Raw genomic sequence first — 120,459 nt, 5'->3', positions numbered from 1 at the left:
TACTATTTTAGTATCATTTATTGACTCTTTGTTAGCATAGACATACCTTATTAGACCTACAGTATACCTTAGCATAGACATACCTTAATAGACCTACAGTATACCTTAGCATAGACATACCTTAATAGACCTACAGTGTAACTTAGCATAGACATACCTTAATAGACCTACAGTACTGTATTCCTTAGCATAATGGCCTTTTTACGTCAGCATTTGTCACAAAGTGCTTATGCAGATAACAAGCCTAAAATCCCAAAGAGCAACATCTACATATTTATGCACAGAAGCTAGGAAAAACGTGTATTCCTTGTATCTTTTATTTAAGGTTAAATGATAGTTGATGGCTCAAACCGTTCAAAAGCTGGAATCCATATCTATATGATTGAAACAGAAGGCACTCTGCATGAGCCCGTCACATTGCGGTGAGCCCGTGTGTAACTGCTTCTTTGAAGGGAACATCAATTCTGTCTATGGGACTTCTTCATATGAGTGATATGCCTTGGACTGGCAGGCATTCCTCCACGGACAAGTGCCAGTCTATGGACCGGGGGTTGAGAAACACTGCCTGGCAGACCTATAGCATAGCACGGCTATAGCTGATGAGTGTGTTTTTTTCTCTCCAGTCCAAGAAATAATACATTAAATAATAAAGAACCTAAATGCATGTAAGCTTCCCTAATCAGAGCCACATGGAGCAGCTGGTTTGGCCTGGGGTCTCCTGTCTGCTGTAAAACAGTGCTGAGTCTGGAGTAAGAAAAGAGAGTCCACAGGAGTTAGTATTATGCCTGACAAGGTGGTCTTTGGCAATTTACCAAGGTTGTATGAGGGCTAGTATTAACCACAGCGTGTGTCCTGGACTCCTCGATGAAATGTTTTGGACCTGGAGCTGGGCTGGGCCGGCTGTCCCAAGTCCCACCGCAGCTTGTCAGCTCTGCCTGACAATGAACGGCACCAATCCCTGATTAAAGGAAAATAAGGGAAAAAATAACTGGCTTTGAGATCCAGACTTCCATTTTAATAGGTTCTCCATTAGGATCAGAGTCGTCTTTATTGGTCCCTTCATTTACACGTATGCGTGCCCAGAATGTTGGCGTTGTCTTCGGTCGTATAGGTGCTGCTAGGGGAAGATGACGTACGTACCGCGATGGAGGATACCACAACTAGACGAAGTTCACCTACAATTATATTCAATGGGTGGTGAGAATAATGTGATAATCGTATATGAGCAGTGGGTTTACAATTTCCATAAGTGTATAATTAAGCAATGGGGCCAAAATAACACACCCGAGGGCATACCCGATGGAGTGCCTGGACATACAGTTGTGCTCAAAAGTTTGCATACCCTTGGAAAATTGGTAATATATGTACCATTTGTAAATACAACGAGTGAGCAGGCAAAACACGTCTTTTATTTCTTGTGGGATTCACATTCAACTGTAGGCCATAACAGAATGGCACAATCATAAAACATAACATGGCAACAAATAAAAATAAAAAAAAACCCTGTTCAAAAGTCTACATACCCTTACTTCTTAATACTGTTTATTGCCCCCTTTAGCATCAATGACAGTGTGCAGTCTTTTGTAAAAGTTGTCTATGAGGCTCCGAATTCTTGCATGTGGTATAGCTGCCCATTCGTCTTGGCAAAATGCCTCCAGGTCATGCAAAGTCTTGGTTGTCTAGCATGAACCGCACGTTTGAGAGAGTGGCTCGATGATATTAAGGTCAGGAGACTGTGATGGCTACTCCAGAACCTTCACCTTTTTCTGCTGTAACCACTGAAGGGTCAACTTAGCCTTGTGCTTAGGGTCATTGTCGTGCTGGAAGGTCCAAGGGCGTCTCATGCACAGCTTTCATGCAGAATAATACAAATTGTCTGCCAGTATTTTCTAATAACATGCTGCATTCATCTTGCCATCAATTTTTACAAGATTACCCGTGCCTTAAGAGCTCACAAACATCCAAAACATCAGTGAGCCGCCACGATGCTTCACAATGGGGATGGTATTCTGATCACTATAGGCCTTGTTGATCACTTTTGATCAGGGCCATTTGGGTTTACAAGTAATCCCACGGTAACTGTAAACGGTTATGTTACCAACTAAAATATTTTAATCGGATTACAGATACTTTTGAAAAAAATTTATGATTACATAAATTGAAAAAGAATAGGTGCGTGAAATAATTACGACACTTTGTTACATTTTAAAATATATTTTTTCGAAAACATTGTTATTTGAACCCAAATAACAATTGCGGCCTCAGTTGTGTGTGTGATCAACATGCGCGCATAGGTGAGCGCACATAACCTGATTAGTGACCGATGAAGCACTAGTTTAATTTTCTCCGGTTTTGGTTAGTTGGATGACTGGTAAAAACCGAGTATATCTACGGTAACTAGCCGATTCATATAAAATGTGATTTAGTTATCTACTATCGACGCGATAGGTCTACCTGTTCTTTTTGCCTTCAAAATAAAACATTATATGGAATTTATCAAGATATTTGAGGAGAAAACGTGTGACGGGAAGCACTGCCAAAGGATGATGATTTGTATTTGATGCGGCCACTTCAACTCCGCCCATACAGGTAGGCCATGTGACTCTGCTTGCATTGGATCTCAGAAAATTGCTTTCATTGTTTGTCATTGGCTGCTGACAACATTGCCTTTAAGCTAAGAGTGCAGGTGTAAAACCTATTTGTGTGCGGTTGTTCACAATTAGATTTTTGGTTATGTTCAGATGAGAAGTCCGATTCTGGAAGATCAAGGGTTATTGGATTATTTGGAATGACTTAATATCTTTAGTGTGTAATGTAGAGACGTTGCGCCCAATCATACTGAAGTAAAATAAATGGTTTAGAAACCCTTTCCAAAGGCACTGTAGGCTACATAACCCATAAGGTAAAAAGCTAATTTCGTTTATGGCCAGCTATGTAAACTCTAACATTGATTAATCCCACAAAAGGGCTTCAATTGGTTTCTACTTCCTATTGATATGAAAGTAATCAGATTAGTTACTTATTGATTAGAAAGTAACTTATTGATTACAAATGTGGACATGTAGCTTGTAACTGTAACGGATAACAACTAAAAAGTAACCTACCCAACCCTGAAGGTATGTGATTTAAATACGTTTATTAAAAAAGAAAGGGAATAGCCTAGCTATAACTTTTGATCAAGTAACTATATTAATTAACAGTTCATAAACCTGACCGCCAAGGGTTCTGATTGGATAGTGTAAGTACTTTCTTAAGGTTCTATCCTCCTGATTGGACAAAAAGCTCATAAATCAATCGCGCTGACTCCGCCCCGTGTGGTCGTGGTTCAGTTCTGGAGCCTGGAAATATTGCCACAAGCGATGCTGCCTGTGACGAACGCGCACAACAGTTCCATCTCCACTTCTAAGGATTTTTTATGATACACAGTAGCGGCATATATATGCTACGCGGTGATCTGTGGAAACACAGATTGTTTATTTTATTATTACACATTTGGAAAAATGTCCCAGGATTGTTTTCAGTCGTTAAAGAAGTCTACGCTTTGAATAACTGTCTTTCAGACGTAAGTAGCCAAACCCCCGTTTACATTCTACTACTTTTGAAAATGGAAATTGGGATTGTGAAATTATAAATCCACTTGTTATTTAGATAGGTATTGTCTTCATATTTATAATAGTTCTTAAAAGTTGTAGACCTCAAGTAGATTTCTCTAGGGGATTCAGTCGAATGAGTCCGGACCTATATAAAACAATGCATTCAAGATTTTTTCTTCGAAAATCAAATGCCGGAACGCGAGTTCCAAGATTAACATTTCGGAAACCATTAAAGTATCCCGTTTTCCAACCTCTGACGCCCTTTCGTTTGCTTCAACAAAAGACCCGAAAAAAACGTAACTTTTGAATAGCATTAATTTCCAATTGATTATTTCTTACCCCCATTATAAACTATACGTTTACTTCACAAAGTTTTAACGCGGACATTAGCTACTTTTTAGACCTGATGGGTGTCCCATGTGCATCTTACACTTACGTTGGTTTACAGGCTTCTATAGCCCAAGTGTCCTCACCATCATCACCGATCTATTCCATCGCTGGTTTATATGGAGTTCATTTGAAGTCAAGTTCTTGGTGGTGCTATATCATGCAAGTGTGCGTGTACGTGTGTGTGTGTTTGAGAGATGCAGCATGATGTCTCAGTTTGTAATGCCAAGCTTATTTGAACCATCCTTGTTTTGACCAGATCTAATCCATGCGTTTCAGGCTGATACCACAATGTGTGTGTGTGTTTGCGGTAATGGAAGGATTTGGGTAGATTTGGTGACGGTTTGTCATATGTAACATCCTTTTAATTGCTTTTTAATACTTTAGTCAGTCTGTTTTCCTGTCCATCAATCTGTCAGTCAGTCACTCATTCATTCAGTCAGTGTGTCAATAGGTCCTCCAGGGAACCATGTGTACGTGATTAAATGTACAGTATAACATCAGCTGTTAGTATTTAGACCTGCGTACCTCTCGGTTGCTTGCTTTGACATTTTTGGAATTTTGAAGAATGAATAACAACCGAACAACTAGAACAACCAAATTTGGACGTGTTGAGACCCGGGTGACAAACGTCCTTAGAAACGTAGCATCTTTGGACACACGTTACATTTTAATAGACGCTATTATATTTAATTAAATGTATTACTAACACTACTTTTAAGGCAACGGCCAAAATATCTATAACTTTGTGCAAACTTTATTAGCGGGACACTTGAATAGTCTTTTCTCCGACTCAGTCATGTGCTCCTTGTCAAGAGCTTATTGTTTTAAATGCTAACTAGCAGTGACGCCACAGTCTGGCATGACATTCATTATGTGTTTTAGCATCAAATTAGATGAATCACAAGATTAAACCACCACAATCTGTCTCATCTGTGCATCTACCGCATGCACACATACACACCGGATATAACCCATCTCATCCCCGACTTCTGATCGTTTAAATATGCTATGGATGTTCTCTGCTATGATAGGATGATATAGATGTTCTGTGCTGTGATTTTATGTTGCAGACGTTCTCTGCTGTGTTTGGATGGGGTATAAGTTCTTTCTATTGATTGGATTGTGTGGATGCTGTCTGCTGTGCGTGGATCATTAGAGGGTGTGTAGTCAGTCATTCTATGGCATCAAGGCTTTTAGTATGAAAGGTTTGTGAGAAAGAAGCATGTATCATATGAATGTTCGTTTCCATCCATTCTAATCATTGTCTGTCTGATGATGTCACCACCATGTGACCTTTCACTCTCAACTGACAGTTCATGTAGAATCTTCTGATCTTCTGATGAAACACAATGCCATGTGGGGTGAATTTGTGTTCTTGGTGCAGGATAATTACTATTTACCCCCCCTAACCAGTATTAATATTAACCCTGTAACCCCTAAGCTGTTGGGTTCACACTCTCAAGGTCCCACCTTCAGTCCCTAGATGGGAAACCTTCTGACCCCACCACAATATAAACTCTTGAGAACCTTCAGCTTCTTCACGTCCTCCGCCTCTCATTTGAAACAGGTTTACCCCAAATATATCACGGCGTCAACACAGGGCCACAGCACTCCGGATGTCAGTGCCATTGTGTTGTGTTTCTGTTGATATTCCCGGCGGAGGAAGCAGATGGGACAATAATGAAAGAACACACCACCTATGAGGGGCTTCATCGATGCCGTGGGAAGCCAAGTGGGCTAAAATGGAGCTCAGCTGATTTTGACAGATCCACTTACATGCCACTCACACTGCCGCTCGTTTTTGAGTGTAAGGGAAGAGAAGCGAATCACAGTGGATCTAGTCGTCTTAAACGATTCTGTTGGCTTCGGCTTAGTATGAATGGAGCGGTAATGCAGTGCAGAATATAATATAGTTATTTAGACAGTGCTTTGATAGGCTCTAGCAGAATGTTTGCCAAGCTAAGCCAAAGAGGCTCTAAATGTAACAGTTAAAAGATTCTGCTTTCACAAAAGCCAACCAGTGTTCCTCATTTTTTGCATATCTGGTTAGCTGTTTAAGTTAATGCCAAATGGTGTATGTAATAAATGCTATTAAGGCAATGAATTATAGTCACCACTATCAGGATGTCATAGCTGAGTCGTCCATGCACGGGCACGCCAGGTCAATAACAATATATATAAATGGCTACAAGTTTAACATGAAACTTGGTAATAATTCATGTTTCATTCATTCCCAAACTATATTGCTAGTTATTAAGCCAGTGCATTGTTAGCCACTATAGTATAGTAGAACATTCGCCAAGGCAATGACGCTCTTAACTTACCACAAGCTCTCTATAAAACGCATATTCTGCCAACTTTGGACTAAACAGTTCTATAAAAGATTACCATAAAAACATTACAGTATGCTTTTTCGGAACCAGTACCACAAAAACCTGCTATTCCTGTCGGGAAGCAGTGTTACAGTATTAAAACATTAGTCTGCTTTCAGATCTGGGTGTTCTTTCTGGCCAACTCACTTTCAGTTCCAAGAATTCACTAGTTGTTAGGGACTGGATCCAAAACAACACAACCACATTACTTCCACGCTGGTTCCTGCTGCACACTGATAGAAAACAAAAAAAACATGAAAATATAATAATTATAATATTGAAGATATACCCATTTGACCTGACAGCACAGGAAATATCTGCTACCAGGATAATGTCCATATCTGGTTTAACTTGCTACCAGGATAATGTCTATATCTGGTTTAACTTGCTTCCAGGCTAATGTTTAAGTCTGGTTTAACTTGCTACCTGACTAATGTCTGTATGCGGCTTAACAAGCTACCAGGCCAACGTCTATATCTGGCTTAAATGGCTACCAGGCTAATATCTATATGTGGCTTAACTGCTACCAGGATCATTTCTGTATCTGGCTCAACTGGCTACCAGGATAATGTCAATATAGGCTTTAACTGGCTACCAGGCCAATGTCTAACAGTCAAAAAATGTGTTGTCACTGACATCACCAACAGCCGTGAATCCAAGTGCAGAGCAAAACACGTGTGCACCTCCGATGTCAGGCGTGGTTGTCGGCTGAGGAATGCTGTCACCTCGCAGGTGTGCTGGAAATTAAATTGAAAAAACAGGGAAAGAAATAATCATTAATTGTTCGACTAGCAAAATGTATTGTATCCGTATCGGCACCTAAGCTTTGTGACTGTGAGGTACTTGGCGATTATTACTATTGTTCTTTTTAAACATTCAATTTGAATCCCCAGCTCTTCCCCTGAGTGTTGAATAAGCAGTGGGTGCACTTCTCCTGAGTGTGGAATGAGCAGTGGGTGCTGGATACAGACAACACATGGCGGTGCAGAGGGTCGGCCCCTCAGTTGAATCAGACATAAATCTTACCGGCTCTAATTGAGAGCCAGGCCTCATTCAGCTCCTCTCTCTGATCTGGTTGTATCATCCTAATAAAGGAATGGATGAATGAGGTGAGAGTAAGAGAGTAAGAGAGTGAAAGAGTAAGAGAGTAATAGAGTGAGAGAGAGAGAGAGAGAGAGGTTAAGGAGAAAGACAAGAGAGGAAATAGGGTGAGAGAAGAGATGAAAGAGGCATAAAAAAGAGAGAGAGTGAGGTAGAAATTGAAAAGAGAAAGAGGTAGAAAGAGGAGAGAGAGGTAAAAAGAGAAGAGCGAGAACACTGGGCTCTGTTTGATGCTCCATGATCTAAGACATCGCATCCATTAGCCCAGTTTTCAGAACATCTGTCTTCGTTGTAGACAAGGGTCATTTTTCAGGTCATGTCTCTCAGTCTCTCTGTCTCTCTGTCTCACGACTTACCATAACCAATGTTAGACATTCAAATCCTTTTAGATTGTCCCATTCTTCATACAAAAGCACATATTAAAGCAATTAAAAACGACCTAGTGTTTTTAGTGTTTCTGTTACATACAGTATGCGCTGTACATCATATTTCCCATATCCCTCGGTTGTCACCTTTAACCCTTAACAAAGCCAAAAAGCAGTTGTTTCACAACAGTAAAGCTGTTCTTCCAGGCCAAAACCCAACTCCTCCACTCTCTGTCTGGGCAGTCTCCACTCCCTCTCCCAATGGTCAGTGGCAGAAGAAGGAAGTGAGAAATGGTTTGGCTTATGGTTTGACTCTAGAAGTAGAGACAAAACAACACTGGTTCTGAGCCTGACTCAGCCTGTACTAGGCCAGCCCAGATAATCCAGGCCAAACCAGACAGACCCAGGCCAATCCAGACCGACCCAGACCAAACCAGACAAGGTTTAGATCTTACACACACTGGGAGGTGAATCCATAGAAGGCAGCTTTTTTCTGCAAGCGTGTTCTTGACTTTTTCTGCTCAGCTGTTATGTGTGTAAGTCCTGGCTCCCTGAGTAGTTTGTTTACAGGGGTGTCTAGGTGCTGTAGTTGTCATGGCAGGATCTCTTCTTGGTTGTCAGAAACCCCTTGAGCAAGTCCTGTAAACACATTTGTTCCTCTTTGTCGCTCTGGATAGGAGTATTGCTAAATGACAAACATAATTCAGGTTCAGTCGACCAAAACGGGAGATTTGGAGTCCAGACAGGTTGTTGAATGGAAAGCTGCTGTAGAACTATATTAAATACATGGATTTACCACTTTGATCCATATCCATACTTTCCATTATACTCCTCATTACCTCTGTCTCCTGTCAGTCCAGGCGTCAGGTTCTGGGCTGATGGCCTCAGAGTACTGGAGCCAGCGTAACGTGGTCTGAATGCAAAACCGCAGAGCGTATACATCAAAAGTAACCCAGTTTCAAAGCTCGGCAGAGAACAGAACATATGACTTCCAGATCGTTACTTTCCACCGAGCTCTTGTGTCTGGTGCATTGGAACGATCACTTCATTCACAGATGCCAGAGACATTAGCCCAGAGGACAGGTCGGCGTCGACTGACCACCCAGTGGTGGGGGACTAATAGGATGAGGGCACTTTAAGTCTTCTTCATAATCACTTGTAAACATGGATCTTCTGCAGTTTGAAAGGAAAGCAGGAAATAATAGTTTTAATTGTATCCTGTACTCATTTAAGGAGGATATTAAGCCTTTGTCTGACAGAATGCAGGTTCAACCCCATTTCAAAGGAGCAGAAGAGTAAAACAAGCTTGTAAAGGCAGCAAGCGATTCTCTTGGACTTGAATGTAGAAAGTCAGTTTGGGAAACTTAGTTTCAAGATGGTAAATGTGCATCTGCAGCTAGACAGCCGGCAGTGGTCCTAGTGTCTGGTGCACACTTATGCCTTACTGACCCAACCTGACCATGTCATCTGACAGACAGACAGGCCGTCAGACAGACAGGCGGGCAGACAGACAGGCAGACAGGGCCTACTGTTTCTAGTACCTGGTGAAAGTTCTGATTTAGTGATCAGGAATGTTCTGCGTGGTGATGTAAGAATAAGAGAGAGAGATAGGTAGGGACAAACAGTCAGTCAGAGAGAGAGAGAGATAGGTATGGACAAACAGTCAGTCAGAGAGAGAGAGAGAGATAGGGACAAACAGTAAGAGAGAGAGGTCTGCTTGTGTAGAGAGAGAGACGGAGAGGTAAGTCTTAAACAGAGATTCCTTTCTTACTGTAATTACACCTACCAGTCCTGTAGTAACTACACCTATCAGTCCTGTAGTAACTACACCTATCAGTCCTGTAGTAACTACACCTACCAGTCCTGTAGTAACTACACCTACCAGTCCTGTAGTAACTACACCTATCAGTCCTGTAGTAACTACACCTACCTGTCCTGTAGTAACTACACCTAACAGTTCTGTAGTAATTACACCTACCAGTCCTGTAGTAACTACACCTACCAGTCCTGTAGTAACTATACCTAACAGTTCTGTAGTAATTACACCTACCAGTTCTGTAGTAACTACACCTACCCGTCCTGTAGTAACTACACCTACCAGTTCTGTAGTAACTACACCTACCAGTCCTGTAGTAACTACTCTTAACAGTTCTGTAGTAACTACACCTACCCATCCTGTAGTAACTACACCTACCAGTCCTGTAGTAACTACACCTAACAGTTCTGTAGTAACTACACATACCAGTCCTGTAGTAACTACACCTACCAGTTCTGTAGTAATTACACCTACCAGTTCTGTAGTAACTACACCTACCCGTCCTGTAGTAACTACACCTACCAGTTCTGTAGTAACTACACCTACCAGTCCTGTAGTAACTACACCTGACAGTTCTGTAGTAATTACACCTACCAGTCCTGTAGTAACTACACTTAACAGTTCTGTAGTAATTACACCTACCAGTCCTGTAGTAACTACACCTACCAGTCATGTAGTAACTACACCTAACAGTTCTGTAGTAACTACACCTGACAGTTCTGTAGTAATTACACCTGCCAGTCCTGTAGTAACTACACTTAACAGTTCTGTAGTAACTACACCTACCAGTCCTGTAGTAACTACACCTAACAGTTCTGTAGTAATTACACCTACCAGTTCTGTAGTAACTACACCTACCCGTCCTGTAGTAACTACACCTACCAGTTCTGTAGTAACTACACCTACCAGTCCTGTAATAACTACACCTAACAGTTCTGTAGTAACTACACCTACCCGTCCTGTAGTAACTACACCTAACAGTCCTGTTCTAACTACACCTACCAGTTCTGTAGTAATTACACCTACCAGTTCTGTAGTAACTACACCTACCCGTTCTGTAATAATTACACCTACCAGGTGGGTCAATCCTATTTCATTTTAGGTTGGAGTTTTAGTTTACTTAATCAGTTGGCGGATTGGCAGCCATTCCATTACTAGAATGGCTGGTTAGGTTGACACAGAGCAGATGTATGTTATAGTAGATGGAGGTTCCGTGGCGTCCTCTCATCCAGCCGTGGGAGTGTCAAAGGGGTGAATGGGAGTTATGTCTGATATGGGAGGTTGTATGGGGATGACTGACACAGCTATCTCATTAGCAGTGACTCTGGCTTCTGTCATTACACTGTACCTACCTCAGGCCTGTATGACCATGAGATACTATTCAGCTACATTTGGGTGTTTTATCAGACTCTCTAATCCAGTGACAGTAGAGAGTGAATATACTTTCATATTTCTTTCTTATCCTCTTGGGCCCACGTGGGAATCCAAACCCACAACCCACCATGCTCTACATACTGAGCTACTGGGCGATCCCCCATTCAAATAGAAGATAAATGACCTGTCTATGAAGAGAATTGAGTCTTGATTGACCCTAAATGGATACTCCATGACATCCCAGCAGCTTTACCCAGCAAACATTGTCAGGAGACTTAGAGGCAGACGCTTCTGTTTTAACCAGCAGTGTCAGGAGACGTAGAGGCAGACGTCTCTCTTTTAACCAGCAGTGTCAGGAGACGTAGAGGCAGATGCTTCTGTTTTAACCAGCAGTGTCAGGAGACGTAGAGGCAGACGTCTCTGTTTTAACCAGCAGTGTCAGGAGACGTAGAGGCAGATGCTTCTGTTTTAACCAGCAGTGTCAGGAGACGTAGAGGCAGATGTCTCTGTTTTAACCAGCAGTGTCAGGTGACGTAGAGGCAGATGCTTCTGTTTTAACCAGCAGTGTCAGGAGACGTAGAGGCAGACGTCTCTGTTTTAACCAGCAGTGTCAGGAGACGTAGAGGCAGATGCTTCTGTTTTAACCAGCAGTGTCAGGAGACGTAGAGGCAGATGCTTCTGTTTTAACCAGCAGTCTCAAGAGACGTAGAGGCGGACGTCTCTGTTTTAACCAGCAGAGTCAGGAGAAGTAGAGGCAGACGCTTCTGTTTTAACCAGCAGAGTCAGGAGACGTAGAGGCAGACGCTTCTGTTTTAACTCTTAGCATGTGATGGCCCAGTGGACCAGCCTGGACCAGCCCGGACCGGCCTGGACTGGCCCAGACCAGCCTAGACCAGTCCAGCTCCAAATGCTTCACCGTGAATGGTGATCTGATGTGACTCCACCAGACCATGTTTTACCTCCGTCCTCACAGAGGAAGGGCAGGACTGTAAAATTCCTTCCAGCCTTGGCTCATGCCTTATCCTCATGACAGTGTGACATCATGTCTCTGATCTTAGGGCCATCATTCTGCCGTACAGCCCCTTGATGTTGAGCTGGTCCAGGCTACCTCAGGCCGACAGGGTTTGCCTATCTATACACTCGGCTGAATACTTTTTCCACCACCCAACCTGCTTTATACCAACCTATACATATAGAATGACAAGGTAGAGGAGAGGACCACCACTGTACAGTCACCTCTGTTTAAACCTACTGTGAGGAAACAGGTCCAGTCATTTGGGAAACCCTCATTAAAGGGGCGCAGTGAGAGAAAGAGAGAGGCATAGAGGGAGACAGACTAACAGACACAGAGGGAGGGAGAGAGGCAAATAGAAACAGCGAAGGAGAGACAGACAAAGAGAGACAAACAGACAGAGGGACATTAAGAGACAGACAGGCAGAGAGAGACAGAAAAAAGAGACAATGAGAGACTGACAAGCAATGAAAGAGACAGTGAGAGAGGTGGTGAGTGGGACAGAGACAGGCGGAGAGACAGACAGACAGAAAAGGTCTTTGTTTGTCTGTTAATCCAGTCAGTCTCCTGCTGAGTAGCACATGCCCATAAACAGTACCGTTACTCCACTCTCCTCCTTCCTCCTTTTATGTCAGCTCTCCTCTGACTCGCTCTTCTTTCCTCCTTTCATGTCCGCTCTCCTCTGCCCTCTGTCTCTCTCCTCCTTCCTCCTTTCATGTCAGCTCTCCTCTGCTCTCAGTCTCTCTCACCTCCTTCCTTGTTTCATGTCATCTGTCCTCTGCCCTCAGTCTCTCTCCTCCTTCCTCCTTTTTTGTCAGCTCTGGAGGTCGCTGGGTAATACTGTGGTAGCATAGCTTCGGTTAGGGGGAGGTTGCTGTGTAGTACTGTGGTAGCATAGCTTCAGTTAGGGGGAGGTTGCTGGGTAGTACTGTGGTAGCATAGCTTCGGTTAGGGGGAGGTTGCTGGGTAGTACTGTGGTAGCATTGTTTCGGTTAGGTGGAGGTTGCTGTGTAATTCTGTGGTAGCATAGCTTCGGGTTAGGTGGAGGACGCTGGGTAATACTGCGACTGGTCTCCCCATTTAGTTTTTTCAGTTTAAGTCAGAGGTCTCAAACCGGTTCCACGGAGGGCCATGTGTCTGCAGGTTTTTGGGTTTTCCTTTAAATTGGTTCCCAGTTCAGACCTAAACAACCAGGTGGGGGTAGAAACGAACCAATTAGTGACCTAATTAGTCAGTTAAGTACAAGGTGAGAGCGAAAACCCGCAGACACTCAGCCCTCCGTGGAACCGGTTTGAAACCTCTGGTTTAAGTCGTAATGGACTCATTCATTCAGTTTTATTCTTGTTTAATTAGATTGATAAATCCTGTTTGATAATTTGTTTTGTCATCATGTTTTTAGGTTTTTAAGTCATGATGGATTAATTTGTTTTGTCTTCATGGTTTTAGGTTTTTCATTTGTTAATTGATACATTTATTTTGTCTTGAAGTTTTTAGGTTTTGAAGTCGAAATGTATTGAATAGTTTTTTCTTCATTTTTTATGTTCTTAAATCATAATGGATTTTAGGTTCTTAAATCATAATGGATGGTCCCCATCCAGCCCATTATATGTTGCCCAGTCTTTCCGTCTAAACGTGTGATTCACTGGGTGTTTTCAAGTGTTTTAAAATCTCCAGATAATCCTGTTGATCTGACCATAATACACAGAACAGCAAAACATTTCATGCTCTCCTTTTAAGATGAAATAATGCATAAACAGGTTTTGTTTTGACAGCCAGAGTGTTGCAGGCCAGGCCTATTGAATAGTGTGCTTGTGCCTTTCAAAGCTGTGTCACATGGATGTTTGTGTCTCTAACTGTGGCCATGTGGCATTTTGGATGTGTTACTGAAATGGGGCTTCAATAATCTAGAGCCATATGGCCCCCAAAACTGGGCGGAGCATAAGGGGGAGGATGGGCAAAAGGAGGTGGGGTGGGGCAGCATGACGGACAGCCCTGAAACAGACAACAAAGGGGCACTGAACCAAATCCAAATCTCTTCGGCTGTGAGCTTAAAACAGTTATCCCATGTTATGGAAGGAAAAACCCATGTAGTCCCTGGTTATCGAAGGTAAAACCCATGTAGTCCCTGGTTATCGAAGGTAAAACCCATGTAGTCCCAGGTTATAGAAGGTAAAACCCATGTAGTCCCAGGTTATAGAAGGTAAAACCCATGTAGTCCCATGTTATGGAAGGAAAAACCCATGTAGTCCCTGGTTATCGAAGGTAAAACCCATGTAGTCCCAGGTTATAGAAGGTAAAACCCATGTAGTCCCAGGTTATAGAAGGTAAAACCCATGTAGTCCCTGGTTATAGAAGGTAAAACCCATGTAGTCCCAGGTTATAGAAGGTAAAACCCATGTAGTCCCTGGTTATAGAAGGTAAACCCCATGTAGTCCCAGGTTATAGAAGGTAAAACCCATGTAGTCCCAGGTTATAGAAGGTAAAACCCATGTAGTCCCAGGTTATAGAAGGTAAAACCCATGTAGTCCCAGGTTATAGAAGGAAAAATACATGTAGTCCAAGGTTATAGAAGGAAAAATACATGTAGTCCCAAGTTATAATAGGACAAATGCATGTAGTCCCATGTTACAGAAGGACAGATGCATGTAGTTCCAGGTTACAGAAGGACAGATGCATGTAGTTCCAGGTTACAGAAGGACAGATGCCTGTAGTCCCAGGTTATAGAAGGACAGATGCATGTAGTTCCAGGTTACAGAAGGACAGATGCATGTAGTTCCAGGTTACAGAAGGACAGATGCATGTAGTTCCAGGTTACAGAAGGACAGATGCATGTAGTTCCAGGTTACAGAAGGACAGATGCATGTAGTTCCAGGTTATAGAAGGACAGATGCATGTAGTTCCAGGTTACAGAAGGACAGATGCCTGTAGTTCCAGGTTACAGAAGGACAGATGCATGTAGTTCCAGGTTACAGAAGGACAGATGCCTGTTGTCCCAGGTTATAGAAGGACAGATGCATGTAGTTCCAGGTTACAGAAGGATAGATGCATGTAGTTCCAGGTTATAGAAGGACAGATGCATGTAGTTCCAGGTTACAGAAGGACAGATGCCTGTAGTCCCAGGTTATAGAAGGACAGATGCATGTAGTTCCAGGTTACAGAAGGACAGATGCATGTAGTTCCAGGTTATAGAAGGACAGATGCATGTAGTCCCAGGTTATAGAAGGAAAAACCCTTTGGTTATGTGGGGTTCGTCTGGTTCAGCTAGGGTTTGTCAACTTTTTCTTGGGGTTCTGCTGGGTTCTGCTGGGGTTCCCATGGTTCTGGTGTCAAGTTCTTATCCCTGGGATTTACCACTGGACTGGAGGGTGATTTTGGTTCATAATACAACACATTGATATTATGCAGTATAACTGTGTGTGTTTCCTTAGTGGGTGTTGACGGAGCAGTCCAGTTTAGCTCTGCCAACGCAGCTGTGTACCTACAGAAGGCCTGACAGGCTGGCTAGGCTCACTAAATATGAGGGGGAAAAACCTCACGTTTGAGAAGTATGTTTCAGTGTTTTGGAGTGACACACCACTGTGAGAGTGTTGTTGACCCCTAGCAGCTGTCTTTTATTTAGTCACTGTCTGATTTTGTTGTCGGGGAAGATTAGGGATGAGTCTCTAGAAACAAGGAGTTTTTGTTTTCTCAATCTGTGTTGGTTGACAGGTGTTCAGTGTTCCGGTCGGTGAGTTGCAGCAGATGGAGGACGGGGGTTATGGAAGCGTTTCAGTGGGCTGTTATTACACAGGCACACATTCAGTGATCACACACCTTCCAATGACAGGCATATTATCATGTTAAAGATTGTCTACACATCATCGGGGCCCGTGCTGGTTGAGCTTCAATCTCCGACTGCTGATTGGTCAAAGCTCTGAGCTGCCCTAAAGCCATCACACAATCTGTTAACATACTCTGACCCCCTTTACGTATCTGGCTTTCTGATTGGCTCTTGCCGCTGTATCTTACAGTTTCCAAAGAGTTTACATGAAAGGGATTAAATGCTTTCCGTGTCATTTCCTGATGACTTTGTAAAATATCTGATGACATCATTTGGACTGTTCTCCCACAAAGATGTCTGAAACATGACATTCGCATGCTCCCACCCGCTGAGCTGGTTCATTGCTGAGGGGAAAGGATTGTGTTTGTATGTCGCTGTCAAAACAAGGTAAGGCACAAAGAACTGACCAACAGAATGATCTACTGGGTTCCATATGTCCAGGGAATGAGTTTAGAAAGAGAAAACAATCACATAGAAAATCCTATCTAGATCCTTACCAGATGCTAGCTAGATGCTGACTAGATCCTAAGTAGTTGGCTGGTTTGTTTGTTATTTCAAGACCTCTTCTTATCTGGTTCATCTGACATCTGATCAAATCATTATTAGCCCAACACCTAGCCTACACATTACCGTTCACTTGTTCAGTATCTTCTGCAACAGTGTTTGTGGGTTCAATTACAGGCTCAATATGGCCAGAAACAAAAAAGTGTCTTCTGAAACTCTTCAGTCTATTCTTGTTCTGAGAAATGAAGGCTATTCCATGTGAGTAATTGCCAAGAAACTGAAGATCTCGTTCAACGATGTGTAGTGCTTCCTTAGGAACAGCGCAAACTGATTCTAACCAGAATAGAAAGAGGTGTGGGAGGCCCCAGCGCACAACTGAGCCAGAGGACAAATACATTGCAATGTCTAGTTTGAGAAAAAGACACCACACATGTCATCAACTGGCAGCCGCAATAAATAGAACCCGCAAAACACTAGTCTCAATGTCAACAGTGAAGAGGCAACTCCAGGATGTTGGCCTTCTAGGCAGTTGAGTACCTACTAGTCTACTAATCTGAAGAAGGCCAGATTTATTGCTTCTTTAATCAGCACCACCGTTTTCAGCGGTGCTAACATAATGGCAAGGTTTTTCTAATGAACAATTTGCCTTTTAAAATTATTTACTTGGATTAGCAAACACCACATACCATTGGAACACTGGACTGATGGTTGCTGATAATGGGCCTCTGTACCCCTATGTAGATATTCCAATAAAAATCAGCTGTTTTCAGCTATAATAGTCGTTTACAAAATTCACAATGTTTACACATTATTTCTGATAAATTTTCTTTCAAAAGCAAGGACATTTCTGAGTGACCCCAAACTTTTGAACAGTAGTGTACATGCTGCACAGAGCTTCATAAATACTTCTGAACGGTAGTGTACATGCTGCACAGAGCTTCATAAATACTTCTGAACGAATGTAGTTTCCAGCGACGGCCTCAGGCCTTCTCACACTAGCCGAACAAAAGACTGCCAGGCCCACAGACAGGCCCACAGACAGGCCCACAGACAGGCAGACAGACAGGCCCGCAGACAGGCAGACAGACCATGTCATTAGGCCATTCATTAATTACGCCTATACTGTATTGAATCAAAACTGCTTTCCGGAAGTCCTCGGCCTGGGAGAAATATCATAGCTCTTCTCATGCAGAGAATGCGTGGATTAGTTTAAGAAAACAAAAGAGTGTTTTTAGTGTGAATGGATGCCGAAAGTGAACTTCATGTTGATCAGCGGAATACACGGGGGGGGGGGGGGACTGGGATACCAGATGGACTGGGAAGCCTGGTAATACCAGATGGACTGGGTAGCCTGGTGATACCAGATGGAGCAACTATCCTGGTCATACCAGACGGAGACAGGTAGCCTGGTGATACCAGATGACATTTTCCCTATTGAATCTATCTCGCCGGTCTGTCTGATCAGTTTGCTTTGACTTGTTATCTCCTCATACTCCTTTTAGACACTCACAGTATTATTCTTCACACCCTAAGCCACCCTAAACTAGCTAATACTATATTTTTCGGTTGGTAAGGGAAGAATTGACAAGTGGAAGTACACAGGCTTGTGTCCGTAGCTAAGGAATGACAAGGTTGTGTCTGTAGCTGAGGAATGACAGGATTGTGTCTGTAGCTAAATAATGACAGGATTGCGTCTGTAGCTAAATAATAACAGGATTCCGTCTGTAGCTAAGGAATGGGGCCTGGTAGTCCAGGTCTTTTGTTGTCTGTAGAATATAAATCTCTCCTGTTGACTCCTCTTCTCTCCTCTTCCACCCTCCCAACTCTCTCCTCTCCCTGCATTTCTACAGCCTGTGGTCCAGCAGTCTAAGTTTAGAGCTCTTTAAAACAGAAACAAGTCCCTGTGAAACCCTGAGCTGAATGCCTGTTTACTGTTTAGATGTCTACACTGTTGGCTAAGACTCTTTAACCACAGACACACACACACAAACACACACACAGATGCCCTAACCACTAGCAAAGCACAACCATCCTAGAGGGTGGAGCTAAACAGGCACTAGCTTTTCTTGGCTGGCGTACACACACATTAATGTTCCCCCCCTGTGCTGTTTGGGAGCTGAGAAAGTGTCCCCAGTATTCCTGCCATCAAGGCCCCCAGCTTGTTGTCCTTTACCAAGCCATCTGCACCCTGACAGCTTTACAGAGGGAGGTGGGCCCTCCCTCAGCCAGGGTCGAATGAGGGGAGGCGGGGCTTGGTGGTATTGTGGACGGAATTGTATTGATCCACCCTGTAAAGAGCAGTCTGTAGTTAACTTTCTGTGGATTCATAACACTTTGATAAAATGTAGCCCAGGATGTTAGAATGATTCATAACAGTAATATAATGTCACCTATATGATATATTGATTCATAACATCATTTGTAATATGACGTAACCTATGATGTTAAAACGATTAATTACGCTGTTAATTAATGAAACTCCTCAGGGTGAAACCTTTTCAGTGTAAAGAATTTGCTAACTTACTCAGCTAAAACCAGATGTAGTATTAGTATTTAGAAGTATTTAGAAAATTATATATTTTTAACTACAGTAGAAGAAATAGATACCCAGGCATTATCTAAAATGCTATGGCCATTAAATATTTGTTTATGTTTGAGTTTCTCAGATACAAAACTGTTGGCTAAGCTGTGTATACCAATATGGCAACCCCAGTCAACCCCATAGCAACATTTTTTAAATTGCAGGAAATTTCCTTTATGTCAAATGTTCCATTGACCTGACGCACAATTTTGCTGAATTGCTAGAAATCAGTTTTTAAAAATATAACCTCCACGGAAACATTTTAAGAATTGAAAGAATTTTGCTTTAATGTATTGAAAAAAATAATTTGTCTCATGAAGCCAACAGGAGGGCCTCAAGGATCACTATTACCCAGCATTGTCCTGTTCATCACTTCCATGTCCCAGTGGCCTCTGGGAAATCCTGGGAGACGTGGTGCCTTGGTGAGGTTGCTTTCTCAGTCGCTGTGATCACTCACTGACCTCCTTTTTATAGTGGCACGCCACAGAAGACCTAATTTGTTGCTTTGTCATGAACCCAGTTCTGTCTCTTGCGTAGACACGGAGAGCTTGGCCCTGTCTGACCTTGGATTGAACCATTCCAGTCAGGTTTACTGCTCGCAGAGTGATTATGCTTATCTCCATCTCTGTTTCATTCATTCACGCAACACAGTTAGGCTAGTTAGCATGACGAGGCGCCGGAATGTTCTCGACCATAATGAATGTTGGAAGCCTGAACTTTCCTCAGTGGAGTTTGCGTTTCCTCAGGTCGGAACCCAGAGCGAAATCCTGCATTAATGACTCACCTCTAGATGATGTGGCGTCTGAGAACGAAGTTAACAGAAATAAACATGGAAATTGGTTGCATTCCACGTTTTTATTTAGTTTAAGCCAAAATAATCTGAAACTGAGCAGGTTTTTGATCCACCCCTGTAATAACTACATATGGTAGGGTGGTAACAAGATGTACCCCTGTGGAATCCCCATGTAGGGAGCAGAAAGGGGCCTGTTCAGGTTCCTCCCCCATCCAGCTTTAGAAATGCTCTGTGTAAACACAGCATGACTCTGCGTTGCTTCTTTTGTCAATAATTTCTGTCTTTCTCACTGACCAAGGCTTTCCACAGCCTCCTTTAAGCCTAAACACTTGACGAGTAACAACACCCTTGAACGCTCGTACCGAGCGTGACTGGACGGCTGGACGTCGGTAAAGCTTTGGGATACGGAAGAAAGTGTGAATGAAAACAGTTTCTGAAACGTTTTTTCGTTTAGTATGGGAGCCGGGACCACCCAACCTGAGTGTTGATATGGAGGTTCTTTGTTCTGGATGTGTTCCCTATCAGTGTTGTTAATCCGGTCCACAGCTCCGGTCTGAGACTCTGCAGGCAGAGCTGGGTGCCGTGGGTTTCATCTTAATGGCTGCAGAAGTGTTCGGGACAACTGGTTAAATGACAGTGTTCTTTCAGTGAAAGTAAATGAACTGGAGACAGAGTTTAGATAAACAGGCTCTGCTCAGTGAGTCGGACGGGACCAGCGCCCTCCGATCCATCCAATACAGGTCCATTCTGGATTCTCTGTTGTACAGTCATAAAGACTGAAATCTTGTTTAGCCACTATGGCAGACGGCAGGCCTGTGTCTACCACATGTTTTATGTTCTGTATTAAAACCAGCCACATGTCACCACCTACACTAACACTCCCAGCAGTCCGGAATGAACCCTGTCAGTATGGACTGGCTCCTGTTGTCTCCTCCCAGCCTGTCTGGACAGGGGAGCTCAGGCCATTGTGTCTCAATGCAGACATCACTGCATTCACACAGATTATCCCTGAGAGAGAGGCACCAAACCCAGTGCCCTGGGGAACCTTTAAATCATCTGTGTGTGTGTACCCCTCCTTATGTGGGTCACGGCTGGTATTATCAACACTGTAGGGGAGGATGTTATTGTTTTCTGCAGCTCTACACAGAGAAACACACACACACACACACACACTGCTAGAATTTTGAATCAGATTCAGAAAGAGTTTTGTTGCCAAGTAAGTTTCACAACAAACAAGGAATGTGGTCTGGTCCATTAGTGCAACAATTTGTACAAAAGAAATAAAAACAAATATGAACAGTGGACTGAGCATAAAAACAGTAGACTGAGCATTAATAAATAAAATAAAAAATAAAATAAAAGATAAAATAAAAATTAATATATATATATATATATATATATATATATATATATATATATATATATATATATATATATATATATATATTATTCAGGGATATATAATAACAAAAGTGTCTGCTATTCAGGGATATATAATAACAGAAGTGTCTGTTATTCAAGGATATATAATGACAGAAGTGTCTGTTGTTCAGGGATATATAATGACAGAAGTGTCTGTTATTCAGGGAAATATAATAACAGAAGTGTCTGTTATTCAGGGATACCTTATATTCACCCGGGTCAATTTGTATTGGTATTTTTTAAATGGGTACTTTTTAACCAAACTAGGGAAGTCCATTGAGAACTCGTTATTTCCATTGGAGGTGGTGTTGGGACAGTGCTCAGGCATTTCTTTTACAGGGTGGAGGAGAGGGAAGAGGGTGAAGTAGATGGAGGACACCCCAGAGGATAGTTTTCTGTGATCCCTGCCTGTCTGCCTGTGTTTATCACGAGAGCCTTCTCTTCAAGTGCTCTCACTTAAATCTTTAGTTTCACATTTTGTTTACACTTCATAGACTTCAACATCATCTTCCACTTTGATCACTGTCATTGTCTCAAGGAGTTCACATTCTTGGGTTTACTGCCCGGCCAATCAGACACAGCTAATAGGACTCAGCCAATAGAACTCAGCCAAAAATAACAACCAATAGAACTCAACTAATAGAATTCAACCAAGAGAACTCAGCCAATAGAACTCAGCCAGTGGAATCAACCAATGGAACTGAGCAAATCAAACACAGAAAACAATTCTACAGGGCTTGGAAGCACAACAGTCAACAGGCTGCTCAGCCAACTTGAGAAAATACTCTGATAAAAAAATCCATGGGCTTTGGTGGTAATTGTATTTTTTTGTTTAAGTAATTCCACAGGAGAAAAATCCCAATGTATTACTTTACGAATAGACTGGAACTGAACTGACCCTGACGCACTGGGGTTTTAAAGTCATTGTGGTCCTTAGAACAAGCTTTGCTGCTAAAAGTGCACCAAATTATGTGTTTCTGTATCTGTGTATCTGTGTGTGTCTATATGTGTGTTGATATGTGTCTGTCCATCCGTGTTGTGTGTATACAGTATATCTGTAAACCACCTTGCGTTGGTATGAAGCTTTTACTCATAAATTACAGCCTATTCCCTATATAGGACACTGCTTTAGACCAAGTTTGCACTTGGTTTATGGTCTGCCACGTCTTTTGTGGTTTTCTCTTCAGTTATTTAAAAAGAAGAATGATGTTTCCCTACGACACCTCTGCTCCTCGTGTACTGCCTCCCTTCGACCAACCTATTCCCAGTATAGTACACTACTTTGGACCAATGTATTCTCAGTATAGTACGCTACTTTAGACCAATGTATTCTCAGTATAGTACACTACTTTAGACCAATGTATTCTCAGTATAGTACACTACTTTAGACCAGCCTATTCCCAGTATAGTACACTACTTTAGACCAACCTATTCCCAATATAGTACACTACTTTAGACCAACCTATTCCCAATATAGTACACTACTTTAGACCAACGTATTCCCAGTATAGTACACTACTTTAGACCAACCTATTCCCAGTATAGTACACTACTTTAGACCAACATATTCCCAGTAGTACACTTCTTTTGACCAACCTATTCCCAATATTGTACACTACTTTAGACCAACCTATTCTCAGTATAGTACACTACTTTAGACCAATGTATTCTCAGTATAGTACACTACTTAAGACCCACCTATTCTCAGTATAGTACACTAATTTAGACCAACCTATTCTCAGTATAGTACACTACTTTAGACCCACCTATTCTCAGTATAGTACACTACTTTAGACCAACATATTCTCAGTATAGTACACTACTTTAGACCAACATATTCTCAGTATAGTACACTACTTTAGACCCACCTATTCTCAGTATAGTACACTACTTTAGACCAACATATTCTCAGTATAGTACACTACTTTAGACCCACCTATTCTCAGTATAGTACACTACTTTAGACCAACATATTCTCAGTATAGTACACTACTTTAGACCCACCTATTCTCAGTATAGTACACTACATTAGACCAACATATTCTCAGTATAGTACACTACTTTAGACCCACCTATTCTCAGTATAGTACGCTACTTAAGACCAACGTATTCTCAGTATAGTACATTCTACAACTTATTATTTCTTTGTAGGTAAACGACACCTGAGGGACTCCCCAGAACCAGTGTGTGAGCGTGGACACCCCCCCCAGAACCAGTGTGTGAGCGTGGACACACCCCCAGAACCAGTGTGTGAGCGTGGACACACCCCCAGAACCAGTGTGTGAGCGTGGACACACCCCCAGAACCAGTGTGTGAGCGTGGACACACCCCCAGAACCAGTGTGTGAGCGTGGACACACACCCTGCCTCGTCAGTTGCGGTTATTGGATATTGTCCAACTGGCCTGGTCCTGAATCCTGCCAGCCGAGTGGACAACGACCCAGTTCTGTCTCTAGTTTGGGAGACGAGACCAGATCACATAATCTCTGTGACAGCTCTGCTTTTGTTTCTGGTTGGTGACATCATGGCCCGTGATATCATGGCCCGCGGGATGTTGAACTGCGAGGAAGCGTCGGACTTACACACACACACGCCCACTGCTTGTCATGACACACACAACATGTCCTGCTGAGATGTAAGCTGACAGAGATGGAGCAGCTTCCTGTATCCTAGTCTCTCTGTGGACCTCCAGACCCTGTAGCCAGCCCTACTTCAGCGCTTACAGTTACGCCTACTCCCCCTTCTACACCTCCTTTTTCTCCTCATTCTAAGCCTCCTTCTACCCCTCCTTCATCACCTCCTTCTACACCTCCATCTACTGCTCCTCCTTCATCACGTCCTTCTATACCTCCTTCTACTCTTCCTGCTACTCCTCCTTCTAAATCTCCTTCTACTACTCCTTCTACTCCTCCTTTATTTCCTCCCTCTACACCTCCTTCTACTCCTCCTACTCTTCATTCTACGCCTCTTTCAACTCCTTCTACTCCTCCAACTCGCTGCCCCACTAGAGCACAGCTTACCAAATGAGGTCAGGAATACAGCCACTTCTTTCTCATACATTGTGATAGTTGACCGCAGACACCAGGTCTGACCCTGTCCCTGAGTAGAGAAGAAAAATGGACCGAGGCAGTGGAGCTGTCGCGGAGGTCCGGGGTTGAGTGTGGGGGGCTCTAGAGGGCCTACAGACCCAGGATGCAGGGGGGGTCTGGTTCGGCCCAGCCCCAGCCACCATGCCCATCACCCAGGAGAATGCCCTGAGACATCTCCTCCTGCTGGAGCAATGGCTCCTGGCAGCCCAGACCCAGTACCAGGATCACTATCGAGACCCCGACCAGCAGTCCACAAACAGCAGAGACCCAGACCAGCAGTCCACAAACAGCAGAGACCCAGACCAGGACTCCTACCAGGTGTGTATATGGAATGTATGGTATAACAACTGACACCAGTGATCAGAGCTGTGTTTGTAGGGTGTAAAGCCCACATCAGATACTGCTGATGAAAAAAACATTCCATGTAAAAGACAACATACTCTAAGACTAGATTATTCCAGATATAATAATTGAGTTCTATTAAGTTATGATGCACAACAGCTGATGTAGCATTCAGAATAGGAGAGTTGAGACTGTTCCCACAATAACGGTAGCTCTTTACGATGATGTGATGAAACACTGAAACACAGTAGCGATTGTAGAAAATGAGTGTTCTGAAAATATATTCTGTACATACAGGGGACAGTTTGTGATTGAACATATTGGTCCAGCCAACAACAGGAGGCCAACAATTAAACTGTTCTCATCAAGCAAACTGTTCTAGAACACCATAAGACTAAACTGTTCTGATCAAGCAAACTGTTCTAGAACACCATAAGACTAAACTGTTCTCATCAAGCAAACTGTTCTCATCAAGCAAACTGTTCTAGAACACCATAAGACTAAACTGTTCTCATCAAGCAAACTGTTCTCATCAAGCAAACTGTTCTAGAACAATGTAAAACTAAACTGTTCTGATCAAGCAAACTGTTCTTAATGCATTTAACTGACATTGCATTTCAGATCACAGTCATTGCTGTATTTTAAATCCTCTTTATACAAGATTCATATTTCTGGTCAGAAACTGATAAAGGGAATACTTAATTGTGGTTGCGTAACAGGGGTTCTACTGCGATAATTGTTTCACAGGGTGTCTTTTATTACATTTTTTAAAGTATCTGCAATATTGATACTAAAAGACACATTTGTGCCTCTCCTTCTCCAGGAAACAGAGTTTGATGATGACGTCTACAGCACGGTCAGTGACAGTGTGGGCATCTGTGGCAGCAGTGCCCATGGGGACATGTCTCTATGCCAGGCTGCAATACAGAAACTCATGGAGTACATCCAGCTCAACTTCACAGAGTTTGACGACCTCTGTAGTACCACTCTCAGACCCCTGTGGCCCTCCGGGGGCGTGGACGCAGAGGTCCAAGCCGTGTGCCTCAACAGACGGGAGGGGGACGGGGCAGAGCTGGGACTGAGTTTCGGTAACATCCCCATATTTGGGGATCCAGAGGGTGAGGGCAGGAAGAAGGGGGGGAGGAGGAGGAGGAGAAAGGGGGACCAGGGGCCGGTGCTGGACGTGGGGTGTATCTGGGTAACCGAGGTGAGGAAGAGGAGTCCAGTGGCACGCAGTGGCAGGATCAAACTACGGGACGAGCTGCTGTCACTTAACGGTCAGCTGATGGTGGGCGTCGACGTCACGGGAGCCAGGTGGGAGACATGTAGAGTGATCATCTGTCTGTCTGTCTAACTGTCTGTCTGTCTGTCTGTCTGTCTGTCTGTCTGTCTGTCTATCTGTCTGTCTGTCTGTCTGTCTGTCTGTCTATCTATCTGTCTGTCTGTCTGTCTGTCTGTCTGTCTGTCTGTCTGTCTATCTGTATGTCTGTCTGTCTATCTGTCTATCTGTCTGTCTGTCTATCCATCTGTCTGTCTGTCTATCCATCTGTCTGTCTGTCTATCCATCTGTCTGTCTGTCTATCCATCTGTCTGTCTGTCTCTTTCTCCCTCTCTCTCTCCATTGGCTTAAGGAAGCAATACAGGTCATAATCTGTCATCCCTTGTCTGGAATGCTGTAACTCAGTGTTTTGTTCAGCTCTCCTCTTATGCCATCAAACCCCTGTGATGTATCCAGATCTCCCAGATTGTCCCATGTCACCTCGCTCCATGGCACATTCCACTGGCATTCAGTTTGATCTTGCATTCACTACAATCTTGCTTCATAGTATTTGTCTACAAAGCCACAAGGGGAACGTCCCTTTCCTAACTTTAAGCAATGCTCAAACCCTACATCCCGTCACAGGCTTCTTCGTTCTGCCACTCCTGATCAAACCACCACTTCAGCAGCTCTTCTCTGTCCTGGCACCCAAATGATGGAACCAGTCGTCCCTGCCCACTTTCAAAAAACATCTGAAACCCTTCATTTTTAAAGAGAATCTAAAATAACTCAGAAGCTCCCTTCTTTCTGAACATATCATATCTTAACCCTGTCTGAACACAGCTGTATCACTACTGAATCCTGTTAAACCTGAACACAGTTTTATCACTACTGAACCCTGTTCTGTCTGAACACGATTCTGAGCCTACCTTTCAGACATACCCCTTGACCACATCACATAAACTTATATAACATAAAAAGCTGGGACTTATGACAGGACGGACTGACCCTACTCCCCCGACACAATAATATAGACAGGGGGGTCCAGTGACACTGTGGCCCTATCAGAAGTAACCCCAGACAGGGCCAACCAGGCCGGAAGAAACTCCACCCACTTTACAAAGCATCAGACCAGAAGGGACACCAACCAACCTCGAACAACCTGAGAGAGGGCCGGGTGTAGCCCGCTGAGGTACTCCCATTGGACGAGGACGGCAAGGCGGAGCAAGAGTAGGCCAGTGACTCCGCCCCTGAATGGCATTGGAAAACATTTGTTGAAGACATGAGTCTTTAGTAGACACTTAAAAGTTGAGACGCTGAGTGTCTCACCTTAATCGGCAGGTCATTCCACAGCAGAAGCAACTGGTTATCTGACTGACCACAGCAAATTATCATTGTCTCCTCAAAAATAAATGATGCATCCTTTGATTACCAAAATGATTGGAGTGTTGAGTGTGACATTGTGGCATGAAAACATGGTCACGGGTGTGTTTGTGCATGTTTGACGCACTGTGAGCGCTCTCCTCTTCCATGTGGACTGCAGTAACAAACAATGGAATGTTGTTGGGAGGGGGCACAAAATAATCACACCGAATCGCTCAATCTCAAAACAATATGAAACAATGAAGAGGAGGGAGCCAGAAGGAGAGAATGAGGGGGGGGGGAGGTGGAGAGGTAGAGGTAGAGGAGAGGGAGGAAAGGAAGGAAGCAGAGAGGGGGAGAAGAGGGAGGGAACGAGGGTGTGAGAGGGAGGAGGGAGGGAAGGAGAGGAGGGAGGAAAGGATGGAGAGGGGGGGGTGGAGAGGAGAGGGGGAGGGAAGGAGAGAAGAAGGGGGAGGGAGGGATTGAAGAAGAGGGAGAGGGATGGAGGGAGGGAGGGAAGGAGAGGGGGAGGAAGGACTTGAAGTGGGTCTGGGTGCTGAGACCAGTGGTTTTAACCAGAGCTAAAGAAAGACGTCTAGAGACTAGAGACATGTTATTATCTCCTGGGAAGAACATCATCTCTGTCAATCATATCTACATATCTGAGAGGGTGAGAGAGGGTGAGAAGGAAAGAGAGAAGAGAGATGGGAGGATGAGTAGCAGGGTATATGGAAGCATTATTTGGGTTCTTAGTGGGGTTCTAAGCTGCTTACTGGAGAGAGAATACATCTGCTATACTAAAACAATGTTTCCCAATCCTGGTCCTGGGGACCCAAAGGGGTGTGTGTTTTTGTTGTTGCCATAGCACTCACACACCTGATTCAAATGAAAGACTTGATGATAGGTTGATTATGTCGATCAAGTGTGTAAGTGGTAGGGCAACATTTGGATCAGGTGTGTGAGTGCTTGGACAAAAACATGCACCCCTTTGGGTCCCCAGGACCAGGATTTGCAAACACTGCGCTAAAGTGTACTCCAGTGGTAAACAGTACTATGGTGGTTAAGAGTACTTCAGTTGTATAGAGCACTACAGTGTTAAAGAGTACTTCAGGGGTAAAGAGTACTAAAGTGGTAAAGAGTACTTCAGGGGTAAAGAGTACTACAATGGTAATGAGTACTACCGTGTTAAAGACTACTTCAGGGGTAAAGAGTACTAAAGTGGTGAAGAGTACTTCAGCGATAAAGAGTACTACAGTGGTAAGGAGTACTACAGTGGTAAAGACTACTTCAGGGGTAAGGAGTACTACAGTGGTAAAGACTACCTCAGGGGTAAAGAGTACTACAATGGTAATGAGTACTACCGTGTTAAAGACTACTTCAGGGGTAAAGAGTACTAAAGTGGTGAAGAGTACTTCAGCGATAAAGAGTACTACAGTGGTAAGGAGTACTACAGTGGTAAAGACTACTTCAGGGGTAAGGAGTACTACAGTGGTAAAGACTACCTCAGGGGTAAAGAGTGCTACAGTGGTAAGGAGTACTACAGTGGTAAAGAGTACTTCATTGATAAAGAGTACTACTAATGCCTGCGGAGGTGTTGACAGTGTGCAGAGGAGAAGGTTGTTGTAAGGAGGTTGTCCGAGTTGGAGTAATGCATTGTAATGTGAATGGATGGATTTCAGTCTTCCTTTATCATGGATCGCTGCTTGACATGTTGGTTAATAGTTTGGGTCCAAACCCTGCCCACCACAAAGATCCCCTCTTATAATCTTCTTATAATGTTATAGTTCCCTCTGTATTTTACTCCTCCCTCCCTCCCTCCCTGTCTCACTCCCTCCCTGTCTGCCTTTTTCCATCCCACCTCCCTGTCTCCCTACCTCTTTTTCTTCTTGTCTCCCTCCCTGTCTCCCTGTCTCCTTGTCTCTCTGCCACCCTGTCTCTCTGCCTCCCTCCCTGTCTCTCTGCCTCCCTGTCTCTCTGCCTCCCTGTCTGTCTCTCTGCCTCCCTGTCTGTCTGTCTGTCTGGTATAGAGTTGTGTGAGGGAGCTGATGGAGAATAGCTCAGTGGCATGTTTCCATGTGTCCCGGGCCTGTGTCAGGCAGCCCAGTTCTTTTTCCACCAATTGGTGAGGTTATTGATCGGGGAAGGGTTACAGTGACAGCTGCAGTATCGATGCATGACGTCTCACAGCAGCCCATTTGAATCACTTGAACGCCAATTTCTGGTGGGTTCCTCCACTAGAAGGGTTTCAAGGCAATTTGCTGGACAGAAACTGAGCGCACTAGTCCAGAGGGAGCAGATCCTGTGGTCTCATTGGCTCTGTAAACCACAAGACCCCAGTGACACCCAGACCATCAGCCTGTCAGGGGAGGAATCAGAGCTTGGCTGTGTGTCCCAGTACCCGTTACTGGTGTTTGTCTTTGAACTCGGATATGTTTCGTTTCCCTCTTGACTTCGTCTGATGTCTCTCCTCTCGGCCAAAACAATGTGGTTTGGTTATGCTAGACAGAGCCTGTTGACCAGAGGAATGAGAACGGGGGGGAGAAGAGCATGAGAGAGGAAGAGAAAAAGTGAAAGAGAGGGAGAGAGGGAGAGAGGGAGAGAGGGAGGGGGATAGAGAGAGAAATGGGAAATGACAAGGATGAGAAAGAAGGGGAAATAAAGAAAAGGATACGCAAGATAAGTAAGAGACATAAAGAGACTCACTCTAATGAGAGGATGAGAGACGGTGTCACTGCCTCTGATGACCGGGCCACTTGGGGCTGCGAGTTGACACTTCTCTGATGAACCTGTGACCTTTGACACTCTTCTCCCACAGCCAGGACCAGTAACTCTGCCTGCCCGCAAAACTGTGACCTCCTCTGCATCCTAAACAAACCATATTCCCTGTGAAGCCCTCTGCGGTCCTGGTTAAAGGTAGTGCCCTATTCAGGTCGCACCAGTTGGGATATAGGTCTGGGCTTCTTCCCCTGAAGGAAAGAATTAGAGGCCTATAAAACAGATATGAGACCTTGCTCTCAGATTTAATAAGTTTCTCGATCATCTGTGTGAATGCTCTGCTTTTCTTAGTCATTGCGGTGTGGCACGGCAGGGACCACAGGCAGACATTCAGCTGAGGGTTGGAGAGTGTGGCCGATTTGCAGGGGGAGAGGATCCTGCCAGGATATAACAGGCTGTTTGTTCCAGCTAGGTGACTGATATTTGGCTTTGGACCAGAGGCTCACCAATACAAGTGTTGGAAAGTGCTACGGGAAGAGAGAGAGGACAATACTGAGAAAGGACTATGGGGAAGAGGGAGAGCACTACTGAGAAAGAGCTGGGGAGAAGACGGAGGAGAGTAGCGCTTTATTGGTTTGACCTTCAAAAACAGCTACTTAAAATTAAGTTGTAAAAAACAAATAAAAAAGGCAATATAAAACACATCTCAGGGTATTAGGCCAGGCTGAAATAATCCACCAAACCCCCCATCTAACCCCCAGCATAAGCCCCCCTCTTGCCCCCACCTGTCCCCTTCCCTCCCCTTTACCCCAACAGACCCCCAACCCCTGTCCCTTAAACAATAACACCGGCCCAATCTCCACCCTGCTGACGATGGGTGTGGGGCCTGGCTCGGTGGATTGGTGGGTCCCAGATGGGTGCTGGATTAAAGAGGTAGCTCCAAGCCGGATTGGCAGGTTTTACCGTCTGGCCACTATTGCCGAGGCCTCCAAATTAAATTCCTCTGTGTGAGCGGCTTTATTGGGGCTGATTACACAGGAAGTTCCCCTCAGCTGTCCACTGGGAAGTGAGAGACTACTGTATTTTACTGTACTGTAGCCTACTGAGACTGTCTTAGTTTACTGTATTGTAACCTACTGTGGTTTGATGAGGTATTTATAGAGAGGTTTTTGTAAGTTTTCATATATTACCTAGACCAGTCTGGTAGTAGTTGTAGGTTTTATACTGTAAGACAAGTCTGGTAGTAGTTGGAGGTTTTAAACAGTATCAAGACCAGTCTGGTAGTAGTTGTAGGTTTTCTACAGTACCAAGACCAGTCTGGTAGTAGTTGTATGTTTTTATCAAGTACCAAGTCCAGTCTGGTAGTAGTTGTAGGTTTTAAACAGTACCAAGTCCTGTCTGGTTATAGTTGTAGGTTTTATACAGTACCAAGACCAGTCTGGTACTAGTTGTGGGTTTATATACAGTACCAAGACCAGTCTGGTACTAGTTGTAGGTTTTATACAGTACCAAGACCTGTCTGGTTGTAGTTGTAGGTTTTCTACAGTACCATGACCAGTCTGGTAGTAGTTGTAGGTTTTTACACAGTATCAAGACTAGTCTGTGGATTTTGAAAATGTTTACTGTGTAAATACTGCATGCAGGTTTGATTGAATTGGGCCATGGGTCTCTGTTCCAGTCCCTCTTCCCCTTGCCCTGCTCTCTCTCTTCCAGCAAATCCACCCCGCCACCCAAGTCTGTCTTTGAGGTAGGGACTTGTGGAATTCTTCTGAGTGCCAATGGAATGTTTGCTACGTGAATAGAGTAACAGGTGACAGACTCGACATGTCGTATGTGCTCAACTGACACGAAGCATGGCTGTTCTCCCCAGGGCTTCGACACTCTGGAAAACTGTCTTTCAGAGAGGAAGTCTTTGTGGAGTGATGTGGGTTCACATTATAAATGATACCAAATACTACCCTGTAAGGCTCGGGTTGAATATAGTCCTGTATAAGAGGGAATAGGGGGATGGGGATGTGGGGGATTCTACTGTAACTTTAAAATGCTTTTATGCACTTTCATTCGGTGAGATAAAAAATAAAATCCAGGAGTGTTTCAAACCTCCAGGATTTGAATAGGCAGCCATGTCCTGGATAGTGTTTTTTTATGGTCAGATATGTTGATCATCTACACTCACCTAAAGGATTATTAGGAACACCTGTTCATTTTCTCATTAATGCAATTATCTAATCAACCAATCACATGGCAGTTGCTTCAATGCATTTAGGGGTATGGTCCTGGTCAAGACAATCTCCTGAACTCCAAACTGAATGTCAGAATGCTATATGTAAGCAATTTTGAGCGTGGCATGGTTGTTGGTGCCAGACCGGCCAGTCTGAGTATTTCACAATCTGCTCAGTTACTGAGATTTTCACGCACAACCATTTCTAGGGTTTACAAAGAATGGTGTGAAAAGGGAAAAACATCCAGTATGTGGCAGTCCTGTGGGCGAAAATGCCTTGTTGATGCTAGAGGTCAGAGGAGAATGGGCCGACTGATTCAAGCTGATAGAAGAGCAACTTTGACTGAAATAACCACTTGTTACAACCAAGGTATGCAGCAAAGCTTTTGTGAAGCCACAACACGCACAACCTTGAGGCGCATGGGCTACAACAGCAAAAGACCCCACCGGGTACCACTCATCTCCACTACAAATAGGAAAAAGAGTTCACCAAAATTGGACAGTTGAAGACTGGAAGAATGTTGCCTGGTCTGATGAGTCTCGATTTCTGTTGAGACATTCAGATGGTAGAGTCAGAATTTGGCGTAAACAGAATGAGAACATGGATCCATCATGCCTTGTTACCACTGTGCAGGCACCACCATGGTGGTGGTGGTGTAATGGTGTGGGGGATGTTTTCTTGGCACACTTTAGGCCCCTTAGTGCCAATTGGGCATCGTTTAAATGCCACAGCCTACCTGAGCATTGTTTCTGACCATGTCCATCCCTTTATGACCACCATGTACCCATCCTCTGATGGCTACTTCCAGCAGGATAATGCACCATGTCACAAAGCTTGAATCATTTCAAATTGGTTTCTTGAACATGCCAATGAGTTCACTGTACTGAAATGGCCCCCACAGTCACCAGAAATCAACCCAATAGAGCATATTTGGGATGTGGTGGAACGGGAGCTTCGTGCCCTGGATGTGCATCCCACAAATCTCCATCAACTGTAAGATGCTATCCTATCAATATGGGCCAACATTTCTAAAGAATGCTTTCAGCACCTTGTTGAATCAATGCCACGTAGAATTAAGGCAGTTCTGAAGGCGAAAGGGGGTCAAACACAGTTTTAGTATGGTTTTCCTAATAATCCTTTAGGTGAGTGTAGATTATTCAGTTTAGTGCACAGCCCAATGTTGTTGTTGTCCCAGAAATGTCCACTAGGGGGCATACGGTCATAGACAGGCGCAATGGCTAAAGCCTCTCTAATTTTATCTTAGCTGGCTGTCAGTGGGACGGTCACTTCTTCATTACCATATTGAAGAGAAAAAAATTACAAACAATTATAATCATTGTCAGATGACAACAAACCTATTTTATTTAATGTGTTCATCTCTAATGGGCACATGTTGACCCCTGTGTTTAGCCACACATCTGGATGCTCCTGCTGTTCAGCTATGGGAGGGAAAGCCATCTGGCTTTAGTACTGTGAAGAATGAACGTTATGAATGATGCCACTGTCCCCGGGACATTTACTCCAGAACTTTGGCCATGAAATCTGAGGAATGCACTCAATTTTGGAGGCAGTGAAAGCAGACGCTGGCAGAGTAGCAGAGGCCTGCAGAACCCACAAAAAGGTGTACAGGCAATACTACTAGAAAACAACATGCATTCAGACAAACCTGTCTGTAGTCATTTTGCTTCGTTTCTTGCTATTTACTGTATGTCAGAGCCTTTATGTGATTGTGTGTTTGAATGTGAGGTAAAAAATGTATGGCCAAATATTCCTGTGAATAGAGGACGTTACCTCAGAAATGTTGCTATCTACAGCTGCTGTGGAAAGTAATCCTGAAGAAAAAAGAAAGGGCAATATTGTAAAAGCACTTTGTGACAACTGCTGATGTAAAAAGGGCTTTATAAATACATTTTATTGACCGATTGATTGATTGAATGAATTGTAATGTGGATTATAGATGATAGATTTTCTTTTGTTAATGGATTGATTTTTTTAAATATTGAAAACACATTTGCCTGCCGCAACACATTGTTGGAGATGCCTCATTATTGTCCGATGACTGGAGGAAAAGGATTGATGGGAAAGGTGAGAGGGAGGAACTATCCTGTGTAGTTGAGTGCACTTCCAGGCTGCCACGGCGGCCATATTTACGTGAAATGTATTCAGCAGACGCTCTTATCCAGAGCCACGTACAGCAGTGAATGCTGAAATTCACATGTTCTTCAGTGCTGGGCCCCTGTGGGAACTGAACCAAGAATTGTGGTGTGGCCAAGCATTCTGCTCTATATGAAAGGGGACACCTGGGGCTTACGGTATATTGTACTCTACGTAAAAGCACACACGATTACACTTTTATGACTAAATAAAAGCTTTTTTTTCTATCGCTGTACAAGAGCTGTTTCTGTTTTAAGAACCCATTTTTGTTAGATTTATACTACCAAATTGGACACTTTTGAGTTAATCCATCTATTAGAAGGGGTTCCCCCAGCACGACAGCCAAATAACCCCTGGGGAAACTTTGGTTTGGAGTGTAGTACAAATATTTCACCCAACATGGAACCCATTCTGACTCAACTGTGGTTTGTTTTGAGCAAATCTGGAACTAGTCGAGTATGTTGCACTACCGTAATGTCTTCCATAGGGGGCAGAATAGTATAGGTATAGGTGATGGAATAGGTGCACAGCTTGCAGACCGAATGGAGACCTGGACGATAAACAGCGTAGGCTACTACTGAATGCATCCCAGGGCCATAACAACCAAAAATATATAATATTGTATACATTGTTTCGTTTCTGTGTGGTTGCGTCCAATTCATATACTGTATTAATCAAAAGTTTGGACAAATTTACCCATTGTAAATGTGTCCAAACTTTTGACTGGTACCTCTATGTGTAGATACATTTGTTTGGCCACGCGTTTAGATGCATTTTCGTCTTTAGAATTGCTTTTGACTTACGGGATACACGTGCCCTGCCGATCAAGTGAGCAGCAAGTGATTGAAGTGTTGAGTAGGGTACAGAAGGAGGCGGTACACCGCGCAAACGAGCGCGGAGCGAGCAACTCCACAGTAAAGACAAGCTGCAGAAAACACTGGAAATAGAAAACGTCGGGCTGCAGTCTAATATTATTGTGTTGTTGTAAGTTCGGAGCCCACGAACGTAAACATTTGAATAAGATGGCAACTTCTTTTATCTCCAGTTCACTTTTTTTTGGGACACCTGATGGTCAACTGAGCACCTGTTTAAAATGTTGCTGTGTTACGAGATTAATATAAAGCGTTAATACTATTCTGAAGGAGGAACGCCCGTAGGCTAAACTGTCAAAAACGAATATCAGTGAGGTCCGGATAGAACAGAAGAAGCATTCCTCCCGGGAAGGCGCGGAAGGCTGTTACGTCTACCTTTTGGATACATTCTAACGGCCGGTTGACGCATTGTTCCACTGCTTGAATGCCAACCTGCGATAAAACCAATTACCGAACTCATGGGATTGTGAACGCGCTTCAGCTCGGATTACCTGGTGTACAGCTGACTGTCGGACAGACACGGAGGGAGAAGTGTACCCTACGGAACAGAGGAACCAAAACAAACTGGCTGCAATGGTGTTCAAGTATTAATTTCGGGTATGGTCTAACGATATCGCTTGACTTTTTACTATACAATAATGTTATGATGCCCTTGTGTAAGTGTGTCTCAACCCGTGTGGGCCTCGTTAGGATGGTGTCACTCAGATATGAATCTCCGATGTCGGGCTTGATTTTTTTTCTAGTTTGTCTACCGCTATTACATGAAACGAAATGGTGTAGAATGGAGTGCAGTACTGTATGAAATATTTGAGTGGAAATTAATGGAGTTGAATAGACTACCACGGAAAATAATAACAGAATATCGTTTTGGTATCAGTAGTCTAATATTTTGTTCTGCGACTGCTAGTGTTTTTATTTAATGGAGTCAGTAATAGACTTTTATTGAATGGGGTATGTCAATTGTGCTGTCATAGCACCAGAAGGCTTGATCACAGACCCCCCCCCCCCCCCCCCCCACACACACACACACATTTACGCACACCTGTCTGTGTAATTTAATTCATTGGTAGGTACATGATGCTACCAACGGCAGGGTCGTGGGTTAAATTCCCCCAGAGGTCTGAAATATATGCCTTGCTGCATGTTATATAGCCCGTTTGAGTGCGTCTGTGTGTAACAACATTACCGTGAGGTAGTCACGAGGCAACCGAGAGTTCTTAACCGGTGTGTAAATGAAGGCTTAACCGAGTCCTTAACCGGTGTGTAAATGAATGCATTCGCTACTTAAAGTGATCTGCTATATTACCAAAATGTAAATGCCTTAGACACAGACAACTGGCCTAAGTTAATATGGAAATACACTTCCGGAAAAATATGAGACCACTGCAACTTTTTCTTTCCAAAAAAATCGAAAAGGAAGGTTTTGAATGAGGAACAGAAGGGCTAAAATTAAGAGACCAATGCAAATTGAAACTTTTTTTTAATCTATCAATATCTATATATCTATCTATCTATCTATCTATATATATATATATATATATATATATATATATATATATATATATATATATATATATATATATACATACACACATTCATTTGTTTTTCCATCCTAACCCTAAGTTTAACCTCATTAGTCCAGGTGTAATGCCTACACCTCGTCTTAATGTGTAACCCTAACCATGAACCTAACCAGTAATGTTAAAAGCCAAACAAATAACCTAAATTCTAACGCTATTCTCAATTGTAGGTTTTTCCCAAAAAAACATACAATTAAACCTAACCCCTAAGCAGGAAATCATATTTTCCCTCAAGAGAACCTGCCAATAAAACCGTGTGTGGATTGTTCAGGTTTTACTGTCTTTGTGGTGACATCAGGTCTCCACATGTACACACAGATGTGGACCCCCCCCCCCCCCCCACACACACACACAGACATATTCCCTTCTATCATGAATAGATAAACCGTCAGACACATCAGCTATGCTTTGGAGGAGTGAGGAGTGATATATGCCAAATAAGTGTTAGAGATTGATTGCTGTTATGGGAATAGTGCCAGGATAGGAATTTAACCATGACACCAGGGTTAACACCCCTACTCTTGCTACCAGTGTGGTATTTAACCATGACACCAGGGTTAACACCCCTACTCTCACTACCAGTGTGGTATTTAACCATGACACCAGTGTTAACACCCCTACTCTCACTACCAGTGTGATATTTAACCATGACACCAGGGTTAACACCCCTACTCTCACTACCAGTGTGGTATTTAACCATGACACCAGGGTTAACACCCTTACTCTCACTACCAGTGTGATATTTAACCATGACACCAGGGTTAACACCCCTACTCTTACTACCAGTGTGGTATTTAACCATGACACCAGGGTTAACACCCCTACTCTTACTACCAGTGTGATATTTAACCATGACACCAGGGTTAACACCCCTACTCTCACTACCAGTGTGATATTTAACCATGACACCAGGGTTAACACCCTTACTCTTACTACCAGTGTGGTATTTAACCATGACACCAGGGTTAACACCCCTACTCTTACTACCAGTGTGGTATTTAACCATGACACCAGGGTTAACACCCCTACTCTTACTACCAGTGTGATATTTAACCATGACACCAGGGTTAACACCCCTACTCTTACTACCAGTGTGGTATTTAACCATGACACCAGGGTTAACACCCCTACTCTTACTACCAGTGTGATATTTAACCATGACACCAGGGTTAACACCCCTACTCTTACTACCAGTGTGATATTTAACCATGACACCAGAGTTAACACCCCTACTCTCACTACCAGTGTGATATTTAACCATGACACCAGGGTTAACACCCCTACTCTCACTACCAGTGTGATATTTAACCATGACACCAGGGTTAACACCCCTACTCTCACTACCAGTGTGGTATTTAACCATGACACCAGGGTTAACACCCCTACTCTCACTACCAGTGTGATATTTAACCATGACACCAGGGTTAACACCCCTACTCTTACTACCAGTGTGGTATTTAACCATGACACCAGGGTCAACACCCCTACTCTCACTATCAGTGTGGAATGCTTGGTTATCACAGTCAGGACACCAGCTAGTTGGCTCATTAAAGGATCAATGTATCTGTATTTGTTGACTTTCTCAAACCTTAGAAAAACTGCTCCATTGGGATTCTGAACATTCAGTATTTAGAATAGGTAAGATGATACGATAGCAAATACTTAACTCTAGTGCTCTCATAGAAGGATATGGTCACCACCACTGAGACAACTTTGAATGGTACCTTTGCCCGGGCTCATAAGCTACCGTATCCAATATCCTTGGGATGAGGTTGAGACAACCTAAGATGTTTCAAGACAAAGGTGATGGCTGGTTTTGTAATTAAACAATTAAATGAGTTTGAAAATATTTCAAATGACATTGTTTTTAAGTAATTATTTCAATATTAAGTTTTCCCAACTAGGACCCTTGACTAAGGGCAGCTTTAGTTTTATCAATGTTATACATGGTATACATATAGTATTACCAGTATTATTTATAGTATTACCAGTATTACGTATAGTATTATCATTATTATATATAGTATTATCATTATTATTTACAGTATTACTTTGATAGTGTTGCCTTTTTTTTCGCTGCTCTCTGGGGCTTGTGTATCAAGAGTCCTCTGGTAGCTTCACACCACCTCTCTGCCTGGGGATAAAATTACTAATCATTACTTTTCAAGCATCTTTAGACAAACAGGGCTGTTAACTGTGTGTTTTCCTTTCCCAAGCCACACTCGCCCCAACCCTTTTCAAAGTGAATCCTACTAATGGCCTTGGTAAGGAAGCGAACATGGAGAAATGTGTTTCAGTCTGGCAGTCTGCACTGCTGGTTGTCTGCCTAGCAATCAGTGAAATGCAGTGTTTGCAAATGCTGCCTTCCCAGTGGGCATTGCTTTGGGTGGGCACCATTTGTCTGATCTCTCTCTATCTCGCTCATGCTCTCTATCGCTCACTGTCTCTCTTTCTCCCACTCTCTTCCTCTCTCCCTCTCCCTACATCCCTCTCTGAATTAAAAAGTGCTGAGCAAAGTAGGTCCCTTATTTGCTTCCGCAAGAACATCACAGTGTGGAATGTCTACACTGAGGCTCCAGATGACAGACCGGGTCCGGCCATGCTCGTAGCTTCCTGCTTAGATGTTGATCAGGATTTAGCCCGGGCTTGGTTAAAACCTGGTGCACCCTGGGAGCCTGTGTCACAACAGGCATCGGTGTCAGGTGTTGCCATCAGCCGCAGAGGGAACAGTTCCTCTGAAATCTGAAGAATGACCTGGGTCTGATTCCCAGTGGCTGACGGGCGAGTTGAAAGCACGTTTCTGTTTGTTTCCAATGTTTGGAATGTCGCATTTACTTGATGGTGATGACATGGCCACGCTTGTAGCGGAGCTGAAGTGTTATAAGAACAGTGCTGTGGAAATTAAGTGTTTTAAGGACAGTGCTGTGAAAATGAAGTGTTTTAAGGACAGTGCTGTGAAAATGAAGTGTTATAAGGACAGTGCTGTGGAAATGAAGTGTTATAAGGACAGTGTGCCATAAAATATGTTTTATTATGGGTTTCCTGCAGGTGTGTGTGCTGAAAGTGCCAACGGTGAAATGTCAGCGGTGAAATGTGTCTAACTCTCTGGCTACACTTGGATTTTCTACAGCTTGTGTTGAATTCCCTTACACTCTGCCTAACCAAAAGTATCAAAGATTTGTGAAATAGACTCAAGCTGAACACAAGACATAGTCCTAGTCTTCCCTGTCTGATCTTCTGAGCTTCCAGCCAATCAGGACGTAGTCCTAGTCTTCCCTGTCTGATCTTCTGAGCTTCCAGCCAATCAGGACGTAGTCCTAGTCTTCCCTGTCTGATCTTCTGAACTTCCAGCCAATCAGGATGTAGTCCTAGTCTTCCCTGTCTGATCTTCTGAGCTTCCAGCCAATCAGGATGTAGTCCTAGTCTTCCCTGTCTGATCTTCTGAGCTTCCAGCCAATCAGGATGTAGTCGTAGTCTTCCCTGTCTGATCTTCTGAGCTTCCAGCCAATCAGGATGTAGTCCTGGTCCTCCCTGTCTGATCTTCTGAGATTCCAGCCAATCAGGATGTAGTCGTAGTCTTCCCTGTCTGATCTTCTGAGCCTCCAGCCAATGAGGATGTAGTCCTAGAGTTCCCTGTCTGATCTTCTAAGCCTCCAGCCAATGAGGATGTAGTCCTAGAGTTCCCTGTAGGATCGGCTATGACTAGAGCCAATCTGGATGTAGTTTTAGAGTTCACTGAAGGATCACCTATACCCCCTGCTAATCAGGATTTAGTCCAAGGTTGCATTTTAAAACGCAAAGTATACAGCCTCTCAGCCCTACACCCTCAGTCCTAAACCCTACACCCTACCCCTTCATTACATAGATTGAGGCACCTCCATTAGGAGTGATAACTTTAAGTAAACATCTCCTAACCATTGATCAGTCTCTGACATATCATTCTTGAAGGATTTTTGCCCACTCCTCCACATTGAACTCAGCCTATTAAGTGATTTTCTGAGGGGTGTCTTGCATGTAGTGCCCGCTGGTCCTGCCACAGCTTAGATTAAGGTCAGGACTTTGATTTGGCCATTTAAAAACACACATCTTTCTCCTGAGCTACCTTTTTGGTAGATTTGCTTGAATCCTTTGGGTCATTGTCTTGTTGGAAGACCCATTTTCATGCCAGCTTAAGCTCCTTTACTAATGGCCTGATATTCTGTTCAATAATCTCATGGTATACCTAAAAAATCATGGTCCCTAATGATATGCATTCAACCAGGCTAAGAGGAGGAAAACACCCCCAGATCTTGACATTCCCATGTCTGTGCTTGACTGTCGGGATATGGTTATTTTGGTGGTAGGCAATGTTGGGTTTTTGGCAAACGTAGTGGTTTTGATGGAGCTAAAATCCTTTTGAGATGGTTGTTTAGCCTTCCCCAGACTTATGTGCTCTTGCTCCCCTCTTCTGATATCCTCTGATATCTCCTTTTATCTCTTCATGGTGTGTTTTGTAACATCAAACTGGCCAGGTATCCTGTCTCTTTTTTTGGAGTCCCATCCAAACTCTTCCTAAAGATCCCTCCTTTGATTGGTTCATTTGCTACTTGATTTAATCAATGCAAATTCACTATTATTAGGGTTCACTTATTTATGCACCTGCTCTAATTCCTTTTTAATATTGTTTTTCTACAACACAAAATATTTCCTCTAAACCAATATGAAATTGCTAACTATAAACCTGTTATGTCAGATAAAAAAGATTTCACGCAAATAAATCTATAATGGCACAAGGGGTTAACATACTTTCAAGCATACAGGTTTTACTTGTATAAGGCTGGTTTAGGACGCATATAGCACTCATACAGGACTCATGTAAGGCTGGTATAGAACTCATATAGGACTCATAAATAGGCTGGTATAAGACTCATATAGGATTCATATAGCCTGGTATAGGACTCATATAGGACTCATATAAGGCTGGTATAGGACTCATATAGGATTCATATAAGGCTGGTATAGAACTTATATAGGATTCATATAAGGCTTGTTTAGGGCTCATTTGAATCATTTATGGAGTGCCCAATATTGGATATTGTGTGCCAGGATGCAGAGCAAAGCTCCTGATTCCTTCAGTCATGTGTATGTTAGTTAATGTCAGAATATTTATTTAAACTGCCTGCAAGTTTTGTCTGAGAGGGTTGAGTTATGAGTTTAGAGTAAGTCTGTGATGTCATTGAGTTAAAGTTTCTGGCCGCAGGTGTCAAGGCATTAACTTTTAGGAGAAAGATGATATGCACTGACAAAGCTAGCAGTGTTGTGCTGACTAAAATGGTGCTCATTTATTTTACCTGTCAGGCATGCCTGAGATGATTTAAAGGAGGCGTCCAGTGTAGAACATTGCCTCTGAACAAAAATATAGCTTTAACTTTTTAGACACACTGTGTCTACATTTTGCGAAAAATTTGCCACAGCAGGAAAAAAATACAGCAATATACATTGTGTTTTATAATGATGTGTGTTTTCGGGGGGAATTTAGAGTGTCTGCATTTACGTCGATGCCAATCCGAAAGCATTGTGTGAAACCGAACACGATACTTTGGGGATACAATGTCAGCAAAAGCTGGACTGGCTTTGTGTTTGTTGGCCGGTAGATCATCCCTGCATGAATCTACTTTGTCCCAAACACTACTCAATTGCTTGTTCTGTTCTGATTTACCTGTTAAACGGTTGTGCCTAGCTGGTTGTGTTTCGGCTGTGTAGCCAGCTAGGCTGGGATGGCTAAATCATGTTTTGGATTGTTAGAATCTGTAATAGTCGGAGACTTAATCCGACTGTATGGATTCATGTAATCCTATCAGCTAGTGGTGAAACAAGCTGACCAACTGCAGCCTGTTCCCTGTGTAGTGTGTCAATTACCCAGGTCAGAAGTAGTGTCCCATGTAGTTGATAGGGTGCAATTTGGAAGTGGCTGCTGTTTTCCTTTGACTGTGGCCCATTAGGTTTTACTGCTGTTGAATTCCTGTCTGGCTGCCAGCCCGCGCTGAGGTCACCCGTTCTCTCCTGGTTTGGTCTATCAGAGGGAGCTGCTTGGTGCTGAGGTGTGTTGTGGTGTGTGTAAAGGCTGCAGGTCGAGGCAGGTAGAAACCTGTGTGTAGTCGGATCCCGCCCCATTAGGTCCCTCCCCCTGCGCCCAGAGATCTCCGTGACAACTGTTAGAGGTGTATTTATGACCCTCACCTGTGTTCCTGATCACCGTCCCTATTGAAGAACCTCCTTCACTAGTGCATCTTGTTGATCATTAGTTGGTTTCCTTACCAATGTAACGTAGTTTCTGTTTTCATGTTGTATTTTCTGTTTTTAGTTCTGCCTGTGCCTGTGTTCTGCCTTCTACAACGTTACAGTTGTGTGTGTGTGCGTGTGTGTGTATGTATGATCCATACACTTACTTTTAAAGGACTCCTGCCTAATGTTGCTGTGATTACCTCTGGGGAAATAACCACCCTGAACAACAGCCAGATGACCGAGTTGGGATGGGATGGAGTGGGACCGGAACATTCCATATGGAGATCTTTGTATGTAACAGATGCCATATCTTAATTTGATCATCCTGTCATTGGAGGAATGTTCCTGCACAGCAGGAAGCTCAAAATTGTAGTGTGTTTTTAAGGTTTAAAATTTCCACTCCAGATGCTCTTTATGAAATTTTGTATTATCCCCTTCAAAACATGACCATTAAGATTAATGTTTCCTGTTACTTTTTCCTGCCGGGAGGAACTGGATCAAATTAAGATATGGCATCTGTAACCATAGTGCCAGACCAAACATCTGCTATCTAGCATCAGAACCACAGATTCCTGCCCTGCCCTGTGGTGGGCACGCATTAAACCACCGCTTCGCGATTGATATGTCTCAGCAGTTGCAGGGCGGCTGTTCTGCTGTTGGAATTACAGACTGCAGCTTTAAAGCTGTTTGAAGAGATTGTCACCAACTTTAAATTTAAAAAGAAATCAAGGTGGCTACATCTTTTCCTGCAAGATTTTTCAGTGATTTTTATCTTGTAAACTTCAAGCGTAGTGGTTAGAGAAGCGGATCTGTAAGCTATAGGTTCTGCGATCGAATCTCCTCAAAGTCAAAACAAAGTATGCATTTAGATTTGTTCAGGATAGACAAAATCTTCACTCGCTATAACTTTGAGTATCTACATTATAGTAAGCCTAAACTCAAACTGCTTACGGTTATGCAGTTTTGTGACTATTTCTTGGGGATTGTTGAAGTACGCACCCGTGCAATATTTTTGGGTCAGGATAGACAAAAATGTAGCTAGCTACATATAACATTCAGTAGCTACGCCTAAACTAAAACTGTCTACGGTTATATTGCAACAGTTTCTGGTGAATTTTCAAAGGTACGCATCTGTGCATGCTTTTGGGGGTAGTAACACAGGCTTTATCAAAACCCGTAGAAAGAGTTGGGGTTTCTATGATTCTCTCGTCTTTTCACTTGACGAGCAAGTTATCATCACCTATAGTTATTGTATTAATGTCATTCACATGTGAAAGAAAAACTAATGATTTTGTGCCATGAAATGAAATGGCTCTGGCAGGGAAAAGTTAATATTCAGTCTCGCTTGCAATTGCTCAATTCTTATGACTATTCCTAGGAAGTTAGTAGATAGCTAATTAGCTGTTAAAATGGCAAGTTAGTTAGTTTAACCCAATTCTGAATGGTGTCTAGCGACTAGTACAATGTGTCATGCTTTGGTGTAGTGGTTAACGACAGTGCCACTCATGTGGGAGACCCGTGTTGAAATCCTGTGAGGATGGTGATATTTAATCATTGTAATTGCAGGCCGCAATAAAACTGTTTACGATTATAGTGCGACAATGTCTTGTGTATTTTTGAAGTACGCATCCGGGCATGCTTTTTGGGTCAGGATGGACCAAAAACAGTTTACGGTTATATAGTATTGCGACTATTTCTTGTCTTTTCACTTGACGAAAAAGTCTGTTATCGTCACCTATATTGATACAGCAGTTATTGTATCAATGTCATTCACGAAATGACTAATAAGCTGTTAAAACAGCTAGTGGCAAAAGCCATACAGTTCATGGATGCTATTTCTGGTGGAGGTAAACCTAATAATAAATGTTACTCAGTTCAACACAATGGTTAATGGTGTCTAAAGAAATATTCAAACTTGACATGATGTTAATACGTGACAGGATTATATAATGTCAAGAGGCTATACCGACACACAGCAGGTGTGTGGCTTGGTGGAGTAGTGGTTGAACACACAGCTCAACCACAGTAAATATCCTTTTACTGTTTTCTAAATTCATCTGAGGGCCGCACAAAGAGGGGGTGGGGGCCGTAGTGGCCCATGCCTGTCCTAAGCTGCTGCCTGGATTTGAATCTGACCTGCTGCTATTTCCGCAAAATCTCAAACTACATGATTATTCTGTCTAACAGAGTATCAAAAACTTGTGTCTAAAATAACAAGAAAGAAAACAACATGATGCTTGGTCACAAAGCTGCACTTCAGCTTGGCCTCATACTGCCTCTCCATCCAGAGACACCCTGAACATTTATTATGATCTACACACCCAACTGATCCCAGATCAGCTCTTCCTCTCCCACAGCGTTTATGAGGCCCAGGTGCTTCCCGGTCTTTCCAGTACCACAGACAGGCCCTGCTGACTATCTGACAGTGTTTTGGTTCTGTACAGATTCCTCCAGGGTTTGTGAGGAGTTTGAGAAGTTCCCTTTTGGGATTGGCTTGCCCCCCGGTAATTCTGTCATCCAGTTTCAGAAGGGCTCTGGGCATCGATTAAGATGGAGCATATTTGACTGTTTGACCCACACATTGTCCTTCGTGTCTTTTAACTCATTTCTCACTGATCTCCTGGTGCCCGAACAAGGCATTGGATTTGTTTGTCATCAGCTGAACAACCTCATTCTGCTTCTCTTTCTCCTGGTTTCCAGTCAGCCATTTTGGAAGTGATTAATTTTTATTACCATTTACCTTGTGTGTAAGCTCTATTGGCTCAGCTACAATGGTTTAAAAAGTATTCCCTTCTTTTATTTTGTTTATTGTGTTCTACCAAATATTGACTAAAGGAGGTGGATTTTTTTATTTATTTTATTGGTCAGTTTGAAATAGTTTTTTGTGTTGATCCGTGGCAAAAACTCCTAATGTAATCCATTCTGATTTCTCTTTGTGACACACTAAAATGTTGAAAGGTGTTTTGAAATTGTTTGCGTGCCGCTATTAAATTACATTCATTCCATGTAATATAACCACTGTCACACAAAACAGTTGAAATATAAACCAATGTCACACAAAACAGTTGAAATATAAACCACTGTCACACAAAACAGTTGTAATATAAACCACTGTCACACAAAACAGTTGCGATATAAACCACTGTCACAAAAAACAGTTGCTGCATTATTTTTGTTTGGTCAGGTTATTGCAGCGCTTTCAGTCGTATTGTGTGCAGTGTAATGGCATTCACTGATTAACCAGCATGCATTGTACCTCCCACAAAGTCACCATTGAAGAGCTGTTGGACCCGCTGCACAGGGATGTAGTAGTTAGGCTCTGTGATTATGCAGCCCATACAGAGCTGACCCATCTCCCTATTCATTTCCAATGGTGTCATCATGCATGAACTAGCATATAGGTTGACCGGGGTCATTATACACAGGCTCCACACTCCCCTCCGATGACCCATATACAGGCTCCACCCTCCCCCCCGATGTCCCATACACAGGCTCCACCCTCCCCTCCGATGTCCCATATACAAGCTCCACCCGCCCCCTGATGTCCCATACACAGGCTCCACCCTCCCCTCCGATGTCCCATATACAAGCTCCACCCGCCCCCTGATGTCCCATACACAGGCTCCACCCTCCCCCCCGATGTCCCATACACAGGCTACACCCTCCCCCCCATGTCCCATACACAGGCTCCACCCTCCCCCCTGATGTCCCATACACAGGCTACACCCTCCCCCCCATGTCCCATACACAGGCTACACCCTCCCCCCCATGTCCCATACACAGGCTCCACCCTCCCCCCCGATGTCCCATACACAGGCTACATACACAGGCTGTCCCATACACAGGCTACACCCTCCCCCCCATGTCCCATACACATGCTACACCCTCCCCCCCATGTCCCATACACAGGCTACACCCTCCCCCCTGATGTCCCATACACAGGCTACATACACAGGCTGTCCCATACACAGGCTACACCCTCCCCCCCATGTCCCATACACAGGCTACACCTTCCCCCCCGATGTTCCATACACAGGCTACACCCTCCCCCCAATGTCCCATACACAGGTTACACCCTCCCCCATATGTCCCATACACAAGTTAAACCCACCCCCCGATGTCCCATACACAGGTTACACCCTCCCCCCCGATGTCCCATACACAGGCTACACCCTCCCCCCGATGTCCCATACACAGGCTACATCCTCCCCTGGTGTCCCAATGGTATTTCCCCTACTGAGTGCACTACCTAGGGTTCCTGGTCAAAAGTAGGGCACTATGAAGGAAACGGGGTGCTGTTTGGAACACTGTCTGCATTATTAACTAATGTGTGTGATGTTAGCCTGGAACGCAGTCTGTGTTGTTACCTAATGTGTGTGGTGTTAGCCTGGAACACAGTCTGTGTTGTTAACTAATGTGTGTGGTGATAGTCTGGAACACAGTCTGTGTTGTTAATTATTGTGTGTGGTGATAGCTTGAAATGCAGTCTGTGTTGTTAACTGATGTGTGTGGTGATAGCTTGGAAAGCAGTCTGCATTGCTAAATAATGTATGTGGTAATAGCCTGGAACACAATGTGTTGTTAACTGATGTGTACTGTGATAGCCAGGAACGCAGACACACTGGACCTGGAACATACCTTGTTGTTTGGAAAGTGGGTAATAGGATGCCCCTGATCAAGCTCAGCCAAATGGCCTGAGATTTTACTTCTAGAAGATTACCCTTTAACAAATCCTCAATTGTTCTTTCTACATGCAATACTAGCTTTAGGGATTAAAGTTGAGGTACTATTACAGTTCTATAAGCCATTCTACCTTTAGGGATCACAGATAAGATCTTATTACCTTTCTATAGACTATCCCACCTTTATGATCACAGATAAAATCTTATTACCTTTCTATAGACTGTCTCACCTTTAGGATCACAGATAAAGTCTTATTACCTTCCCATAGGTCATCCTACCTATGGTGAACTGTTGGCATCTTTTACTAGAATTTGACTGTATTTGAACTGAACAGCACGCTAACTTCAGTTAATCTAACAGCGCAGCAGTTGAACTTGTTGCTTAGGTGATAGTGAACATGGCTTGGCATTTGCAGGAATGAGCCGCAAGGAGATAGATAGAGGATAGAACCTGAAGTAAACTGTAAAACAGGTGTGACACCTGGCTGAGATGTTTTAAAATACTACCACGATGTGTGTTTGGAGAATTTCCATCAGACCCCTATGCTGATGTACACCCACGTCGGTGGTTGGAGTTTTACAGGATGAAGGGCAAATGCAGTGAGAGAAGGGGGACATGATAAAACAGGTATATGACTAGAATATTGCACGCATCAATATTGTGATTTTGATATGATTTCATTAATCGTGCAGCCCTAGGCGTTTTATAGTGTTTACCAGAATGATAGCCTACGTTAATTTCAGAATCCACTTTTGTAAAATGCTACTGAGAAGGGCCTGTGTTCAACACACTGAACTGGTGGTTGTTGTCTACACAGCCTTATCATGGTTGCCATGGTAGGCCCTAGAATATGGAGGGGAATAGATGAATGCGGAGGCCAGAGGGTTCATTAGTCCGAGGAGCTTTCATTGCTTTGCCATTCAGGTCTCGGCCATGAAGACGTGTGTTGTCCAATGAGCAAAACAGAATGTGATCATTGGCATCTTGTCACCAAAATATATGCAGGGAAATTGTAGACTGTCAGCAGATGACGGCTTCAGATGGAGGATTCATGGAAGAGGCAGTAAAAGAGGATCATTGTTGAGCTTCTACCATCTAGATCTTAATGATCCCATCACTTCTCAATCAGTCCTCCTCCAGAAACACTCTTATCATCTAATTTAAATAGAATTTGCTCTTTGAAGGAGGCTGAATCTTTCATTGAATGAATTAATTTCCTGAGGTATCAAAAGCTCCCGAAAAAATAATGAATGTGGGATTTCCTCAATGATGCTGTACATGCAGTTAGACACAACAGAATTAAACCCACTTTAGTAGGAAACATGAAGGCATTTGTGTAGAAGTTTATGTTCACATGTAAATACTTCAGAAAGCTGTGATTGCCAAGTGATAGTAAACCACAATAATGTTAAAATGCCAGGTTCTTTTGATGTAAAATAACAAGACAAAGATAAATCACCTTTAATGTGACCTATAATGTGAACAATTCAATTGAAAAACAAACTGAAATCTTTGACGGGGTAAAAATAAAAACTCACAATTACCTGGTTGCATAAGTGTGCACACCCTTAAACTAATACTTTGTTGAAGCACCTTTTGATTTTATTAGCACATTCAGTCTTTTTGGGTAGGAGTCTATTAGCACGTGGCAATATGTGCTTTGGGTTGTTGTCATGCTGAAAGGTGAACTTCATCTTCAGCTTTCTGACGGATGCCTGAAGGTTTTGTGCCAAAATTGCCTGGTATTTGGAACTGTTCATAATTCCCCCTCCCTGACTATGGCCCTGGTTCCAGCTGAAGAAAAACAGCCCCAAAGCATGATGCTGCCACCACCATGCTTCACTCTGGGTATGGTGTTCTTTGGGTAATGTGCAGTGTTGTTTTTGCACCAAACATACTTTTTGTTATTATGGCCAAAATGTTCAACCTTGGTTTCATCAGACCATAACACATTTTCCCATGTGCTTTTGGGGGACTTAATATTTGTTTTTGCAAACTGATGCTTTGGAAGCTCTCTGCGGACCATGGCTTTTGCTCTGAGATGCAACTAAGAGAATGTCAGGAAAATCCTACTAGAACAGCTGAACTTTATTTGTGATTAATCAGAGTCACTTTAAATTATGGCAGGTGTGTAATGACTTTTATTTAACATGAGTTTGAATGTGGTTGGTTAATTCTGAACACAGCCAGGTTATTGTAAGGTTTTTATTTTTCATTTTTCCCCCTCAAAGATTTCAGTTTGTTTTTAAATAGAATTTTTCACATTATAGGTCACATTAAAAGTGGAGAAAGTTCTGACATGATTCATTTTTGTATCATTCTTTCACATCACAAAAACCTGGCATTTTCACAGGGGTGTGTAGAGTTTTTATATCCACTGTATATTGTAGCTCTTTGTAGCAGCTACCCTATCATCTATCATTTATTTCTCTGATCAGAAACTGTTGAAGTCTATTCATCTTTTTCACCCTGAAGGGTTTTAAAAAACAGCCTATCCAGGTTGTTTTCCAGACTGCAAATTCCCTTTCCCAAAGTTCTCTGTTTCTCCTGTCTGTTCTGTTTGACCCGTCTCTCCATTGACTGCTGTCCCAGTCAGGGATGGAAGCAAATGCTTTGTTGGTGTGGTTTCATCAGCGCTGGCTGGCCGTCGAAGAGGCCAGTGAGGACAGCTCGCTGGAGAGCAGCTGCCAGCGGTGGGGTTTTGTTTCACCAGTAAGCCATCCTCACAGTCACAAACTAGGGCAGACAACAGCACTCAAACACCAGGTCTGTCTACAAACAAGTCAGCGTTAGGGATGTGATCCTCTGCTTCGCAGACAACAGAAGCGTGGTCGTGTGTTAACAAAGGCAGAGTGCTGGGACGCTGTCAGTAAGTGAATGGGAATCGTCCCATTGCCAGAAGTCACTTTGACAGGCACAGTCAGAGCTCACGTTTGGATTGTGTGGGGGAGTGTTGAGGTGTGTTTTGGTAATGTCGTGGAGTGTTTAGGTATGCTTGGGTAATCTGGGGGGGTGTTGAGGTATGTTTGGGTAATGTGGGGGGGGGGTGTTGTGGTGTGTTTTAGTAATGTAGGGGAGTGTTTTGGTGTGTTTGGGTAATGTCGGAGAGTGTTTGGGTATTGTCGGGGAGTGTTGTGGTATGTTTGGATAATGTTAGGTAGTGTTGAGGTATGTTTGGGTAATGTGGGGGGGGGGGGTGTTGTGGTGTGTTTTATTAATGTAGGGGAGTGTTGTGGTGTGTTTGGGTAATGTCGGAGTGTGTTTTAGTAATGTGGGGGAGCGTTGTGGTGTGTTTGGGTAATGTCAGTGAGTGTTGAGGTATGTTTGGGTAATGTGGGGTGAGTGTTGTGGTATGTTTGGGTTATGTGGGGGGTATTGTGGTGTATTTAGGTAATGTGGGGGAGTTGTGTGGTGTGTTTAGGTAATGTGGGGGAGTGTTGTGTGTTTGGGTAATGTCGGGGAGTGTTTAGATATGTTTGGGAAATGTAGCGGAGTGTTGTGGTGTGTTTGGGTAATGTTGGGGTGTGTTTTAGTAATGTAGGGGAGTGTTTTGGTGTGTTTGGGTAATGCCGGGGAGTGTTTGGGTAATGTCGGGGAGTGTTGTGGTATGTTTGGGTAATGTTAGGGGGTGTTGTTATGTGTTTAGGTAATGTGGGGGAGTTGTATGCTGTGTTTAGGTAATGTGGGGTAGTGTTGTGGTGTGTTTGGGTAGTGTGTGGGAGTGTTGTGTGTGTTTGGGTAATGTGGGGGAGAGTTGTAGAGTTTTTAGGTGATATGGGGGTGAGCAGTCGTGTGTTTGGGTGATGCTTCACCTTTCTAGTTGTTGCCTCACCTCTGTGATGTCCCTGCAGTGCAGTGATTACATACAGTAGATCTGCAGGAGCAGTCTGAATCAGGTGCTAGCTGGGTTTTATTGCACATTTTGTTCATGATGATAATGTATCTTACGTAACTTTACCATGAGATTTACTGACTTATTTTGCTCTGAGTGCTGGAGAATTAGGTCAGGGTTCAGGCCATTGTAAAGCTTTATAATGCCTCATGAGCCTTTATTAGGCTTTGCAATATCCACATTTGTAATACCATTGTAACATTTTATTGTGCACTACTTTCTGATATATCCAGTATGGGCATAGAAGGGGTGAGGTGTTGTTTTCCTGCACAGTGGGCCTGTGTTGGCGTTGGAAATGGGCCTGTGCTTGGACAACGTCTGTGTCCCAGGCTCCGTTTCCACTCTGCTGCATCGCCCCCCCTGTTACCTCGGAGCAATTCAGATTTCCTAACCAGGTCTTTTGCAGATTTACTTACCCAACCTAAACCCACTTTTATTGTACTGCCTGTTAAGGTTTCATGCAGTCAGTTTAGTGATCATCAAGCAGTGTTTTGAAAAATCCCTGGCCCCGGATCAGGTTGATCAGTTAATCATTCATCCACGTGGACTGGCAGTGCTGACACAGACTTCCTCTATGGAGAGGACAAACGCCTCCTACATTTACTGTATATCCGGTGCATTGACCCTGTCTACTGCAGACTAGCATCCAGAAGCAGCATGTCCCCTGGACGGGGACGGCTTCCAAATGAGACTTGGACGGGTCATCTGTGGAAAAACTAAACCCAATAACAAAGCATTTCTCAATAACACGAGCAAACCGCCTAAACACACACACACACACACAGATATACACACACACACACACACACACACAGATACACACATGCACACGCGCACATTCCTTTCAAAGTCTGTCAGAACTGTTTACCGTTCTACAGGCAGTTATGACAGCCTGCCTGGTTAACCAGCTGATTCTGTGTTTGTGACTGTTTGGTCATTTTTTACAGATGGAGTGGGGACCAGAGATATAAAAGGATAGTAAAACATGAAAATTGTGACCTTGTGGCAACACTTTACTGGTCCAACAAGGGAATAGTATATTTCCAGCTAAGGGTATGGTTTAGGGGTTTGGTCTAGGGTATGGTTTAGGGGTTAGGTTTAGGGTTTGGTTTAGGGGTTAGGTTTAGGGTATGGTTTGGGGGTTAGGTGTAGGGTAAAACCTACAATTGGGGTTTGTGTTAAATTTAGGTTACTTTTACATTTGTTATTACACCTTAGGTTTGGGGTTAGGTAATAGGGCTAGGTTGTGTTGAGATGCTAAGATTAGGCTATTGAGGTTAAAGTTAAGGTTAGGAAAAATGTATTGTTTTCTGGTCCCCACAAGAATAGAAATTCAGATTTCTGTGTGTGTGTGTGTGTGTGTGTGTCCATGTGTGTCGGTGCTGTTAAGCTGGTTGGTGATTCTGACCAGTCATTAACCTGCCCTCTGTTAAAACAGAGGTGACCAATACTATAAGGAGGAATACTGTCTGAAACCAAGTAGCTTTACTAGGTTAGAATACTTTAGATTAGGATAAGCTTTTTCAGTTCTTTTTCTTGTTGTCTCAGACAGTCTCTCCCTGTTTCTCTTTGCCTCTTTACCTCTCTATCTCTTTTTTACCACTTTCATCTCTTCCTTTCTCTTATCCTCCCTTACTCACTTTCTTACTCCCTTATCTCTCCTTTTCTCCCCCTCTCAGTCTTTCTACCTTCCCCTCTATACGTCTTCCCCCTTCCTCATTTTCTCTTTGTCACCCCACTCTCACCATCCCCTGCCTTTCTCCCTCTTTAGTGTACATAATTGCATGATGTACTATGTACTGTGTATATGTACCGTCATGATATACTATGTACTGTGTATATGTACCGTCATGATATACTATGTACTGTGTATATGTGCTGTCATGATATACTATGTACTGTGTATATGTACTGTCATGATATACTATGTACTGTGTATATGTACCGTCATGATATACTATGTACTCTGTATATGTGCTGTCATGATATACTATGTCCTGTGTATATGTGCCGTCATGATATACTATGTACTGTGTATATGTACTGTCATGATATACTATGTACTGTGTATATGTACCATCATGATGTACTATGTACTGTGTATATGTACCGTCATGATATACTATGTCCTGTGTATATGTGCTGTCATGATATACTATGTACTGTGTATATGTACCGTCATGATATACTATGTCCTGTGTATATGTGCCGTCATGATATACTATGTACTGTGTATATGTACTGTCATGATATACTATGTACTGTGTATATGTACCATCATGATGTACTATGTACTGTGTATATGTACTGTCATGATATACTATGTACTGTGTATATGTACTGTCGTGATATACTATGTACTGTGTATATGTACTGTCATGATATACTATGTACTGTGTATATGTACCATCATGATGTACTATGTACTGTGTATATGTACCGTCATGATGTACTATGTACTGTGTATATGTGCTGTCATGATATACTATGTACTGTGTATATGTACTGTCATGATATACTATGTACTGTGTATATGTGCTGTCATGATATACTATGTACTGTGTATATGTACCATCATGATGTACTATGTACTGTGTATATGTGCCGTCATGATATACTATGTACTGTGTATATGTACTGTCATGATATACTATGTACTGTGTATATGTACCATCATGATGTACTATGTACTGTGTATATGTGCTGTCATGATATACTATGTACTGTGTATATGTACTGTCATGATATACTATGTACTGTGTATATGTGCTGTCATGATATACTATGTACTGTGTATATGTACTGTCATGATATACTATGTACTGTGTATATGTACCGTCATGATATACTATGTCCTGTGTATATGTGCCGTCATGATAAACTATGTTCTGTGTATATGTGCCGTCATGATAAACTATGTTCTGTGTATATGTACCGTCATGATATACTATGTACTGTGTAAATGTGCCATCATGATATACTATGTTCTGTGTATATGTACCGTCATGATATACTATGTCCTGTGTATATGTGCCGTCATGATAAACTATGTTCTGTGTATATGTGCCGTCATGATAAACTATGTTCTGTGTATATGTACCGTCATGATATACTATGTACTGTGTATATGTGCCGTCATGATAAACTATGTTCTGTGTATATGTACCGTCATGATATACAGCCCCGGAAAAAATTAAGAGACCACTGCAACTTTTTCTTTCCTTTCCAAAAAAGTCGAAAAGGAAGGTTTTGAGTGAGGAACAGAAGGGTTAAAATTAAGAGACCACTGCAAATTGAACGCTTCTGTTCCTCACTCAAAACTTTCCTTTTCAAAATTTTTGGAAAGGAAAGAAAAAGGTGCAGTGGTCTCATAATTTTTTCCGGAGCTGTATATCATATGTATATTACTATTTAAACAGCTATATGTACTACCTAAGCCTGTGCTGTTCTAGTCTAGACAAGGTGTTTGTGTAACTCCTGCTTTTCTGACTACTACACCTCCTCCCCCTTCTGGCGCTGTCCTACTTAACACCATGTGTTTGCTGTATTCCACACAGACCCTTATGCCACCATTTCAATTTTTTTTTGGAGTTCTGCTATTTGAAATAGCTTTGGGACTGAAGTAGCATCTGTTTAGCAATGGGCTACAATCTGCTTTATAGAAGACACATGGAGACAGTTGAAAGTAAGGACAAGAGGTGATTTACACTGTTAGTATGCCCAGAGGAAATAACGGCAACTCGATAGTATGAAGTATTTCTGAATGATTGCTCTTTGCCTCAGTACTTTCCAAAGATATTTTCATACCTTTTAATTTCCAAATGGCGTTATATGATTCATCAGACGGGGGGATTTCAGTAAGATCATTCTTGCACTGCAGCAGTCGCCATCTCAGATCCACTCACTGCTTGTTAATGAGAGTTCCAGGCAGCAACAAATGAATGAAGACAATAATAGGGGGCTGGCTTATTTTTCTATGTTGAGATTTTATTTATGAAATGCTGAAACTTGGTTTTCCGCTAGAGGACTCAAGGTCCTGTTCAATGGTGCTGTTACTAGATATCTGGTCATGAGTAGGGTACTACATAGAGTCAAGGCTGGTATACACCTATCAGGCACCTGTCAGTGGGTGGGATGTGTTAGGCAGCAAGTGAACACTCTGTCCTCACAGTTGATGTGTTAGAAGCAGGAGAAATTGGCAAGCGTAAGGATCTGAGCGACTTTGACAGGGGCCAAATTGTGATGGCTAGACGACTGCGTCAGAGTGTCTCCAAAACTGCAGCACTTCTGGGGTGTTTCCGGTCTGCAGTGGTCAGTACCGGGAACACCCCGGTAAGCGGTTCAAGGAAGGAAAAACAGTGAACCGGCAACAGGGTCATGCACGTGGGGAGCGCAGGCTGCACTGTGTGGTCCGATCCAACAGAGCTGCTGTAGCTCAAATTGTTGACCAAGTGAATGGCGGTACTGATAGAAAGGTGTCAGAACACACAGTGCATCGCCGTTTGTTGCAGACCAGTCAGGGTGTCCATGCTGACCCCTGTCACTGCTGAAAGTGCCTACAATGGGCACGTGAGCATCAGAACTGGACCACGGAGCAATGGAAGAAGGTGGCCTGGTCTGATGAATCACATTTTCTTTTACATCACGTGGATGGCCAGGTGTGTGTGCGCGTCGCTAACCTGGAGAACACATGGCACCAGGATTCACTGTGGGAAGGAGGCAAGCCGGTGGAGGCAGTGTGATGCTTTGCGCAATGTTCTGCTGGGAAACCTTGTGTCCTGCCATTCATGTGGATGGTACTTTGACACGTACCACCTACCTGAGCATTGTTGCAGAACATGTGCACCCTTTCATGGCAACGTTATTCCCTGATGGCATTGGCCTCTTTCAGCAGGATAATGCGCCCTACCACAAAGCAAAAATGTTTCAGGAATGGTTTGAGGAACACAACGAGTTCAAGGTGTTGACTTGGCCTGTACTATATTGAGAATAGCCTAGTATATTGTAGTGTACTGTGTTAGGAATAGAGTTGATATAACGTAGTGTACTATGTAGTGAATATGGTTTAACTGGGCTCTGGTCTAAAGAAGTGTACTAATAAGGGAATAGGTGCTATTATCGTGACACTGTGTTTTTTCTGACCTCTTACCTCTACAGTTACCTGGCTGAACAGTGCTGGAATGGTGGCTGCATCTACCTGATCATGCTCCGGAGGATCAAGCGCAAGGCCCCCCCCCCTCCGTGCAATGGGAACGGCAGTGCCATCCTCACCGGTGGGTCGCACCGTGGCTCCACCCACACCCTCGACCAGCGGGCTGGCGCTGACGCCGAGCCTCACGTCAGTCCTCCCGCGCAGAACGGTGGTGGCAAACGGACACGGAAATTCGGCGTCATCTCCCGGGCGTCCTTCAGCGGCGACAAGAAAGACAGGAGGAACAGTTGCCATGACGACGGCGGCGGGAAGACACTGGAGAACAGCAACCACGGCGGCACCACGGTCTCTGCGGAGACAGAGGTTGCAGAGGTCACAGAGAATGTGTTCCCAGAGGTCATGAGCAGCCCCGCCCTCCCCACGGACAGACCCCGAGGGGAGGGGTCAGAACCAGGAGGACCTGGGCCCGTGACTGCCCTGCCCCCTCTGACAATCCCTTATCACCTCCAGAACGGGGGAGGGACTGCCACCCTCCCAAACCGCTCCCGCAGGGGTCTGTCAGAGCACAAGACTGAGTCCTTCAGCAGTGACACCTCCAGTCAGGTAACATTATGTTGCACTGCAGACATGGGGACCGCCTGCGTCACGGTTACAGTCCATTTGTTCTGATTGTATTGTGTCCACCATCTTTAGGACCTAGCGCTCTAGCATTACCATTTAGTTATAGAACTGAACTATGGTCACTTAAAGATGGAAGGTCAGGTCAAGATCGCCCATTTACCTGCTCCTGATAAATAAAGGGATGTTGACTGAGTTGCTTGAAGGAGGGCTAGTCAGGCAAGGCATTCACACACAGTATCAGACACTTAGGACTCCAATTCCATCCTCTTCTGAGTTTGTGGAAGTTAATATAAAATATAATTATGCAAAATCTATAAAAACAATCAACAGGTAGTCTTTCACCTATAGCAGTGCTGTTGATAGTGTCAGCGACTCCAAACTGGCGGGTCTGTGTTGACACACAGTTATATTACATTACCTGTCTCTATGTCTGTACAGTATATACCACCAGTCTGCTTCACATGAGTCTGTCCACAGTAGGAGAGTGACTGGTTGTCCATATATACCACCAGTCTGTACAGAGGAGGAGAGTGACTGGTTGTCCATACAGCTCTGGAAAAAAATAAGAGACCACTGCACCTTTTTCTTTCCTTTCCAAAAAGTTGAAAAGGAACGTTCTGAGTAAGGAACAGTAGTGCTCAATTTGCAGTGGTCTCTTAATTTTAACCCCTCTGTTCCTCACTCAAAACCTTCCTTTTCAACATTTTTGGAAAGGAAAGAAAAAGTTGCAGTGGTCTCTTATTTTTTTCCAGAGCTGTATATACCACCAGTCTGTACAGAGGAGGAGAGTGACTGGTTGTCTATATATACCACCAGTCTGTACAGAGGAGGAGAGTGACTGGTTGTCTATATATACCACCAGTCTGTACAGGGGAGGAGAGTGACTGGTTGTCTGTATATACCACCAGTCTGTACAGAGGAGGAGAGTGACTGGTTGTCTGTATATACCACCAGTCTGTACAGAGGAGGAGAGTGACTGGTTGTCTATATATACCACCAGTCTGTACAGGGGAGGAGAGTGACTGGTTGTCTGTATATACCACCAGTCTGTACAGAGGAGGAGAGTGACTGGTTGTCTGTATATACCACCAGTCTGTACAGAGGAGGAGAGTGACTGGTTGTCTATATATACCATCAGTCTGTACAGAGGAGGAGAGTGACTGGTTGTCTGTATATACCATCAGTCTGTACAGAGGAGGAGAGTGACTGGTTGTCTGTATATACCATCAGTCTGTACAGAGGAGGAGAGTGACTGGTTGTCTGTATATACCATCAGTCTATACCGAGGAGAGTGACTGGTTGTCTGTATATACCATCAGTCTATACCGAGGAGAGTGACTGGTTGTCTGTATATACCATCAGTCTATACCGAGGAGAGTGACTGGTTGTCTGTATATACCATCAGTCTATACCGAGGAGAGTGACTGGTTGTCTGGTTGTGTTCAAGAGGCAGGTGTAGGTTTACTCTTGCCGTGTGGTCGTGTCCATATAGTTTGGATGTTCCTCAGAGAACCCTCATTTCTACTCTTGCTAATCCATTCTTCCTATCTTTCCAGCCCAGAGGTTTGAGGTCAGAAATCAGAACAATGTGGTGTTCCATTTATGGGGCACTAGTATTCATTAGGTCCAAAATGGCTGTTATTGGGATCAATAGGCTATGGTCTGAAGTAGTACACTGTGTAGGGAATAGATGAACATTTGTGACACTGAACTGCTATGCTAAAACGTATCAGTGTCTAGCTAATCAGAAGGGCATATGTTGTCATTTGTCACCGGTTGAGCCAATCAGAGGGTCAGATGTTCCCACATGTCAGTACTGTAGACAAGTCAATTGGCATATTCCTTTGGCACGGTCTTGTGCCCTGGGCGTGTGGATATTTGGGCTAAGGAGTAACAGAATAGGCCAACTGCTAAATCGACTTGCCCCCTTTGATTGCCTCAGTGGTTGAGCCAATCAGAGGGTCAGATGTTACCATGCGTCAGTGATTATCCAATCAGAAGGATAGATTGGCGGCTGGGAGGCATAGTGTGTTATGCCTATTAATGGAAAAGTTGCTGGTTAGATTCCTTGAACTGACCAGATGAAAAATCTGTCAATGTGCCACTGGGCAAGGCACCCAACCCTTACTGATCATCTTAGTCGCCCTGATAAAAAGCTGTGTTTGAATGGATCAAACCAACTGCAGACGACCTCGGTTTGACTGGTCTACAAAACACATTCATAAATAAATCGTAAATTACAATTATTTATTATTTACAGTCAGTTAGTCAAAATCGATCCACGATACATTGTAGTTTTGAACCAGTCAGTGGGAGAGTTACCATGTGTCAGTGATTTGAACAGTCAGCATAGACTGTAAGTGATATAGCCAATTAGAGGAGGTTAGGTTTCAGTGATTTAACCAATCAGAGGTTGGGCTGCCTTGAGGCTTTGGCAAGGTCACAGTTTTCCATTCTCACACGAGAAATAAATCTGAGAACTAAAAATCAAGTACTTATCCTGTTCACTCTGAGTAATTCTTTTTCTGAATGATGAGTTTGCTGATCCAGACTATTCTTCAGAAATTCTGGCCCAGACGATTTCATGTCAAGCCATGAGTCATCCAGAGTTACTAACCACAGAACCGTAACGTGGATCAGTCCTAAACAATTACACACCACTGTTAGATAATCTACTGTATTACTCAAACAGACGCTCTATCTGATATTCATGCAGTGGATAATTCTTTTTCTTTAATGGAAAGTGGACAGTCCCCTTACTATAATGTTTTTGCAAGGCTTTCATTGACGGTTGGAGTCAGAGGGGGAGACATAGAGGAGACGGGTATTGAGCCTTGAACTCAGGATATACAGCTCCGGATAAAAATAAGAGACCACTGCACCTTTTTCTTTCCTTTCCAAAAAAGTTGAACACAGAAGGGTTCCTCACTCAAAACCTTCCTTTTCAACTATTCGGGAAGGAAGGAAAAAGTTGCAGTGGTCTCTTATTTTTTTCCAGAGCTGTATATACCACCAGTCTGTACAGAGGAGGAGAGTGACTGGTTGTCTATATATACCACCAGTCTGTACAGAGGAGGAGAGTGACTGGTTGTCTATATATACCACCAGTCTGTACAGGGGAGGAGAGTGACTGGTTGTCTGTATATACCACCAGTCTGTACAGAGGAGGAGAGTGACTGGTTGTCTGTATATACCACCAGTCTGTACAGAGGAGGAGAGTGACTGGTTGTCTATATATACCACCAGTCTGTACAGGGGAGGAGAGTGACTGGTTGTCTGTATATACCACCAGTCTGTACAGAGGAGGAGAGTGACTGGTTGTCTGTATATACCACCAGTCTGTACAGAGGAGGAGAGTGACTGGTTGTCTATATATATACCATCAGTCTGTACAGAGGAGGAGAGTGACTGGTTGTCTGTATATACCATCAGTCTGTACAGAGGAGGAGAGTGACTGGTTGTCTGTATATACCATCAGTCTGTACAGAGGAGGAGAGTGACTGGTTGTCTGTATATACCATCAGTCTTTACCGAGGAGAGTGACTGGTTGTCTGTATATACCATCAGTCTATACCGAGGAGAGTGACTGGTTGTCTGTATATACCATCAGTCTATACCGAGGAGAGTGACTGGTTGTCTGTACCTTTTTCTTTCCTTTCCAAAAAAGTTGAACACAGAAGGGTTCCTCACTCAAAACCTTCCTTTTCAACTATTCGGGAAGGAAGGAAAAACTGCAGTGGTCTCTACACAGCCGTATTCATCATGGACCAGGGAGCGTTACCAGGCGACCACAGCTCTGCAAGCACCTTCACAGTGCCGTAATCACAGACGCCATGTCTTAATGTACACGCAAACTCACAGACACGGAGCATTCAAAGTTTTAAACGGTGCTTTCAAAGTCTCGAGTACCCCCAGCAGTACACATTTTTGTTGTAGCCCTGGACAAGCACACCCAATTCAACTCAATGAGAGCCTGATAATTAGTTGACAAGTTGAATCAGCTGTGCTTAGCTGGGGCTACAATGAAAAGGTGTACTGTTGGGGGTACTTGAGGACCGTAGTTGGGAACCACTGTGTTACGTAATACACGTATCGGGAGTTCTAAGGATCTGGGAAGGGTGAATAAGGAAGATCAAGGCAGGATTGGGAACTGACAGCCAGACACACGGGGCTGAGTCTGACTGAGCGTTAAACAGGGATGAGTCTGACCAAGCGTTAATGTCTGAATATTTTATGTTAGCAAACACTGAGGCTTCGCCCCCTCTGATGTGTGTGGTTGGTTCTATGTCTGTACAAATGAAGCAGAAGGTGAGACACTTGAATTGTTGCTGTTGATTCATTCAGTTGCATTTCAGCCTCATCAGACTGAGCTGTTATCTGGCTCACTGTCCATTACAGATGTGGTATCTTCATTTGACACAGATTTTCCACAATTGGCAAATCATTTGACCCAGTTTTTTTGTAAAATAGTCATGCAGCCAATGGGAAATGTGAAGTATGTGGATTCTGATAGATTTTTTATGGGGATTTATAAAAAAAAGAACATGTTTCTGACATTCTAAAATGGAAATTATAAACTTTAGACAGCTTTTTAATAATGGAATACACTAATTTAAATACAACATTTTGTTTCCTGCTGTCTAATAAGATTCCTGCGAAACCAGTATGATCGTATTAAGACATACATCTGTAGTTAAAAAACAATAACACATAAAACACTCAGACTTTTTAGCCAGTCAGAGGAATTGATTCCTGTTTCCCTGTTTGAAAACATCTAATAATATGAGACAGGGAACAGAGTCAAGGTTGGGGTGAGGGCTAGTCATCAGGAGAGGGTTAGGACAGGGTTAGGAGGGGAGAAGAGGGGAAGAGGGATAGGACGAGAGAGGAGGAGAAGCGATGACAAGGCTAGCCCAGACATGTCTCCCAGACTGACTCACAGTTCTCTGTCGATCGGCTCCCAGCATACCTGTCAGCATCCCTCTCGAACACACCTCCCTGCAGGACAGGACACCTCACTCCCAACACACGACACCTCCCTGCAGGACAGGACATGACACAGCCTTCCTTATACCCACACACTTTCAGGGTGTGAGTGCCTGGGTTTATTTTGCCCTCATGGTTCTTTTGTCTCATACTGTTTGCATTTAACAGAGAAAAAAATACTCCGAAATCATTGGCAATCTACAATAGGCGTGTGACAGTTTATTTACTTTACGTATGACTGAAATAAATGTTTAAAGGTGTGACCCCACCCACCTGAAAGATTTAATTCACGTTAAAAGACACTGATGGTTATTTCCCAGAAACCATCATCAAGACGTTCAGATGATGACACAACCTCCTGAAGTTTCTCATGACGTCCCTGTGACTCATTTTTGTTTGCTAGGGTGGCTTATGGCATAGGAACTAAGTGTGCTGCTGTCCATTACAAAAGCATATACATTATCACTTTTACATTATTATACGTCTATTCACTGTCAGTCACACGTTATCATGCATTTGTCCACTATCACAGTCATACATTATCAAACATGTCCAGTATCAGTCATACATTATCTTACATCTGTCTACTATCAAAATCACTGTTCACAATTAATCAGAAATGACCATTCATCTATCCAGTATCAGTCATTCATTTTCTTATATCAGTATTGTACATATGTCTACTATCACAGTAATACATTATTACACAGGCATTACTGTACATTGTGAATCACACATTATCGTACCATGGTCAGACATACATTATTATAGATCTGTCCACTGTCAGGCATACATTATTATAGATCTGTCCACTGTCAGGCATACATTATTATAGATCTGTCCACTGTCAGGCATACATTATTGCATATCTGTCCACTTTAAAGTGTCTTCTGTGTAGGAATGGTTTCGGGTATGCCTGGTATGTCTGTCTTCTAAAGCAGTGAGCTGTTGGTGCTCAGGGTTTGAGGCCCACAGGCGTTTGTTCTAGACTGGACATAAGGTAGTGATTTGAATGGTAATCACTTCAGTCCCCTTATCAGATGTTTGACAGCGGTTTTCAGTTTTCAGGCAGCTACTGGGGTCCGCTGTGTTTAGTCGTCACAGACAGGTGCCGTAAGGGTCTCTAAGATGCTATTTATAGAATATTTAGAGGAGAGAGAAGGAAAATAGAGTAAATGGAGGGTAGAGTAATGCATCCCGTTCCATTTCTATATATTTCCTAAAGTCTGACAGTTTGAATAACCTTGTATATAATACACTTAACCCTTTATATAATTAATATATAATATACTTAACCCTTTATATAATAAATGTATAATACACTTAACCCTTTTTATAATACATTGAACTATTTATATAATAGTTTGGTTATTGAATGTCCTTACAACATGTTGACAGTGGTGCTTTAAAAAGACAGCTTTTGCAAAAAGCTTGAATGAAACAGACGTCTTTGTTAAATAGGGCTTATGGGTTTGAGTTAACGGTCTCCCTCCTGGAAATTTGCAGAACGGTTTTGCGTATGTTGCTCATAGAACCAGTTTTAGTTTGTTTTTAATGATTGTGGATAACCGTAAGCAGCCTAGAGGTAGAGAGGTTGTCCGCCAGGTGAATGAGGTACCTGTTAGCGTCTGTGGATGAGAGCGTCTGCTGAACGGCTGGCATCTGATTGTGTCGATTGTGTCCTTCAGTCCAGGGAAGGGAGCCACATCTGGAAGATGCACATGTTGAAGGGGGAGGAGGGGCTGGGGATCCAGATTACCGGGGGGAGAGGGTCCAAGCGCTCCCCTCACGGCATCGTCGTGGCGCACGTGGAGGAGGGCGGAGCCACGCAGAGGTGAGACACAGCTGCACACGTACACACACAGAACACCACACACACCACACACAGAACCCCACACCACACACCCACTACACACAGAACACCACACACAGAACATCACACACACACCACACACAGAACATCACACCACACACCCACTACACACAGAACACCACACACACACAAACACACAAACACACACACCCCACACACACAATCACACCACACACACACACAACACACACACACAGAACACCACACACACACACAAAACAACACACCCCACACACAGAACACCACACACACACACCACACACAGAACATCACACACACCACACACAGAACACCACACACACAAAACAACACACACACACACAGAACACCACACACACCACACACAGAACACCACACCACACACACACACACACACACACACACCACACACAGAACACCACACACACACACACAGAACACCACACACAGAACACCACACACACACAAACACGCACACCACACACAGAACATCACACCACACACACACACACACAAAACCACACACACATAACACCACACACACCACACACACACACACTCTACCACACCACAAACACATTGTACCACGCACACACACTGTACCAGACACACACACTGGACCACACACACACACAAAACCACACACACACCGCACTACACCACACACACCACACACAGGCACACTTAAAAAACACACACTGGTAGTAGATCATTAACTAGAGGACATTATACTCATGTGACCAGTATGTTAAGTTCAATCATCCCCCACACAACGTCTCAACGCAGACACACACACACACACACGCACGCACACACAGTATTTCTTGAGAAATCTCTTTGATAATGTCTGGTCTGTGAACATGTGTGTACCTGTACTGGTTTGACACTGAGAGACTGACACAGCTTGTACTGGTTTAAAACTTAGTGACTGACCCAGCTTGTACTGGTTTGACACTGAGCGACTGACACAGCTTGTACTGGTTTGAGTCTGAGCGACTGACATAGCTTTTACTGGTTTGACACTGAGCAACTGGCACAGCTTGTACTGGTTTGACACTTAGTGACTGACCCAGCTTGTACTGATTTGACACAGTGAACGACCGACACAGCTTGTACTGATTTGACACTGAATGACTGACACAGCTTGTATTGGTTTGACACTGTGAGCAACTGACCCAGCTTTTACTGGTGTCAGTGTGTCTACACCGTAGACCAATCACTCCCATAAGCACACCCCCTCCCACACCCATTACCTAGACTTCAGAACACAGGAAGTGCAACTATGTACTTACTCCTCTAGAGCGATGCCCCGACATCCTGGTACACTGCCAAGAAATGACTTGAACCAACATCACTGATAAACCCAGAACATGTTCATTGACCCCCAGGGGACTGTTGAAGCTTAATGAGACGAAAACATTTCTAACGACCCCCACTGTGATGTTCAGGCCAAAGGATTCAGACAGTCTGAACATTTCTAACGACCCCCACCGTGATGTTCAGGCCAAAGGATTCAGACAGTCTGAACATTTCTAACGACCCCCACCGTGATGTTCAGGCCAAAGGATTCAGACAGTCTGAACATTTCTAACGACCCCCACCGTGATGTTCAGGCTAAAGGATTCAGACAGTCTGAACATTTCTAACGACCCCCACCATGATGTTCAGGCTAAAGGATTCAGACAGTCTGAACATTTCTAACGACCCCCACCATGATGTTCAGGCCAAAGGATTCAAACAGTCTGAACATTTCTAACGACCCCCACCGTGATGTTCAGGCCAAAGGATTCAGACAGTCTGAACATTTCTAACGACCCCCACCGTGATGTTCAGGCCAAAGGATTCAGACAGTCTGAACATTTCTAACGACCCCCACCGTGATGTTCAGGCCAAAGGATTCAGACAGTCTGAACATTTCTAACGACCCCCACCGTGATGTTCAGGCCAAAGGATTCAAACAGTCTGAACATTTCTAACGACCCCCACCGTGATGTTCAGGCCAAAGGATTCAGACAGTCTGAACATTTCTAACGACCCCCACCGTGATGTTCAGGCCAAAGGATTCAGACAGTCTGAACATTTCTAACGACCCCCACCGTGATGTTCAGGCCAAAGGATTCAGACAGTCTGAACATTTCTAACGACCCCCACCGTGATGTTCAGGCCAAAGGATTCAGACAGTCTGAACATTTCTAACGACCCCCACCGTGATGTTCAGGCCAAAGGATTCAGACAGTCTGAACATTTCTAACGACCCCCACCGTGATGTTCAGGCTAAAGGATTCAGACAGTCTGAACATTTCTAACGACCCCCACCGTGATGTTCAGGCTAAAGGATTCAGACAGTCTGAACATTTCTAACGACCCCCACCGTGATGTTCAGGCCAAAGGATTCAGACAGTCTGCCGGGTCTAGTCCAGCACTCAAACAGAAAAAAACGAACTGGTAAATCATTACTGGGGATATATTAGCCCTGATGCTGTGTGTGTGTGTGTCTGTGTCTGTGTGTGTGTGTGTGTGTGTTGTCTTTTGCTGATCTTACTAGCAGAGGCCAGTGTCTTGGCTTGGTCCGAGGTCTGGTAACATATTAAGTTTGCCTTTGGCAAAACAATAGAAGTTTCTCTCATTGTGTTGCCAGATGAGGATTATTTAGGGAGCACACACAAACACACACACATCCATGCGCACACACATGCGCACACACACACACACACACACACACAGCAGACATGACTCATATCTCTACCATCCATAATGGCTGTTTCATTCAGTTCATAGAGTGCAAAATCTGGCCCCTGTGGTTAGTTGGGGACACTAGGGCCACAACTCTCTCTGCACTAGCCACACCTCCCTCCACACTAGGCACACCTCTCTGTGCACTAGCCACACCTCTCTCCGCCCTGGCCACACCTCTCTCCAAACTGGTCTCACCTCTCTCCATGCTAACCACACCTCTCTCCGCGCTAGCCACACCTCTCTCCACGCTAGCCACACCTCTCTCTGCACTAGCCACACCTCTCTCCGCGCTAGTCACACCTGCCCCTATGCTAGCCGCACCCTCTTCAATGTCAGTCCATCAAAAAGTTTTGTCTTTAAGCAGATGCCATTATCCCGATCAACTTGCACTGGTCAGAGAATAAAAGGTCAAGCCTTTTGAACTGACCCCCTGTGGGAATTGATCCTACGGGTTGTGAATGCCATGTTCCACGAAATCAGCAATACTGGACACCTCAAGCAACCAAACTAATCGTTTTTATAATACATAAGTAATTACATGAATACTGTCTTATGATTGCTGGTGTCCTATAAAGTCTCTTTATCACAATATTCACCATATAGCAAACACATTTAGCCCACATAAAGACACTGTTATTGTTACTCAGCAGTATGTGCTATAATTATTATACCAGCATTCTTATGTGTGTGTGTGTGTTAGGGATGGCCGCCTGAAGCCCGGTGATGAGCTGCTGATGATCAACGGTCAGTCCCTGGTTGGTCTGTCTCATTCAGAGGCTGTAGCCATCCTCCGCTCCATCGCTGGACTGGTGCAACTGGTGGTCGCTAGCAGGGTGAGTACACACACATACACACACACACACACACACACACTAGTGTGTTGGCGGTCTTGGAGGGGTCAGGATGATTTGCCGGGTCAACTGACTTCTGTCTCGGTCATCAATACACACCGATCAGCCATAACATTATGACCACCTGCCTAATATTGTGTAGGTCTCCCTTCGACCCGTCGAGGCATGTCTGGCACCAAGACGTTAGCAGCAGATCATTTAAGTGCTGTAAGTTGTGAGGTGGGGCTTCCATGGATCGGACCTGTTTGTCCAGCACATCCCATAGATGCTCGATCGGATTGAGATCTGGGGAATTTGGAGGCCAAATCAACACCTTGAACTAGTTGTTGTGTTCCTCAAACCATTCCTGAACCATTTTTGCTTAGTGGCAGGGCGCATTATCCTGCTGAAAGAGACCAATGCCATCAGGGAATACTGTTGCCGTGAAAGGGTGCACATGGTCTGCAACAATACTCAGCTAGGTGGTACATGTCAAAGTAACATCCACATGAATGGCAGCAGAACATTACCCAAAGCATCACACTGCCTCCGCCGGCTTGCCTCCTTCCCATAGTGCATCCTGGTGCCATGTGTTGTCCAGGTAACCAACGCACATGCACCCGGCCATCCATGTGATATGAAAGAAAACGTGATTTAGCTCATCTGTTGGATCGGACCACACAGTGAGCCTTGGCTGCCCATGACCCTGTCACCGGTTCACAGTTTTTCCTTCCTTGGACCACTTTTGATAGGTACTGACCACTGCAGACCAGGAACACCCAACAAGGGCTGAAGTTTTGGAGATGCTCTGACCCATTCGTCTAGCCTTCATGATTTGGCCCTTGTCAAAGTCGCTCAGATCCTCATGCTTGGTCATTTTTCCTTGTCCATTTGACGACATAATGTTCACTTGCTGCCTAATATATCCCACCCACTGACAGGTGCCATGATGACGAGACGAGTCTGTGGTCATAATATTATGGCTGATCGGTGTATATCCAGTGCCTTGGGCCAGTATTCAGACCCCTTCTGTTTCTCCTCATTTTGTGGTGTCATGGACATAATGTCTACATTTATTCCCACAAATTTTCAATGGGGTTTAAGCCTGGGCTTTGTCTGGGCCGTGCAAGGTTATTCACAAACGTGTCCCAAAGCCACACCAGTGTTGTTTTGACTGTGTGCATCTTTTGCTGAAAAAGTGTCTGTACCGGTCCGAGGTCCTGTGTGCCCTGGATCAGGTTTTCTTCAAGGACCTCTCTGTGTTTTGCTCCATTCAGCGTTCCCTACCTGTACACCCTGACCAGTCTCCCAGTCCCTGCCTCTGTGATGCATCTTTACAGCAGGCATCGCAGTTTTAAAAACAGACTGTCATGTTAGGTTGTTCTGTGTAGGTTAGTGGTAAAGAAATAAATGGAACCAATTCTGAATTAAGTCTATCACAGAATACAATGTTGTGTGAAGGGGTCAGAATAGTTTCCGAAAGCACAGTACACATACAAACACACATTCAATGACTAATCTTTTTAGCCCTAAAAGAGTTCTAAATTATTTTATTTGCCAAGTTATTTCTTGGGCTTTTGAAGAAAAAAAAACTCTTCACATCTTATAGTACCTTCACAATTATTTTTAGATCATTTTCAGACAGTGTCTCGACCAAGATAATGAACAGGATTATTAATATAATATGAACTAGTGTGGACATGTTGGAAAAACACACAACACCAGCACACCTTAGAGGCCAGTATACAATCAGGACCAGGTAGGAAAAGCAAAGATTATGGAAAAATGTGAAACCATTCACCAAGCACATTCACTATTATGCTTTGGAATGCTAATTCCCTGGCTAGACGCTTAGCTTTAGCATGTTACAAAACTTCTTAGTGTTGTAAAATACATTCATCCTGGTAGAACGCATATATATTTAGCCTGGTACAGATATACATTAGTGTTGAACAATGCATTTAGCCTGGTGCAATTTGTATCAGTTCTCTCCAACCAACTGACATGTGTAATACCCCGTTCTTATACCTAAATTATAGCCCATTCTTATATCTATATTATACAACTTTCTTATACCTACATTATATCACTTTTCTTATACCTCTATTATACCACTCCAGCATAAATTTTAAGACTGTGTAATAATAACTGCTTTTGCAAAATATCATACAGGGGCTCTCAAATGTATTCACCCCCTCTGGATTTGTCCACATTATATTTTGAAATCAAAATTAATTTAAGTATGTTTTTACACCACTGATCAACCCAATAATAATGACCTAAGGCCTAATTTAATTTACATGTTGAATAGATATGCCACTCTCCTGATATTATAAAATGTTAGCAACCCCTGTGATCATAATGACATGATGTTAGTTAACCACTGTGATCATAAAGACATGATGTTAGCTAACCACTGTGATCATAATGACATGATGTTAGCTAACCACTGTGATCATAATGACATGATATTAGCTAACCACTGTGATCATAATGACATGATGTTAGCTAACCACTGTGATCATAATGACATGATGTTAGCTAACCACTGTGATCATAATGACATGATATTAGCTAACCACTGTGATCATAATGACATGATGTTAGCTAACCACTGTGATCATAATGACGTAATGTTGACATGCAGTTACTTTATATCACTCTGATATACTGTAGAGGTAAATGTGCGTAATGGCTTAGCATGAAATAAACAGAAATTCTTATTCCTTGTTCCTGTTCTCTGGTGATAACATTACAACCAAATAACAACATTTATGTAACAGTCCCACAAGAACAACATGCAGTTGACAATGGTTGTAGCCAAGCTGGGAGCCCTAGAAAACCAATCAAACGTTGCACTTTTTGAATTTGTGTTGAAAACAACCTATGAATTGATATTTGTTGTCTTAACATCATGCAGTGTTTTGTTTGAGGATATTCTTTCGTTGTTGTTTCCGTTGCATGGTTTTCAGAGATCCGTGGGAGTGTATGTCTGTGTGAATGTTGGTGGGGGTTATAGTGTGTGTGGGAACATCTAAAAAATTCAGGAGTTGAGATGTTAATGGGCTTGTAGGGGAAATGCAGACCGGCTTTCTGAGATAAAGTTAAAAATACACACAGATCTACACACTGTGTCCTTTTCACTCTCCCAAACATACACACACACACACAGCCACACACACACACACACATCCTACGTCAACCACACATACTCTCTCATGCCTCTCCGCTGTTCTTCCAGGAGGAGTCGGAGGTGGATTTCCAGCGCTACCCATCCACAAGCCTTCCGGACCTGGTCAGTACCTGCGCCTCCACCTCCTCCACCTCCTCCTCTCCTTCACCCGGCAGCCATAACAAGGAGAACATGGAGCCTCATCACCGTGGGGACGACCTGACGGCGGGGGGGCGCCTCTGCCTCTCCATGTCCCTGCCGACCACGGTATGTCTGGGGGTGTCCGTCTGTCTCCGGGGGTTCCGTCTGTCTCCGGGGGTGTCCGTCAGTCTCCGGGGGTGTCTGTCTGTGTGCGGGTGGGTGGGTGTCGTGTGTGGATGTGTGTGTGGGTGTGTGTGGATAGGATAGCCCCTTGCCATCCCCAGTGTTTATTTTGGCTCCATCCCAGACCAACTGAACATATTGGACGTGCACAGCGGCACAGATTCGGTTGGAGCTTTGCGTGTTTACGTTTGTGAGAGAGAGAATGCAAGCAGCAGAGAAAGACCGTTTGTTTCTGTTTACTTTCTGGGTTGTTTTGGGATGGATCATCAGCTGTCAACTGTACTGGATGTCTTCCTGCTTGGAGCTACAAACAATTTCCCTTGGAAATCACCTATATGTCTGCCTGCCACTGTGTTTGCAAGTCTGCCAGTCAGTCTTTCTGTATGTCTTTCTGTCTGTCTGTACATCTCTTGTTAAACTGGGCCAACAACTCCAATACCCCTCTTCAATTTCTGATTCATTCTCCAGTTCTTTGTTTTTAGACTCACAGGTAAACCTCAACTCTCTCAGGACCAGTTTCAGGGATTTCTTTAATTAATTCCTCACCTGTCAAGAAACAGTCCAGCCTTATGAAGGATTCATCCAATTTCAAGACCGGCTGAGTAATAATTAATTAACTCCAAAACTCAACATCGGTCCTAAAAGCTAGATAACTTTTGTGTGATGCATTTAATTGAAGATTCTGGCTACCTTTTCCCGACGAACATTGTACTGCCATATGTACATCTTAGCTCCCTATTATCATGCTTATTCTCTTCCTAACTTCCTGTCTCACCAGTCTCTTCCTGTCTCCTGTCTCTATCCCAACTGGGCTAGTTGGTATGTATGCATTGTTGAGAGGGGTGGATCTCTATCCAAGCTAGGTACGGCGACAGGAATCCAAGGGCCTGGGACAGAATTGAAAATGTAGGATCCACATCACAGGCCAAAAAATAAATAAATAGTAATGATATTACTGTCCAAAAAACAGGTAATAAACAATTTATTAGGCTATGTCACACCTTTTCAATTCATAACCTACTCAGTCTTAATCTGCCATTACTTAACTGCTACACATTTTCATGTTCTTTTTTAGATTTGTCCTTCCATTTCTGTGCTCCTTGTTTTGGTTGCACGTGGCAATGTTGTAGCTAGACAGATACTGTAATTAGACACATTTATGTTGGCTAAATTAGATACATTATTTTAAAAGATGCACTAGGTAGGATTTTTCAGTAAAAAATACATATTACAGCATTTTGCAATATGAAAAATAGAATTTCCTGTTCCAAAAAAAGTGCTAACTCAGATTTTGATTTATTCTTAGATTTGCTAACGTTAGCTTAGGGTTCCTGGTAGCTAGCTACAGAGAGTGGGTCTAAGTCTTCTTTCGCTTCTTTGCCATTTGTGTAGTATATTCTGTTGTAGACAAAGGAGCAATTGACAGTTTGTCATCCTGGTCTCAAGCTGCCATTATTGTTTCTTACAGTAAGTGAACTTCGCTCCCCTATGAAAAACAAAGTTTGTTTTTGGCGCTTGTGTTAGGGTATCACTCTGATTGGGTGTTGGTAGAACAAACCATTTTTACAGAAAAAGATTGAATCAAAATGCTGTATAAAAAAAAACAGTAAAGAGAAAAAACATGAATCCCTTCACCAATGTAATCCTTCTGTTTAATAACTGTGTAACTTTCTCGATAGTACTGAATGCTAACATTGACAGACCAATTCATAATTATATTTAAGCCAACCAAATGGGCCCCCGTGAGGCCTGGGCCCAGGACAGCGTTCACGGTTGTTGTCCCCTGTCGGTGTCACTGACACAAGCAAATCCCTACACAGATCGGCGGCGTTCTTCAGCAGGTTTTTGTCTTGACGGCCTTTTTTAGCCTCACCATTGCTCTGAGGAAACCTAGGGCTGCTTGTCACATGCTAAAAGCCATAAAGTCTCATTGTAATGCCTTGACAGTCACTACCGGAAAACTGTGACTAATGTGTCTGGTATGCCATGACGAGTACCCATTGACTTCAAATGGGTAAAGGCATCTGTGGACCCTAATGGGCTGAGCTGCGCTCTCTCCACATATCTTGAACAAAAGCCTACCACTGACTAATACCTGGAGATGCCCGACATGAATAGCTATTGGCCTAGTCTCTGCCAAGGTCTGTCCAGTGCGCTAGTTGGTAGGCTAGTTAGATTGGTTCTTGTGCATTAGATCTTTACCTGATACGTGTCCTGCAGTTGTATACTGACTCTTGTAACCAGCTGCTTAGCTTGGGCCGACACACTGGTTGTAAAGCACGTTCTCAGCATGGCCCTTCTTTCTAGTGTCTCTGAAACTTCCCAGGTCACTAACGTGATGGCTGTCTCATCATCTAATCAGGATTACGTTTTATTCCGTCCGCGGAGACGATATGACCAAGGCACTTAACCTCGGATCTAACATTAAATGTATTTGTAAAGCTCTTCTGGTTAAAGTACTATGTTTGTACTACCAGGCATAGATCTCCGCTCCCCATTGTCATGCTAATTCCCTCCTTAAAATCCCCCTTCCACCAACTCTGACCTTAATGATGTCATCCTGTCCTACTTCTTACTCAGTCTGTACCTAACTTCAGACTAACCACTGTCTGACTTTACATCAGTCTTCAAAGCTAGCTAACCACCCCACCACTCAATGTTAGTCCTCAAAGCTAGCTAACCACCCCACCACTCAACATCAGTCCTCAAAGCTAATTAACCACCCCACCACTCAACATCAGTCCTCAAAGCTAATTAACCACCCCACCACTCAATGTTAGTCCTCAAAGCTAGCTAACCACCCCAGCACTCAACATCAGTCCTCAAAGCTAGCTAACCACTCCACCACTCAACATCAGTCCTCAAAGCTAGCTAACCACTCCACCACTCAACATCAGTCCTCAAAGCTAGCTAACCACTCCACCACTCAACATCTGTCCTCAAAGCTAGCTAACCACTCCACCACTCAACATCAGTCCTCAAAGCTAGCTAACCACCCCACCACCCAACATCAGTCCTCAAAGCTAACTAACCACTCCACCACTCAATGTTAGTCCTCAAAACATGGATACTGTCAGTTTATGTTCATTAAATGTGACTGATTTGGAGGGTTCATGGGGTCTTTTAGACAGGACAAGGGTTCATTGTGGGTATGTCTGTGTGTGTCGACTGTCTGATAGCTGGAGTAGTTAGGGTAGTACCGGAGGGGCGTAGCATCTTCTGAATAGTCTGGAACAGGCTCTGATCTATCTATTATGTATATCACGTGAAGTAGTATGTGTGGGCTTGTTAGTAAGGAGTAAAGTGGGTCACTACCCCCAACGCCCCCCCCTCTCCTTCCCTCCCTCCCTCCTTCCTTCCCTCCCTCCCTCCCTCCCTCCCTCCCTCCCTCCCTCCCTCCCTCCCTCCCTCCCTCCCTCCCTCCCTCCCTCCCTCCGTCTTTCCCTCTAACACTCTTGCTCCCACACTCTCTGTGTCTTTTATCCTTATTTCCTTTCCTAAAACAGCAGTATTCTATAAATCACTGACTGTATGAAAATAGATAAGAAACAGACACTCTTCCATCACAAAAAACACATCAGGTGTTTTCCATTGTTTTCTATTGAGCCTGTCAGTATCTGAGACAGGGACCCTCTTTCAGTGGATTGTGTTGCTTTTTCAAGAAAGCTTATGTAAACAGACATGTCTGTTCTGTTCCCTCTCTGGTCCGGTCAACAGACAGGTCTGTTCTGTCTGTAGTTTGGTCAACAGACAGGTCAGCTGGGTCTCTTGCCCGGTCAACAGCAGCCGGTTACTTTCTGTGTGTTGTATGTCTGTGAGTTGGCTTTGTCCTTTAGCATCTGTTGTTCTGGGACAGTTTAAATGTTTACAATGTTTACAAGCCCCCAAGTAAAGGCTGAGTGCTTTGAAGGACTCTGATGTGTTTGTGTGTTACATGGTTGCTGGCTGCTGCGTGTGTGCGTCTGTGTGTACTTTCTCTCTGTCTCCGTCTTTCTCTGTTCTTGTGTCACTTGTGAAGAAACTAACTGACGGTGACTGGTTTCGTGAGAGGGAAGGAGAGGGGAGACGAGGGGAGGAGAAGGGAGACGAGGGGAGGAGAGGGGAGACGAGGGGAGGAGAGGGGAGGAGAGGGTAGATGAGGGGAGGAGAGGGGAGACAAGGGGAGGAGAGGGGAGACGAGGGGAGGAGAGGGGAGACGAGGGGAGGAGAGGGGAGACGAGGGGAGGAGAGGGGAGACGAGGGGAGGAGATGGGAGACGAGGGGAGGAGAGGGGAGACGAGGGGAGAGAAGAGGGGATGGGAGGAGAGGAAGGAGAGGAAGACAGGTACTAGAGGGACAGATTGGATGTACACACAGAAACACACACATTCACACACACACTCACACACACAAACACACACACTCACACACACACACACACACACTCACACATTGTACAGATGTGACTGTCACGCCGGCTCCTCTTGAGCTGTTCAGCAGAAAGGAAAGGAAAGAATAGAGAGAGATAGAAAGACACAAAGGAAGATAGATAGACATGGAGAGAGAGAGAGAGAGAGAGAAAGAGAGAGTGAAAGGCAGGCAGAGATACAGATAAATAGAGAGAGGTGTTGGGGATTTGTCATTCTCAGGAGTCATCATTATGAAATCTACTCAGGCGGGTAACTGTGTGTGTATGTGTTTGTGTGTGTGTGTGTGTGTGTGTGTGTGTGTGTGTAGGTGTGTGTGTGAGTGTGTGTTTGCACACCCACTAACCAAGAGATGGCTCCTTAAAAGTTGTGACAGCAAAAACCGCCGAATCAACACATTAATCAAGTCAGTACCAAATAAAAAATCAGATTTTTGGAGGTACTCCAGAAACCTTCAACACAACAGTTCCCCTGGCTCTCATTGGTGACCTCCAGTGGTTCCATTTATTTGTTCTATCACAGAACTCATCTGGTTCCATTTGTCATCTTATCACCAAGTCCTTGATTATGTCAATCAGGGGATCTAGATCAGAGCTATAACAACATGAGGCCCCCTTGGAGAGGTTTGAGAACCACTGCCTTGACATGCAAAAAGGTCATCATGATCTATAATGACTGATATCTGGCCATGACCTAATTTTCTAGGGTATCCCAACATCCCTGATCTTGGCCCTATTGAGCAAAGGTGTCCTACTGTCTCTGACAATGACCTAATTCTGCAAGACTGACCCTTGGGGAGTTGGGATATGTTGAATAAAAAAAATGCATTTGTTAAACTTCACACTTGTACTGTATGTGTGTGAAACAGGGGAAATACTAACACCTTTTTACAATAGAACTCCAGGATAAGAGGGTTCAAAGAACCCTAATATATACAGTTCTACCTAGAACCCTCTCTACTGACAACCATTGTCTCTACTGACAACCATTGTCTATCTATCATAGTTCTACTAACAACATTTTTATAATATAATGTCATGAAGATTGAATACTGTAACTACCCGTCATTTTATCTTAAACCACCATCACATTTTTGACATGCATTTGAAATTGAGGTAGAAAGAAAGATGAAGAGGGAGAAAACTAGGTAAAAGATGATATGAGAGAGAAACTATTAGAAGTTGGGAGTCCTTTCTGACCCCTTTCTTCTATGATGCCTAGACACTCTGTGGCTCAGCTCAAATTACTTTTTATTACCCTTTCTCTAATTCTATCTCTATTACTCCTGTCTATTACTCCTGTCTATTACTCCTGTCTATTACTCCTGTCTATTACTCCTGCCTGTTACTCGTTGTTAGTCTTTCTCCAATATTATCTCTATTACTCCTGTATTACTCGTTATTACTCTTTCTCTAATACTATCTCTAATACTCCTTTCTGTTATTCGTTATTTGTCTTTCTCCAATATTATCTCTATTACTCCTGTATTACTCGTTATTACTCTTTCTTTAATACTATCTTTAATACTCCTTTCTGTTATTCGTTATTTGTCTTTCTCCAATATTATCTCTATTACTCCTGTATTACTTGTTATTACTCTTTCTCTAATACTATCTCTAATACTCCTTCCTGTTATTCGTTATTTGTCTTTCTCCAATATTATCTCTATTACTCCTGTCTATTACTCATTTTCAACTCTTTCTTTAATGCTATCTCTTTTTTTTCCAGTCTATTACTCGTTATTACTCTTTCTCTAATACAACATTATTTCCAGTCTATTACTCATTATTAGTCCTTCTCTAATAATGTTTCTATTATTCCCTGTCTATTACTTGTTATTACTCTTTCTCTAATACAGTCTCTACTACTCCTGTCTATTACTTGTTATCTGTCTCCATCTACCTTTCTCTGTCTCCATCTGCCTTTCTCTGTCTCTCAATGAATTGAACTCTTTTACACAACAAGTAAGTTCACATCCCTAATTGCACCTTTTAGTCTGTTTTTCTTGGAATATGTTTGAATTGATTGTAGGTCTGGTTAATGTAATATGTTTGAATTGATTGTAGGTCTGGTTAATGTAATATGTTTGAATTGATTGTAGGTCTGGTTAATGTAATATGTTTGAATTGATTGTAGGTCTGGTTAATGTAATATGTTTGAATTGATTGTAGGTCTGGTTAATGTAATATGTTTGAATTGATTGTAGGTCTGGTTAATATAATAGGTTTGAATTGATTAGACAGTAGGTCTGGTTAATGAAGTGAATCTTGTATCAGGCTAACGTGAGGGAAAGGGATTCCTCAACGGAAAATGAGATTCCTATACTTGATCTAATGGTTCTTAGGAATAATGTCTCTCATAGGTTTACCAGCTGATTTAATCCCCCCCTTCCCCTCTTCTCTACAGCCCCTCCCTCCCTATCCATGTGTCTGTCTGCTTTATTACGTTCTCATCAATCTGTCTGTCTGCTTTATTACCTTCTCGCCTGTCTGTCTTCATGTCTGTGTGTCTGTGACCCCATCCTGTATGGGAAAATAGACGTATTCAGTAAACAGACGAGTGTCTTGGAAGTGAGACAAGTGGCTGGATCAGGGAAACGTTTTTAACTGGATTATCACATCGAACTCTTACAAAAGAAGGTCTACCTCTTAACTCTCAAATAATTATTATTCACTATCAAAACATTAATTAATTTATTGAAATTATTATGACTTTCATTAATGTGATATACAAACCCGATTCCAAAAAAGTTGGGACACTGTACAATTGTGAATAAAAACAGAATGCAATGATGTGGAAGTTTCTAATTTCAATATTTTATTCAGAATACAACATAGATGACATATCAAATGTTTAAAATGAGGAAATGTATCACTTTAAGGGAAAAATAAGTTGATTTTAAATTTCATGGCATCAACACATCTCAAAAAAGTTGGGATAAGGCCATGTTTACCACTGTGTGGCATCCCCTCTTCTTTTTATAACAGACTGCAAATGTCTGGGGACTGAGGAGACAAGTTGCTCAAGTTTATGAATAGGAATGTTGTCCCATTCTTGTCTAATACAGGCTTCTAGTTGCTCAACTGTCTTAGGTCTTCTTTGTCGCACCTTCCTCTTTATGATGCGCCAATGTTTCTATGGGTGAAAGATCTGGACTGCAGGCTGGCCATTTCAGTACCCGGATCCTTCTTCTATGCAGCCATGACATTGTAATTGATGCAGTATGTGGTCTGGCATTGTCATGTTGGAAAATGCAAGGTCTTCCCTGAAAGAGACGACGTCTGGATGGGAGCATATGTTGTTCCAGAACTTGGATATAACTGTCAGCATTGATGGTGCCTTTCCAGATGTGTAGGCTGCCCATGCCACACGCACTCATGCAACCCCATACCATCAGAGATGCAGGCTTCTGAACTCAGCGCTGATAACAACTTGGGTTGTCCTTGTCCTCTTTAGTCTGGATGACATGGCGTCCCAGTTATCCAAAATGAACTTCAAATTTTGATTTGTCTGACCACAGAACACTTTTCCACAGTCCATTTTAAATGATCCTTGGCCCAGAGAAAACGCCTGCGCTTCTGGATCCTGTTTAGATACGGCTGTTTAGGTCTTCTTTGACCTATAGAGTTTTAGCCGGCAACGGCGAATGGCACGGTGGATTGTGTTCACTGACAATGTTTTCTGGAAGTATTCCTGAGCCCATGTTGTGATTTCCATTACAGTATAATTCCTGTATGTGATGCAGTGCCGTCTGAGGGCCCGAAGATCACGGGCATCCAGTATGGTTTTCCGGCCTTGACCCATACGCACAGAGATTGTTCCAGATTCTCTGAATCTTTGCATGATATTATGCGCTGTAGATGATGATAACTTCAAACTCTTTGCAATTTTTCTCTGAGAAACTCCTTTCTGATATTGCTCCTCTATTTTTCGCCGCAGCATTGGGGGAATTGGTGATCCTCTGCCCATCTTGACTTCTGAGAGACACTGCCACTCTGAGAGGCTCTTTTTATACCCAATCATGTTGCCAATTGACATAATAAGTTGCAAATTGGTCCTCCAGCTGTTCCTTATCTGTGCATTTAACTTTTCCGGCCTCTTATTGCTACCTGTCCCGACTTTTTTGGAATGTGTAGCTCTCAATAAATCCAAAATGAGCCAATATTTGGCACAACATTACAAAATGTCTCACTTTCAACATTCAATATGTTATCTATATTCTATTGTGAATTAAATATAAGTTTATGAGATTTGTAAATTATTCCATTCCTTTTTTACTCACAATTTGTACAGTGTCCCAACTTTTTTGGAATCGCGTTTGTATTATAAATATACTGAATACAGAACACAAATGTTTTGTTTGATTATACATGAGTATTCATAGGTGTCCTTGTTTCAATATTTGTTTCAAGGCACATTTTGCTGCAATAATGGCTTTTGGTGTATGTACCAGCTTTCCACACAGTGTCTGAGTGATTTTGGCCCAGTCTTCTTGGCAGACTTGTTCAGTTTAGAATGACACTTGTGGACTGCAATTTTCAAATAATGCCATGGGTTCCCAATGGAGTTTAGTTTTTTAGTGGACTGAAGCAGGTTTTCCTGCAGTATTTTTCTGTATTTTGTTCTATCCATTCTTCCTTTGGCCAGTCCCTGTTGATGAGAAGCATCCCGACAGCATGATGCTACCACCACTAGCAATTTACAGCAATGATCCGTTAGAGGCCAGTGGCAAGGTCATTTTAAGTTGGTGTTTTATAAAGAAAGAATATCCAACAAGGAATTTTAAATGTGCAACTTGTAATAAGACAGGATTGACAAGGGCTCAGAATACTATTGCAAGTCGCTGTCTGTAGTTTATATATTTATTAATTAAAAAATGAAAACACTGTATATTGGTTAGACCAGAAATAAATGAATGACATTTGTTGAGATTAAACGAAGATAACGCAAACACAGTCAGCTATCGAGAACTCCAGGCTCCAGGAAAACAATGGTGAAGAACAAAGCAAGTGATTTCTCAGTCTCAGGGGACATTAAAACCATTGAAGGATCATAAAAGATTAACCTCAAATCTAAAATCTTTGGAACCACCAAACTTTCTGCCCCTTTCTGTTCTCATTGCAGTACTTGACCCAAACTCCCAGAAAGTCTGACCAGTTAAAAAGACAAACCAATTTAGATTTACTGCCTAAAAAGGCATTTACATATTTGTGGAAATCTGCGTTCCTGTAATCATACCCCAGTACTTGAAGGACGTAGAGCCCACCGGGACACGATGCTAGAAGGTGCTGGAGTCTTACAGCAACAATACCTGCCCCAGAATAACCAAACGCTTTGTCTCAGTACGGTTGTGAAAGCTGCAAACTGGAAGCTATGTCAATGAAAACTTGTACCAATGCCCATTCATACAACTGCTCACGATGTTCTGGGGGGCAAACTATCTATTTTTGTTTTAAGGTCAACATAATAGGGTTTTTAAACCTTTCAATATAGCCTCTCAGAGGGAGAAATTCACCCATTTCTATTTTTGTGTTCTGTGTTCTAGAGTTCAAGACCTGTGGAATTCCTAACTGTAACCCTAAATGACTTGTCAGTTGACTGGCGTTTTCAGCTTGCCTTTCTCTCCCTGGCTATGCTATGTGAGGTCAGATTCTTTCTCTACCTGGCTTGGCTTTGTGTGACTTCAGAAACCTTTCTCTCCTTAACTTTTGCTCTGTGAGATCAGATACTTTCTCTCCCTGGCTCTGCTGCGTGAGATCAGATACTTTCTCTCCCTGGCTATGCTATGTGAGGTCAGATTCTTTCTCTACCTGGCTTGGCTTTGTGTGACTTCAGAAACCTTTCTCTCCTTAACTTTTGCTCTGTGAGATCAGATACTTTCTCTCCCTGGCTCTGCTGCGTGAGATCAGATACTTTCTCTCCCTGGCTATGCTATGTGAGGTCAGATTCTTTCTCTACCTGGCTTGGCTTTGTGTGACTTCAGAAACCTTTCTCTCCTTAACTTTTGCTCTGTGAGATCAGATACTTTCTCTCCCTGGCTCTGCTGCGTGAGATCAGATACTTTCTCTCCCTGGCTATGCTATGTGAGGTCAGATTCTTTCTCTACCTGGCTTGGCTTTGTGTGACTTCAGAAACCTTTCTCTCCTTAACTTTTGCTCTGTGAGATCAGATACTTTCTCTCCCTGGCTCTGCTGCGTGAGATCAGATACTTTCTCTCCCTGGCTCTGCTGTGTGAGATCAGATACTTTCTCTCCCTGGCTCTGCTGTGTGAGATCAGATACCTTCTCTCCCTGGCTCTGCTGCGTGAGATTAGATACTTTCTCTCCCTGGCTCTGCTGTGTGAGATCAGATACTTTCTCTCCCTGGCTCTGCTGTCAGAGGTCAGATACTTTTTCTCCCTGGCTCTGCTGTGTGAGATCAGATACTTTCTCTTCCTGGCTCTGCTGTGTGAGATCAGATACTTTCTCTCCCTGGCTCTGCTGTGTGAGATCAGATACTTTCTCTCCCTGGCTCTGCTGTGTGAGATCAGATACTTTCTCTCCCTGGCTATGCTGTCAGAGGTCAGATACTTTCTCTCCCTGACTTTTCTTTGTGAGATCAGATACTTTCTCTCCCTGGCTTTGCTGTTTGAGATCAGATACTTTCTGTCCATGGCTGTGCTGGATGAGATCAGATGCTTTCTCTCCCTGGCTCTGCTGTCAGAGGTCAGATACGTGTACATATGTTTCTCTGGCAGACATGTGCGACATTCCTCTAGCTCTCAGCAAGTGTTTGGCCCGTCAAGGAAAGTAAACAAATACCTCTGGAGACCTCTGGAAAACTTTAGGAGGAAAATTATTCCCGCTGTCTGTTATCCGCTCGAGTTACAGCCTATCAGCCCATGTGCCGTTTCTGTTTATCAGTTCAGTTAATAATGGCATTTCAGTTCAACACCAGTCACTTAAAATACAGTGGTAACAATCAGTGCCTTGCAGTTAGCTGCCATTCTGAGACCAGGGTTCAAATCCTGATTGCGGACTTGCCCAGGGTCCTGCAATTGGCTAGCAGCGTCTGGGTTTGGGGGTGTAAGTAATCTGTAATCTAATATGGTTGCCTTGCCTTGTTTACAACTCTTTGTGGCAGCATGTGCTCCTGTGAGCTCAATGGAGGTTCTTCCTGGATGTAATGATTCTGGGTTATACTTCCTGGTTGAGCAAACAGCGTGATGAGAACAGCATCAGTTGTGCTTTGGAAGCCACATTTCCTAGCGTCGACTGTTCCAAGTCCGCTTAGAGTTAATCCCAAATTTGACGAGAATAGTGGGGTGAAATAAATCTCATGTTTCCATGTTGCAGCTGACTGATTTGGAGAAGCTGGAGGAGCGAGCCCGGGTGGAGGGAACTAAAGGAACCTGCCGGAGTCCCACACCGATGAAGTTCAGGAGCAGATCACAAGGTCCGAGATGACAGCATGCTCTGTGGAGGGAGGGAGAGGAGGAGAAAGACTGAGAGTCAGAGGAGAGTGGATCTAAAAGGGATTACTCCCGAGTGATGTGGAAATATGTCTTCTAGTTTGGAATCGTGGAGTAAAGTGTCTTTGACAATCTTACATAAACATTGTTTTCATAGTTCTATAGTGAGGATGCAAGGTGGCCATTAGATAGTGAGACCTTTTGCATTCTAATAAATGTCTGGATACAGTTACAGATTTTCTTCAGGTTGAGATGAGTCACCAGTAAGACTTCCTGTTTTTATTTTAGGGGAGCTGATGGGCGAGTAAGACTTATTCCATTGTATTTTGGGGGAGCTGATTGGCTTTGACGACTTCCTGTATTGTGTTTCAGGTGGAGGTACTCGACTGGAGTCGGTTGGAGAGGATGATGAGCTGATTGTAGAGAACGGTGAGGCAGGAAGTGACATGGCGGAGAAACCGACTCGAGGCGGCCGCAAACATTCCCTCCCACAGCAGTTAGACACCGTTGGCATTCGCTGTCAGGTCAGTCAAAGGGTGGAGGGTATTATCCGTGTGCGTTTTCACACTCTTGGTCGGTGGTTCAAATCATGCCGCAACCTCTGATGCTAAACATTACACACCAGCAGAGGTCAAGGGGTGAAGGTCAAAGAATAATGTACTGTTGATATAAAGAAATCTACACACCCCTGTTAAAATGCCAGGTTCTTGTGATGTAAAAGAATGAGACAAATATAAATCATGTCAGAACTTTTTTCACCTTTAATGTGACCTATTTTATGAACAATTCAATTGAAAAACAAACTGAAATTTTTGAGGGGGAAAATAAAAAAATAAAAAACTCACAATAACCTGGTTGTATAAGTGTGCATACCCTTAAACTAATACTTTGAAGCTCCTTTTGATTTTATTACAGCACTCAGTCTTTTTGGGTAGGAGTCTATTAGCATGGCACATCTTGAAGTGGCAATATTTGCCCACTCCTTCCAAATTTGTCAGCCTTCTTGTGCACAGCCCTCTTCAGATAACCTCACAGATGTTCAATTGGATTCAGTTCTGGGCTCTGGCTGGGCCATTCCAAAACGTTAATCTTCTTCTGGTCAAACCATGCTTTTGTGGATTTGGATGTGTGCTTTGGGTCGTTGTCATGCTGAAAGGTGAACCTGAAGAAAAACAGCCCCAAAGCATGGTGCTGCGACCACCATGCTTCACTGAGGGTATGGTGTTCTTTGGGTGATGTGCAGTGTTGTTTTTGCGCCAAGCATACCTTTTGGAATTATGGCCAAAAAGTTCAACCTTGGTTTCATCAGACCATAACACATTTTCCCACGTGCTTTTGGGAGATTTGATGTTTTTGCAAACTTCAGCCAGGCTTGGAATGTTTTTCTTTGTAAGAAAAGGCTTCCGTCTTGCCACCCTACCCCATAGCCCATTCATATGAAGAATATGGGAGATTGTTGTCACATGTAACACACAGCCAGTACTTGCCAGAAATTCCTGCAGTTCCTTTAATGTTGCTGTAGGCCTCTTGGAATCCTCCCTGACCAGTTTTCTTCTCGTCTTTTCATCAATTGTGGAGGGATGTCCAGTTCTTGGTAATGTCTCTGTTTTGCCATATTTTCTCCACTTGATGATGACTGTCTTCACTGTTCCATGGTATATCTAATACTTTGGAAATTATTTTGTACTCTTCTCCTGACTGGTATCTTTCAACAATGAGATCCCTCTGATGCTTTGGAAGCTCTCTGCGGACCATGGCATTTGCTCTGAGATGCAACAAAGAAAATATCAGGAAGATTCTACTAGAACAGCTGAACTTTATTTGTGATTAATCAGAGTCACTTTAAATGATAGCAGGTGTGTAATGACTTAAACATGAGTTTGAATGTGATTGGTTAATTCTGAACACAGCCACATCCCCAGTTATAAGAGGGTGTGCACACTTATGCAACCAGGTTATTGTAAGGTTTATATTTTTCCTTTTTCCACCTCGAAGATTTCAGTGTGTTTTTCGATTGAATTGTTCACATTATAGGTCACATTAAAAGTGGAAAAAGTTCTGACATGATTTATCAATGTCTCATTCTTTCACATAACAAAAACCTGGCATTTTCACAGGGGTGTGTAGACCTTTTATATGCACTTTGTGCTGGGGAAGGTACGATATTTGGATGGCCCACTTATCCTCACAGGCTGAATGGTCTTCAGGTGGATGATCCAGGCTCAGTTTTATCAGAATATTCCGTCCACATCGGCCGGCCTCTCAGCCCACCAACTTTTGTCACAACACTTCAATGACTCCTGCTAAGTTTTCTGTTAATCAAGGGCAGGAAGAAGACTTTGTCCCCAAATGACTATTCCTATTCCCTATCTAGTGCACTAAATTGGACCCAGAAAAGCGGACAGTGAACCAACATTGACCTTTGGTCAAGGGTCTTTCTACCCTGCTAGTGATTTGGATTTCATCCTTGATTAAGGCTTGTGGGCTGAACCAATCAGTATGATGCCTCGGCTGTCTTCCTGTGTCTGTCTCATTGCCCTCACCAGGACGCACAGACAGCAGAGAAATCAACACCAGGAACATTCAAGGTGTCCTAAACGTACATGCTAATCAGTACTCTCAATTTCTCTTCTTTCACCTTCTCTCCATCCCTCTGTCTCTCCCCTCCCTCTCTTCCTCTTTCCATCCCCCTCCTCCCACTCTGTCTCTCTCCACACCACAGGAGTATCAGATAGTTAAGAAATCAGCGCGCTCACTGAGCACCGTTCAAGTGGAGTCTCCATGGCGACTGGCCCAGCCATCTATTATCTCCAACATCGTTCTGATGAAAGGACAGGGCAAGGTGAGGACCTCACAGCCACACACACACACACACACCAAAAACCCACACTATCAGGGTGAAGACCTGACACACACACACACACCAAAACACACACATACTATCAGGGTGAGGACCTCACACAGACACTGACACACACACACAGAATCAGGATGAGTACCTCAAACAGACACACATACACATATACATGCAGACACACACAACAAAACACATAAACACAATCAGGGTCAGAACTGGGAATTTAAATCTATTGAAAATAAGTATGGTACTGAACTCCTAAATCTAACCTTCACTCTTCATGCTTAAACCTTCATCATAAACCTAACCTTAAGTCATTTGTTAAACAAACTGACACACAACGACTCTGCCCAATGCACAGACACACACATACCCTATTGCTGTTTGATGACTTCCTGGTTTATGGTGTCATTGCTTAGTTGATTATTGTCTTTCACAAGTCATACTGACCATATTTCAGTCAATATGTATTTAAAATAAGTTGTTACATTTCATTCATTATTTTTAAAAGCATGATTACAATCCCCCAGTGGACGTGTGTACATGTTGAACCGGTCTCCCTGGTTGACTGATGCCAAGACCATCCATGTGTTTGGTGTTTGTGGTTGGGCTCTGAGCTGCTCCGCCTGTCAGAACTGCTGTCATGATGTCAGTGGCCTACCGCCGGGTGTCTCATAATGAATGAGGTGGAGACATTCCCTTGCGTGGACCACCTGACCGTTGGTTCTGGTTGGTCCTCTGGTCTCTGTGTGCTTGGTACTGCTCTGTGGTTCAGAAGAATGTTTACGTCTGTGTGTGTTTAAATGTGCGTCACAGGGTTTGGGGTTCAGTATCGTGGGCGGACAGGACTCTGCCAGGGGTAGAATGGGGATCTTTGTGAAGACCATCTTCCCAAATGGAGCGGCGGCGGCAGACGGGAGGCTGAAGGAGGGGGATGAGATCCTGGAGGTCAACGGAGAGTCTCTTCAAGGCCTGACCCACCAGCAGGCCATTCACACCTTCAAGGTGAGCTGGAGGCCTGGGTCAGGGGTCAGGGTTCAACACCCTGTAGTTCTCTGCCTCAAACTGATTACTCAGAATCTGTTGAACTACTCAAAATGCACCCTTTCTAGTACTAGTAGTTGTTGCAGAACCAGATATTTTTATAGATTTGGTTTACTACTACTAGTAGTTGTATTTTTGGTTTTGTAGTAGTTGTATTGTGTAGTTGTAGTGGTTGTCCAAACACCAGAAATGCGTTGTTTAGAAGTAGTAGTTGTAGTACTTGTAGTAGTAATATTAGTAGTAATAGTATTAGTGGTAGTAGTAGTAGTAGTAGTATTACTAGTAGTAGTAGTAATATTTCAGTAGTTGTTAACACCAGTATGTCATCCCCTCTACTGCAGCTGTAGTAGTAGTAGTAGTAGTAGTAGTATTACTAGTAGTAGTAGTAATATTTCAGTAGTGGTTAACACCAGTATATCATCCCCACCACAGCAGTTGAAGAAGGGCGTTGTGACCCTGACAGTAAGAACGCGTCTCCGCAGCCCCAGCCTGACGCCCTGCCCCACCCCCACCCTCCTCAGCCGATCCTCCTCACCCAACTCTAACGCCAGCGGGGGCACCCCCACCCCCTTACCTCCTACCTCTGAGGAACCGCCTGAGGGCCGAAAAGGACCCCCTGGCCCTGGACCCAAAGACCGGATCATCATGGAGGTCACTCTCAGTAAAGGTACCAGACTGACAGACACACAGACTAGTACACAGACAAACAGACAGAGAGAAAGACAAAGAGACAGACAGAAAAGAACAGACAGAGAGACAGACAAACAGACAGAGAGGCAGATAAACAGACCGAGCGAAAGACAAAGAGACAGAGGGAAAGACAAACAGAGAGACAGACACACTGACTAACAGACTGACAGACAGATTGGTTTAACTGAGTGGAGTCTTAGTTCAGTATTTAGTTGTTACGGTCTTTTTTGACAGTTCTTTCATTATTCTTTTTAATGTTACTAGCTATGTTACAGTTATAGTGGTGTCCTTGGTAAAAAATCTGATGTGGTGTCAGTTGTGATATCTGATCTAAAGTCAGCTATTGTGGGTATAGAGTTCTCAGACTTTAAACTCCTTCCATCAGCTTTCAGCATAACAGGGTATGTCTACAACGTTTTTCACTTAACAAACAACAGACACTGGCACTAACTGAATATTAAAGTGTTTTCCAATGGAAACCGTTGACCAGCCAATTCAAAACAGATTATAAAGCAGAAAGCGCATTGCCAGGGTACGTATCTATTGCTGTTGGAACACAGTGGACAACATTTATAAGAAAATTAACGTCAGGAAGGATAGCTAAATACTTGGATGTTTTTCAGTATTTCCAGAGCTTTCATTCATCACTAATGAGCCTGTCTCTCAAACGGAGTTTACCGTGCTTTGCTTTGGCTTTAAGTAATCACCAACTTCATTTAAAAAAACGGAGATGTCTCCTTTCACAAGCCCACCAAGGGCTTCAGCCTGAAACTATGACTTTTATGTGAATCTCTTAAAGGCTGGCTGAGGAGAGAGGAGCGGTAACAGCTCACAGGAAAGTCATATACATCACCCTCTCACTGAAAAGCTTCTTTACCTCTTACTGTCACTGTGTTTTCTGTGTGTGTGTGTGTTCTCCTCAGAGCCGGGCGTGGGTCTGGGTATTGGGGCATGCTGTCTGACCCTGGAGAACAGCACCCCAGCCATCTACATCCACAGTCTGGCCCCAGGGTCCGTGGCCAAGATGGACGGACGACTCAGGTCAGTCTCTGACTCACAGCGGATGTCCTACTACATCCCAATCCATTTCACACAGTAGGAATGAAATCCTGCTGCCACATGATATGTTAATTGTACTGTTGATTAGAATCATATTAAAACAATGTAGGGATGAGTGTGTTATGATAAAATCGAGGTCATAGAAACAGGCCAAACCAACCCTGTTGACATCCAGCATCCTAGCTCCATGCCAAACAAATCATGCTAACACCCAACTCCATAAAAAGATGCCAGACCAGAATGTTATTCAATCCAACACCATAGAAACAGGCCAAACCCACCACACCAAAGTCCAACATCGTAGAAACAGGCCAAACCCACCACACAAAAGTCCAACATCGTAGAAACAGGCCCAACCCACCACACAAAAGTCCAACATCATAGAAACAGGCCAAACCCACCACACGAAAGTCAAAAATCGTAGAAACAGGCCAAACCCACCACACAAAAGTCCAACATTGTAGAAACAGGCCAAACCCACCACACAAAAGTCCAACATTGTAGAAACAGGCCAAACCCACCACACAAAAGTCCAACATTGTAGAAACAGGCCAAACCCACCTCACAAAAGTCCAACATTGTAGAAACAGGCCAAACCCACCACACAAAAGTCCAACATTGTAGAAACAGGCCAAACCCACCACACAAAAGTCCAACATCGTAGAAACAGGCCAAACCCACCACAGAAACATTCAACATCATAGAGACAGGCCAAACCCACCACACAAAAGTCCAACATCGTAGAAACAGGCCAAACCCATCACACAAAAGTCCAAAATCGTACAAACAGGCCAAACCCACCACACAAAAGTCCAACATCGTAGAAACAGGCCAAACCCACCACACAAAAGTCCAACATCGTAGAAACAGGCCAAACCCACCACACAAAAGTCCAACATCGTAGAAACAGGCCAAACCCCCCACAATAACATCCATCATCATAGAAACAGGCCAAACCCACCATACCAACGTCCGACATCGTAGAAACATGCCAAACCCACCACAATAATGTCCAACATCATAGAAACAGGACAAACCCACCATATAAACATTCAACATCATAGAAAAATCTGTAATTCTAAATGGCTAATGAGGTGCTGTAAATCCTGTAAATGTTTGCAGCTACAAACCCCAAAGGAATTCTAAAATCTGTTTTAGGAATAAGAAATTAGGCGCTTGAATTACAGGCACATAGAAACTCTCTGAGTGGAGAGGCAAAGCCAACACTTTTTAAAATTGTCTTGCACTTAAAACAAACTTAAAATAGTCCACTTCAAAAAGGGGTCTCGAGACCATCGTCATCAGTTGAAGATCTTGGATCTAAATTGACAAGACCTGACACACACACACACACACATACAGTGCTGTGGAGTTTAGTTTCATAGCTTCTTCTAAACAGAGGAAGGGAGAGGCAGGAAGTGGAGTTCCCTATGGAATCAGAACCCAGCAGAGCAGTGGTGGAACGTGTGAAATTCCCTACATCAGACCTCTCTGTGGTGAACCAGGGGTGTGTCCCTGGCTTCATTTTATCAGAGAACACTGCCTCAAGTTAACCCTCTCAAAAGATGAGTTCTCTATGCCGCTGATGAATCGTTAATGTTTTCTTATTATGGCACAAGATAAATATATTGAGTGTTGAATCCTGTGAACCTGACTGAAGTTGTCAACACGAAGGTCAGATGTGTACAGGCGATGGCCAGCGTGCTTTGTACTAATGTGAATGTGGTGGTACTGACTGCTAGCTGGCACTCCTCCGCTCTGTGTTCTGACTCAGTCTTCAGGCTGTTTGTTTGCTGTGGGGACATAATACGAACTGACTGTCTGTCTGTAGTTTGCCGGAGGGACATAATACTAACTGACTGTCTGTCTGTAGTCGTGGAGACCAGGTCTTGGAGGTGGACTCAGTCAGCCTGCGTCATGTGGCTCTGAGTGAAGCCTACGCCATCCTCAGTGAATGTGGTCCTGGACCTGTCAGTCTCATCATCAGTCGACACCCTAACCCCAAGGTAGGAAATACACACACACACACACACACACACAGAGGTGGACAGACAGATATACAGAGAGACAGAGGAGAGGGGCTATAGACAATGATGGAGGAGGATGAGGTTGTAGTGGTGGGGTTGTTGGAGGAGAAGGAGGTGGCATTGGGTATGGTTAGGACGGTGGAGGAGGTGGTAGTGGTGGGGTTGTTGGAGGAGGGATTAGTGGGGAGGGGTTAGTGGAGAGGGGTTATTGGCTACAAGGGGAATGTGCTGATTTATCATAAAGTTGCCATAAATGATTTCTGCTGTTAATTAAGCATGTGCAGGAGGCTGTCAGGACCTGTGGTTTCCTGGTTTTTAGAGACACACCACTTCATGTCTGACATGGGTGGAACGTTCATGTGTAACTTGGGGTCCAGGGGTAAGAGGTCACAGGTAGATAAATGGGGGGGCAGGGGAAGAGAGGGGAAGAACGCCTTGGTGGCTCTCCGTAAATCTTGTGTTAATAAACCGTTGGACTGTCAGTCAACATCCCAGCGACAGCTCACATCTTACCTGGATTTTTTCCCTAACACTTTTGAGTGCTCAGCCAACACCTAACACTGCCCTTGATTTAGACAACCTCTAGCGTTGGAATTTCTGGTCCTTTCAGTGCAGCATGTTTCAGCAAGACACTGTAGTCTCTCTCAGAAAACCAAGCCGTCCAGTGCAACCCAGACAGGAAGTGGAATATTAGCTTTACTCTCAGAGTGAAATAAGTGTTTCCTGTGGGTGGGCGGAGGATGTTTTACCTTTGACGCTAAACTGAAAGTAACACACACCCGCTGTACACACACACACCTTCATTCAAACAGATGTAAACAGACACACCATGACTGAGGAACACCGTTTTCCATAGACTGGAATCACCACCAGTGGCTGGAATCACCACCCCACCAGGGTTTTAGCCTGCTGGACTAGTGGAAATCCAACCTCATGATTCCTAACCAAACTTCATAGACCCAAACCCTAACCTGATTGATACTATCGCAAACTGACTGACCCCAACCCACCGTCACTGACTACTGCAATCTCTTTCAAGCCTGTTTTAGGTTATTTTCAAATGTAACTAATATTTGCATAGTATTTTTTTTTTAAACATTCTATTCAAACCATATAGCAAGAATCTATAGCTGGAGCAGAGCACTGTTGCTTGAAGAGATTTGTTGTTGTCCCTCCTAGATGATCTAGATAAGTGGTTCACAACTCGGCTCCTCCAGCTCCCCCATCAGTGCACATGTTTGTCATACCCCTGGACAAGCACACCCAATTCAACTCAATGAGGGCTGGATAATTACTTGGCAAGTTGAATCAGCTGTGCTTGGCTGGGGCTGCAGTTAAAAAGTGTACTGTAGGGGGTACTTAAGGACCGGAGTTGGGAACCATTGAATGAATGCACAGACTGTTAATGACTCTGGAAGAGAGTAGATCAGCTGAGCAGGGGCACAATTCCAATGTATGGTGAAGAGGAAGAGGCCTTCTTCTTAGAGGAAGAGGCCTTCTAAGAGAGTGAGGCCTTCTTCTAAGAGAGTGAGGCCTTCTTCTAAGAGGAAGAAGCTTTCTTCTAAGAGAGTGAGGCCTTCTTCTAAGAGAGTGAGGCCTTCTTCTAAGAGAGTGAGGCCTTCTTCTAAGAGAGTGAGGCCTTCTTCTAAAAGGAAGAGACCTTCTTCTAAGAGAGTGAGGCCTTCTTCTAAGAGAGTGAGCGATGGGGGAAGATCGGAAGAGAGGAAGCGAGGAGAGGCAAGTAGGGAGCGAGAGGAACCACCTCTCCAGTTCCCTGCATACAATCACTTTAGCTGCAGCATCAACACATCCATGCATGTGACTGTTTCTCAGGCAGATCAAAGGCTGTACTGAAGTGATCAGACCACCTCTGCCTGGGAAACGCGCGGACGACTGAAGAGCTTCTGAGAGCCATCTACATGATGAAGGCAAAACATACAGTATCCCTTAGTTGACAGTAAGCATGCTTCAGATCCAGCTGCCAGGTGCTTTGTCGTGACTCCTGAAGTGGGGGTTGTTCATGAGATGGTACAGTGATTATGGATGAAACTGTGTTTTCTAACTACTGCAGTTTGGTGCTTGGGGTTGAGCTGTGTTTCCGTCCTACAGAGTCAGCTGGGATTTTACAAATGCTTTTCGTTTCATACCGAATTGTCCGGAATGCAGTGTTGAGTTGTATCTAGTGTGGAGTTCACTGCCTACTGGGCATACTATATGTATAATCCAGACATTCCACAGAAACCAATCTTATCTGTGGATTCTTGTGTCATTAGCCTACTGGTTATACATATTAAGGATCACCTGTTACGCATATCATTCATTTAGCTTCATACAAAACAGAAGCCCTGGTCCTCAATCAGCCAGCATGCTCTGAGGGGATTTGTGGACAGAGGCACTGGTTCTAGATCAGCTGGAGTACTCTGAGGAGATTTGAAGCTGGCTCCTGATCAGCTGGATCAGGTTTGTTTACTAAATATTTCTCTGTTCCAGGTGTCAGAACAGGAGATGGATGAGGTCATTGCCAGGTCCACACACCGAGACAGTCTCAGCAAGGATGGACACGCCTCTTATACTTTAGGTCTGCCTGTCTCTGTCCTCTTTCTGTCTGCCTCCACCCATCTCTTTATCGCTCTTTGCCTTTCACTCCCTTAAACTCTTTAATCTGTCTCCTTCTCTCCAGCACTCATCCTTCTCTTATCTTATACCACTCTATGTCTGGGGCTTCCCATTTCCTCACTACATCATATGTATATGAGTCTTATTACAAACACTACACCATATGTATATGAGTCTTATTACAAACACTACACCATATGTATATGAGTCTTATTACAAACACTACACCATATGTATATGAGTCTTATTACAAACACTACACCATATGTATATGAGTCTTATTACAAACACTACACCATATGTATATGAGTCTTATTATAAACACTCTACACCATATGTATATGAGTGTTATTAGAAACACTACATAATTTGTATATGAGTCTTATTATATTTATTGAATGTATGTTTAGTGGAGCTGCTGAGCTATTGCTGCTTTAACCTCTCACCTTTAACCTCTAGGCCTGCCTTCTAAAAGTCCATCCCCCACAGTGAAAACCAAACAAGGAGATGGCTCCTCCCTCAGCTGGACCATGAAGAGGTTCCTGGAGCCTGCTAGCAGGGTACGATACAAACTCACCTTCCCATCCATACAATAATTATTATAGATGGAGAATCAGCATTTTTAAATTAGATGAAATGTAAAATGAAAACAGTTGTCATATTTGTCATATTTTTCAGCAAGGGTCGCTGAGTTCAGAGGCGGAGCTGTCTCAGTACTTCTCCCAGGAAGTGACCAACCATTCATCGCTGTCTGAAACCATGGCGATGGGCTCAAGTGACGACGACATGCTTCACAACAGGAGCTGCAATACCTCGATTGATGACACCCCTACACAGTCACATGGTACGATCCAGCAACGCTAATTAACAATCACATGGTACGATCCAGAAACGCTAGTTAACAGTCACATGGTACGACCCAGAAATGCTAGTTAACAGTCACATGGTACGATCAAGAAACGCTAGTTAACAGTCACATGGTACGACCCAGAAATGCTAGTTAACAGTCACATGGTACGACCCAGAAATGCTAGTTAACAGTCACATGGTACGATCCAGAAATGCTAGTTCAGTCACATGGTAAGATCCAGAAACGCTAGATGACAGTAATATATGGTACAGTCCACTACCCCTAGATAACAACTATATGGTATAGTCCACTGACATCTCTAAATATCAGTGTCGGGTCATGCATAGAAATGAACCAGTCTTTCCTGACTTCTGGTCTCTCCTCCCTCTGGGTGCAGGATGTTTGGGGTTGGAGGTTGGAGATGTTAAGGGTCTGGTCGGTCCTGTGGGGATCCGGGGGGTGGAGCGACAGCCCAGTGTGGGTAGTCCCGGCAGCAGCTCTGTCCGTAGCCCGCTGCTCCGACAGCGACGTGTCGTATGTTGCGAAGACGAGGTCAGCGACCATGACGACGAGAACAGTGCAGGTGAGGACTTTCATGAAGGTCTTGGTGAAACCTAAACCGGGTCACTTTATTGGGAACTTATGGGGAGCAGATTAAATCTTTCTGTTTTCATATCTGGTTTAGTGCAATATATGTAGCTAATAATCCATCTTTTATTATTTATTCCCATTCCCCCTTTCTGCCTTTCTTTCTTCCCTCCTTTATTTCCCTGCATCGCTCTCACTCTCTAGTGACTCCACCGTTCCACCTGGTGGCTGGTCGTGGTACTGCAGCGGCTGTGCTTGCTGACGCAGGCATTGTGATAGCCACGTCGTCGGTGGAGGTGGATGAGGAGAGTGAAGGACCCGCCACCCCTCTCTACGGCAGCTCTCTGGAGTCAGAGGAAGGGGTCGGGAGCGAGTCCCCCTTCATGCCTATCCGCCACTCTGACCAGCCACTAGTCAGTGGGGGAGGAGATGGAGGGTCCTGCTCTACGACGAGCCCCAGTAACCTGGGTCTCAGAAGGGAGCCCCAGGGCCCCGTGGAGACCAAACGCTCCCCGAAGCTGGAGCACAAGGCGGTGACTCGCGTCAAGAGCATGATGAGCGTCGAGGCTCCGCCCAACCTGCCGCAGCAGAACCAGAGGCCCAGAGGAGAGGAGTCGCCCACATCCCCAGTCCAGAGCCCTCAGCCTGGGGCGGGCAGCAGCAGCTCCCTGGGCTGGCCCGGGTTCAACCCTCTGGGACTCTTAAAGAAGGACCAGGCCAGCGGTGAGCCAGCGGGTGTCTCCACCACGGACAAGGTGGTTCTGACCAGGAGGGAAGAGGAGTCTTTCGGTCTGGACCTGGAGATCAAGTCTTCTCCTCTGAAGGTGGTGATAACCGGACTAAAGCCTGGCGGAGCGGCTGAGAGGGTACGATCAGTTGTCTGGCGCTGGAAAAGGGGGAATGTCTTAGAACGTTACCACACAGTCAAAATGAATGGAATGTTTTTTTTTAATATCAAAACCAGAACATTTACAAAGACATAGTTCTGAAAAGACCCTAATGTCTGACATTGAAGGTATTTGTCTGATCTTTACGCTGTCCCTTTTTTATGACATCATACACCATATTGTTTAACCTGTGACCTTTGTGACCTGGTTGCAGGAATCCCAGGGCAGGATGAGTGTAGGAGATGAGATTGTGTCGATCGGGGACATGCCAGTCGGATCTTCGTCCTATCAGGACATCTGTGAGCTCATGCACAACCTTCCTGTCACTCTCGTACTTCAAGTTAAGAAGCCTGTGTCAGGTGAGGCTATTTCACATTCATCTCATCTGCATGTAATATTGTGTTGTCTTTACGGAGCATTATAGCAGCCTCAGCACTCACCCTGCAAATGCACTGTACGTTTTTTAGTACGAACGTTACACAAAATCAGGGAAAATGTAAACCGAGTTAATAAACCTTAATAGCCTGGATGTTAAAGGTTGTCGAAATCTGTTACAGCATATTGTGTTACCATTATGGTAGAATTAACATAGCTGGAAAATGTTCTTGGATTATTTCCATTTTGATTCTAACTATATAATATTACAAACTACAACCAAACCACAGATCAGTTATTCCCTTAAGGGAAAAAAGGAAAGAATGAAGGAAATATTTTTAAAAGGATTTTAAATTTGTTTGACATCCCTGTAGATACAAAAAGACAAAGAACTTCACCCATTTTTACATTTGGCCCTTTTCACTTCTTTTCATATGTGATTGTAACTCATACCTAAAATCTATTTTTTTATAATTGGTTTCAATCGTGAGAGAATTCATTGATACATCTCACATCATTGTAAATTGACACGGACCACAATACAATATGAAACACACTAAAACACTCAAATTACCTCAGCACCTCATTCTGGATATTGTCTCTGCACTGAGCTATTTCATTTGTTACACTGTCCTAAAGGCTGGGATCACAATAAAGCACAGTGAAAATAGGGCTACGTGTAACAATGGTTGTTGTCACCCTTGAATATCTTAGTCCAGGACCCCTCTTTAACTTCCCCACCAACACACCCAGTCACTAAGAGAGCAGTCTGTCTACCCCACCCCCTCCCTAATGCTGCCTGCCCTAAGATGTAGGAGTTCGGCTGTCTCAACAGTCTGCCCCCTGCTGGCAGAACCCTAACCCTGCACCCCAAAGGGAACTGCACACAGCTGGCTTTGTATCCATGGTGACTATGCGTTAATTTACTAGCCGCTAGCAGTAGCATATCAGTAGAACTAGAGGCTTGTAGGAGCCCCCTGCCGCCACACACTTCGTTAGCTAGCTTGTTAGCAGTAGGTTTGCGTAGCTTGTCATTGTTGTTGTTGTTGTGTTGGCCGTGGGGTGGTTGATGTGAGTGGCTCCATGGTCGTTGGAGGGTTCAGCCATTTTCCTGTTAAAACATTTTCAGATGACAATGTAATCACTCACAGCAAGAACACCTGGCCAACCTTATCTTATTGTGTGTCTAATTCTCTGTCTGTCTTCACCGTCTGGGTAGCTCTGTCTGTCTTCCTGTGTGTCCCTGTCTATTTACCAGTCAGTTCTGTAGTGGGGAATACACTCTGCTGGGATTAACATGCTGTGTGTTTCATCTGTTGCATGATTTTGGATTACTCAATGCTGCTTGGCTCTAGACAAATCAACCGGCCTGCTTCTTTTGGGCTGTAGACAAATCAAACGGCCTGTTTCGTTTGGGCTGTAGACAAATCAAACGGCCTGCTTCGTTTGGGCTCTAGACAAATCTGTTGGTTCGATCACCAGAAGCTCTGCAGTAAATGTCATACTTGAAGAATCTGAATGTAATTGGACCCACAAGTGTTTGAAGGGCTTTCTGGAATCTGGATAGAGGAAAAAGGGTTCAGTCAGTTGGAAATTGGAATCTGCCGGTGTGGAGGAATGTTGATTTCTAAAACAGAGCCTGTGCATTGTCACTTCCTGCGGAGTCTGACGTCATTGGTGCAGTAGGTCACACATGGTTTGTGCCAATGACTATTGCAAGAAATACCTTCCACCTTTAGTATCTGTACACTCTCATGTCTGGTTCACAGTGACCAACTAGAAATTAGATGACATGAGTTGATGCAGTAGTGAGGTTAACGAAATGAAGGATGGTTTTATTCACTCAGCATCCATTCTGAAGTATTTCTCTGATGTCAGACAGTTTTTTGTCTTTTGAATATGTTGTTACATTGAAGTTTAGTAAATCAGCTTACTGAAATAATGCAACAACAATGTTGTGACTAATGCGCTTTATCGATAATATTTCCTCACAGAAATGAGAGCAACCTAAGACACTTAAATGTTACTGGGGAGACATATCTCACTGCCTCTGTAACTCTAAGCAATCTTTCCTACAACAGCTGTAGATCGCCTGTCCAGCCTCATGATGTCATCTGGGAGTTGTGATGTCGTTGGGACCTCTAGACTGGATAAGTCGAGAACTTCCCTGGAGGCCAATGGGGAAGCTCCAAATCCAGGACATCCTTCCCCCTCATCAGCAGGGAATCACAATACCAAACCCACTGTCTTAAACAACCGAAGCACTGATATACCAGTCACCTACATTGATGACATCATAACTGAAATAAGCTCCTCCAATGTTAAGAGTGCCCTTTCAATCAAAGCACCCAAAACCCCTTCAGAAGAACAATGTTTGGGGTGTAAGGCCGGCACAATCACTGTGGACAGTAACAACCTTCCAGTGCCAGAGAATGATAGCAGCACAGCTCAGGCTGCTCCATTGCGACCTACTCAGCTGGATTTCTCTGTCTTGGAAACAGGAAACAAAGGATGCCTCTTGCCTGTGGGTAAAACATTCTTGAATAATTACTCCAGAAACTTTAGCAATAACCTCACAGAGGGGAGCACGGATGAGGGCACGAACGGAGTGGGCGAGGATCCGGTGGCCGTCACCTCAAAGTGCAATATGTACGACATGGTTGAAGACAGTGATTCGGAGAGTGAAGACACTGTCACCTCAAACAGCCGCGGTGTGGCCGCCAATGACAAACTGGTGAGTCACGGTGTTCACACAGAGCCTCAGGACACAGATTCGGACGAGGGGGAAGTGGAGATTTGTTACAGTGAGACCCAGCCACCCAACCCACTGAGCCAAAATGAGCTGACTCACATAACAGATGGGCTATTGTCTGCCCAGGTCCCTACCTCTGACAGCAGCCGCGGTACAAAGGAAACCAGGCCTTTTGATGTGATACAACACCCTGCCTCCCCTGTTGTTACTGTCTCTCAGCATAACAAAGACTGCTCTGTGGTAACGGTAGCTAAATTAGAGTACAACTCGAACATATCCAGCTCACTGTCTCAGGGTCTGCCTGAAGCTCAGTCCTCACGTGCCTGGCTGGCTGTGGAGTCCAACCCTTCCCCCTGCCAAGTGGTGAGTGGTCAGTCTTCCGAAGACAGACGTTCTGATTTAGAGCCCACTGCACATTCTGGGCCTTTACAGTGTGTTGTCAGGGGTACCGACAGAGCTTGTGACAGCGTTCTAACACCTGTAACAAAATCCAGTCAGGCCCCGTCTTTAAGTGTCTGCAGTACCCCAGTGGCTCTGGCTGGCCACAACATCACGTCATGGAGTCAAGAGAGGACAGCCAGTTTGGGCGCTGCTTCTTCAGTGTCTTCTGCTTCTGGTAAAATGTTGAATAACACGCAATCATCATCTTCATCGTCATCCCACTGCGCTGCGACAGTAGAGTCGGAGCCTTCCAACTATCGCAATGGGAGGTTGGACAATTCCAGACCGTCGTTATCATCACTTACAACAAGGGAGAGGGAGAAAGATCCCTCCACTTCGCTGGGAACTGCTGGTCCATCTCTCAAAATGCCTGGTCTCAAATTAGACCTGCCTCTATCCAGCAGCAGGCTCAATGACAAAGTCCAAAAGACCAGCACCACTGCACCTAAACTGAAGGGGCTCAGCATTAAGAATAAAGGCAAAAGTCAGGAGCAGCAGCTTTCACCGAAAACAGCCAGAGCTGAAAGTCCGTCGGTCCTGAGGAAAGCCAACACCATACCCTCCCTGCTGCAGTCCCCAAAACTTCAAGCCAAGAAAGTTGATTCTCCTTTGTTGACCAGAAAGGCAACCTTGGATTCTCCTCTGCAGACCAGGAAGTTGGCCGTGGACTCTCCTCTGCAGACCAGGAAGTTGGCCGTGGACTCTCCTCTGCAGACCAGGAAGGTGGCTGTGGACTCTCCTCTGCAGACCAGGAAGGTGGCCGTGGACTCTCCTCTGCAGACCAGGAAGGCGGCCGTGGACTCTCCTTTGCAGACCAGGAAGGCGGCCGTGGACTCTCCTCTGCAGACCAGGAAGACAGCCGTGGACTCTCCTCTGCAGACCAGGAAGGCGGCCGTGGACTCTCCTCTGCAGACCAGGAAGGCGGCCGTGGACTCTCCTCTGCAGACCAGGAAGACAGCCGTGGACTCTCCTCTGCATACCAGGAAGGTGACTGCCTCATCTAGCAGCTTAAAGACTGGTAAGCAGTTGGAAGGGAGCAGCAACAGTAGTTGCGTCCCCATTTTACCCAAACTAGGTGACCTTTCCCTGGACAATGCCACAAAGGCTATCATGTCAGCCTCTAAGACCAATTTAGAGCTCAACTCCTGCAAAGAGGATCAGACAATTCCAGAGGTGGCCAAGCCGAAAGAACAACCCGAACCAGCCCCTATTACCCAAAGGACCTTCATAGAAGTGCGACTCTCATCTTCCTCCTCAACTCTCTCTTCCTCCGCATTATCTACACCAGTTCTAATGCGAAAGCAGACTGTGAAATCAAAGGATTACTCAATCACAGAAATTACTCACACCCAAGATATAATAGCACACAAGGACCAAATCAACGGCGGTACAGCAGATGCAAGTCGAAGACCAGGAACACCTGCCCCTCCTGGCATTGAATGTAATCCAGAAAATGTCCACAACACTCCCAAGGATTCAGCACTGAACTCAGTAGTAATAGAAGGCATCAGTGGAGATCTGTTGCCTATGAGTAGTAGTCCTGTAAATGTCTGTCATAGAAACTCCAGTCTAACTGATATTGGTTTGGAAAACAAAGCAAACAAGTCCAAACTAAAGGTGACAGAGCACCGCAGTGGCCCTACAGACAATTATACCCCCATGGACCCCAACTCCTTCTCTGTCCGACAGAGGATTAAGTCCTTTGAAAACCTGGCAAGCTTCGACAAGCCGGTGCTAAAGTCCATTGAGATCCAGTCTTTTGCTCAATCCTATGCTCTGACTACTGCTTCAAAGCCGCCTCTCAACCGGAGACTGTCGGGCTACATGTCCGGCTCGGTGAACTCCATAGACTGCCGCTCGCTAAGGAGGAGCTTTAGCTCTTGCGTCGACAACTTTAATGCAACATCTTCCTTGACCCCTTTGTCCCCTCCGCTTTGCAAGTCACCATCAAGCTTGACTCTAACAAACTTTGACCTGTTGACTGAAAGCTGCAGTGCCCGAGAAGCTCCTGTCAGTCAAACCCAGGAAAAACTTGCAGACAGTGAAATCCCCAAAACACTTACCTCGGGGGATGAGACCCTGATACCCCAGGCACCCCCTGTTCTTCGGTGCCGCCAGGCCCGAAGCCACACCCACCTGACTCGGTCCAGACTAAGGGAGCTCAGGGCCCTTAGCATGCCTGATCTGGACAAGCTGTGCACCGACGGCTTCTCCAGCGACCCGGGGACCAACTCAACCTTTAAGACCGAACTGGAGATCTACCCAGCCAGACCCACAGAGTCTCTCAAGACAGAGGGTTGTTCCACTTCCGCTACCCCCGCCGGGGTGCCCTCAACCAAGCCGAACCAGACCGACAATGGGGCCAACCAGGACCTCATGCAGGGGAAATCCAATGGGCAGCAGGCAGGTGGCAGGAACTGGTCCATCAGGTGAGCGTTACTATACAACACTGTACTCTCACAGAGCCTGCAGACATGTCACCACACAGCGTGTCAGTCATCAGACATATTTCTATTGTATTTTTCCTGTCTTCACTCCAGTTTGACAGCACTAGCCGGCTCCCCAGTGGAACAGAGCAAACTGCAGGCCATCCTGGTCTCCCTAACCACTAAGACAGACGTATTGGCCCTGTTACAGGAGGCTAAGGCCCTGTCTGAGGTACATGCAGGCACTCACGGAAACATACACGCGTGTGCTTGTGCACACACACCCGACTCAACACATGCACATAAATACACAGAGTAAAATCCATGAATACGTCTGAGGTTACTTCTGCCTGTCACTTCATTATAGTTGGAGGAGGGCCCAACTGGTCTCAGGTTTGCTTGTGCTGTCATTGACTTTTGGATTTGGCCAGACAACCCAAACAGATCTGGTCCCAGGCTAAAGGAGATACGTCTTAGTCATGTAAGGTCTGTGACAGTGCTGAATAACGTTCATGCTGTCTTGAAAGCTCACCTTCTGTGGTCTGGTGGGTTGGTCTCTCGCCAGGTGACTGATGACACTTACTTTGTGGTGCTCACTAAAGAGGAGGGCTCTGGACTTGGTTTCAGCATCGCTGGAGGAGTGGACCTGGAGCACAAGCCCATCACAGTAAGTACAGTAGTGCAACTATGTATTTAGACTCTGTATTTGAAAAGACATGACGGATTAACTAATCAGGAAGCTAAAGAGCACAAACAATGAACGATAGCCTTTCTTCAGCGTTGAACACTCCCTGAACCTCCTGTCTCCTCCTCTACACTGTGTGCTTCAGGTCCATCGAGTCTTCTCCAAAGGGGTTGCTGGTATGGAAGGTACTATACAGCGAGGGGACAGTGTCCTGTCCATAAATGGAAGCAGCCTGGAGGGGACGTCCCACGGAGAGGCCCTGTCCTGTCTTCACCAGGCCAGACTGTCGACTCGGGCTCTTGTGGTCATACGCAGGGAGAAGGACAGTGAGGGACAGACGTCCCCAAGGCACCTTGACCTCTCCACGTCACTCCGCTCTGGGCGCAGCTACTCCCTGGGCTGCAGAGAGAATGGGCCTGAGATGGCTAGGGGAGGTATGCTACTGGGACTGGGGCTGGAACTTGCATTGGTAGAATTTTGGGACAGTACCTCTCAGGCTGTCTACATGTTGGTGGGGTTTTGGGACAGTACCTCTCAGGCTGCCTACATGTTAGTAGAGTTTTGGGACAGTACCTCTCAGGCTGCCTACATGTTAGTAGAGTTTTGGGACAGTACCTCTCAGGCTGCTTACAAGTTGGTAGAGTTTTAGGACAGTACCTTTCAGGCTGCTTTAATGTTGGTAGAATATTGGGACAGTAACTCTAAGCCTGTCCACATGTTGGTAGTTTTGGGACAGTACCTCTAAGCCTGTCCACATTTTGGTAGAGTTTTGAGACAGTACCTCTCAGACTGTCTACATGTTGGCAGAGTTTTGGGACAGAACCTCTCACACTGTATGCATGTTGTATCTTAATTTGGGTTTCACAGGAGCAGGAAAATAAATAAAGTAAAATGGAAGGGAAAGAAAGAACAATGGCAATGGTGATTTATATGGAGGATTTTTTGTGGGGCTGGATACATGGCCGCTCAAGAGCCAGTCAAATATGACAATATGAAACCTTAAATGCATTACAAGTTTGCATTTCAGATTTAGAATCTGTACCCTGGTTATACAGAGAAACATGATTTATGAACAATTTCCTATAGTGATAGAAACATTAACCAAGACAAAATATGAAAAAACAAAGCTCTGTTTGTATTCGTTCTGTATCATAAGTGTTTCATATAGTTGATGTTTGTGTTTCTAGCATCCCTTATAGTCTAGGACATGTTGTTTGGGGGTGGGGGGGCGGGCAGGGAGCTAATTACATAGAGCAGGCTTTTGTCGACAAGCCTCTTAAATATCAGCCCCTCTCTCAAGTCTGGAGTGTCCTGGATATAAGTGCAGATGGGCAGTACTAAGAGACCTGTTCAAGAATAGGGGACAGCTCAGACCTTGAACATGCTTCGCTAGACTACGTTTGTGATTTGGATGCTTTTTAAAATGCGCATCTGATTTGTAGATTAGATTTGAAGTGCTTAAAATGTGTGTGTGTGTGTGTGTGTATTCATGCATTGCAGTTGCGGTGGAGGTGGGTCCTGACGGAGCTCTGAGGGTGGAGCTCATGAAGACATCAGCTGGTCTTGGGTTTAGTCTGGAGGGGGGCAAAGCGTCTGCGCACGGAGACCGACCCCTCAATGTCAAACGAGTCTTCAAAGGTCAGCCACTGTGCTGATACCCACAGACACACACAACATACACACACACACTTGCGCACACAATATTACACTGGGTTTAATGGAGGGCGTTAGTGGCAGGAAAACGTATATATAATATGAGGTCAGGGGGTATGAAAGGTGAGTTGATCCTGATGACTTCAACATTGACGTACACAGATGCTGAGAGATAAGCAGAGTTTCGGGAGCAGTATAGTGGAGCTGTTCAGTGAACCGTTAAGGTTCTGGAGGTGACTTGATGTGGTGTTATTGGCCTCTCCGGGACACATGGCTGTTTGCTGAGGGCCACAGCTCAGGGAAGGTAGCTTATCAGGTGACAGGATATTTCAGTCTGATTGACCTGGACTTGACCAGACGCACACAAGCTGGACACTGCTCAGGTTCTATTCCCTATGGCGGTGTGTTGATTGAGCTCTGGGCTGTACGCCACTGAGGGCTTATGACCACCAGAGGGAGCTAGCGAACAACTGAATACAACGGACAAGAAATGCAAACTACCACACTGTATTAGAGATGGGCGTCACAGAGCCTGAACCAAAATTCTGGTCTGTTTAACATACTTCAGACACATTAAATTCCTCCTGTGTGTGAATACAGTTTGTTCATGAAGCAAAACTCATTACAGAGTGATGTTCTCCTCCCAACCTCTAGGTGGTGCCGCTGAGCTGTCGCGGGTGGTGGACGTGGGGGATGAGGTCCTAGAGGTTAATGGGCGTTCGCTGCAGGGCTTGATGCACTACGATGCCTGGAATATTATCAAAACTGCCAGCGAGGGCCCTGTGCAAGTCGTCATTAGGAAACCACGGACCTCTGTATGAAAAACACCAAACAGTAATTTATTGTGGAACTCGTATGATGGACCAGACAAATCTCATAGAACTGAAATTATGGACCGGACAAATCTCATAGAACTCAAATGATGGACCGGACCAATTTCATAGAATTCAAATGATGGACTGGACAAATCTCATAGAACTAAAATGATGGACCGGACAAATCTCATAGAATTCAAATGATTGATTGGACATATCTTGGATCTCATGTGATGGATCAGAAATATCTCAGAACTTGTATGATGGACAAGACATACAAGACAAATATGGAACAGACATATGAACAGAGACACGGAATGAAAGGAATTCCAGATTATTTTGTACGACGGGAGACCCCAATACTTTGTACTTTTTTACTGCGTCATTTTGGGGTGATTATGGTGTTTTTACTATGAACTGGACTTCAGACAGGTTTACTTGGTGGTGTTGTGGTTTGTAATGCAGAATTAAACCAGTTATTAATATAGCATGTAGTTTAGTATAGTATAATTTGGTTTTCTATAGTTTTACTTTGAATTGCAAAAGACAATCCTGCTGTGGCCTCATTCTCTGGTTAGATTTATAAACATGCAAAATAAGGACAATTATCGAAGGACTGTTGTTAGCATAAATGCTAACTGGCTAGGAACTGCTGATCAACTGCCCCTTGTGTACAATAAGCTCAATAAATCTTTTTTATATTTTTTTTATTATTAAATTATCTCTCATTATAACAGTCTTTTAGACCTTATTTGAAACAACCCTGTAACAATCTCCTTTTTACAGTATAAAGTTTTCAGTATAAAGTTCTGTGCTTGGAGTAACATTTCTACTTTATCAATGTATTTGTACACATATGTATGTCAAGAGATAATCCATATTCAGTTGTCCAAGTCCACAGGTGTTTTCCATTTAGGTTTCTGACTGAAAGTACCACACAATGTGATTGCATTCATGTGACAAGTCTTACAGTAAAAGCTGTTTCTGTACACAGCGTGTAATCGTAAACCACAGTTACAACACCACCAGCTCTTACATTCTGAAGCACAACTCTGTTTCAAGGTGCACTTTGTAAATAGTGTGTTATTTTGAATGTAATTACTTTAGTTGTATTATACATTCACACATTTTTTTTGGTAAGATGTGCATTTGAATTACATAGACTAAAAGTCTTTCTATTTTTGTTTTCATTTGAATTAAAACTGTCATTTTAAATTGTAATGGCTGATTGCTTTGTTGTGTATGCTAGATCAACACAGTGACATCTAGCAAAATATTAACTATGAGACTTCAAACATTATGCAGATATTTTTAACTGCAATGTGGAAAAATATGAAAACGCATGGAATGTCTTAAATTCCTCAATCTTTGGATTAATTTAATTTTGACAAGAACTGATGTTGTTGCTTTCGAATATAATGCATATTTTCATGACGATGAAGCTATAATTGAACCTTTGTTGAATTCAGGTTTTTCTTCTGCTTGTTAATTATATTTTCTAGTGTAAATCTTTTGCATTTAGTTTTGATTTTACACAACTTAACTAGTCATACAAAAGTGTTCCTTTGTTGGGTTAGCTCATAACAGTGAGATAGTGACCCAACATCTTATTTCTAATATAGCACACAACTATTCACTCCTGAGCCCTATGGGTCTGTCCTATGGAAATGGGTCTAAAGTAACGCACTGTATTGGCAGTAACGTACAATTTGGTTTTCACTGAAGTGCACCCAGATGATTTGGTATTCACTGAAGTGCACCCAGATGATTTGGTATTCACTGAAGTGCACCCAGATGATTTGGTATTCACTGAAGTGCACCCAGATTATTTGGTATTCACTGAAGTGCACCCAGATTATTTGGTTTTCACTGAAGTGCACCCAGATTATTTGGTATTCACTGAAGTGCACCCAGATGATTTGGTATTCACTGAAGTGCACCCAGATGATTTGGTATTCACTGAAGTGCACCCAGATGATTTGGTATTCACTGAAGGGCACCCAAATTATTTGGTATTCACTCAAATCCACCATAGCAATGTTTACGCTGTGTCTTAATTTATAACATAATCTCGTACCTACACACTTCTAAACACTCAAAACATGCCTGTGTGGGGTTTCCCTGGTGGCTGTTATCCCGTGCCCTGTTATTTTTAGTGCCCTGTTGTTTTTAATGCCCTTTTGTTTTTAGTGCCCTGTTGTTTTTATTTCCCTTTGTGAATACTTCACTATTGGTTTGATTGAGTCTTAAGTGTATGGCGAGGATCACAGTCAAAATGGAAATTTGGTTAAACTTTTACTGTCCTTATAAGGTGTCTTAAAAAAGTGGGAGTACTGATGTAGGATCAGTTTCCACTTTAGATTATAATAACGGTGATAAACATGATGGACAGAGCTGATATACACAAGATTAATTAAAAATTAATCATGTACATACATTTGGTGTCATTAAAGCATGTCTCACTGCCTACGCTAACTGCTTGGAGTGTGGAGGTATGTTTTTGAATGGAAGTCAACATCAACTTTAAGTCAAATAAATAAAATTGTTGGTGGAAACAAAAACCTAGCTCTCCTTAGAGCAAAACGGGTCATTAAAGTAAACGCTTCTTGTAACTCAGATTTCTCAACAGAATGACAGTGTTGTTGAAACATATGTCAGTTGGTTTGGCCTCTCCCTGAGACGGCTTGGTTTTTCTCTCCACTGGTGTCAAACCTCACTTCAACTGAACCTTGGCAGATTTCTTTGGCTTGTTAATTGGTCTCACCTCCCTATATAGGTTTTCCTGGTTGCCGGCTGCTTAGACACAATAATTAACCTCATCATCACAAGAAGTGAAAGCATAGAAAGGTCTATATTTCTCTGGGGGAAATAGTAATGTGAAAAAGTATGTGCGCCACTGGGAAACTTTGGACACCTGGTCTGGTTTGGTCTTAACCATAATGGTGTGTGCTAACAAGATCATAAGACCTATCTGAGGCCCTCAGAAGAAAGATTATTGATGTCCACGAGTCTGGGAGAGATTGCAAAGCCATTTTCAAGAAATTCAAAGTAGCCGATTCCACTGTCTTGGAGATTATCTACAAACAGATATAATTCCAGACCACTGGCAATATACACTCACCTAAAGGATTATTAGGAACACCATACTAATACTGTGTTTGACCCCCTTTCGCCTTCAGAACTGCCTTAATTCTACGTGGCATTGATTCAACAAGGTGCTGAAAGCATTCTTTAGAAATGTTGGCCCATATTGATAGGATAGCATCTTGCAGTTGGAGATTTGTGGGATGCACATCCAGGGCACGAAGCTCCCGTTCCACCACATCCCAAAGATGCTCTATTGGGTTGAGATCTGGTGACTGTGGGGGCCATTTCAGTACAGTGAACTCATTGTCATGTTCAAGAAACCAATTTGAAATGATTCAAGCTTTGTGACATGGTGCATTATCCTGCTGGAAGTAGCCATCAGAGGATGGGTACATGGTGGTCATAAAGGGATGGACATGGTCAGAAACAATGCTCAGGTAGGCCTTGGCATTTAAACAATGCCCAATTGGCACTCAGGGGCCTAAAGTGTGCTGCCTATGACCCCAAGAACACTTTCCCCTCCGTCAAACATGGAGGTGGAAACATTATGCTTTGGGGGTGTTTTTCTGCTAAGGAGACAGGACAACTTCACCGCTTCAAAGGGAAGATGGACGGGGCCATGTACCATCAAATCTTGGATGAGAACCTCCTTCCTTCAGCCAGGATGGTTATTCCAGCATGACAATGACCCAAAACATACAGCCAAGACAACAAGAGAGTGGCTCAAGAAGAAGCACATTAAGGTCCTGGAGTGGCCTAGTCGAATCGAATACTTATTTCATTTATTCAAATGCAAATAGATTTTTTTTTTGTTGTTATTCTGTCTCTCACTGTTCAAATAAACCTACCATTAAAATTATAGACTGATCATTTCTTTGTCAGTGGGCAAACAAACAAAATCAGCAGGGGATCAAACACATGTTTCCCTCACTGTAGATACACAATATCATGCATGTTATGTCATAATGCCCAACTCTTCAAACCTATTCACCTTCACATTCCACTTTTCTCATTTGTACACACTTGCAAAATGTTGGTATAACCAACTACTGCAATTTTACCTAGTTTGATTATTCCACAATTATCTGTTCTTTCTGGATTGTTTGTATTAATTTAATGAGCTAAATAATAAAACCATTTCAAATACAATGAAAGTTTCACAGGTTGAAGTAACTGGTACAGTGTACTGCTTTTGTAACCGCAAGTGTCTGGAAAAGTCTCAGCTAAATCACAAAAATCTGTATTTTTCAAATACTGAGGGTGAAGCTCTTCATATTGGCACCAATCTCATCTTTCAATACATGGACATAGAACGTAACCTAGTATCTGAACAATTACACAAGACATTAGTTCTGGTTTAACAGAGATTATGTGTTGGTGTGGTAATGAGGGCTGATGGTCAGCAGGGGGAGCCAGTGAACACCTAAACAGTCGGGACAGGGAGGGATACTGAGTTTGTCTGCAATCCGAGACATCACAGAGACGAGGGGATAAGAGTACAGCTGGTTGGCATTGGCAAGCGCTATGCAATCCAGGTACATCCCACACTTTCCGTTAGAGAAGGGTTTCATAGAGCCTCAGTTGATGTCACAGTGTCTTTATAATACTCCTGAGACATTGAGTTGTAATTTTCTGTAAATAGAACGTTGTGATGCACCAGATATATCTAATAGGACTCTAATGATGGACGAGACATAGGGAGCTCTAATTATGTGCTTTAAATGTTCTAAACATTGTATGTCAAAAGACATTTTACATAAGCAGAACAAGGACAAAAACTAATACAGTAAGTCCGATTTCTACTTTCTACTTATTTGATCTTCTTTATTTTCTTTAGTTGTTAAAATATCCAGATTCAGTGGGTAAATGTGTGTTCCAGTTTGTTTCCTCTCTGAAAACTCCATAGAGCTTCATGCGACATTTCTTACAGCTGAAGTCTTGCGCCGTATGGTTAAACCCTCATTGGGCTGTTTTGAAGACAGATTAAGCCTAGGACTAAAACAACAAGCTCAATGGAGTTTTATATTGAACTTTATTTTTAGTCCTATCTGTGAAACCAGCCCATGGTGTCCGAAGCTCTATCACGTGTCCAGTTGCACACATCACGTGTGGCCTCCGATTTCTCCAAAACCAGGTGAACTGCTAAAACCAACCAGTTATGAAAACCATCTAATAAAATTAGATTAGATAAACTTTATTGATCCCCAAGGGGAAATTTCTGTGTCACAACAGCAGAAAGTACACATACACAAGTTACAGTAACTCACACTTAACATCGAACAGACATGAGGTAGGTAAAACAACTAACAAAAATGGTAAGCAGCTTATAGAATTCACACCTGTTGAAACCTGTCACAGGTGTAAATATAGTTTGGGCTACAAATTCAATAATAAATCCAGATCAAAAATATAAAATATATCTAAACAATAAAATATATCTAAACTAACCTACAAAGACAATGTTTTAAACCTCATTGAGAACAGACAGATGTCTTATTATTTAAAAAAATAAATATATATAAATATATATATAAGTATTTCATTGTTATTTGTTTTAGGCATAAAGGTAATGGAAGCCACTGGCACTAGAATTGTCAAAATGTATAGAAGTGCAGTATAAACTCCAATTATTTCTCCACCCCATGGCAAAATGGGTAGAATTGCAGAAAATAACCTGTCAAACTGCAAAACTTTCTCCCTGCATGTTGCAAAATGTGTAGAATGGTGGAAAACCCGTTTTTACCCTGCTAATGTTTCTGTAACATTGTAAAATGATTAGAACTGCAGGAAATGTACTTAAAAGCTCTCAGACGTCACTAAAATGAACCTGGCATAGAGCACCCCAAAAAGTGCATATTTGAGCTTAGGTCCCAGGAAAGCATTGAATTTCAAATGTGGGTACTGCGATTAAAAGTTTAAAAAAACCCTGGTCTAGAGAGATTTCCTCGCTATGCTATTTCTGCAGACATCCATGTCATTTTTTCTCATGAGACATACATCTAATTCAATCTGCAATGCACCCTTAAAGTGGTGTAGGCTTGTAATTGTCCCACTAGCGTGAATGGGACCATGAATGACCAGAAGACATCTGCTGTACATTTTTTGAGTTAATGTTTCAAATATTTCTTAATCAATTAATCTCCCTCCTCTGAAAAACAGTTTGCAAGAATCATAATTAAAATGCAATTCTTTATTCGACTTTTGCTTGATGCTGTAGTGTGTCAAGGAGAACAGCCACTGTAGAAATCTGGTAACATAAAGTCTGGGAATAAAAATAGGAATACTGATCAATTTAGACCTTTAGATTTCATTTTCAAATAAATGAATTAGCAGTTGTTTTCCCTCTGTTTGCTTTCTTTCTCTAACCTTTCTTTTCTTTTTTGGTACGCAGATTTCCCTTTCTTGGGGAAAGACCTGACTCGATCATAGTAGCAAGTCACTCAGCTTGATTAGCTGCATTTAGAGATGAATCCTAGTGCAGGGGTTGACTAAACCAATGTGTGCCTTTTGTAAGGGGTGACAGTGGCCTCAGAGTGCCTCCACTATATTTTTGGGATACAAATTCCAGTCAATCCACCAATTTATTCAGCTAAGTTAAATGTTATGACACTTATTACTCAAAAAAATTTAAAAATGCAAAAAAAATACTAATGTAATTCCAAGATTTGACGGCCCTCCCCCGATTGGGGCCCTGAGTAGTCAGTCCCACTTTTCCCCCACTTCCACGCACCTGGTGGCGAGCGTGTCTCTGCGTAGTAAACATTTCAAATCTTTACTGAAATGATCTCTTGTTCTATCCTGTCAACAGTAAAATACAGTATGCATAGTATGGAAAGAAAAAAACTAGTTGATGGCAATAGAACATTTTATTGACATGGTTTTCCATTCATTTAAAAAAAAGAGGAGTTATTATAAAACCTATGAATATACAAAAACCCGAACGATAAGAATAGTCATTTTCTGTCGTTTAGGTCATGTTGTTTGGCAATCCTGTCTTCGCATTTCCGCAAAAGTACTTCTCCACGTCGTTGTCCATTTTTTTCCCTCTCGGTCTACGTTCTAATAGTTCGGAGCGTCCTTGCTAAGCCTGTACAGTCTCTGTAGCGTCCTGAAATCTCCGGTCATTTTCTTGGAGCGCGGCTTCCACAATGGCTTTGAGTTATAACAACTTCTACATGGCAACGAGTGTCCTCGGGTGACTGCATATTGCTACGGGATAATCCACTTTGGTATAAAAGTCAAAAACATTCAGATCCAATCCTCACTTGACTTTTGGATCCTTCGACATATTCTTGGCACGCATATCCGCGAGGATGTATTTTAGGTTGAACAGGTCTCCGATTTTACGCAGATGTTGCGCACACTCCATGATGACTTTCTGGTCTGAAAATGTATAAAATAATGTATGTAAATAAACGCTTCAACCGTCAGTCAATGCTTTTATTAGTGAAACATGCAGCCAATGTTTTCCTCGTACACAGTTGCTTACCTTTACTTGGCACTTTCTCTTTTTGGCTGTCATTAGTCTTCAAGGAGGATTTTCTTGACTCCAGTTTCATAGTGTTTGCAAATTTACGGCAGCTTCGTCTGTTGATGTAGGTATCTCCGGCTATGTTTTTAACTCAGCGTTGTTTCAACAACAAATCCGAACAAGGCTCACACTTGATGTTATATGCAGCGTGTCTTTTATTTGTTCATAAATGATAGTCCAATTATACCAAGGACCTCTTTATATGAAGAATCACGTGACTATGGGACTTCCCTCGTACGTCATATAGGCGTTTCCTTGTTTATACCCGTGTTCATGCAATGGCTGGTAACTCGTCGCCTCTCCAAAGAAGGAAATTATTTATGACGAATTGACGTGACATTTCTTCGCAGTGGAAACCGGTAAAAACAACAGTTTTATGACTTGAAGCTGGGGTTTCTATAGATGGGAAGAACAACTCATGTTACAAACAGATGTGCCGTCTTAATTACATTTGCCGGCTACATACAATTAACAAATTGTAGCAAATGTGACCCAAAATCTCACAACGTGGGCTGAATCTCAGATCGCATAATATACCCCCCCCAAAAAACAAATTTTCATAATGTATTTTTAGAGTAACAAAGGGTGTAAAATCTATCAAATCTATTTTTGGTCAACTTTGGCTAAAAGTATACCTGTGTCAAAGTTTGTGTTAGACACTGATCTAATATGACTTCCGAATAAAGAAATAAAAGTAGGGTTTTAACAGCTTACAAGCCAGTAATACTAGTATGTACTTGGAATAGTCATAGACACATCATTTTGATGCTAGATTATTCGCAACATAGAGCAGCATGTTTTGAATTGACTAAAAAGCTCTTTGATATCAGCTGTTGTCACCAAGTGCTTTGACAGATACGAGCCTAAAACCCCAAAAGAACAATGAACGACATTTCATAATGATTGTTATATTCATTACCTTTTATTTAGAATAATCATATTCTCAATGCCTTGAGGAACAAAGTAGGTAAACACGTTTCAATATTTAGATTCTGATGACCTCAGCACCCTGTCAGGTTTTTCAGACTGGAAATTATTACAACACCAAGATTAACAGCTCCTGGAAGTTTGTGAAGATAATGTATGACTTCTAAAAATAGCCCAGACCCAGTTACGTCATCCAGTATGACTGACTTTTATTGAAAGATGTTTTTACAATTTTCCTCCTCGAAGATGTCAGTTTGTTTTTCAATTGAATTGTTCACATTATATGTCACATTAAAGGTGGAAATGGTTCTGCCATGATTTATCTTTGTCTCATTCTTTTACATCAGGGATGTGTAGACTTTTTATATCCACTGTAGATATAATTTTGGGAGTATATATGGACCAGGTGTACATACAGATTTCTTAAGATGGACATAATGAAATAATAATAATCAGAAAACCTAGATGTCAGTTTTTCACATGGTGACATTTTGTTGGATGACTTGTCAAACCAGTTGTAGCTCTTCTCATCCTTGTGAGTGGTGTTGTCTAGTTAGACATAAGTATTTGTCTAGTTAGACATGAGTTTTTGTCTATTTAGACATGAGTTTTTGTCTAGTAAGACATGAGTTTTTGTCTAGTTAGACATGAGTTTTTGTCTAGTTAGACATGAGTTGTTGTCTAGTTAGGCATGAGTATTTTGTCTAGTTAGACATGAGTTTTTGTCTAGTTAGACATGAGTTTTTGTCTAGTTAGACATGAGTTGTTGTCTAGTAAGACATGAGTTTTTGTCTAGTTAGACATGAGTTTTTGTCTAGTTAGACATGAGTTTTTGTCTAGTTAGACATGAGTTTTTGTCTAGTTAGACATGAGTATTTTGTCTAGTTAGATATGATGGTTATTCTCATAGTATTAGTGCATTGTTTAGTTTGATATGATAGGTATTCTAACAATATGTGTATATTCTTTAGTTAAATATGATGGTCATTCTATCAATAAGTGAGTCAGTACTTTAGTTTGATATTAGGGTTTTTCTGTCAATGAATGACTACATTAGGTTATTTAGTATTTAGTTAGGCTTCCTCATAATACATTGAAACGAAAACAAAACTATTCCACCATGCCGAACAAGCACTTTTCTAACGCCCTGCTGCCATCACACCTCTTACGCTTTCTTATCTTATCTTGTGAATGCAAACATGTTTGAACTTGTAAATGGAAACTTGAGTTGTGACTTGGAGGCTTTTTAGTTTATGGTGGTGTTATCTATATGAACGAAACTTGTGGCCCGATTTCCATCTGAGATTTTTAAAAAATCATTGCACAGCGTAAACATAAAAATCAGAATTTTCACCTTTTTTTGTTGCCGGCCATGTTCAACCTTGTGTCTGCTTTTTACTTCTTGCTTCATTCCCTTCTCAAACACATTTTCCTAGTATTCGTTCTCTCCAATACATTACATGGCTGTTGTTATAGTATACCTTCTCCCCATTAAAGTACAGGTCTGCAATATCATTAGGCCTTCTTCCCATTAAGGTACATTGCTGTAATGTTAGTAGGCCTTTTCCACATTAAGGTACATGGTAGTAATATTATTAGGCCTTCTGCCCATTAAAGTACAGGGGTGTGGTGATAGTAGGCCTCTACACTAAGGTACAGGGGTGTAGTGATAGTAGGCCTCTACACTAAGGCACAGGGGTGTAGTGATAGTAGGCCTCTACACTAAGGTACAGGGGTGTAGTGATAGTAGGCCTCTACACTAAGGTACAGGGGTGTAGTGATAGTAGGCCTCTACACTAAGGTACAGGGGTGTAGTGATAGTAGGCCTCTACACTAAGGTACAGGGTGTAGTGATAGTAGGCCTCTACACTAAGGTACAGGGGTGTAGTGATAGTAGGCCTCTACACTAAGGTACAGGGGTGTAGTGATAGTAGGCCTCTACACTAAGGTACAGGGGTGTAGTGATAGTAGGCCTCTACACTCAGCTCCTTGGCTTCATGTTCTGACATGCCTTCTCTGTTATGGAGTCAGCAGTGGAAAATGCACAGCCTTTGGAGGCATTCCAAACAATAAGTCAAGGCTGTCAAGTCTTGTCCACACACACACATGCACAGACACTTGTGATATTTACTGAAAGTGTGAGGTGAACTCCCCATAACAGAGACTTCATAAAGCATCAGTGTGATAAAGCAGACAAATGGAAATTAATAGTTATGTGATCATGTTGACTGTAATGAAGAATGACTAGTTGTGACTGTATAAGCGTTGGTCAATACTGAAACCATAATAACAAAACACAGTCTGCATTTCTAAAACGCATCTTTGCAAAACAGTTAATCTCACCTCCAAAACTCACTAAACCCACCAAAACACTTCGTACATGTCTCAAAACAAGCTTGTTCAACCAAAACACTGGCAACAATTCTCACTCAGAAACACACACTGTAACTCATAACACACTGACATAAAAAACACTAACAACAGGGAGTATTACATAAGTTTTATCTTGTAGGTTTTACACATAAATCAGTATTTGATCATAGAATAAGAAAAACACCTCACTTTATTGACTGTACTTATGTATATGGATATGAATCAGAAATGTAGCAATTTGAAGGAATATCCTTTATTCTTTCTACATCTTTGCATATAGTAAAGGTATACTTTTGAAAAATAATAAGTTCAAACAAAAAACTAATGTATCCAAATTCCAGGGCTGCAACAATAACAAACAAACTAGTATAATCACTAGTCCCTCTGTATTGTAGAGGCCAATGCGTGGTTTATGTAACAGCAAGCCATCATTCACACGTTGTGATGTTGTGCTCCTCTCTGGCCTGGGACATACACAGTGGCTCTCTATCCAATCACATTTCTTTCCCTGCGGTGTGTTTTTGCCAGGTTGAATCCAGCTTCATCCATGAAGATGAATTTATGTGCAGTTTGACTGGTTTTCATCTCCATTACTCTCTAAAAAAAACTGTAAATCCATAGTTTTACAGTACTTTACATTATGTGTAAATGTGTATATACCCTGTTTGGTTATTGAACAGACATCTTACCTGGATATATTGATACCGGAGTTCTTTCACACGTTCACCGTTTCTCTACAGTGTACAACACTGTAGAGAACAGTGTACAACACTTGGGTTGGTTTTCTGTTGAAATTGCAATCCAATGTGGTTGGATTGACTAAATATTCTAACATTATTAACATTTTCTAACAAATATCAAAAATTTTCTTTATATTTCAATCTGGTTACTGCAGAAATGCACAACAGTTGCCATCATTATGTTTTTAATGTGTTTTTAATGTTTTGAGAACAGTGTATAAGCATTTGAGAAATCATGTGCAGTGAATATATTGTTTTTGTAGATGGAGTATGAATGAGAAAAGAGTTCATGGATTTGGGACAACGTGTTGAATGCATTTTGTGTGAAGGCAATGAGAACTGATTCACAGTTTGGTTCACATACACGTCCGTTTTGCTGACCGTGTGAAGAGTTTTGTTAATGTGACTTCAGTATTGTTCAATGCTTGTTAGCAATTGGGAAAAACTGTAATGATAAATCATAATGAATGATGATAATGTTAATATTATAATTACCATTAAGGCTAAAGGGGTTGTGGTATATGGCCATAATACCATATATAGCTATGGACTGTTCTTAGGCACGACACAACGTGGAGTATATTAGGCATATCAATCAGCATCCAGGGTTCAAAACACCCAGTTCAGAAAAAAAAAAACATTATTATTCAACAACTTTGACCTTTTTAATGTGGTTAACTGGCCCTTGCAAGTGGCGCACAGCACCAGACTGAAAATGCTTTTTGGCAAATCTCCCCTCTACCTCATCTCACTCCTCCACCTGCTATTGCAATAGTAACTGTGGTCTGGTGGATATCCTGTGCTAGTCTGTTTTCTATTTTACTTAACATGTCTTATAAAAACATATTTTGACCAAAAAAAATAATCTGAATTACCCCGTTACTGGTGTTCAATGAAAATATTTGTGACAAATATCTCACATTGGTTCCTATTAAAATCTATACTTCCTCTGTCCATATTTCATTTCTCTTCTCTGCGGCCAATGACTGCAACAGGCAAAAAAATGTAATATCTCAAAATAAGGTTTATTGTTCTTTCTGATAAATGTATATAGTTTAATTTTCTCCAGCAAGGATTCTTTATCTGAATCATTCTCTGAAGCTCAAAAAGCAGGAGTACCTACGTATCAAGGAGCCAATTGAATTTGGTTCTAAAAATGTTTTTTTTTCCAAAAACAAACCATTGCTATTGTTCGTCCTCCAAACTTAGATTTGTTCTCTTACATAACCTGGTGAAAGTATTTTATTTCACACCGCAAACCAGGTTGTAATTCTTTTCTTGATGAAACCGGTTGGTTTGAGAGTCAGCTGATTGCGTGACTTTGTGTCAGGTGATAGTGTTGAGATTAGGTAGCTGATAGCCTTGTCTACTAACACTACTTACGTCAGAGTGAATAGACAAGGCTGAAAAATGGTCTATTACTTCCCTATATGCTCTGTATACTTCCCCTAACAAAGAGTACACATATGACTCTTCTGACATGTTCGGACTTGATTCGTGGACTCAGATTGAGCATAGTCTTGGATAAAAAAAAATCTAATTTCACATTCATTTTACATTTTAGTCATTTAGCAGACGCTCTTATCCAGAACGACTTACTATAAGTGCATTCCTCTTAAGTTGTCTTGGAAAACCAACATCTGACAATCATAATAAGTACACTTTCCTTCTTCAAATCCATTAGTTAGCAAAGTCAGTGCCAGAGAAATCAAAGTTAAGTGCATTTCTTTTTTCGGGTAGTGGGGAATACACAAGTTAATTAAGAAGCTCATCAAAGAGGTATGTTTTCAGCCACTTTCGGAAGTTTGGCAGGGACTCTGCTGCCCTGGCTTCAAGGGGAGGTTTGTTCCACCATTGGGATGCCAAGACAGAGAGGAGTTTTGCCCCCGTGGCAGATCAGAGTGCACAGGAAGGGTTGTAGGGTTTAAGCATCTCCTGCAGGTAGGGAGGTGCAGTTCCCTTGGCTGCTCCAGAGGCAAGCACCATGATCCTGTAGCGGATGTGGTCTTCTACCAGAAGCCAATGGAGCTTGCAGAGGAGAGGGGTGACACGGGTGAATTTCAAAGGTTGAACACAAGACGAGCTGCAGCGTTCTGGATAAGCCACAAGGGGATCGATGACACAAGCTGGGAGCCCCACAGACTTGATATTTTAGCCCTACACTGGGCTTCGTGTCCACAAAACAGGCCAGTAACAGTTGTTGGCTGTGAGTCTACATTAGGCTAACTTCCGGTATGTCAACCAGCCTGGCCTAGCGGTAACCATCTAACACACCATTACCGTGCATCTGGCCCAGCACATCGCGTCCAGTGTTTCTTCTCAGCAGTATTGTTTAATTATAACCTGGGAACAAGGAATTACATGTGATTAGTATCTGGTAAATGTGTACAAAAGAGTAGGAGTCTTTAGAAATGCAATTGAATAAAATTGCATCCAATTAATAGGTAATTAACTCACAGAAAACTACCCTTGATGAAAGTTGCCTGCTAAATGACTGATGTTAATGCTGGTGGTGACACCAGAGGGATCAGAGTGGAACTCTATAGAGGGGAGCAGGTGTAACAATTCCATTAATCTAAATCAGTTCTTCATCTGCATGACTGAGTGGTCGACAATACTTCACATTTTAGGAGATAAATACATTTGAGCCGCCGGGACAGGCCGGGGAGGCAGAGCCGCCGGGACAGGCCGGGGAGGCAGAGCCGCCGGGACAGGCCGGGGAGGCAGAGCCGCCGGGACAGGCCGGGGAGGCAGAGCCGCCGGGACAGGCCGGGGAGGCAGAGCCGCCGGGACAGGCCGGGGAGGCAGAGCCGCCGGGACAGGCCGGGGAGGCAGAGCCGCCGGGACAGGCCGGGGAGGCAGAGCCGCCGGGACAGGCCGGGGAGGCAGAGCCGCCGGGACAGGCCGGGGAGGCAGAGCCGCCGGGACAGTAGAGGGCGCCGGGGCGGCCGAGACAGGAGAGGGCGGCAATGGCCAGACCTCGGTGGACGGCGGCGGCGACCAGGCCCCGGCAAGCTCAGGCGGCTCGGGCCACTCCTCCTTGGGCTCAGGCGGCTCGGGCCATTCGGTGGCTGCGGCTCCTGGGCAGCAGGGGGCGGAGGCTGCGGCTCCTGGGCAGCAGGGGGCGGCTGGCGCCATGGCGCTGGTACCGGACATAGAGGGGGTGCCATCACAGCCCCCCTTGGGCACCCACTCAGCCCCCCCCAAAAAATATCTGGGAGGCCCCGGTTCTGGGGGGAACCGCGGACCAGGCGTTGGGAACCTCGCCCAACAGTGCAGTGCTGCCCGGAACGGGTACCAGGCCAGCAGCTCCTTGGTCCCGGTGATTGCTCTGTCTGCACGCCTCCACGAGTACTTGCTCGATGCGCTCCCCAGTAAAGGCAGCTTCCAGCTCTAGTTGTCGGAAGGGCACGGTGCCGAGCATGTACTTGAGGAGGCGGCGATTCCATAGGTTGTCCTCCTCTTTTGATGCCTGCTGGTTTCGTTTATGGTGGATCATTCTGTCATGCAGTGCGGGAGTAAAGAACCAGGCACTGCCAGAAGCTAGTCGGTGTTGACCTTTTAATTGAACAAACACTGAGCACAAACAAACAACAAAAGGGCTGACTTTAGCAGCAAAACAAACATAGGCACCGGTATTACAGCACTTACATTAACCGGCAACACCCACAACAATGATCCACAAATGCGCGGAGCAGAGGGGAAACATTTAAACACTTACAAACGATTTGATAGGGACCTGGTGTGCATGATTAAAGACATGTGACACAAAACAAGTCCGGGATGTGTTCATGAGTGATGGGAACTGAGGGTGCACGGAACGGTGGCGCTGCTGCTCGCCGTACCATGACATTAAGACTTATTGTTCATTTTCTGTTGCACTAGAGATTTCTATTTGAGTTTCAGATTTGTCATAAGAGCCTCTATTTGCG

The 120,459-nt window shown here is 43.4% G+C and overlaps 1 protein-coding gene across 3 annotated transcripts; it reads left to right on the top strand.

Annotated features, from left to right (window-relative positions):
- Window positions 1-3,376: 3,376 nt before the first annotated feature.
- pdzd2 (PDZ domain containing 2) lies at window positions 3,377-107,344 on the top strand. Of its 3 annotated transcripts, none has more exons than XM_020052903.3 (26): window positions 3,377-3,562; window positions 23,295-24,549; window positions 25,397-25,887; window positions 56,733-57,330; window positions 64,023-64,168; window positions 67,623-67,755; window positions 70,997-71,191; window positions 82,989-83,088; window positions 83,477-83,628; window positions 85,827-85,946; window positions 86,778-86,966; window positions 87,438-87,672; window positions 88,619-88,736; window positions 90,628-90,760; window positions 93,272-93,359; window positions 93,857-93,957; window positions 94,076-94,241; window positions 94,645-94,830; window positions 95,040-95,701; window positions 95,937-96,081; window positions 98,179-101,719; window positions 101,831-101,948; window positions 102,282-102,383; window positions 102,547-102,835; window positions 103,902-104,039; window positions 104,709-107,344. In XM_020052903.3, the coding sequence occupies exons 2-26, from the start codon at window positions 24,373-24,375 to the stop codon at window positions 104,873-104,875; spliced, it is 8,490 nt and encodes a 2,829-aa protein (XP_019908462.3). In that variant the 5' UTR covers window positions 3,377-3,562; window positions 23,295-24,372; the 3' UTR covers window positions 104,876-107,344. The 3 variants fall into 3 exon arrangements, with proteins under 3 accessions (XP_019908462.3, XP_012992321.3, XP_019908463.3); XM_013136867.4 differs by having other exon boundaries at window positions 70,994-71,191; XM_020052904.3 differs by lacking the exons at window positions 3,377-3,562; window positions 23,295-24,549; window positions 25,397-25,887 and adding an exon at window positions 35,198-35,753 and having other exon boundaries at window positions 70,994-71,191.
- Window positions 107,345-120,459: the final 13,115 nt, after the last annotated feature.

Source organism: Esox lucius, chromosome 13 (genome assembly GCF_011004845.1).
Source record: "Esox lucius isolate fEsoLuc1 chromosome 13, fEsoLuc1.pri, whole genome shotgun sequence".
Classification (NCBI taxonomy): domain Eukaryota; kingdom Metazoa; phylum Chordata; class Actinopteri; order Esociformes; family Esocidae; genus Esox; species Esox lucius.
This window is presented reverse-complemented; position numbering and strand designations above follow the sequence as displayed.

Excerpts from the sequence above, each read along its gene's own strand:
- pdzd2 (XM_013136867.4), top strand. The coding sequence starts at position 24,373 with ATGCCCATCACCCAGGAGAATGCCCTGAGACATCTCCTCCTGCTGGAG. Across the intron at positions 64,169-67,622 it reads GAGGGCGGAGCCACGCAGAG|GGATGGCCGCCTGAAGCCCG; the intron begins GTGAGACACAGC and ends TGTGTGTGTTAG. Across the intron at positions 102,836-103,901 it reads GCCTGAGATGGCTAGGGGAG|TTGCGGTGGAGGTGGGTCCT; the intron begins GTATGCTACTGG and ends CATGCATTGCAG.